Below are 126,827 nucleotides of genomic sequence, written 5' to 3'. Positions count from 1 at the left end.
GCCACTGGTTCTATTGCACAGCGGGCATGTAGCTGCTTGTGTGAGCCTTCCTGTGACAGAGTACCTCATTGCTGCAGTGATGTATCCTCATTATGCCCCCATCGCATTACCGTCACACCCAGACTGTCTCTGTTCTCTTGGGGTCCAGAGGGGCCTGGGCTTCCCTTCTATCCACTCCTAAAGCTTCTACAATCCCCCCTGCCCTCATTTTGACTCCGATGCACCAGCATCCTCCAGCTTGGACCTGCAGATGCAGACATTTGTTAGGATATCTAGTAAAAAATAAATAAATTAATAAATAAATAAATAAAAAAAATAATAGATTTTTCACAAACGTTAGATTTGTGAAAAATCTAACGTTTAATTTATCTTTAGTGAAAAGTACCCAATTAAGAATGACCTGTTTTTAGCTAAATCACTATGACCACTGAAGAATGTTGATTTTGTTTAGTGTCCGGTGAAGAATATCTGCAACTATCTAGTGATATTTTCGGATTAATTTGGCTGTCTGACTTGTTTCATAAATGTGAAAAAATACACATGACACACTGACACAATTAACGCACCCCATCCCGACACCATTGAACACAGAGAATTCCACAACTTTGATCTGAATATATGGTTTCTATTTCAGCTATAAAGGCATCAGAATACAGCATCTATTTCATTTCCTCTCGTTTAGACCCACATAACACCAGCTGCTTTACATTACATTTGGATACAAGGTAGCAAACAATGGGACAGCAGCTTTAGTCTCATCTGGCTGAACCTGTTTAAAATTGTATGTCACTGGATCCACATCGAAGTTCCCTTTTGTTGTGAACAGGGGATGTATAAATAAACAGAACTGAACCCAATTAAATTTCATTACATATTTACAGTCATGAAAAAAAAATCATCACTTTTTTAAAATATTCAGCTCTTTCCAAACAAATATTAACATACTGATGTCTTTTTCTTGTTCTCTGGATAAAAACTGATTTTATTACAAGTAAAATACAAGAACTCACCTTGTTTTGCTCACCTGGAAAATCAACAAAAAATTATATACTCAGTGAGGAAAAAGTTAAGACATTCTCATAATTTCTTTATTTCTATCCCTTGACTTCAGTACCTTTAGTAAGATATTTATTGTTGCCTTCCTGAAGTCTCAGGAATGTTTAGTGTGAGACATTTGAAAAATTTCTTTCATGTGCATCCCATTAGGTTCCAGTTTGGACTCTGTGTTGGTCCTGCGCTTTCCATATCTTAATTCTCAGTCAGTTCTCGGTGGATTTCAATTCTGGATCATTGAAACACGGAAAGTTTTAGTTCAGTCACAGCTTTATTTTTCTGATTTTACATATGGTTTCACATTTTCAATGTTAAGTTAGCATAAAATGCAGAATAAAAATGTTCTAATCTTGGTCAGATGATGTGATACGTGTGTAAGTTCAGCCATGTTAAGTGGGAATAAATGTGGGTTGTGTTATAATGTAAATTTTCTCCAAAATTATTTTTTTCATTAAATTTAATATGAAAAAATGAGGTTATTTTCTTATCATTTTAAAAATATATATTTGTTGTGAAGTTCTAAATACTCTCAAAGGATTCTGGTCTGTATTTCAAAACATTAATTTGCCTCAAAACTCTGTTTTCCCCTGCTGGTTGCTATGATTGTTAACAACACAGTCTGATTATTTTGGGGTTTTCTGGCCTCATTTTGTTGACGAGGTTATGCATATTAGTAGTAATTTGCAGAATTCTTGTCGTGAAGAACATTGATTCATTCATATTAATGTTAACAGGGGCAACATACATTTGGTTGACCTGAAGGGTCTAGTGCTACCACATCTCTGGATATTTCTCTCTTTTTTTCCTGTTACCCTTTTCTTTTTTACAGCAGAAAGGTTATCAATCTTTTATACAGAAAAACAAATACACTCAGTTTTCAAATGATCTAAAGTTAAACACGAGGTGTCCAGCCATTCAGAAAATTTGATGCAACTTTTCTGCAACATTAAGACTGTTTCATCAGTCTACATCTGAATACCACTATCAGCAAACACATCTGCAAAACGGTGACGATCTAAACTGAAAAGGACGAGACCTTAATAGTTCTTTGTGGAATTCCCATTTCACTCTATGTGTACTAAATGAGTTAATTCTACAAATTTTAGCTCTGTACTACTGAGGCGCAAGGATACCATGTTAAAGTTTGTCTGTGTGTTCAGGCAGACTTAGTTTGGGAGGTAATGTTATACCATGGGAAAGGGCGCAGTGGAGATAATGGTACCACATAGTCAGAGCAACAGACGAAAAGCTAAGAGCCTGTGCTTAGTGCCTTAATGGGTGATTTCAAAGAACACTCACACTGTTTAGCAGGGAGTGAACCTCCCCCAAACCTATAAAACTCTGGTAACTGTCAGTACAGAGGTTGGGTCGGCTACATGTCTGCATTCAGCATGATGCATGTTTGTAAAATCCAGCTTGCTGGGGATCTGTCTTCAGCATTAAAGAATCAATTCGAGATAGTATGAGTTCAAGCAACAAGGGAAAGGGCAATCATGTATTGCTTCCACCATAAATTCTGGTCAAATGCTAATCAAATTAAATGGTATCAGAACAATATGTCATTTTGACTGTTACAAGCTTGAATACCTCTAAGGTGAATGCCTCTGAAAGTATTCACCCTGCTTTGTGAGACCTCCAAACTTTATGTGGCTTTCAGGTGAGCTCAAGAGCAATGCATAAAGAGATTCATGGAATGAGCTTCCGTGGCTGAGCAGTTGTATTCAGGCCCTACAGTGCTAAGAGCAGCATCAGCATCAGATGTGGTGCAGTAAAGCACACAAAAGCTCTCTATAGCAATGGAGGGGTTTTTTGGCAAAGATGAATCAGATGAATCTTTCTGGAATGCCAATGAATGAGTCTGAGTTTGGCTGTTGCCATAAGAGTGTCAAAGTGCCAAATGTGAAGTTTGGTGGAGAGGGGGTTGTGTTGTAGGATTGCTTTTCTGGAGTTGGGTTCAGTCCTTTAGTTCAAATGAAAGCAGCCTTCATTCCTGTACGAAAACAAGATATTTTTGGGCAACTCCATGCTCCCAAATCTGTGGGGACAGTTTGCAAATGTCCCTTTTGACTCTGCATCAGTGCACAAAGTAAGGCCCACAAAGCCATGAGTGAGCTAATATGGGGTGGAAGACCTTGACTTGCCTACATGTGATACCAAAGTCAATCCAACAAAACACAGTTGGGATGAATTGACGTAGAGACTGTGAGTCAGGCCCTCACCTCCCAGCACCAGTCATTCACATCTGACCTCACAAAGCTGCTTCTGGAAGAATGGGCAAAACATTTCATAAACAAAGTCCTAAACTTTGTGGAAAGTCTTTCCAGAAGACCACCCTCTTCTGAGCTACAAAGGATGGGCCAGCATCCTATTAAAGATAATCATTGGCAATAAAATATATTTACTTTACCCACAAATGCACATGTTTAATGTAGTCTGTTGTTAGACACTGTCTAACCAAAGTCTTGCTATCAGAGATGCTATCAGAGATGATATAATACCCACAGTTCAGGTTGTGTGTTAAGACAGACAGTTAACATATTCAAGTGATTAAGTGTTTTTAGTTTCTCTACTGCAACCCCAAAATGAAGAGAAAGGCCAGTGTGAGGAATATGTTGGCTCACATAAATTCTTGAGATAAGTAGAATGCACTTCAAAGGTTTCCTGTTGGGTTGGGGAGGGAAACACAATTAACAAATGTGCATGAATGAATGGCAAACAGGTTTAATAAGACAGACAGAGTGACGCTGACAGGGAGACCTGTGGCGTCTTCACATTGTGACTCACAGAATAAGAACCTTGTTTAAAGGGACGATAACAAGGGGTTTTTCTTTTTCTTTTTTCTTTTTTTGTCTACTGAGCGGGAGGAATGGTGGCAGAAAGGCAAAGAAAGAATCCTAATGATAAAGATTTGCGCTTCCAGTGTGCGTTCAGCTGTGCATTGTAGAAAACCAAAATGTAAAATATTAAAATCACAGGGAGTGGGAAAAAGAAATGTTCACAGAGAATGATGCAAAGGCTGAGGAAGAAAAGGTTGCAGAGATCAAGAAGAAGATGGACCTGAAGCGGGAGGATCGGGTTTATAGTGATGCTCTGTTTGTGACGGCTGTCTGCTGGATGAAAACAGAGCCTCTTTAACTCCTCACGGGTTAATGGAACTTTTATGAGTTTGTTCTGCAATCATGTAACCCCTGGCGTCTCCTTTCCTCTGTTTCTTTCTCTACATCCATGCCTTTCATTCTGTCTCTCTTTCTTTTCTTTTTTTTCCACCCTCTATCTCAGGGCAGATCAGAGGTGAGCCGCTCATGTGTTTCTGTAAACACACTTCTTTCTCTCTCCGCACCAACTTTATGAGGACAGAACCAGTTTTAGTTGAACGCTCTCGTTTGGATGACTCACTGCTTTGCCAAAGTTTACATTAGACTTGTTTAGGCAATGGTTAGAGGATGGACAGCAGCTTAATGACTACTAGTTAGGAGAACGCATAGTTGTCCAGGCATTAACTTCTGCGGTGTGGGAAATTATTGACCAATTTTTCTCCTCAGGGTGGCAACGAGAATTTAATTGTACATAAAAACTGAAACACATTTGCTTTACAACAGGAACCACATTAAAAACCTCAGGCACCAGCCCCTCCATGAGTCATTCCAAGACAACAACAAAAAAAGGAAACACACCCCTCCAACCAAGACGCATGCAGCTGACAGCACAAGGTGCACTGGCCACAGAGGAAGGGGGTATCTGTAGGTGCAGATAGAGTGGATTGATGGAGATTGGTCCAGAGCGGCGATGCGAACCCGATCGGGTGTCCCGTCATAAAGCACGGCTGAGGAATGGATGTTCGGCTGGCCAGGCGCAACTTTTAATGCTCGGCCATGACTCAGTGGTGACCGTCAGTAATGAGTTTTATTCACTTCCATCATTTGAGTGTCGATTGTGATCATGGGGCCATCTGAGAGGAGTGATTGACGAGTTACAGCCAGTGATGTGAGGTGGGAGTGGGGAGTGAAGGAGGGTAGCAGGAAGTATTACGACCCCCTGACTGGAATCAGCCTTGTACTTAGAGGCTCAAGCAGAAATTTAAGGGTGGAAAAGTTATGGAAAAACCTCATGCAAAATATTCATTCACCTTCAACCTTTCACAACCTTCAATGTATTTTCTTGGATTGTATGTGAAAGACCAAAGCAAAATAGTATATAATTGTAAGTGCAAGAGGGGTTTCTAAATATTTATGAAGGAACTACTGTACACGGAAAGTGTGACATGTATTTGTTTAAAGTTTATTTACTGTAGTATCTCCCGAATAAAATCCAGAGCAAACTTAAAGTCACCAAGTTAGTTGTGTCAACCGGTGGTTAATTTAAGCTTGATATAAATACATAATAATGCTATCATTGCACATGTTACCCAGAACACAGACAGGGTGGCGGCGATGTGCTGGGTGAATGTTTTGCTTCAGAGAAACATGGGTGCTAGTTGTAACCGAGAGGATAAATAGAGCTGAATAATGCTGGAATATTATCTGCTTAGAGGCAACAAGTTGAGGTTCGGCATCCATCAGGACAGCTATCCTAAACACAAAGTCTGAGGTAGAATGGAACAACTTAGAAATGTCAACTTCAATCGTCAAGCAACAGAGACCTGCAAACTTTGGTTATGTTTCTGCTCAACACACATAAATGTAAAAAAAAATTACTGCGTTATTAGTGGGACTTTGTAGAATTTGACTGCAAGTCAAAGAATTAATTCAGCCACTTGATTCATGTGTGTTGTTCCAGAAAAAACGTGTAAAAGTTACATCCAACTTTTGAGGACTGGAGTTTGATTCCTTGACTAACAATGAAGCATATTTGTTTTACATAATGAAGCAACAAAACCCTAATCTAATTGAGAATGGTAAATAAACTGAATTTATTTGGCATTTATAAATGCTAAGTAAATGCTAAGTAAAACGTTAAAACCCCATTCCTCCGATGGCTCACACTTTCATACTCCAACACACATATCACTAGGCAACTTGAGGTTTAGTGCCTTGCCCAGAGGCACACTGACGTGTTGCAGGAGTAAGTTGGAATTACACCCTGAACTTTTAGTTTGCAAGGCAACCACTCTACGCAATGAGCTCCAGTTCATAGGACTTTAAAACTGACCATCTCCATCCAATCTGAATGAGTGTGAGCCATGTGGGAAGAAGAGTGGACAATAAAATTCAGTTTCTAGACACACGAAGCTGGTAGAGAAACTCTCCAAAAGACTTTCAGCTATAATTCCAGCAAAAGGTGATTCTACAAAGCTTAGGCTCTGGGAGGCTGAAGGCACAAGTGCACATCATACATTTTCAAGTTTATATGTAAAAAAAATTGTTAGCCGTATCTACTTTTCTTTCTGCTTGAATTTGTTTTTTTTGCAAAGCCGTCTCTGTTTCAATTAACATAAATCTTACAAAATCTCTTTTCTTTGCAGTTTATTTTTTGCTACATTTTGACTTTCAGTCACAAGCTAAAGAAAAGAAAAGAAAGAAAACCGACAACAAATAGAAAATAATCAGACATATTTATTATTTTCTCCAATGGTTTTAGGTGTAGCAGCTCTTCAGAGATACATGGCCAAAAACAGGCAATTTTAAGATGATAATCAATATTGATCCCATTTATGGAGTGAGTGTGAGGCACCACGAAAGGGAAGGGGGGGGTGGGGGGGATCAATGAGATTTAGAGCTTCGACGGATTAATGTCTCCTACTGTGTAGGTTCTGTTACAAATGACAAGGCCAGAAGGATTGCATGATCCAGGCTTCAAATCTCTCTAAGCATCTCTTTATTTTTCAATTTTTCAACACACTGCAACACCGTAATGACCATGCATGGGGGAGAAAAAACATGCATTTCTGTGGGTGCAGGGTGGAGGCAGAGATGACACATTTTTCACCCCATGTTGGTATTGATTCGCAGGCAATGCGGTAATCTACAGGGCAATTACATTACAGACATGACATACACACTACTTCTAGTTTTTATGAACCAGCGACATTTATTGCAAATTCTGGAAGTCTTTCTTTTTCTCCCCCAAGTAAAATTGCAAAGGTACAGTGCCTTCTAACAATATTTTTAGCTCTTGAGCTTTTTCACCTCTTGTCAGAACTCTGTGTGTTGTATCAGGATTTTATGTGCTAGATCAAAACAAAGTAGCTGGTAATTGGGAAATGTAAGGAGATGTGTTATTAAATAAAAATCCTGTCCCTGCCCCGACGCCCTAAGTCAATATTTGATTGAATCAGTTTTGTAGCAGTTTGCAGCAGCAAACCTTTCTGTGTAGGCTATGTCTCTACAAGCTTTCCACATCTAGAGAGACCAAAATATCTGATTAGTCAACTGAAATGAGGTCTGGATGTTGACCAGGCCATTCACATTTGCCCATTGAAGTGGCCAAATGTGAAAGCTAACAGGTTGCTCTAGATCTTTAGAAGGGTATCACAGTAAAAGGGGCTAAAATCAACTGCATGCCGCACTTTTCAGATAACTTTTCAGAGTTCTTTTCAAAGTACTTTTTAGGTGAACCTTTTGAAAACTAGGTGTTATCTTTCTGGTTCTCCACGCAATTTCTTTTGCTGCACAGCAAAATGTAAAAAAGTTCAGGAGTGTAAGCACTTCACCGAGGATTACACAAGCTCTTTTAGAAAACTTAAGAATCACTATCCCAACTGGTCATGCTCACCTCTGACAGCAGAAGGACATTTACTCCCATAATAAACGCTGTCCTCGCTGTATTTACCTGCTTAGCACAGTCCACTGCTCTGGGACCGCAGTGACCTGTCTGCCCGAGCGCATTTGTGAATGTTGTTGAAGGGGACGTAATGGTGACTTAGCACTTGGACAAGTCAAGGATATGTAGATATGTTGATACAGCATCTGAATCGGCAGTGAATGCAAATTTATTTGGCTCTCAGAGCAGTGGAGGAAGGAACGCACTCTGGGTGTGTATTTGTGTCCAGCATGAGAGACGGAGAAAGATGAGGATTCAGCTGTGTGGGTGAGTGTGTTGGATTAGAGGTGACAGCCAAGACTGAAGAATCCCATCATTCCATGTCCAGGGAGCTCACTACGCAGGCACTGACATGGTCCTCTGGGGCAGAGTCGTAGGAGGGGGCCAGTTACGCTCTGTCAGGGGGTCTTATGACCTGATGGATGTGCTGCTGTGGGGCGCAGAGACTACCCCGAATATTTTTCTCTCTCTCACACTCAAGCTGATGTCCAAGAAGAGAGAGGTGTCCTAACTTTCATAGCTGGAGGATGCAGAACTCCTGCAGCTGTCTTTTTGTCTTACTGGTTTTTGCTTTGCAACAACTGCACACAGTCCAAACTCCAGAAATGCCAGATCGCCCGCAGATATGGGTTTGCAGAATCCTGACATTGAACCAAAAATCCCAGAAGTTGCAACTTTTGTTAGGATGACATAATAACTATCCATCAAGTCAGCCAGCCAACCGTTCTTCTCCCTCCTGACGCTCGCAGCCAATCAGCCTCTGCTAAATTTGAGAGCTAATTTGTCACAGTCTGCAGTGTCCCTCCCATTTCTGACTATCCCTGAAGTGACTGTCATTGGCATTGAGATTCTCTAAGGATGGTTTTATCATTCCTGCTTAGTACTGCGCTGGGAATTTAAAGACACATTCACACGCACACACACACACGCACGCACACACATACAGGCCTCCCTCCCACCACACTGAAAGAGCATTTAATTTTGCTCCTCTTTTGTATCACTAACACACATAGTCAATGTCCGCGTTTGTGTTTGTGTTTATGTGCGCTGCTTCCCTCCACTCTCCTCTAAACGAACCAATTATGGGTGTTTATGTAGCTTTAATGCGTGTAAGTGTCAGGAGAGAAACATTGCACCGCTCACCACCTAATCAATGAGGCCTTGCGCACTCCGTCGCCAGTCGCTTTTCTCCCGTCTCCTCCATCCTCTATTGCATCACCCCCCTCCCTTTCAGTACCCCTCAATTTCTTTCTATTTTGCCTGGTCCAGACTTTTCACTCTGCTTCCTCCTCTGTTCAATTAGTAGAAGATGAGAATGAAGTATCAGGCCAATTGGCCATGAAGAAAGCATTAAATGGAGCAAGATGAGGCCATCAAAAAGTTGGAGTGCATCAAGCAAGTGTTGTAAGTCACACAATCTGTATTTAAAAAAAAAGTTTTTTGTGACTTCCAATGTTTTTGATTGACTTTTAAGACATTGATGTAGATTTTCTGCTGTTCAAGGTTTGCGTTCGACTTACTCAACTATTAGAAAACCCTGGTAAAATGTGTCACATGAATCAGTTCTGCACTGATTTGATCAAATCTTCAGGACCATTGCGCTTCGGAAAGATCCACTGATGACCCACTTTCAGGTTTGCGGCAGATGCCGCAATATTTTTATTTAGATAGTTATAAGATTTTAAAGAATTCATCATGCAATGACAAAAAACCTTTACTTTTCCACATATCCATTCTTTACTTCTAACCAAACCCATCTGGGTTGTTTTGTAGTTGAAAAGCTTAACCTTACTTGCATCTTACTAAAACAAGTTTCCACTCAAAGTCACTTTAGATTTGAGCAAACTCATGATATGATAGAAAATACTTTTTTTCTCTTCATATGTCTCAAATAACAAGTTGGTATGTGGATAGCACTATACGTGGTCTCAAGATAAACTGGGGTCCGAATCCAGTCTTGTTTGCTACTGTTCCAGTTCTTTCTCAGACACCTGCTTTACTCGAATGCCAGAGTTTCTTCTGATTTTTAACATCAAACACTAGTGATGAGTATTTGTGCCGCATCATATTTACGCCGTAGGGAAACAAGAAGTGCTAAATAAATAAATGAACGTGAATAAAAACTCTTGTGATGGTCGACAACTTAAAAATATGAAGAAAACGTTAAAAGAAATGTCAGTTAGATTTTACAAGGCTTATGTTGTGTGTATTTTTTTTTTTTACTATAAATAATAAATTATTTATGTAGGGGTTTTTTTTAACATTTAATTAGTAGATGAACAAGCCTTTATCAAGCGGCTCTGATAAGAGAGAAAGGCACATCTGAGTTACTCTCTGATTCACTGCTGAAACTATCCACACGCTATCAGACTAGAATAAGTTCCATCAGTAATAAGGTATTGCTTAAAGAAAAAGAAAAAAAAATATTATTATCATTAGTGTTATTTTTACAGCTTAAAAAATTGTTGGGAATCTATAGCTAATTGTTCTTCTCAACACTATTTAAGAACCTCGAAAAGACTCCTCTTAGTATCCCCTCCCCTTTTACTAAGGTCTGAAGCTGCTACTGGATCAGGTATTAGCAACTAGCTTTTCTGTCACATGGCGACAGAGATGAATGAGGCACGGTAGGATCTGGGCCTCCCGTGGGTGCTTAGGGCCCACCATGGAGGGTCTGATGGTAATGGTGGGGCCTGAGCCCCGTTACGGACACTGGTGATCATTTACTGAGCCCAGGCCTCTGTGGGAACCATGGTGATGGATTCTGATGAGGACGATGATTATTCTTCCAATAAGATGAATTAATGCAACAAGGAGCAACTGAGCATGTGCGGTATGATGAATGGAGCAGGCAGGCTGCCGTTAGTCACTGGCGATGGTAGGTGTGTGTGTGTGGGTGGTGGGGAGGAGTAATGTGAGAAAGGGAAAATGTTGTAGATGGAACCAGAAATAAGGAGAACAAGAAAATAACAACAAAAGAAAAAGAAAATGGATGGACGGACGGATGGATGGATCGTAAATGATGTAGTGTTTTTGTTTTCTCATATTGCTGAAAGGCTAGCTGTAAGCTAATACAGTTCCTTAACAAACTCATCATACCACTTTACCCTTTTCACAAAAGGTTAGAACGGAAAACTTCAAAGTATTTCATTTGAACTTTGCATGATAGAGCGACACAAATGTATGAGTAAATTTCACAAATAGAAGGGAAAAGACACATGGCTTTTTATATTTTATACTTCATTCTATTTTATGTTTTTTTACCACATTGCAACCACAGATTTCACTTTCAATTAAAATAAAACAGGTAACGAGTCACGTTTGTTTACTTCAACATATACTGTATCTCATAGTGGCACATGAAATCTTTGAGGGATTTTGCCTCAATCTAGACCTTTTGTGGGATGCCTTTGTCAGACTCTACAAACTTGAGTTCTCGTGTTTTGTTTATAGGCTCATATCCAGCATTACCTACCTGCGTCATCGGCCCAGCATGCATTGTTCAGGTGTGAGATCACCTCAAGTGATGGGGACCTATTTTTCTCAGAATGGCTCTCAGTTGTGAAGAAAGTTTGTGAAAGTTAAAATGTACTGTGGCTCCAGCAGCTTCAGCGGGTAGTGAAAATCTATGTTGCCAATTACAGCAATGGGTTGGTCTTCCAGGTAATACCTTCATCAGTGGTTCTGTAATCCTTTTTGCCTTATCTCTGTCTCTTGGAAACTTATCTCCTCTCTTTCACGAGTCCTTTGAAGTATGTTGCTTCACCTTACTAACTTCCCGAGTCAGAAAGGTAAACTCGTATCCTAATTATATTGGTGGTAGTGACTGCAACTCTTTCACGACTTGTGCAAGTTAACCGAACTGCTTCCATTTTCTATTTTCCACCAACACAAATTAACTTGTTCCATCACAGCATTTTATCTGCAAATGTGTTAGCTGTACTGACATCAAACCATGTTCAGCAGACAACACAGATCAGGAGATTGCACAGTGTGCTGCTGATACTTTTGTCCTGAAAGATGGATTGAAAGTCGCGTAAAATTCAATAGTTTTATTAACTCAAGTCATAAAAGCATTTTTAATCTGTTTAGTTCAGACAGCTAAAAAGACAAGAGAAAACAATGGTCAAGAACTGACCCAGAAGACTTCACCCTTCATCCAAATAGATTACCTTCTTCCTTTTTACCAGAACTAAACAAACCCGTCACCATCAGGAAGACATAATGGACCAGAATTCACCTAGAAAGCAACTTACACCAAACACATTCAGTCCACACATATCAAAATGACAACTGGCAAAGACAGCAGCTCCTCTGCCATTTTGCTTTATGCTCTGCTAACTTACCTCCAGTAGCCATGTGAGATCTGACTCCTAAACATCTTTATGTAAAAACAATCGCTCAAAAGACTAATTGGATCATATGAATCAGCTTGGTATCTCTCTATTTCTTAAAGGAAAAAAGGGAGAAATGATCTGTAGATCATGGCATAAAAAGAATGACTTAAAAAACTATTCTAGACAAGCGAATAGCTTGTATTCAGACTTGAACTGCTCATCCACTCATTCAGCTATCAACAAGTGAAACTGACCACATAAATGTCGGTGAATGATGATTTGTCAAATTTCCTGCAGCATTTTTATGAACGCATCATCCTGTACCAGTAGGCTTTAATATTTCCACATTCTGAGTCCTCCTCAGTGGCAGTTTAGAGCTTAAGTCTGCCTCAAGTTTGAGAGCCGCTGCTGTGATAAATAGCTGAGTGAGCAGCGTTCATAATTCCCCCATTATAACTGCTGGTGTATTCCTTCGTCTGTTAAACGACTTGCTCTTAAAGGAAGTAAGAGCGGGGAGGTCATGGGGGCAGGGAGGGAAGCGAGGCTCCTCTAAACACCCCGTGATTCATATCAAGCGCACGTTAAGTGGTGTGCGGCTAAATTAGTGGCTGCAATCTAGCAGGTATTATAGCTCACGCAGCGATGTGTAACGAGCCGCTGTCTCGCTGGGTTGTAATGTGGCCTTGATGTCTTTAGCATGAACCCACCAATAATATTCAGCCCATTTAGCCCTTTAGCTCATATCCACACCCACAGCGTCGGCACATCAACGCAACACCCACACGTCTTCTTCCTGTTTTGTAGACATCGTTCCCCTGTTCTGAGTCACTGACTCCGCCAAGGTTCATTAGTGAAGATAATTTCATTTTAGACAGGAGAGTCAGCACCAAACCTGTCATGTCGACAGTGAGGCAACAGCAGCTAAATATGTCTGTAAAGTCCTTATTAGTATTTCATTGGGGGGGACAGTAGTTGTGTAGCAGAGTTACAACAGTTCTATGAAAAATGACTTACATCCCTTGAACATTTCCACATTTTCACAGCTTAGAATTCACAGTAGAAAGTCAGTGACATATGTATTTGTGTTATACTTTGCTCTGATACCTCCAAATAAAATTCAGTGCAAACAATTGCCTAAAGAAGACATAAAAGTGTTGGTCTGTTTGTGTTTAATTTAATCTTAGTATAGATACAACTGTTCTGTGAAGACCCCAGAGGTTAGTTAATAAATAGGATCATGAAGATCCAACAAAGAGAAATGAGAGTGAGGTTAGAAAACAATATTCCAAGCTTTGGACATCTCATAAAGCACTGTTCAGTCTGCCGGCTGAAAATGGAAAAAGTACGACACAAATGGAAATGTAGTGGCAGCTCCATAGCCCCGTAAGTGGGACTGCAACTCTGGAGGAGGTGCAGAGATTCACAGCTCAGTTTGGGGATGTCTGCTGACAGGAAAAATGGTTCATTCTGCACTCCACATATCTGACTAAAAGAAGTCGCAAGATGTAGAGAAGGGCACTCTGATCAGATGAGGTAAATATATATTTACAAAGCATATGCCATGTAACTTGAACACATTGCAGCGTAAGCAACACGGTGACATCCGCGTGATATTTTATTTGAATTAAAACAAACTAACGTTGATTGTTATAACTAATCGTGCAGCCCTTTTAGTTATCTTTGGTAATGCTCAGTAAATGCTTGTCAAAATTATATGTTGTTTGGACAAACCAGGTGTTGATACAAACAATCATACAGAGAAGCCTAACTTGGATTTTACAAGCTTAACTTAAGATTATAACTTTTCTCAAACTTGATGAACAAAATGAAATGTAAGACTAAAGTTAATGCAATGACACACACCCGTAGGCCGTCCCTAAAAATCCCGTTTCATTTTGTAAGCTTTGAATGAACGGTCTTATGGTAAATCACAACTTTGGCATCGAGAATTACTAAAAATATAGAAGAACACATTAAACCTGAAAAAGAATGGGTCAAAGGCTCCATTGGCACGCCTTGGCGTCATTGGACACTTGGGTTTGCCACTTCTAAATTTAGGCTCATTTAGTATGCAAATCATTTTTGGTTATCAATATCTCCGATAAATATTAACCACACTTTTGATCCAAAAATAGATGAACAAGTCATCCCCTAAAATGACACAAGATTGGTGTTGTGTCCTAGTGTCGACACAGTCACTGTGGTGCGTCTGGTGTCCCACCGCTGGCTGCCAGGCTAAGAGGGTGAGGCTCGGCTGGCTTGGGACTCGGTCTGTCTCTAGCATCCCATTCAGACGTCAGCAGAGACCGGCTTCACCACTTCTCCTTTACAGTCTGCTTTCATGTGTCCTTTAATGAGGAAACCGCCGGCTCAGCAGCTTGCTATAAAACACAGGCAAATTAAAAGACCCAAATATGAATCAACTACACAACCTAATTCAGTAGCCCCAGCCAGAGGCGTAACTCCACTTTAGAAAAACCAAAGTCTATTGTTTGTAAAGGCCAAGACGGCAAAAAAAAATGCCTGAAAAGTGACATCAGGTAAAAGCAATCAGACAGGAAGACCAAGTCTACATGAGTTTACATGAGTAATTCCCCTTCATTAGAGACAGCAAAACCATAATTTTTCAAAGAACACAGCTGAGGCAAGTGCATAACTTCCCAAAGAACAATAACAGAGTGAGTCATGAGCCCACAACACGACTCCTGCCACCAACGGCTCGCCACAGTCTGCTAACGCTGCGACTGCCACTTTAGACAACAGCAGCTCCATAAAATGTCGAAGACGCACTCGGCATCAGAAAAAAGCGTGTAAAATAAAACAAAACCACATTTGTTTTTTCCCCTCTCATTTCATTGTAATGATGGAAATAAGGGCATCATTCTGAGATTAGTGCTGCCATTTCTCCTTGGCTGACATTAAGCTTTATGTGCATGCCTGCTGAAGAGTTTTGGAGTAAAAATGAATAACAGAAACCCACTGAGGAGACAGATGTCAGTGCCATCAGCTGCAAATTTAAGGTGTGCGATGCTGGGGTAAAATACATACACTGACATACATTCATCAATAATGCATAGCATTATGACCAAATAAGTTGTTGGTCCTCGTTGTCCAGACAAAGCAGCCCTGACCTGCCAGGTTCTGGACTCCACAAAGCCCCAGAAGGTGTGGTGCTACATGTGGCATGAATATGTTAGCTGTAAGTTTTGTAAATCTGACAATGTACAAGATATGGCCTCCATGTATCAAACTTTTTTTTTTGGCCAGTACGGCCTACAGACGATTGGGTCTCAGATCTGGGTAGTTTGGGAGTCAAATCAAAACCAGAAAGTCAATGTTGTGCTTCTCAGACTATTCTCGAGCCATGTTTGTTTTGTTCCAAGGTGTATGGCTAAAAGTAGCTGTTGGAATGGACCACATGAGCCAGCCTCTGTGAACCATGAGAACTTGTCAAGCCATCACAATGCGGCCCTCATCAAAGTCACTCAAATCCTAATGCCAGCACATTTTTTTTGCTGGTTTTACCTCATCTACTTTGGGAACACTATGTTTGAAAATTGCCAAACAGTCATATTTAGCAATTTAGAATACATGTTGGGTATTAAAAAAGGCTCAGATTTCAGAATTAAAACTGTTTCATTTTGTTTGGTGTGATATAATATTCTAATCATAGATTCTTTAGCTATAAGCTTTAGGAATGTAGAAAATAAACACTTTAAATAAATGCTCCCAGTTGTGATTTTAACAGTTTGTTTTGGTCTTTGTTGTTCTCCTCTTTGTATTTATGAAAATGGTTCAAAAGTAAAATATCTGATTATCATTCATTCCCAAAAGACAATATTTTTTATGTCAAAGTGTGACAATAATTTCGAACCTCCAAAGTAAGTCTTATGATAATGATATGTGACACATTTAATAGAAGTCACAAAATACTTCAAATATACAAAACATATGCTACAATAAAATCAAATACACAAAATATCTTTATTTTTCTGCTGCAGTGTGACTGAGATTTTGTTTCACAGATTTAAGACATACTGTAGAAACTAGAATGACATTTTTTCTAAAAAAAAAAGAAAAAAAAGAAAGTAACAGTCTATACTTCAATGCTGCACAACATTATGAAATATAAATTATGTACAAATTCTCACAGGATGAAGAAACCATTCCTCACGGACAATTTATACAGTTGAATTGGACAAAATGGGATAGGCAGGGTGAAGATACAGTGGGCTTAAGAAAGTGCTAGGCAGTGAAACAATGTTTAAAATTTTGACATCATTGGTCACAAAATAATACTCTGATGGCTCAATGGGCAGATGTAGACAGCGGAGTAAAGAATTAAGTTCAGAGAGATTCTGTAGCAGTATCAAAAGGGCCCTGAAATGTTGCACTGCAACAAACAAAGCACAAACAAGATTTCTCACAGCATAGTTGAAAATGAACTAAAACAACTCTAAATGTAGTGTATTCATAATTCAAAACATATATATAAATGTAGGTAGGTATTAAATTAAATTTCCTTTCATAATATGAAGAAATGTGATTGAACATCAGTAAACTTCGAGCCTCAAGTTTGGGCAACTTTGGTATAATATGGGTAATAACAGAGTCATAACCTCTGCAGTCGGTTGTAATTTCTTCAACTGCATTTGTATTAGTAGCAGTATGGTTATTTTTTTCTGTTTCTGCCCACATTATTGCAGGGTCTGGGTTAGGTCATACAGGTAACAGACATTTAGCAAAACATGCTGGAGATTCACCGCTGATTCATTTCCACTCTTTAACCATCCAGGAAATGGTACACAAATTGCATAGTTGCATGTAAATCTGCAGCTACTGTGCACTGTGTTTTAGTAAAGCTCAACCAAGATTTTGTATTTTTTTGGGGAGCAGACATTTTAAAATAAATTTTAGCATCTCTTCAGGTACAGGAGACGGAGTTGACAACAAGCGGAGAGGTGTCAAGACACAGCATTTTGGCCTCATTTTAGTCTCTCCTGAGAATACTAGGATAAGGGACACTCGGGTGCGTGGTTCTGAGGTCTGAGTAACGGTCCATCATAGCTGTGTTGTCAGCTATGCTCCACCTCCATTCACTGTGCTTCCTCCTCGCGCAGAAACTGGAAGACGGATGAAAAGTCCTTGTTGGCGTAGCCGCGAGAGCACATGACTCTGTAGATCTGGTGGGCAAGGGAACCCAGAGGGATGGGTGTCCTTGTGTTGGTGGCAGTGTTCTGGGCTAAGCCAAGATCCTGTACATTTGAAAAGTAAAACACAGAGTCAGAAAGATTACTGATGATGGCTGTAAATGAGATACAAGATTTACAAAATTATAAGAAGTGCCACAATAAAACAATATCAGAATTGCCATTACTTAATTACTAGCCATCCAGGAAGTCTCCTCTGACAATTTAGGACGAATCATCACGAGTAAAAGATTTATAAAATCTTTGTATCATTCTCATAACAGTTGGGTGGAGAAAAATATTAATGTAAGAAATTACCCAAGGGAAGTTTGTAGTGTCAATTAAAGTGGCACCAACAGGTGTCTTTGAGGAACTCCCAAAACTATCTTTGGGTCCTAAAGAATAAAATTCTTCCATTTCAGCAGAAAAAGGACCTTGGAGATAAATACAAAGTAGACCACTGAAGGAAAACATAAAATATTAAGGTAGTTTACTATGTAAAAAAAGAAATGAGATAAAATGTGGAGTAGTGATGTGGATTGGAGACCTATAGTGAGTAAAACGCCTGCTGCCATGACAAGCCTGTTCAGCAACACTTTAGTTCAAGCTAAACTCAACAAGTCCAGTTCAACAAAAATGTTCAACTTTTTCAAAGCTGCTCAAACTTTTAATTTCCAACTTTTTCTTTTTTAAAACAATAAATCAATTTATTCTTAAAGGCTCAAAAAAGTCCAAAAAGACAGATGATACAGATCTAGAAATAATAATTTGATGCAACTGTAAGAAAGAATCGGGAAACAAAATCTCGCACAATAAAGACAGGAAATACCTTGGCCATCAGAGTAGTCCCAAAACCACCTTGGTAGTTGTTGGCTGAGGGGACACCCTCCATTACTCCAGGGACGGGGTTGTATGTGTCACTGGACCAGCAGCGACCCGATGACATGTTAAGGATCTTTGCAAGCAGCTTGGGGTCCAAACCCAATCTAAAACAGGATGGACCAAACAGCAGTCATTGTCCTCTTTAAATTCCTTGACTCATAAATTCATTTAAAAAGGAATAGTTCAGAAAAGATAAAACATTTTTCATAACATATATTATCACATATTTCTTTTAAAGCTTTTACCAACTTGGCATGAGTTAAAATAGAAAAGCTAAAACAGAAAATTGGAGTAATGATTATTTGGAGTAGACGAGCTTCAGCCAAAGGGATCATTTTCAAGGCTGTGAGAAGCAAAGCGAGTACAAATTTGTCTTCTGGTGATTCCAGTGACCTCAGTTGAACCTTAAGCCAGGCACTAACCATTCCTCAGTGTTAATAGCTGAAGCCTTTGCAATGCTGGTTAATGCAGTATTGATGTCCACCAATGGAACTATCCTTCATCAACCTTTTCTTTTCCAAGAAAGAGGAAGAGAAGTGGTAAAGCAGCACAGGGGAGTTGTAAACCTTGCTGTCATATCTCAAGGCAAACCGTTAGCTCTGCTGCCCAAAATGCTGCAATAGACTTCTTGGATGCATGAGGGCAAATCTCTGGGCTATGATAATGAGCGGCAAAAAGCTACCAAGAAAAAGAAAAGAGGCCAAACCTAGGAAAAGAAAGCACAGAAAAATTAAGTGCCAACCATTACAGCAGCAAGGGTGTAACCGTAGCGCCCGTTTCGGGCATTCAGTGTGCCAGTGGAGTGCAGCTTTTGCAAATTACTGATTTAAAAGCCACTGTAAAGTTGGCCACATCAAGTCCTAGCTGTTTTAGTTTATTGTTACTTACAGGCCTGTAACTCCATTCTGCTCTCAATATGACGATTAAACCATCATAGGTCCTTAAAGCCAGCAGCCCTCCCTCCCTTTTTCCACCTGGCTTTCATTCTGCCATTACAACCACAGTTTTATTATCTGTCTAGTAACTAATTAAGAAAAGGGATTGGAGTTAGTCTCTCTGTCTCTCTATTCCCCCTTCATTGCTTATGTTTTCTCCCAGACACTCTAATTTTTATTTTTATTAACCACTACTTTTGGAAATGTGGCATCAGTGACTGTGATGTAAAAAGCAATCTCACTCAGCCTTTTTACTACACGCCTTAACGGATGCCTCGCCGTTTCTGCTTGTCCTCTGCTCTTCCTTCCCCCCTCTCCATCCAAGTTGACACCTTCCCGTCTATGGACTCTTGGGGACATATGTTTGACATCCAAGTCTCCCCCCTCTGTTCAGCTTTCCACTTATATAGTCACACACACACCCCAGCAAACAGGCAGCCCCTCCCTGCGTTCTGGGTCAGCAGCTGAAAAGGTTACTGGCTGAGCTACAATAAAGCGGGTCCGAGCGCACGGATCGTTTGTTACGGCGACCAGAGAAGCTGACGGGGAGCTGTTGTCCTCTGTTAACGATAAATCAATGATGTTCCCCTCTTGTTCCCTTCACACACATACACACCCCCGTACACGCACACACTCAGCTGTGGTTATTAGCTGACGCTGTGGTGTTGCTCTTCGCCTGTGGTAATTTGCGTGGAGAAGAGGACATGTCACGCTTTAACAAGATCGACATGGATAAACAGACGCGAACGTGTTGCCTTGTAATGTTGCTGCAGATTAAAAAAAGGAGATGGAGCTACAGATGGAAATAAGAGGGGAGGGTGTTTATGGGTTTCTGAGGAGCTGGGAGCGCTGGCAGGTGGAGTTCATTTGCAGCAGTGATATTAAGTGTCTGTTTCATCATGATTAGCTTCTCGTCCTCGTTCGGTGCCACATGAGAGGAAGCCCGGCCCGCTCCCCATTTATTATTTCATTAAAGAGCTAACGAGCACCAACACACAGACAAACGTTTACTATCCCACTTATAGAGACAATAAGCGTGTTTATTGCTGATGTTTAATCTTTATCGCAACATATGCTCACCATCTTTCAGTAGCTCGTTGGAGAAGAGTGTGAGATGTATTTGTACTTGTGTTCTCGCAAATAGAGACGTTTATGAGCTTTGGTTTCTTTTAGATACAAATGAGGCTTTTGCATCAAACACTTTGTGGATGTATGTCTCTATGCTAAAATGACACTGTCGCTCAATTAGATTAACATTTATAGCTTCTTTAAGTATCGTGAAAAAGTATTCGCATCCTGTCAAGATCGAACTGTACAGGGTGCTTTGTTTATTTTAATGATATTTTATAAGATAGACATCACAATGTAGGTAAAAATTGCAGTCTGTTAGAAAAATGAAATGAATGAAATTACTTTACTGTGAGTAAATCAAATATGAATGGAGTGATAAGCCAGATGTGGTAAAAATAGAAATAAAAGAAGAAATACATTCAAAACAACATGGTTGCCTTATTGGTTTGGGAATGTGTGTGTTCATAATTGTCATGCGCTGCCACTCCGTGGACTATGTGCACATTATGCTCTGCTGGAGACAGCCAGAGCTTCCATTTGATTTTGACAAATTAACTCTATGAAAAGAACTGTGTGTGTGTGTGAGTGTGTTTCATGTGCATTTTTTAGCATGAGTAAATAAGAAGACACACACAAATGCCTATTAGGAAATGGCTGCTCTATCAGGCCCGAGTTCAGCATGATAAAATGTTATTGCCATTGTCCTATAAATTAGATGTGAGCGCTCCTTCTGCCTCATGTTGGACTGAATCTGTTGTGTGCCTGAACACACATGCGCCTACGAGAGCTTCTTAACTGCATAATAGGCAGGGCTGCAATGCAGCTTGGGAGATTTACATATAGTGAGTTCTCTCTAAATGATGACAGACTTTGTGAAGTTCTCTAATAAAAGCCCTGGAGAAGGTAGAGTAAGAAGAGAGAGAAACAGAGGAATAGATGGCCACATAATGGTTGTATGCTTAAACTATCAAGACCGCATATGAGTCACTCGTTCATAGAAATGAAAATAATTCATTTTGTGATGGGATGGAGCAGAAAGAAATCCTTTTTTTATTTACAGTAACACTAATGACATACACTGAGAGAACTTGTACTACTAGAAAACGTGTTTTGGATATAAATCAGAATCTGTGTGAGAGTGCATGTTTCCAAGACAGTGAGGCAATGTGTAAATCTGTGTTGTTCGCTTAACGCTTCCATATTTCAGAAGCCTCGAGAAGGGATTTATGTGAGGCTGCTCATGCCAATTTTCTTCCTCTGTCTCAGCGCAGATAAATCAGGCGCACTAACACAGCTGCACTGTGCAAAGAGCAATTCATTTACACTCACACGTGCACGCATGGATGCGCACACACACACTCACATTCTTACAATTAAAAACAAACACATAAAAGGGTAATAGTAGTAACAGTAACACATAAAAGGGATATATATACAGTATATATATATATATATATATATATATATATATATATATATAAATAGGTGATATGGACTTAAATTTTTATCATGTTATTTCATGGTACTGCTATTTTAATAATAAAAATGATAAAGATTATTTATTTCTTCTTTTTTTTGTTAACTGTATGGGCATGAATGCGTAGCATAACATTCGTAGCGCCACAAACACAAATGCTGCTCTTGAAAAACATTCCCATTTGAAATTAGTGTCTTCAGGATGCCAGATGTGTGATTTAAATCACTACGCTGCACACTAATTGCATTTAATCATATTTTCGAACTTGCGGATATTCATTGAAGTTCTCGTGAAACAAACAGTGGAGAAAATTGTAAAAATAAAATTTCCAATAACACTCTCAGTATGGCTTTTGTTGAACATCATTAATTGCAATTAATCGAGATGATGAATCAAAATTCTTATAAGAAATGTTTCAAAATAAATGATTTGAGATCTATCTATCTATCTATCCTCAGAGTCAAGTGGAAAAAAGCCTTTCATTTTGAAGACTTCATATCCCATCATCCTTCGGCACCTGGTCTAGGAGACACCATCAGGATGAGGTATGAGTACTAATGGGATTTCTAGGTGCCGCTCAGTGGCGAGGGTGTTGCAGGATTCAAGCAAACGCTCCATCAGCAGATGTAAATCAGACTGCGGCTCCACCCCCTCATCCGTCTTGCTCTAACAGAGGCGGGCTGCTTGGACTTGGGGAGTGGTTGACCTCTTTGCACTTCCATAAACTACACTAACACACAGACACATTTCCAAACCTGTATCAAAGTAAATTGTATTTACACTAAATGTACATGAAATGTTTATTAGGGTAATTATTTTTGATTATTTGCTCATAATCCAGGATTTAGCTGAGGAAGGCCATCTGCATCTACCAATTGGTTTTTCTATGTACCTACTAGGCATGCTAACATAATGATCCAAGCTGTGGTATTTTTATTACAGGTTATTATATTGCGAAACACTCATAACGACCAAAGCCAAGTCCTCACAAATGTGCCCATCTGCTTTCATCTGCACAAGCCTTTCTCTGTAAAGTGAGAGTCAGGTAACACTGAATGTAGCAGCTCAGCAATCGCTTCAAGTACCTGATGCCTAGGTTCATGGTCTCTGCAGTCCCAATCATCCCGATGGATAGCAGCATATTGTTGCAGAGCTTTGCTGCCTGCAGGGTTAAGAAAGACAAGGAACTCCTGATGCATGCATAAGGCTTGCACAACTTAAAGCACAAAAACCCTGTTTATTGAAAACATGATGATAAATGTGAAAATATTTTAAAGTAAATTGTACATGCAGACTAGCAGTTTAGTCGGAAGGAAACTATTTTTAAGCTCAGACACATTCACATGTGGAAAATGAACAACTCCTCTATCCACAAATACCCACATTGTCAGCTTCCAATACAAGTCATGTCTTCAACTCAGTTTATGAGCAGTTGTCTTTACCTGTCCTGTGCCAACTTGTCCACAGTAGATGACATTAGCGCCCATGCAGGTGAATAATTCCTGTGCAGCCTTGAATTCTTCCTCCAGTCCACCAACCATGAAGGTCAGTTTAGCCATGCTGGCAGCGCCAACACCTAATCAAAGACACCACACACTTAGTTCGGTGGAGGTAAACAATCTCAAAATAATGCCAACAGTGGGCATGATGATTCAAGACAATCAAGCCAAACACACATCATGTAGATTATTTCACACAGAGTTTATATACCAATCTAAATTCCGTACTTCAACTTGGACTGGGCTAAATAGGTATATTATGGATGAAGTGCAAAATGTTACATTTCTGAAAATAGTTTTCCATTTCAAATTTTCTGATTCTAAGTTAGTTTTCAAAACATTAGCAGAGGTGTTCCAGCCTTAAAAACAATGCTTATTTTTGGTTAACTGTTTTTATTTATTGTGAGACAAAAACAACAGTAAACCTAAACTTTATCAGCTCAAGCACAGCAGCTAGGTATGTTTAAAATAAAAATAATTACTTACTAATGGAAGACCTAACTTAACCAGATAACATATTTTGCATACTAACATTTTGCATGCAAATTTATTAACTTGTGTAGAATAAAATACATTAAAAATTTTTACAAAATTATTGAGAACAGAAAATACTTAAATCTAAATTCACACTTTGACACCACATAGAAACTTGGCTCGAAAAACTCAATATGATTTTTGTTTTTTTGTGAATTAAGATCTGGGCAGGAAGCAAATTTAAATCCTCATTTAAAGAAAATGAAATGGTAATGCTTTATTTAATGCCACCTTTGTACTTTTCTGGATGCCCATGTGACACTCGTGATGAGACAGACGTGTTAAGTAGCGGCGCACCAGAGGGACTGAGCTATCTTTTAAAGGCGACTGTTGCCATCATCCATTGCACAGCCCTCGTGGGAACCCTCGCCTTTTGTCTCGTCACCCCTCCTCTCTCACATTCACTCACACCATTCACAGCACGTACACACAAACAGCTGGGCCTGAGGGCACCCCTCGTTCCTGGGTGTATCAGTGACAGGCGTGAGGGGTAATTAACTTTACACTTTATCATGTTCAATTAGGCGTCCTTCCCCATGCCTGATGGCTTAAGGAGCATGTCACGCTGTACGAGGCAATCCCACCCCACGCTTCCCTGAATGGGGTCCTTAATACAGGAAAAAAAATAAATAATTTTCACAGGTTTATTGTTGAAACTGTAGACTGTAAGTAACGCTGTGGTGGAAGAGTTTATCCCAAAAATAGTATTAAAACAAACACATGCAAACAGAAACCATACAGAAGCCTTGAGTAAAAAAAACTAATAAAGGTTCCATGAAAACTTTTCACATGGATTATAAAGAACTTGTTCCCTAATTTTGTCTTCCCAAATTTTGGATGAAACCTTTTTTTTTTTACTCCTTCCATGTGGTTTACAGGCGCACTGCTTGGATAACAGATGTTTTAATCAATATCTACACCCTGTGCACAACTCTTATGCTTATTAAGCCTTATTTTTGAGGATTACTTATATGTGCTGATTGTTAATCTGGAAATGTTGATAAAACTCAAATGTTTAAGTAAAAGTTAAGATTTGATTTTCTCAGGAGAAAAAAAAAAAAAAATATATATATATATATATATAACTATTGGGCAACTATTAATATGCTGAAATATTATGCAACTAAATGAAAAATATAAAGTTTGTATCTGTTAATTTGAGAATCATTAACAACTCAAAACATCCCCCTAAAAACATCCATCCATCCCTCTTATCCCAAGAGGGATTGTGAGGGGTGCTGGTGCCCATCTCCAGTGGTACCCCCCACACCCTAAAAAAAAGGAAAAGAGTTGTACTTGGATACATGTGATGGACCATTGCCCTGCATAAAAATCATAAACTTTTAAAAGATCTAGATTTCTTACTGAAGAAAGTGGCTAAAAACCAGTAGAAGGTTTGAGAGTTGATTTTGAGCTCATGTCCAGTTTGAAAAGGTCCAATCAGCTTATCTTAAATAATACCAGCCCATATCAGAACTTCACCTCCGCCTTCCTGGTGTCTGACTCGGAGGTCATATTCTCCCTCCTCACATAAATATGTATCACCTGTTGTGCTTAAAACAATTAAGCATTTAAGTTTTTACAGCTCCAAAATATGCCTAAAAGTGATAATATGGTCAAAATACTCACTTGAAAACATTTCTGATAACAGATTGCATAGAAAGGAACTGCAAATTAGTATTTGAAAGCGGTTCTTAAAAAAAACAGGCCATTTGACTAGCAGAGTACAGCAACGGGTGGGGGGAGGGCAGTGCTTAACTACTCTGTGCTTTATGTCACTTTGGTTGACATCTCATTAAACTTCAAAACACAAAGAAAACGTATAATGGAAACCAGCAAAGTTTCCATCTTGAAACTTTGCTAAAACATTGGCATACCTTGATATTGTTATCTTGTCTATTCCTATCCATAGCCATGACCAATTTACATTTTATTTCTTTGATTAACGTTTTCTAAAATCTGTTTAGTTTGTTTCACACAGAGCAAAAATGATGCGGAGAGAAGATTGAGTCCAAATTTCTCTTTAGGGTGTCATGAAGCGCTAATGAAAGGCCTCCAAGTACTGAAAACCTAATAATGTGAGTGTTAATAATTAAAAAGGAATTACAGTACTCGAACAAAACAATGGTTTTTAGTGCAGAGGAAACAAAGGAGGGGATTTATTACACATATTTTGACTGCCATCAACAAACATCATACACCCCTCCCCCAATCCACCTCTTTAATTAGTTGTGATGTTCTCAAGTGTATGACGATGCCACTGTTAGTATCTGCATATTTGTCAGTGATGAGCCGTCAACAGGTCATTAGGGCCATATAATGAAACTCAAAGCCGATGCTGCAGCAGCTGCCTATAGGCCAAAGCTAACATGTGCTTAGCATAAGGTCATCACAGAACCCAATAATACAAACATACGGCCCACACAGATAATAGATTTTTTTTCCCCATCCTTTACTGTTGTATGATAATATGTATTACATTTGTAACCAGTCTACAAAGTCCAGCTGAACTTAATACTTGCCCTTTAAGCTAACTTCATTGGTTTCACAAGACCAAGTTTGTGGTCTGATTACTGGAATAAAGAAACTAAATATTTTCTTTATTCCAGTGGTTCCCAAAGATTTTCTTCTGGACCCCCTATGGGTTACAATAAAATCCCCCCCAAAAAAGAAAGAAAAAAAATCAACTGGGCACACACATCGTTCAACCAGACATAAACCTATAAACATATTTTGTTTTCAAACTCCACTGAAGTTTATTTCACACTTCAGGTTGCAACAAAACAAACTACAAACCATCTTTACAGTGAAACACTTTTGTGTAACTGTTTTTTTTACCGTTTCCCGCACCTCCCCTGCAATGGCACAGCTAAATCAAATGTGCTGCTGCTCTTTTTATAAACACCAGAGCAGAACAGATCAGAGTTCAGAACAGTTTTTGAGAATTTTACTTCTGCCTATGTTATAAACCATTCATTATTTTCTATACATTTCACAATTGTACATTCCTGCCATATACTATCCCAACAAAATACATTGATGTTTGCGATAGGAACGTGTCAAAATGAGTTGGAGTACTTTTCCAAGGCACTGCATTTCTATTTTGTTTCCGAGTCATTATTCTGCGCGGTGAGCCTCACAAATGCAAATACATATACAAAAACACACACCCACACAGAGCTGTGTGACAACTGTGCAGGTTCATTAGTGCAGATCACTGTTTGCAGATGACTAAAGAGGAGATTATTGATAACACAGTCAACGCGCTGATCAATATATCTCACTAAGGAGAGTAAAGCAGAGAGTAAGACAGTAAGGAAGGAGAACGATCTTTCTCTTTCTACCTCCCAGCATCCCTCCCTCAAATTAACTAATCACCCATAATAAGCTCTTATGATCTGTAGTGGATTTCTATAAGGAGTGACACTGGGATGATGGAAGATCCTTGTAGGTGGAAGAATAAGACATCATTAGCATAAAAGTATGTGTGTGTGTGTGTGTGTCTGCATTTTTAAGCGTATGAGAGCTTGCTCATTGTGCACGGACTCAAACGCATTAGAGACGTGAGATGTTCAGGTATTGTCTATGTGCTGTGTGTGCTTCCACTGTACATTCATGAGGGGTCCCGTTCTCGGGCCCGTCCTGTCAGAGACGGATTAAAGAGGAATCCTAATGAGGCTTCCTGAGTGCCGGGTCTGCTGGCTCATCCATCCCAGCAGGAGTGACAGTCCTGGATCGTTAGCACTGCACAATTGCACAACGCCCCCTAGGGGGAGGAGATGAGGACTGGTGGTGTGTGTGTGTGTGTGTGTGGGCGGGTGCGTGTGTGTGTCCATGTATAAGAGAGAGAGTGTTTGAGTAGAAGAGATGTGGAGAAACTGGAGAGAAGAATAAAATACTAAGAAATAGTAAGAAAGCAAGTTGTGTGCATGATGATAGCTGAAAGACATTTCCAAATGGTATATAAAAATGACTCTTTTCCCCAAATTTAATTTACATTAAATCAAATTATTTTAGGTCAATTAGGATTAACACAATCTTTTCATGCCAGAATAAAATATAAGAGGATCTTTAATAAAAAAAAATATATATATATCCATACATACGCACATTTGTGCAAGTATTTTAGGCAACAGATGAAACACAATAAATAACAATAAATAAAAAAAATAAATAAAAAATGTGCCATGATATCAGGAAGAGAACTAAATGATAATTTGTTTGGCCATAATCAGTGCCTTTATTTGGAGAATAAGAAGGATGACTGCAAGCCTGACAACACAATGCCATCTATGAAGTATCGAGGTTGCAGCGTCACATTGTGTGGGTGTTTTGCTGTAGCAGGACTTGCACTTTTCAAAGGAACATTATGCTGAAATGATTAAGCAACATATCAAAAATAAAAATCATAGACACAAGTGGATCTTTAAAATGGCTAATGAAACAAATTAGTTACTAGTGGCTTAATGACAAAAGAGTAAACATTTTCAAACAAACATCACAGAGTCCAGATCTCATTCGCATAGAAAACTAGTGGCAAGAGTTAAGAAGGTGTGTATGAGTGACGTGGCTTAAAAATCTGATTTGGTTACACCGGTCCTGTCAGGAGGAATGGGCCAAAATTTCCACAAATTATTGTTGGAAGCTTGGAGAAGGATAGCAAAGTCTTCCTCAAATAATTCAGTTCAATAGAAATGCTACAAAATGCAAACCTCTGATTTTAAAAAATAATTTATTAAATAAATCTCTTATTAAGGAATTTTGAGGAAAAAAAAGATCCTATATTCCCAAGTGACCTAAACCAAAAAAGGTTTAGCCTGAGTTAACATCAATGAAAACAAACTGTATATTTCATACAATAGATGTAAACATCTGGCTAGCAAAATATAATTATGCTACAATTAAGAAAGTTCAAGCAGAGACGTATAAAATAAAATCTTGGGGGAGAAAAATCTCTTGGGAAAGCAACCTCTCTATATTTGGTCACTTTTTCCACTTAACCCTTTTGCAGTGGGAAATGTTTAGTTGACTATTTAATGGGGTTTGATCACTGAAAAAAAAGCCATCTAACTCCAATATTTTCAAGCCACAAAAAAAGATTGCTGCTCTACCAATAAAGACCCACTGTAAAATTTCCTTTAGGAGAATTAAGTGGAAAAAATGGAAGTGGCAATAAAATGTTCTTATGTGTCAAGGATTGTGTGTGGCCCATACAAGATAGCTTGAAGCTCTGAAGTCCCTTATTAAGGGAAATCAAGTTAACAGTCCCAAAGTTAAACTCTAATAGGACAGATGTTTAACAGCAGGCTTCAATGACAGCATTATGAGATTCAAACTGGTTGTGTGAAAGCAACAGAACATCACAGAAACAACTCTGGTTTGGTCTGATTGTAATGAATGCCAGGTTCATTAGCACTTCTTTGATTATTCGCAAATGAATCAACCAAAGCAATTCATGCCAGCTGCATGACCTTTTAAAATTCTGCTCTCTCTGAAGTGGTGCATGTACAAAGAAAGTATATGTGTGTGCATGTGCAACATGAACAGGTGCATTTTCCACAGTTGGTAGCCAATAAGACGTCATCTGGAGCTTCTGAGGCTGTCTCTCAGAGTTATAAGGAGCATGTAAAACCAGTAGCCACTTTTTATTGGTGGCAGGTTTAAATTAAAGTAGATTTGTTGGATACAAGGCGGCACAAACTACACTATACACTGAGAAGGATGCCACATGATATAGCGTTCAAGAACTCTCTTTGTTGGAGCACCTGTTAAAAACCATGATAAAATCTTTCAAATTAATTAATCTATTATTGCAGTTGCATGTCACACTGAAAATGAGAAAAACTAAAACTTTTTAACTTGAAAGAATTTATTCAAGTTAAAAAAAAAATCGTGATGTATCAGTTTTTACAAAATTCTCTGAGCGACACCTATTGGAACCCTAAATGATTCCCAAAAAGCAAATCGAGCAGAGCTGTTATAGAGAAACTGTACTTTTATTAGTTGATCAGGACTTCCTGTTTATCAAAGGTATGAGTACAATGTGACCCAGAGGTACTTTTTCCTCTAAAAAGGGAGAAACAAGAAAACATATCATTCAAGTAAGGGACATTTGTCTTGATGTTTTGATTCCAAAAAAAACCTGCTGTTCTCCTAAACTTGCACAAGTCCGTAATTAAAACAATAGTTAAAAAAACGTTTAAATGGAACAGTGATAAACAAGACGGGAAGTGAACCCACGTTTGTGAAGTGACCATACATTGTTATGGTCCATGGAAGTAAAAAAGAAACAAAACAAAAAAACAGGATTTTTCTAAATCTTATTGTTGGTGACTCCAAAATGCAAAATACTCATTTCTTCACATCTCCATAACAACCATAAGATCTGCCTACCAGTTGCTTAGCTAGTATTCCATTTTCCTAATATTACAAATTTGCATAGTTAATACAGTTCTAACTGAACTATAATTACAACTCAGGGCTTTTGTCAGATAACCATAAGACAGAGTCATTTACTAAAGAATAGTAAAATATGGTGGAGGATTTGTAATCCTGTGGGCCCAATTCTCTTCCTAAAATTGGGGACTTTATTAGAGTTTATGACATCACCAACTCAACCAAAACTAAAACACAATAGAAACATGTGAACTGAAAAAAAGGGTGAATTCTTTTCAGAAATGCAGTTCTTGGTTGAATGAAAATCATTTTATTGGACCTGGAATCTAAATAATTTTGGCTTTAACCATATTTAAATATATAGTCCAGTTTATACTCTGTTGTTTGCTGCTACATTTGTTTAACCACATACATATACAAGAATGCCTGCTTGCTGAAACATTCTCATATTTACACAGAAAGGGGCCTTGGCATTTTTCTATGATGTACTCTATGTTTGAGCGAATGGAGCTTGAATGCTTGTTTGAGCTGGTAGGATGGTAGGATGTTTGACGACCAACACTGCAGCCTCATGTGGTCCGCCATTATAATTACACCGAAGCGCAGATTTTTTTTTCTCAAACAATTTAAAATCCCAAATAGGCCCTGTAAAACACACAGCGGATATCGAATAAATATGTGGATCGAGGTTGCGCTGTAACCAAAAATTACTTGTGCACACACAAGCATCCCTGCAAAAAAAAAAAGAAAAAAAAAAATCTGCACTTTCAACTGTTTTTCTGCCAACTTTACTAATGCTTCTCTGTTGCGTTAAAAACAAGCTCTTTATCGACTGCACTTAACGAGCACTGAGCCATGAGAACCGACTTCAGCACACAAATACTCCATGAGAACCTTTGAGCGACTGGCCCACAGAGGAAAGTTTGGGTTTGGGGACAGGGAGGAGGAAAGGGTAAGTAGGAAAGGAGGAAAAGGTTTAGGAGAAATTAGAGCTTTTGGATTAAAGCTCTTGCTACAACCATGTTTGCAGGCCCCATGTATCGACTACTGGGTCGGCTCTCATGATCATCATTATTATTATCATTATCATCTTCAGTAACTGCTCTACTCCATAGGGGAGCGGTTGGTCAATGCCAAGTGACAGGTACTGGAGAGAGCGGGAGAAAGCTGCAATCAATCCTTTCCCTGGCCCAATGAGACTCATCTAGGATAAAGCAAGTTAATAATGATCCCAATTAGGCTGTTAGCAGGAGAGGACACACACAAACACATATACGCTCCTACTTTTACACACGCACATCATGATTGGTCCTCTTTTCTTGATGAGTGACATAAAGTCTGAGGTTAATGCTATACTTGACAGTCAGTGAATGTTTAACTCATATGCCAGCTGACTTCTGGTTTATACACACACACACACTGAGGGTGACAAAGGGGCAAAGTTATAGGGCCCCCCAGCTGCTGTGGGTCTAACTCCATCTGGAGCATAGGCAAGAACCCCCACATTACTGCCCAGTTATCATTCCCATCCCTGGTCACTTTACCGCCCTACACCCTCCTCTCTTCCACAATCCATTCACTCCAACCTCTCTGTCAGAACCTGTCACTAGCGGGCTTGTTATGCTAATCTCGTCTTTGAACAACTGACGCTCACACAAACTGGTTGGCCAGGACAGACTGCAACTCTACCACCCCTTGCCTGTCTAAAATAATTACTTAAGGCTAAGTATAATCCAAATAAACAGCAGGCATGCATCCAGGTTCATCTTTGTAAACAATTAGATTATCACCATAGATTAGGAAGGTTTAAGAGCAGTTATAATTGTGGTAAGTATCAAAAAGATTCATACTGGGATAAAGAGAAAGTGAAGTTCTTATAATGTAAAAGACATATGTTGGATTCTGGCTGGTATCACTGTAAAAGTCATAACTTTGAGTCCGAGTTGAAATAGATTCAACTCTATTTCGTTGTTTTGTCTAAGTGAACAAAACAATGAAACTGAGTGATAAGGCAAGTGTATTTAAAAAAAAAACAAAAAAAAAACCTCTTGAAATCAAATGTTACGGTTCCAACATACTTTCTGGGAAAATTCCACATTTAGAATTTACTCAGGAAACGTAAGGAACAAGATGTCCTTAAAACAAGGACATGATATTATACAATAAAAGTAATTGTTAGTTACTTATATTTTTCTTATGAGCTTTGAAATGCGTCACAGTTTTCATAGAGTATTAAAAGAGTGTAAAAGTTAATTATTGGCTTCGAAAATGGTGGGACAAATGACTGCTGATTTAATTTAGCTTTGAGATCAAGGAAAAAGTTACTTCATTTAGTCTGATACATATTAATGATTTATATTTACTGGAATTGATCAAATTGATATAGTCTAAATATATCAATATATCAGTCATTCCGTGACTGATGTCTTTTCAGATGACACTTCAAGTCTGTGGGATTGGATACAGGAACAGTCTAAGGAGAATATTGGAGGCATTGACTGGCAAACCAACTGGTGCCAGTCTCAGCCTGAACAAGCTCTTACAGGCTTTAGGATGACGTTCAGACTGTCAGCAAATGACATATTGGAAAATCTGGGTTGTCTTGATGTGGTACAGATATGATTAGAGTGGTGTTTGGACTCAACCTAAAGAGGGAGTTTGCTAAAGATTGGGAGACCTCACAAACAACCTTTTTGCTTTCATTTGATATCTTACTTTCCTAGTGCTGGGAAAAAACGTAATGAAAAGGGTTTTTAAGGCTTTTTTAAAGTCTTCGAGCGTTAGCGGTGCGGCAGCCCACCATGGGCACAGACACAAACACAGGCATTTTGGGTAATTACCGCTAACGACCCTGCCACTTGTTAGACAGAGCGTTTTTTTTGTTTTTTTTTTGCCAATGCTGTGCCAACACCCTGAGCTTGTGACATCAGAGCTCGTTTTGTTGTGGGCAGCTTTGCATGCGGACAGTTTTAATGAGACCAGACAGTAGCAGACGTGTGTCCACACAAACATTAGCAAGCCAAAAACAAAGTTAATCTCAAGGTCCCAATCTGAGAGTGGATGGTACTGTTGCAGTGTTGTAGAATGATGTTTTTATGAAGATAACCTCACTGGAAGGATGGAAACTGTTTAATTCACGTAAAAAATATTAAGCGTTGTGTAGATATCTGTTCAGCACTCAATACTGAATTATGGAGAAACTATCTCAGGACTTTATGTCCAACCTTAAATGCCCAATTGGAAATAAGCCTAGACTCTGACTGGACCGTTCTAACACATGGATACGTTTTGATTTCAACCACCCCATATCAGCTGTAGATATGCATAGTGTAGCTCGCCTCCAGAAAGGTACAATCTCAAGTGTTTTGCAGGTTTTCTTTGGAATGCGCTCCATCCATCTTTCCAATATACTATAACCAGCATGCTTCACCAAATGGACAGGGTTATTCACTTTTTTCCACATCTTTACATGTCCTACATGGCTTGTGGTAAACCTGCAAACAGGACATTTTTCTGCACCTTTTCCATAGAGGCCAGATTTGTGGAGTGCAAGACAGCATGTCATTGACAAATTCTCACTCCTCAGCTTTAGATCTGTACAGCTCCTCCAGAGTTACCACAGGTCTTTTGTCTGCTTCTCTGAATAATTCTCTACATAGCCTTCCTGTTTAGGTGAGCTTGCAAGGTTTCCAATTGTACAATGCCCTTTCAGTGTTTTAAATTATGGATTGCACAGTGGTGTGTGAGATGTTTAAAGCTTGTGATATTGTTTTATAACATATTCCATTGTTTTCATGATGCTGAACTGATTAAACTAAAGGCAGTTGAGCGGAGCTACACACTACACCTTGGATTAAGATACTTTCTTTTATTCTACTCTGCAGTTACATTGTGTTGGTCTACTAAATAAAATGAAGCTTGTGTTTGCAACAGGACAAGACGTGAAAAGGTGCATGCGGGCATGAATACTCTGGCAAGGCATTGTAGATAAATAGATGGCTGTGCACGAGTCTGGGCCATGAGGATGCAGCTGGCTCTTGTGTATCTGAAGCCAAGTCGCTGGTCACTGTGGACAAATGGAAAACCAGCATCATGAGAAAAAGAAGAAAGTGAGTTTCTTTGATTACCCTCATTTTAAAAAAAAGGGGTTATGACTCTGCAATTTAGATCCCACAGTTGAGAGCCAAACCCCTAGTGACGCACAAAACCTACAAAACAGACTTCAGCATAAAATATGCCACCTCACAGAAGACAAAGAGGAATTTATTTCATATCAAAATAAATTCTAAAATAAAAATAAAAAAACACAGAAACCACAAGACTACAGGGTGTGACTTAGACAACTGAAGAGCATAGAAACATAATCCTGTTTCACTTTTTTTCTCTTGGAGGACTAAACCAGCTGTGATTGGACAACACACTCTTGAAGGAAGATTCAATCAAACTTTAACTAATAACAGTATGTTGATCCGTTAACAATGCATCAAAAAAAATCTTCCAAAAGCCAACAGTATTTCAGCTTATAAACTGTTGATCATCCTTTTTTTTTCTTTTAGTTTCCAAACTAAATGCCTACACATCACTTTAAGAGGTATTCATACCTGTTTTGACGTTTCCTCTTTCACAGAGAATGCAGGTCAACTATTTACACCCAAGTGATTTGACTCCATTGGATTTCATTTAGACATGTTAGATAAAAAAGGGCCTGAATAAAAATGTAATTTGGACTTTACAGACTTTTATTCACAAAGAAAAAAAGCATGCTTTTCTTTTATCTCCACAAACAATTTTTAGGTCCATCACATAAGATGTCAATAAAATATTTTGAGTTTTGTGATTGTCACATGTGAAAATGGAAAATAGTTATAGAGATAGGGATACTTTAGCACAGTGCTGTAAGTAGACACCAGTCAAACTGATCTGACAGTGCCCTGTTTGGGTAGGGTGCCATCTCCTGGTTGTAGTAAAGCATGTAACAACATATTCCATCCAGAAATAAGAAGCACAATAAAAAGGGAGGGGGCAGGTATGGAGAGGGATTCATCTCTGGGAAATTTTCCACAGTGTTCATCCACGGAAAAATACTTTAATAACAGGCCTGAGTCATCTTATTGATGTCACACCATCATATCTCTTTAGAGAGGGCTGAATGAATAAATTCTTTTCTGTAACAAAATATCCACGCAGTAAATCTGTACCCACCTCTGCTTTCAACAAGATGTATATGGAAAAAATAAGAAATAAAATCACATATCCCAAAAGCAAATCTGAATACTTTCTTAAGTATTTTAAGCACTACAACACTGCTACAGGCTAAGCATGAGCATGCTAACTAAGAGTGTCTGCAGTGCTGGCTGCAGAAACCAGAGAAGGCAGGTAAATCATTGGTCATCTCAGGCTAGTAAAAGAGGTTTAGTTAGGAGACTCGGGAGGAGGAACCTTCACAGAGAGCTGCACACACAAACTGTGGACTGGCTGTAGTATGTAAACAGTGCATGTGTAATGGGGAGAGTAACAGGCTTAAGGCTCTGATCTCTCTAACTGCAGTCGGTGTGTTCTCCAGACGCCAGCTGGTAAACAGACCAAAAAGGGGCTAGGTTTGTGTTTATGCGAATAGAGACATGCACTGTGCACGAGTTAAAAAGTGAGGGATAGACAATAAGAATAAATCATCAGTGCTACTAGTTTTGAAAGAGTTCCAGGGAGCAGAAACCTGTGTGTGAAAAAGAGAAAGAATAGGAGAAGAGGGTGGATGGACAGCTTAACTGCGATGTATCCCCTTCATGTCTTATCTCCCTCCTCTCGTCTCCTGCTCTCCATGTGAGAGCAGTTTCTCTCTACTTTATGACTCTTTATCTGACATGAAAGGCACTAACATGGGATAGCCGCCATTACGGCTCCATCAACATGAAAAAGTCCTGACACAAGATCCTCCACAGCGGCTGTGCCCATTAAGGACGACTGGTGATTCTGTGCTCTGTCAAGGAGCCATCACGAGTAGACAGCGCCAACATAATGAGGACTTAAAACCTTAACCTTGCCTTTAAGACCCCTGGTCAAAAGAGCAATAAAATCCTCATGAGGGCACATTGGCTGGCCTGCTTCGTAATTACAACCCATGTCCAAGCACTAAGCCAGAAGGTAATATAGTTTAGATATACAAAAAGAGTATAGGGGAGTTCAGATCCAAGGCAGAGGGGTCATATACTTAACTTTTCACACAACCTGCTACTTACCAAAATAGCTGTCAATTTTTGTATATATCACACTGTCACAAATCGCTGCCTTTATGGTTTTAAAGCTCAATATCTGACCATCTTGATGAAACTCAAACAATACAAAAATATATGAGCTTTTAAAAAAGATCCCAATATCGCTTAATGCTGTCACTGATATTTAATTCAACATTACAACAGTTATGCTGCTTTCTAAAATAAGGGAAGTCAAAATTTCAACCCAGAGACATTAATGCAATGCATTTAACGGGTGAGAATCATTATGTTTTAGAGCCTGAGTACATATAAATATTGAAAAAATGAAACACAATCAGCCTTTTCATTGCTCTCCTGAATAAAAGGGCTTTTGGTTCCATGCTCCTCTAACATTGGAAGGCACTACCATTTATGGATGATGTGTTGGTGCTTAATGGCCATGCAGAAAAGGACTGGGAGAGCACTCTTACTTGCCTGAGATTCCTGCTGCAAATAAAATCTGGAGGAACTTAGTAAAAATTAAGAAGACTGATTTGTCCTCACTCATAAAAAAAAGTGTGTCTTTTCGAAGCACGTTTTGGCCCCTGGATTATTCAACAAATAGAATCTTTGCTTGAACAACCTAAAATTGAAAGATGAGAGTCAAAGCACATAGTCAGTACAACGCATAACTTGCGCAGTGAATCAGCAGCCACACCAGTAAAGCGACCATTGATGTTGATTTTGGGAATACATGAAGTTCCTCAATTAAGAAAAGGCATTGATTTTCATTTGTTTTGACTTTTTGTCTGACTCGTATGGGTCCAAAACTTCTGACGAAATGTCCCAATCACATTTTTAATGTGCATCAATAAATGCTCTGTCCAAAAGGTTCCATCAGCATGTCTATTAGCAATTACACATACTCTTTTCTTGTGTCTGAGCTAAGTGAATGATAGACTGTGTTAGAACATTTTAAATTCCTTTCCAATCCAAGTATGCGAAACATAGGATTTGCTGAATAAAATATTTTTTACAATTACCAAGACAAAAAAATGACTGTGTGAAAAAATTATATATTGTCATGATAACAATAACTAAAAGAATATGTTTGCAACACAAAAAAACTGACAACTGTGATTGTTAATTTTCCGGTTTGAGTATTTGTTTTCTTTTACACGAGGGCATCAATGCATAAATAAAAAAAATAAATAAATAATGAGTGCAATTGCTGAATCCTGTTTATGGGTACAACTATCATGCTTAATGTAACTGATGTACTGGTGAATCATTATTGCAATAAATATAATCATAAATGTTTAAGGCCACTTAGCCCATCCCAACTGTGGCTGAAGTTTGAAAAGATTTTAAGGACCAGCAAACAGGTTTGACTGCTTTATTACTGTCGTGCTGTTAAACCCTCACAAGTCAAACAATTACCTCTTATGTATAAAAAAGCCAAACAGTCATGTGATTTCATTCACTTTTAATATATTTTACACCATAACTTTATGGTTCTCTAAAATCAAGTATTATGATTGAAGTATTATGTTTTTTGGAGGAAAGGGGTGCTGATGCCTGTCCTCATCAGAGTCACAATGCTGGTCATACCCGGAGAACAAAAATGACAACCTTAATGTTGGCAAACTTTTTGTTTCTTCTTGAATGACAAATTTATCACAAGGAGTCATGCACCACTGCTGTGGCTAACAGGCAGAGTGTGTTCACCACAGAGAACTTTTAAATCCCTGGGTGGGGTAGTGGTCTAGGTCTCCAATTGGGTGCACTCAGACAACAGTTCGAATGAATCATAGCCGTATGAACTCACTTTCAAGCTAAATATTTTTGCTCTAACATCCATTTTATAGGTGGGCAGTTGTGTTGTGCATTTATGCCCACTTTTGTTGTGGTGCACAATATCACTCGTTTGCAAGCCAAACAGGAAGTAGACAAAATGACAATCAAAAGGTTGTTAAAATCATCACCATCATTGAAGCTATTTAAAGAAAAGTATGTACAGAAAACATTTGGTGTTGAACATAAGGGTTTTTTTTGGTTTCCATTTTTTCCAACATATTTGCACCTCTGTTGGGTTTAAAACAAGCATCTGAAAGAAGCATAAAGCTACTTCATATGACACAAGACAAAATGTAGTCATTTAATCTTCCACCTACATTCAAAACTCATCACTTGAAACTATTGTACAAAGAAAAACAACTCCTAGACTTAATCTTCTTTAAGTCTTTCCTCTTTTACTGAAACAAAAGTCAAATTATTGACAATTTGCAAATCTTTTAGGCAATCAGGATAGAGGCTCCTGACCAGGGAGAATTGGGAGCATATATTTTATCAGGGTATTTTCAAGATTTAAATTTGACAAAGAAGACGAAAATAAGGATTTTTGGTTTTAGATGTTGATCACTGGTTCAGATATCTCTCCCAAAGTAGCTGTAATTTCACCAAAAGACAAGAGACTGAATACAAATACCACACTTATAAATTTGTTGAAAAAAATAACTATCCCTCTCCTTTCAACATTAGAATTACATGTCAAAATACATTGAAATTTGATGATGAAATGTGACTTTTACGGATCACAACAATGTATTTAATTAGGCGCTATAAGCAAACGCTTACCTCCTGACACTGGAGCATCCATGAAGACGGCGCCCATCTTCTCTGCCGCTACAGCCATTTCTTTAGCAACAGCCGGATCAATTGTTGAAGAGTCGACCAGCAGCGTTCCCTTCTTCACCTTCCTGAGCAAAGTTAGTCAGATCACACTTGCATTACAGGTACAGCTTTTTTATTATAATTATCATAATCAAGCAAGAATCTGCCTACTTCAAGATGCCGTTAGAGCCCGTGTAGACTTCTATGACATTTGGACTAGATGGCAGCATTGTGATGATGCGGTCTGCTTTCTCTGCCACGTATGCAGGAGAGTCCACCACCTAAATGTCAGATTCATTATCATCATGAGGGCAAAATGAATACGGTTTGAAGTAAATGAGTTGTGCTGGCTTTCAAAGAATATGTTGCTGCATGGACATTTAATAGTTACTTACAACATCTTACCTGGGCACCCAAGTCCTGCAGCTCTTTGCAACATTCTGGGAAGACATCAGTGGCGATTACAGGATAACCATTTTTTATTAAGTTCTTGGCCATGGGACTTCCCATATTTCCCAGACCAATAAAGCCCACTGGTGTCTTTGAGGCCATGGATCTTGTTGATCCTAATAAAAAAGAAAAATTAACAATGAAGTTAAGTGTAATGATGACTACATTGGTCTCCAATGTCTAGAGGGATTTCTCTGATTAGCAAATAATTACAGAATAAGTACCACACAGAAGCTGAGGGTTTTCCCTCCCAGCTATATATTTAACAAGAAATGTGTTCATTTTGCAGCAAGTCTTTGTCCTTTCATTTTCATCAGGCCTTTAGTAGTTCTGCCCAGATTAGCTCACAATATAGTCCAGTGAGACAAAATCCAACAGACAAGACTGGAAACCGGAGGTGAATCAGCCAGACAACAAAAAGGATTAGACCTGGATAAAGATACCCAAACAATGAGCTTAAAGTAAATTCAGCCAGCTTTACAACATGCTGAGTAAATACCGTCACGCTATAGTTTCAAAGCATTTCCAAACTAATGTATGTCCATCAAAATTTGCCAAGAGATTTTGTTGTCAAGTTTTACTTGAAGTTTTAAACTTTGAGTGTTGCTTCAGTAACAGACTAACTCTAGGGAAATTTACTAAGGTCATGTTGTCAACAAAAATAGCTTAATAAGGTTTTCAACCTAGTCGGTATGTTGTTTAAGCACATTGTGGACAACAAAAATAACTCCAAGTATGCATTGCATCACACTTAAATTTCTCCTGATTTTTTTTGTCTTGTCTGATTGATGCAGTGCTGTATGACACTGAGCTCCATGTGACAATGTCTTTAAGTTGTCATAGTAACATTTTGCGATTTGCTTGATAGATTGCAAGACATTCATTATTTTTAAATCACCCCAAGAGATATTCAAAATAATGTTGTGAATCACACAGTTGCAATCTTGCAACTATGCAAGGGGCCAGTTACCAGGATTAGTCTATGAAGTCTTACAAAATTAGTTCCAAAACAGCTAATATACGATCAAAACATTACATTGGTTTAGAATCCTTTCCTTGAGATTCAGAAAAAAAATTAGGTCTAATAACCAAAATCATCTCAAGCTATATAAAGCTGAGTAAAAGCAGCAGTTTCCAAAACCTGTTGCTGTTGCTGCCGACCAAGAGGTTGACCACACTTTTCCTTTCCTTGCCAGAAAAACAAATTTGTGTGTCTTGAAATATTTCTGGTTGTGAAAAACACATAAGTCATGGTGTGAAAAGTCCCACATCTCTCTTGTTTTGACAATACCATTTTTAAACTGCAGTTGGCAAGTGATGAGCAAGCGTGACTGCAGCACCCTGCTGCAGACTCTACCCAAACACACAGACAAACCAACGGACCAGCTAATATTAGCATGTTCCCCTCACAATTTCACTCTATGAACAGAAAAACAACCAAACAGGAACTATTTACTATGCAGTAAGCATTTGAAACATGGTACTTAATTTAGTGACTGTTTATTATTCTATATTTTAGCTTAAGCATACATATGAAAATCAAATGATAAAATACTTTAGTTAAGAATATTTTTATCTACACTTTGTTTATTCATATAGTAAATACTGTGATATTTTTATTTTAGGAAATACCCTGCAATAAATTATTCCAGCTATAATTTCAGATTTGGTTTAAAATAAACATACATTACTCTTAAAACGCCATCTTATGAAGCCTGTTGGGATATTAGTACAATACTGAAATATTACAGACAGGGATTTTTTGCTTTATATACAGTATTTGCACCTTGTCAAAACTCCCAAAAAGAGTATTCTTACTTTTACAAGTGTGACATCTTAAATGTAAAAGTTTTTGGTCTTTTTTTTTTGCTTTTTACAATATAAAAAACAAACAGTTTTGTTTTTTTTTATCTGTGATTAGTGATGAGTACTCGATGCTATAATTAGAGTTAGGATTTCAAGCACTCAAACGCTCAGCAAAGATTCTTGCACACAGTCAGTAAAACTTAAGCATTTGTGACATTTAAAACCTAATAAAGCTCAGCCTTAGAGAGTTTTAAAACAACTTCCCATCAGCAGGTATGGACCCTGCATCTCTGTGCGCACACCTGGTATTCAAATACATAATGGACTGAGGGACATTGTGTCCGAGCTGCAACATTATCGAGGACTCCAACTCTTTATACTTTCTTCTAAGGGCTAAAGCTAGCTAACAAATTGAAGTAAGGGGCATTCCATTTGTATTTATCACTGAAGAATATTCCCGTGAAGGGGAAATTACGTCACAACGCAAACGAATACGTTACCGAAGACATGCTTGTTCCACCTGAAGCATATACTCCGGGAGCCTCTAAACAACGCAGCCATGCTTCTCTCCCCCTCGACCTCGGTATTTGGTGACAGCTGTCAAGCCAGGAAAGCCACAGTAAACTGTTATGATTCAGTGTCTTTTTGGACCAATAGCAGCGCCGGATCAGTTGGCCGGACCAATGGGAGAAAAGCGAAGGCGGGACATCCTGTGATTTTGCTTGAAAGTGCCCTTTGGTGTATACTTTTGCTACTTTATCCAGAATTAATTACAGTTTTGAAAAATCGCTGGTCATGCATATAGGATTATAGATGTACACAAGTGTTTAGCTGTGTTTTTACCTCGGAGCTGACGGTACATAGTTGCAAAAAACACTATATGGTGCAGTATTTTATTTTGAATGGGGTGGTGGGTGGGAGCTAATTTATAAGTTTATTATAAAGAGTAAAAGTTTGTAATGATAATAATATACTGTCGTTGTTTCTAGTCGGGGTGTCCTGGTTCCCCCCACCGGCCCTCGCAGCATCACTGGTGCAGCAGCTCAGCATCATCATCTCTCCCTCTCTCTGGAAGAGACGCATCAGCGTCAGAGCTGAGAGTGGGGGGAAAATAAACACAGAGATACGACGAAGAAAGTCTCTGTTTTTTTACAGGTACAAGCCATTTAATAGAGGTAAGGTTTATTTTCATGCTAAACTGGCTCGTGTGTGTTTGTGTGTCATGTGTCATCGAGCTCGCCGCCCTAAGAGGATGATGCTTAGCTAGCTAGTAGTGACTTGACACAACACGGCCCGTCCACCAGCTAATGTTAGCCACCTTTAATGAGATAAGCCTTAGGTTGCTTTAGCTACAGTTCACTCGGCCGAAGTGTATTTTAGCTGCTCGGTCGTGGATCTCACGTCGTTTCTGTCTGTAACGTTACAGCTTTGAAATGTGCATTTCTGCATAATATTTATTACCCTGTTTATTCCTGGGGTGGAGTCATTATAAGATGTAATGCGTTGATAGACTGTTTTGCCTTTTTGTGGTTCCAGAGTGAAAATACAGGATGACAGGGATGCCAAAAAGCTGCATACATTCACAAGTGTTTGTTTCTTTACCATCAACCTGAGCTTCCCTTTACAATTTTCCTACACAGTTTGGAAAAGTATTGGAGTTTTCAAGTCTGAAAAAGTATGCAATGGAGAAAATTTACATGTATTTTTTTTAATTGCCAGATTTATTCCCCATCTTATCGTCTAAATCCATCATTCATCCATCTTGGTGCTCAAAAAGTGCATGGAAGTACATGCTGTTGTGTGTTTATGGCACTTTACAAAAAGAAAATTGGTCAATCGAATCCAATCATAGATATATTTCAACTGATCCTATCAGTTGAAATATCCTAATGAAGTGTTATCAAACACTTCATTCAAGATCCCTATTCGGAAATAGAGAAATGGAAACGCGGTCTTTCATATCAAAATCACCATATTTATTATTATTTTCCAGCCTTTTACCTCCCGGTAAAGGAGCAGAACTTTGTGTCACCATGAAATCATCTTTGACTTGACTGAACTCCTTCAGAGCCACAGAGGAGAAATTACTCAACAGTTTACACATGCAAGGTAATACATTTGATTATTACAACTTTGATTGGGAAAAAAAGCTATGGCAGGGTTTCTCCCAGTGTAATATAAGCCTGGTGGGCCACCGGGTTTTACTTGGCCCCCCACCATGCTAAGTTTTTTATTTTAAATATATATATATACATATATATATATATTTTTTACAAGTAACAGAGGCAGTAAAGACGGTTTAATAGTTGGCACATTGACCTGGGTGTGAGGGCTCCCCTTTGGTTTCATATGCTATTATTTCCAAATTATGATCCTAACATATGCACCTCCGAATTTTTGTAACTTTGAACATTTTTTAACACAAAAACACGGCGGGCTGCTAGTGGACTGGCGTATTGTCTCTACCACCGGGCTATGCAGGTTTTCTGGGGGAAACCCTGTATTGTAAAGGCTTGTTCTTACTCAATGTTTGGTTATCACTGGCCTGGTAAAAAAAACCTTTGTTCTATGCTTCACTTCATACAGAGGGTCTGGACCCTTGGCTATTAAAAAACGATTGCAACTGTTTTATTGCCGAAGAGTAAGATCCCTTTTATTAATTTACCTTTTAGAAGTGGAATATATGGTTACAAGATGGTGGACGAGTCAATACTTTATAGAACCTTTTATTAGTGACACATATGGGTCCATAGTGCAACATTAAAATAAAGCATCAAATCAAATCCACAATGTCACAAATCTACATGAAGGCTAAAGCGCCAATGATTCCAGAACTTTGAATAAAACATGACTGAGCTAAATGGAGAATCTGTCAGGGACACAATTACACTATTTGTTTAGTCAACTGTACACTCAAGAGATTCTGCAATATAGCATGACGAGTGGGTACACCAACAGTAACAAACATTTGACTTACACTGTTCCATCTTAGCATTTTAAGCAGCAAAATAATTCCACCCTTCTATGCTACAGTGAGTTTCTGAATGTTGCTTTCTCTGCAGCACCTCCACAAATGGCCAGTGTACACTGGGAGACAATAGGCTTATTTAAAGTGCCCAATTTTCACTGGAACAACGAACGTACAAAATTTACGTCTCAGCATATTAACTTGTGCATACATGATTTTGCATTTCATTTGAAAAGCCATATTATCAGATACGTAGCGTCCTAAGTATTTATCCACAGCACAAACAATAGGAACAGTACCAGACAGAGTCAAGTCAAAAAATACGAAATTGTTGTCCTCCACACATCTATAACTAAATGTCATGCTCTATAAGCATATTGAGAACAGACCCCCAGTAACATCTTCTGATGATCTGCCACACTAAATCCTCATTAAATACATTGAAGTTTATGGCTATAAAGTGACAACGATTCAAAAGATTTGAAGACTTCTGCAAACTGATATTTGTGTGAAGGGAAAAGAATACAATCTCCTCCGACTGTTTCTCTTCTGTTTTTCTCACTTCCAGGCAAATGAAGTGACCAGCAGGGCAGCATGTCATCATTCCAGGTGGTGGACTCGTCTCCTGGCTGCAGCGTCAGCATCATGGAAACATCCAACTTCGCTCATGTCATCTTCCAGAACGTAGGGAAGAGTTTCCTACCACAGGCCCCCTTGGAGTGCCGTTACACGCTGACCCCTTACATTACTCCCCACCCCAAGGACTGGGTGGGCATTTTCAAGGTATTCGATTAATGCAATTTACTTTGCTCTCAGTGTTCAAAGTATAATTTTTTAAAATCACAGCCATTTACGCAGGTTTCTGTTGGTACAAACAAGTGTTAGGGTTGCATTAATTGCCCGTAGTTTTGCACTTAGCACATTAACACATGCATCCACCCCGACAGTAATGATTCGTCACTACAAGCCTGAAAACCTACCGCAAGCTTTGGTGTGGTTGTTCTGCAGGCAGAACAAGGAAGAGTATACACGGTGGGCTGTTTGCCCACATTTGGCCCTCTTTATGACCCACTCTGATTCTTATTAAGACCCCTTCCCTTTCCATCATTTCACATGTGCCCCCCGATTCCCTTTCCTTTGACTTTCCATCAGCCCATTTCCCCTTCTCTGCTTGGACTCTTTTATCAGGGCCATCAAATCTCACACGTAATTAACAGGAAATGGGAGCCGGGAAACTTAATGTCTCGTAAAGACAAAAGACAAACGTTTTATCGTAGTTTTAAGAACTGACTTCAAATCCACCAGTTCAATTAAAAAGGAATAAAGATGCTGAGTTTATTTGGAAAAAAAAAAAACTTGAGGATTGGAAAATGTAATTATGGTAAATCATGCTAAAGAAACCCGTTTGATGGTCAGAGCTCCATGTCAGGGAACAAACAGACCGTAGATTTTTAATCCTCTTTGACGTATATGCCTGTCTTTCTTGCATTCATTAGGACTTTATTTTATAGTTGCAAAGTCTTGTCACTGTCTTTATACCCATTAAACTAAAACAATATTTACTGTACTTTATTGGGAATAAGTGTGCTAGAATAGCAAAAAGTGGTGCATAGATGTTACATAAAAGGAAAAGGAAAATATAGTCCTTAGCTCCTCATGTAAATACTTTGTAAAACCACATGTTTCTACAGACTTCACACATAACTAATAGTTGTGCACATTCTTTGCAAAATAGCTTACGCTCATCTGTACAGAGCAGTTTATAAATCATGACACAGATTCTTTAAATTATTTAGGTCTGGACTTTGACTGAGTCAATTCCAGTTTGGTTTTTTTTGGCGGGGGGGGGGGGGTTGCATGACCATTCATTGCACAAATTAAATGCGATCGCAATAAAATTTTTGTTTTCAAACGGTTTAAGACCCTAACGCAATGCACATGCGCAGAAGTAGAAGGTAGACGTCACAAAGAAGCGCACTCTTTACGAAAGTTAAAATGGCCGCCGCCGTCGATGGATCAATTTTAAAGTTGTTCAGCAATGGGAGCCGGCAGTATTGTCACATGATCATAACAAGACGAAGGACAGCAGGAAAAAAACAAAGCACAACTAATAGCAACAGCCTTTTTTGAGCATTAACCGCAACTTCTGTAGGAGAAGTGTGTTAGGCTGTGCAGTCGAACGACGTAAAAGTCGGCCAAAATGCGATGCGACCGTTCTGACCGCAGACGCTTTAAAAACTGTCGCATACATATCTGAGTTAGTACCACACAAGAGTGGCACAAATCGGAATTGTTGGGGGTGAAAAGATCGGAATTGCCTGGTTCTGATTGCCATGAAAACATCTGATCACATGTGCCTATCGTGTGAATGCATCCTAATGTTTGTTTTGTTTTCAAATTCTTCGACCTGATCCGTGGGAACTGATCTGACTCAGCCTGTTAGCTTAGTTAAATATCCATGCATCAGGACGTTTGTAGTTGTTTCCTGCTCTTTTAGCTTTTGAGTAAAAAACTTTGAGATGCTCAATGTTTGGGAAATTGTTTTATAACCCAGTGTATGTCCGTGTTTGCTCCTTGTGATGCTTTGTGTTCACTAAAGTTCTCTTAACACATCTCCGAGGCCTTTGCAGAACACCTGGATTTGTACTAAGATTATCTCTTTAATTATTAAATGACATCTGACCGCAGTTGGTTCCATGGGATTGTGTGGATACAAATACACGCCGTGCTTTTTAGATTTGTATGTAAAAAATGTAAAAACCATCTATCATTTTGCTTCCCCTTTGCAGGTAAGCGCTGCTTTGTGTTGGTCTCACAAAAATGTTAAAAAGTTCAAGTAGTGCAAAAATAAGGCACTGAAAATGAAGCGCCATTCCAAAAAAAAATAAAAATGTTATAATCTTTCACAAATTATGCACATTTTAAGCTATGCCAGCAAGTTTCAGTTCGAGTTACGATGCTGGGGAATTTTTTAAAACAAAACTGATTACAGTTGACTTTCACACTCCAAAGCTGTTAATACTAGTCTTTAGCATGAAGGTTTATGTCTTCCCAGAGGCAAAAACTTTTCGCAGGTCTGACTCAGGGACAGAATATTTTCTTCCTCTTTCCCATCCCATCTTCATGTGCTACCTGTGAGAGAGCCAGACTAAGCAGCAGAGCTGAGATCTGCTGTGAGCATGACTCAGAGCAGGCAGGGACGGTTGGTTTAAGTTGAGTACAGACGCCTCCTCGTGGCTAAAAGTGTTCATGCAGCACATTGATACAGGGATTCTGATGCAACAAACATGTTCCTGGACGGTGTTGCCCTCCAGCAGTATTCACATGCTGTGTGTACACGGTAAACATGGACAGTGTACATCTTAAACACGCTTCTATAGCCCAGCGTTTGCTTTCTGTGTGTGCTTTTCTTTTTTGTGGGGGATAAATTTTAGAACTCCCGATCACATTTCCAAGTTTTTAACTCGCCCACTCCCACACCACTCCAACAAACAAAAAGGAAACCCCAGAAGGCTTTCAGTTGCGGCATGTTTCGCCGGGTCGGCAGGGAGAAACCCGTTGCGCGAGCGTATAATTAACGTGTCATCACGCTGTCCCCTCTCACTTGGCCTTGAGTGATTGATAGCTGCCTTGCCTGTGATTATTTTATAACATCACTCCTCTCCTGGAATGCTACTCCACGTCTAAGCAAACGTCAGTCAACCTCACCTCTGCAATTAGCAAAATTATTGATGCCTTTTTTTTCTCTCTCTCTTCTGTCTTGTGCAAACACACATGACCGCACAAGCAAAGGCTGGCGCGAGGCCATCGGAGCGCCGAGCTCATGCCTGAGACACTGGTGGAGGTGGAAAAGAATGTTCTTGGCGCAGGACTTCACGCTGACTGCTACTGGCGCTTTGCAGCATTGATGTGATGTGTGTTACGTGATGATGGGGGTGGGGAGATGCAGTGATTAGGTTTAAGGAAACAATGCGTTTAAAACTGACACTTTTGACAAATGCTTCCCGTAGTTCAGTTGATTTACAGTTTGAAAGTCTAAATACTTTTATGGGATTGGTGTAAGTAACTCAACATTTCAATAAAACTGTTTTCCATTGTATCAATTATTAAAGTAATTGTTTATTAGCTAGCTAGGATATTAACAGCAGGATATTTAGATTTTTCTTTTTTTTTTATTGAACCGTGCAACGACTTTGTCCATCCTATTTCCTTCATAGGAAACTAGACAATGTCATTGAATCGTAAGACATAATTCTTATTCTATATATTAATTTTAATATATATTTTTATATAACTTTTTTTTTTTTTTTTTAATTTCATAGGACCACGTGATTGAGTTGTGCCACACATTTAACTTGAACGTTTGGTGGTACATGACTGACTTAAGAAAACAAGAAATTATTTCCGGGAAAAAAACAATATCTCCTTCTTCCTGTTTTTCTTTTTATTCTTCACTGACTGAACTTATAAAGTCAAACTGACCAAAGCAACGTACACTAGCGCTTCTTATTGCAAGATCACTACTCTTCCCGTGGAGGCACAGTTACTCCATCCACCTGTCCGTCCATCTTTCAGTCCAGGTGTCTGTCCATCCATCCATTCATCCGTCCTTCCTCTCCTACAACTTTCACAATTTACAACCATCTTGTGTTTTATTAGGATTTTATGTGATTGACCAAAATAATCTCATGCATATCTCTGCTGTGGTTCTGAAAATGTTTGAAAATTAAAAAATAAACAAGCAGTCTTCAAAAGTGTTGGCATGCACATACATGTATTCAGCATTATTGAATCAATGCTTTGCTGAACCACCTTTGGCTAGAATTACACATACAATGATTCTGTAGGTGCAACACAAAATAATTGTATATTAGTAGGTCCCTCCTTACTTACAAGACGTAGCTCAGTCTTGATAGCATCACCGAATGTTATTTTTATTTCTTGCCACAAATTCTTTATTAGATTTAGGTCTGGACTTTGACTAGGCCATTCTAACGCATGGATATGCTATGATTTAAATAGGGGTGCTTCCTGACTGATCACTGAACCTTAATGAGCCTGACCTGCCGATACAGATTTATTTGTTTGAAAAGTCGCTAAGTTGGCAACAGGGGGGTGACTTTTGTTTATCGTGCACATGCAGACTCTCACAGCAGAGCAAAGGTGGGCAGTGGTTGATTTTCAGGCCTTTGTGGAAATAGATGGTTTGGTTTCTCGTGTAAACATTGGCAGATCGGCAATCTGCTGAAGTTAAGGAAATCGGGGCCGATCGATTGGTGCACTTCTTCTTGGCATTTGCCCTGGATTTCTTTATTTATTTGAAATAAAGGGACGTGAATACATTTAAAAGTAAAGTTGTTATTGGTTGAAGAAAAGAACTTGTAGAGCTGAGTTCTTCAGACAATTTTTTAAAAGTAAAAAGTAATACACGTATCAAAAAAAAAAATCAATATTTGGACTGTATGTGTTTTAAAATTTAAAATCTTTTTTCATGCATGCTGCTTCCCCAGGTTGGTTGGAGCACAGCCAGAGATTATTACACCTTCCTTTGGTCTCCCATGCCTGAGAACTACGAGCCGGGAACTACTGTGCACAGGACTGTTGTGTTTCAAGGTACGCACTCAAGAGATCCACACACACATTATTACTGAAACCACCATACAGAGCCTGGGTATTCCAAAGTAACTCCTCCATTTTACGGTGCATATAAAAACCAGCACTTTTATTTAATAAGGGAGAACGACCGCAAACGACGGCCTGGGACCCACGCACCTCTCCTACCACACACACACACACTCTCACGCTGAGGGTCTGCGGACTGGTTTTTACTGGACCTGGAATGGTCAGATATTACCCAGTGAAAATATGAGTTCACACTGTGGTGCTTTAGGAGTCAGTAAAAGCGGCCGGCCACTGGTTCGACTCTTCTCAACGCCGCTCCGTTTCCGAGTGGAGAGTATGAAGCGCCAGTTGAATCTCAGAGTAAATACAGGCTGTTTGATGTGTCAGCATGCGGAGGACTTGTTGTAAATATAGACAGAAACACTTGTTTGTATTAATGTCAAAACAGGTTGGAAATAAAACATAATTTTAATACCGCACCTCCTATTTCTCTCTCCCTCGCAGGCTATTATGTCCCTAAATCGGACGGGGAGTTTTACCAGTTCTGTTATGTCACTCACGCGGGGGATATCAGAGGTGCCAGCACGCCCTTCCAGTTCAGGCCTGCCACGCCCACCGAGGAGCTGCTGACTGTCACAGAGGAAGACAGCAACTCAGACATACTGGTCGTTACCACCAAGACCGGGCTGCTAGAGGTAGACCACACACGACCGTTGCTTATATTTGGTCTTTCTGCTCTTGACCTCCTAGCAGTCAACGCTGACATCATCAGCTGCTTTTTTTAGGCAGCAGCAGACACATGGCAGTATATCTTTGTCCCATTTCAGCTCCTCGGCCCTCGGAACTGAATCAGTCCAACTCTTCTGCTGCGTTCATACAATCGGGTTCTTTTCGTGTGGCAGAATGGCATGAGATTTTTGCACCACTGTGTTTCAAATGGCCCATTTTGAGGCTTTTTTTTTTGTTACAAAATAAAATGTTATTTTAGTAGCTGCTTTTTTTTTTTGTTTCTGTATTTAACATATGAGCAATATGCCTAACTCTCCAGGGCACAATTTCTTACATGGGAGGCAAAATATTATAAAGACATGTGTTCAGTTGTGCCTGAATGAATTACCAGTTTTGTCTTGATAGATCCAGTCAATGAGGATAGGGCACCCTCTGTGGTGTGTATCCATGTGCATGCCAACACTTTTGAAGACTGCTTGTTTATTTTTAATTTTCAAGCATTTTCAGAACCACAGTAGAGATATGCATGAGATTATTTTGGTCAAACACATAAAATCCTAATAAAACACAAGAAGCTTGTGGTTGTACAATATAAGAGGATATGACCATGCACTGTAAATAATGTTTACGTTGGCATCTAATTCAAGGATTGCTGTCTGTACAAAATTAAATTGAAGTGATAGTTTACGTTCTCTTTTCTCGTTTTATTTATTTATTTATTTTTGTTGCTAGTTTTAAAACTTGCCAAACATAAACTGGATGATTCCACACCCATAATCTATGTTTTAAAGAACAAACACTGTTTTAAACACAGTTTTAATTTGTGGAAATGAAAGGGTTTTCTAGCTTGTGCAGGAATATCTGCAGAACATAAAAAGAAGATGTAAAGAGCATGTGAAGTGTTTTACATGTAACTAAAGCAAAGGATAGAGTTTGCTATACAGTAGGGCTGTTTTGTTGCCGCTGCACAAAATACAGAGATCACAAGTGAGCAAAAACAACTTGCTGGCTCTGTTTAAATAAAATTGTAGGCCAAATTTTTTGAAAGACTCTGTACATTTTGTGTGTTGTGTGGACACTAAGCTTTCTGTACCAACGCTGAGCCACAGGGATGGGAACATATGTTTGATTTTTGATTTTTATTTTTGCCATATAAGGATATGTGTGACTGTATGTTTGTGTACTCCCTCAGTAGTACATAGTTGTCATGGGTACTAGAAGTTAAAATTGAAATGTTTGTGTTTCTATTGCTATAGAGTCCACAATAGGAGATAAGTCGATTAATCTTCTGTCTGAAGCACTCCACACCAAATGACTGCAAGGATGTTTGTAATACTGCTATGCCGGATGTTGAAGACCCTCCAGCTTGTGTTTACCCAGCAAGTGGTGCAATCTGGCAGGCCCTATAATGATGCAATAGTGTTTTATGTCGAGCTATTTGCGTATTTATTCTTTCTCTTTGATATAAGGCATAAATTTTGACTGCTACGGTGTGTGTATTTTGAATTTCCACACTGGGAGACGTTATTCAGCGCTTTCATTCAGTATGAAAAATGAATTGAAACAAACACTTTTATTGTTTTATATTAATACCAGGAAAGATGCCTTTCAGTTTTGGACTAAATATGTCAAGGTTTATTTTCAATTTAAAATGAGTAAATCTCAGTTTTGGCATTTGTTTCTTTCTGCTGTTGTGCCGTACCTTTACACCCCATAAAGGTCACTACTGAATGTTTTAGAGAGTCTCTTTGCCATGACACTCACAGAACCTATTAAAGAAAACAAAAAAAGATACATTAAAACTCCAGATCTCCAGATACTGGCGCCACATTATGGTTGTTTTGTCTCCTTGTGTCTGACAGCGTGTGGAGGAGGCACAGCAGGAGCGCATGGAGCTGCTGAAGGCCATGCGCCTCCTACAGGAGGAGAAACAACAGCTGCAGGAGGAGCAGAAGCAACTGGTCAAGGAAAGGGAGCAGGAGAGGGAGACGTGTTGCCTTCTGCGGACACACAACCAGGTCAGACAGACGAGGCGGTCTAAAATGTTACCAAACGAGCGAAAGCACACCATTTGTGTGCATCTGCGTGCATAACCACTCATTTAAATTATAAGCCGTTTAGATGATGTTGAGACCGAAAGTGGGACAGTTTCATTGTGTTTGTGTGTGCCGTGGATCTCAGAAGTGTACACACCCCTGTTAAAAGTCCAGGTTTTTATGTTGTAAAAAATTTAGATCATAGTAAATCATTTCAGAAGTTTAATATCACATTTATCATGTAGAATGAATAACAGACAAAGCTATTAGGGGGTAAAAAAAACCCCCAAAAAACGAAAAACCCTAACGACCTGGTCACGCAAGTTCCCCCACACTTAAACTAGAACTTTGTTGAAGTACCCTTCTATCCAGTTTCAGTATTGAGTTTTCTCGATTTGACAGTATTTGCCAACTGTGTCTTGCTAATGTTCTTCAGACCTCACTAGATTTGCCAAGGCGTCTCATGGCCAGAGCCCCCCTTTCTGGTGACCGCGGGGATTTTCTGGTCAAGATTTTGTTAATTTTTGATTATGCCACCACATTGTCTAGCTGTGGGCATGGTAAGTCTGGATTCATCAGACCATAACATTGTCCTACAAAGGAAAATTTTAGTCACAAATTAGGCCTGGGTGTTTTCTTTGGAAGAAAATTATTCAGTTCTGCAAGTCCTTGCTTTAGACACAATAGAGGTGACGTTCTCACATGCAGAACACAACAAGAAGTTGACAAAACGTCCTAGAGCTAACTGGGTTTTTTTTCCCGCTCCTTATTTTTGGAAAACATCTCGTTTTTGTTTTGTCGCCCTGGTGCAATATTTTCTTCTGTTAATGAACTGAACAATTGCAAGTAGTTAGTTATTGGTACAAAGTGTCAGTGGATGGTTTGGATAGTTATTTGCAGCTTCTTCAATAGGATTGCACCGATTGCAATTTTCTGGCCGATCACACCTACATTTTATTTCAACAGATTTGTTTTTTTTATTATTATTTTCAGTTGAATTGTGCAGAAGTGTTGTGCCAAACCGAATTTGGAAAATGGTTTAAAAAAAAAAAAAATTGAAGCCACCGAACCTTGGCTTTTTAACAGGGATTTGTATACGGACAGCCAGACGCCGCTAGCACTTCCCACTAGTAGCCGCGTCCTCGTCAGCGATCATTGACCTGAAAACTTCAAAGTCCCGCACATTTATGAACAATTTGCGTCCATGTTTGACAGACACACTTCAAACTGCTGCTATGTGAGCGTGTGTGTGTGTGTTTGCGTGCCTTCCCCTCCGCCCCCCTCGCCTCCCACTCCTTCCTTTAACGACCTGACTCAGTGGTCCAGAACGGAATTGGGACACAGTTTTTTCCCGGGCATCTGGCGTCAGCGACGATGCCATCTCGACCGCAGAGTGAACAAACATGACGTCAAACGCACGCGCGCACCAAGGCGTCGCGCTCGCATTCAGGTCGCACGCCAGCGGGGCCCCTCGGGTTTGCCTTCACAGACGCACATAACACACACAGACACACACACACACAAACACACACTCATTATGCCACCCGCTTGCAAAAACCCTTTTAGTCTGTGTGTGCCGAATGACAGGAGGGTAGTCCACAAAACCGCCTTTATGAAAAAACAGCCCTGCCCAGCCTCAGGGACAAACACAGCTCAGTCACGCGATTCGGCGGCCACCGGTCTCCTACTATTTTTCCTCGCCTCTTTCTTTCTCTTCCAGGGCTACTTTTGTAGGGGATAGATCATCAGAGACTGAATCACATTTCGAAATAGGAAATCTGTAACCTGGACATTTGTCAATCTTTTCCCTGTTCCCAGGATGAGTCACATGTAGGGTTTTTATTATTTGCTGCATTGCTCAGTTGATGAGAACTGGCTTGGCACCGGTTCCAGTTTTTAGGAGAGCAGAGGGGTTGGCAGAAAGAGGTGAAACACTGAAATCTGCCAAGAGCTCTGAAAGTTTGAATCTGGTCTCATATCGCCCCCTGGTGGACCTCCCGGGCCTGAGGTCCACTGTAGTTGAGATCAGGCTGCTTTGAGTTAGCCTGCTGCTCTTATTTTATGAAGGACAAAATTGCCATAAATTTAAATGGTAATACACACACATACACACCCACACACGCACACACACACATTGTTAATACTGTGCCGCTTCTCATTCAACAGCCGTGTCCATCTGTGGATATACGACTTGTTGGAGGGTGCGTCAGCTCGTGGCTCTCCCGATGAAAATATCCCTTTGAGTTTAACATGAAAACATAAGTACATATTTTGTGGCTGCTAATTTTACGACTACACTTTTTATAAGGTCTTTATGCACTGCTAAAGTGCTTCCCAAATGCCAGCCGTAAAAAAAATCATACAGCGATCCATGTAGAGCCAAGCCCAGAGGGAGACGGGGCCTTAGTGTGCACCGATGGGTGCATTTGGACTCTTATCTACGTTGAATTGATTGTTACCGTCTGGGTTTGACATTCTAAATGTCCTTTTAATGTGCAGCTGTAGCTTCGTGCATGCATGTGTGTGTATTGGGGAAGAGAAAGTAGGTGCGTTTTTTTTGTTTTTTGCTTCTGAAAGAAAGGCGTGTGCAGAAGCTATGCTGTCCTGTCACTTCTAATATTAGCCGTTGATGATTTAAAGTCATTCAGTAGCAATGTGCAGCAAGTTTAAACAGGATGTTCTTCAGCCGGCACACACCATGTGGAAAAAACATGCTTCATGTTTTCTTTTGTTAGCTAGAGCTTTTTTTTTTTTTTTTGCATCTGTGTGTTCCTTACAGTGTCTTATACTCATATTCCTTTTAGAGTTTCAGATGTTTTCATTGGGTCTTTATGTGGCAGACCAACGCAAAGTAGCGCATCATTTTTTTGCGCGACTTTGCAAGGGGGGACTACATACACACCACACTTTCCAGATTTTATTTGTGAAAAAATGTTGAAAACTTGTATAATTCTCCTTCTATTTTTGAATTATGTACAACTAAGGTAATATATGTCGTGATATACATGTGAGCAATATCAATAGATAATACATCTGACAGAATATTCAGTACTGAACTCTGATCCTGAACCGCACAGCATTCTGGGAGAGGTAGGCAGAGGGAAGGCTTTAGCCCACTGTGAGCTAAGTATCAACTAACTAACTCACTGTTTGGTTGCCTAGCAACAACCTGTTGAGTAATTGAGCAGCAGCAGTTTAAAGTTTTGCCACAGTATGTCACAAATGCTGAAAAATAAAGAACAACAATGTGGAGGAAAAACTGTAAATAAAACAGGGAAGGTCATGCCAGCAGTTTGCCAATATTGTTTTAGATATTTAAAAAAAAAACTACATAATTATCAAAATAGACCTCTCCACTTGGGACGCTTTCTTCATAGTATAAATATATATACATATATACAGTATATAAAAAATAATATTTTAAAAAGTCAAATTTCCTTGTAACAGTAACTGTAGGTATTACTGTTACAAAGTAATTTTTTGCTGTTTCTGTCAAAGTAAATGACTTTTAATTTTATTTTTCTTCAAATCACATACATTCTTAAAATAAAAAATAAATGAGATTTGATTTGGGTTTGTTAAGTTTCACTGATCGCTTTTGGTTTTTCAGTTTCTGACGGAGACCCCACAAATAAATTCCCACCCATTCAACCAAAAAGACACAACTCTTTAGATCTCTATACCATCTATAATTAGAATTTTTATCAGAAAGTTTGCTTGTTAAATTCACTCTGAAAAACACTGTCAAATCACCGAAGGTAAATTGTGCTTTGCAAAGTCTCTATTTTGATTTGAATTGTCCAGTCCAGACACAGCATTATGGATTTTAAAATAGGGCCCATCTAAGGGCAAGAAAAATTGTGAAATAGCACTTTAACACCCAGCCAAATTTAAAAGCTAATTAAATCAATGTGTAAACCTCTGAAAAAAATCTGGAGTTTTGATTCAGGAAAATTTTGTTTTGGCCTAAAGCCTGGGTATATCAGAATGTTGAAAACCTGTAATTTACTAGATATTTGTTAATATTTAATTAGCATGGAAAATTTCACCACGTTAAGTTGAAGCCGCTGTATCAGCTGCTCTGATTGGCCGCCTCTTTGCCCCCCAGGAGCTGCTGCGCTCTTCGCAGGGACTCTCCGACGAGAGGGAAGAAGTACGGAGGAGGCTGACGGAGGCCAAAGACCGAGTCCGGCTGCTGGAGGAGGACCTGCTGGGAGTCACCCAGAGGGGCCTTCAGAAGGAGACTGAGCTGGACTGGTGAGGCCAGAATCCTTATATGGAACCACCTAGCTTAGAGACGAACACACTGTACAGATATGAATGGTGAAAGAACCAATTCTGTCAAAATGATTCGAGTACAGTCCGTGGAAGAACTACAGCAGCTCGACTATGTTATGTTGCAAGCGTGGCTTACGTATGCTAGGCCTGGACGATAAATAGCAAATTATCGACTCATGTCGGCATTTTAGGTGTTTATAAATATCTTTTATTTAGACGTCGCGGTACGTGTATCGTCTATCAGTCACGTGACTGCACCCCATCCAATCAGTAGCAAGAAGCGAAAAAGAGACAAGAAAATGTGGAAAAATGTAAATGTCGAAGCCGCGGCCATACAGTTGATCGAGATAAGACTGCATGGGAGCAGCCTGAAAATGTGACGTGAGTTTTTATTTTGAAAAGTAAGCGCGAGGGGAGCACGGCTTAACCCTTCCGCAGTATGAGCGCGAGCTGCGCGACAATCAGAAGGAGTGCGGAAAATGTCGTGGTCGGCTTGTGGAGACCCCCCATCTCTGTAGACCTCGGGAGGGTTAAGTTAATGAAATAAGCGCCATGACACAAGAGGTCTCATTTCCCCTAAAAAGGTTGCGTCATCAATCGTTTGGTAATATATTGAGTTCAATTAGGACTTTGGAAGTGAAGTTATTTTATACTTCTAAACTTGTTCAGTTGTGCTTATTTGTTCAATAACTCTTAACTAAAAGTACGTGTTTTCTTCATTTATTTGCAGACGCTATAGTTTTAAAATCATTAAATGCCAATAAAAATAATTGCGAAAAACCGCAATTACTGTGAAGTATTTATGCTGGCCTATCACATTCCTTACTTCTGGAGGGGGAGTAGATGGTTGGTGTTATTGTTCATTTGTTGTTATGCAGGTGAACTGCTCAATATATCATGACATTGACTCTAGACCATATCGTCCAGCCTTAGTATGTTCTGTACAATGATATTAATACTACAGAGACTTTTTTTCTAATGCAGTCTGCGAGACCGTTTGAAGAAGCTGACAGCAGAGCGAGACACCCTAGAGAGCCAGCTGAAGAATGAGAAGGATGAGAGAGATCTTTATAAGGTGAAAAAAAAAAAAAACATTTCACATCATGAAGCTATGGAGGCGTTTGTTTCCGTCTCCGGTCTGAACGTTTCTCTTCTGCTTCGGGACCCGCGACAGGCTCACCTGCGCAGCACCGAGCTGGTGAACACCAAGCTGAGCGCCGAGCTGCAGATGCTGAAGGCGGTGGAGCTGAACAGGGAGGTGACCATCGCTCAATTCCAAGAGGAGCTGGAGAGGCTGAGGGCCTGCGTCGCCCAGCGAGACAGTCTGGAGAGGGAGCTGCTGGAGCACAGACATGACAAGGTCTCACACTGCAGGGCGTGAAAACAGGACTAAAATGTGACACAAGCTGCCATTTCGGCTTAGGGCCGTCAACATTAACACATGCGATTAATCTGAAAATGTTAACCTGTTGATATTGCACAACGCAGATTAATCAAACTATTATTTTGACCTAAAAGCCTCTGTCCCACGAAGGGTTTCCGAGATCACAGCAGTTCGCTGTGGACTTGACACACAGGGGGCAACAAACGACAGCGAAAGATGAACGTTTTATGCGACAGCAGACAGCAACAGAGGTCGCACATTTTTCAGCTTTCTTGTGTTGCATACAGTTGCACGTATAAGCTTGAAATTTCTCATGCACAAATTACGCCGGTCGCTCAGCTGGATGAGGACAACGATTGTCACCTCATCACGCAAGCTCCATAGGAATGCAGAGGGACATTTCTAAGATTACTGATCAAAACAAAATTGTGTCCTATAAACCTTCCTAAGTATAAAACCTAGAAAACTGACTATCTTTTAGATTTTGATAACATTCATACAGTTACTGTTTTTCATAAGGGCTATATGGGCAGTTGCCCAGGGTGCCATCACAAAGGGTGGGAAACCCAAAAACTAGAGAATAAAATGTATCTCATCTGTCAGTGGTTCCCCGAACAAGTTTGTTACTACTTGTGTGTGTGCGTGTGTAGTGGAGTAAGTTTCCCTTAGTTGCTGTTGATTACTGGGAGACTACATTACCTCCATTCTGCAGCAACAACAAAAAAGATAATTGCTTACATTTCAGTTTGTTGGAATGCAGCAGGAGGAGAGGCTTGCCCACAACCCCATTCTTGCAAGAACCACAACATATTTGTACATATTTATATTTCAAGTTCACAAAGTTAGGCACAGTGATTAATTGTGAATAGACTGCAATTAATCTGATTAACACTAATATTTCTTTTACACGTTTAGGCAGAGCTCGGCCGCCTACGCGAGCAGCTCCGTCAGGCCGAGGAGCAGCTGCAGGCGTCCCGACAGCAGGCCGCCCTGCTCGCCTCCGAGTTGCGGGACTCGGCCGGCGCCCGTGACCACACCATGACCGAGTTGTACCGCGCCCGCATCGAGGCCGACAAGCTCCGGGCCAGTCTGGCCGACGCTCAGGCCGAGTGCCAGCGCATGGAGACCCAGCTGGACCGGATGAGGAGCACCGCTCGCAAGGAGGTGGTCGGTGCCCCCACGGCTCGGGATTGTTACTTTCACGCTCGATCTGGATCAAATGCGAAGCGCACATCACCGATCTCGTCTTTTGCATCCCAGGGCGTCGGAACGAGCGGTGACGGCGTAGCGGTGGTGTCGGAGGCGGAGGCGGAGCTTCAGAGGGAGGTGGAGGAGCTGAAGCTGCGCCTCCACATGGCTGCCGAGCACTACAAGGAGAAGTACCGGGAGTGTCAGCGCCTCCGCAGGCAGGTGGCCAAGCTCAGTACTGCGGAGTCACAAGGTGTTATTATGGTGTGTTTAAAAGCCATAAAAAAAAAACAACAACACACACACAGAGAACAGCCAGCCTGCTTCACTGACCGCCTCCCCTTAAATCTTAAATCAACAGTTCATTTTGTTTCATTGCAGGAGTCAAAGAAAAACGTGTCCACAGAGACGACTCAGGAGCCCCTGGTTTCCAGTCCGGAGTCTCCGACTGAGGGTACCACTGCTACACACACCAAAACACACACACCCACGCACACACACCTACACACACACAGAGGCTTATATTGCCTTGTAAAAGCATTCAAACCCCTTAAACTTTTTCACATTGTGTCACATTACAACCAGAGAGCTCAGCGTGTTTTATTGGAAATCCAGATGAAAGAGCAACCCGAAGAAATGCGTAATTATGAGGTGGATAACATTTTTACATGGATTTTTAAAATATTTTACAGATAAAAACATGCACACTTGTATTCAGACCCCTTTTACGTTTAAATAAAATTTGATGCAGTTTCCTCTAGAACTCATAGAGTGAATTATTTTTGATTTTTAGGTACAGATTCACCTGACAGTGGGCAGCCCAGGTGGGAAAATTTGTCAATACAATTTGAATTCTATGGAAAAGTATAGCTGTCATCCTCACTTTGAAGCCTGGTGGTAGCAGCACCATCCTGTGTTGATGTTTTTTTTTTCTAATTTTGTTGCAACAGATGCTTAGAAGTTCTTTTTATCTTATGGTTATGATTAACTAACAACAGAATGTGTTGAGATTTATGATTCTTTTGTGGATTGATGGCAAACACCTCAGTCTACCTAACTTACTCAGCAGTGTCTTTCCTTATATTATGTATTAAACCAGTTGTTTTTAATGCAGGAAATCCTACTTGTGCAATTCTACAAGAAGCAGCAGACATGACAATCACTCCTGAAGTAAAAAACGAACAATCCACATTTGCCAAGGCCTACAGTGGCACAGATGTGGAGGAAAAACAGGTGGAGACGTCTCCGATGGAGTCCACGGCGGCGGCTGGAAGAGATGACACGGTAAAAGATGGCGAAGAGGAGGAGAAGAAGAAGAAGAAGGAGAACCTGCCCGAGGAGAGCCTGAAGATGGCGAGCTGGGTGGAGGTGAGCGACGAGAGGTTGCGGGCCGAGGAGCGGAGCGAGGCGGACACGAGGGCCAGCGCGGAGGGCCGGGAGCCGCTGGAGGCGGAGGGGAGGAGCACCGCGGAGGCGGAGAAGGAGCAGACACGCTCGGTGGAGGCGGAGCTGGCCGTGATGGAGGAGAAGTGGAGGGAGCAGTGCGTGATCAACGACACGCTAAAACAGCGTCTGGCCGATGAGGAGGGACGATTCAGAGTGAGACAGGAGCACACAGCATCGCTCTTATTTTCCTTCCGTTTGTCTCAAATAGTTCAGGTTATTAACACAGCAGCAAATCCAAACAAACTGGTACATATGTGGTAATCTGCAATCTAATTCAGGTCATTCCAAACTCTTCCAGTGTAATCAAACAACCCAGAGTGAATTGGTAAACTGATTGAGTCGAGTTGTTGACTTTGTGTTACATCATTATTGGTCCCCAGAAAATCAAGAAAGGCCCAAATAACCAGACCAGGAGTCTGAAAACTTTTCCATCGTAGAAGCCATAGTTGCCTCGAGTCCAGCTAATTAAGAATTGTATGGAGCTGAAAATGTTGCAAGACCTTTTAAAAGAAATGGCAACTTGCATTTTTTAATAAAGGCTACTTTAGGACATTTTTGAATATCCCCATTTTTGTTTTTAGATTTTACAATAAAGAAAGACATAAAACCTTTTCAGAAAAGAAGATGGATATGTTTCTCTCTGTGGGATGTTGAAACTTATTGAAAATGGGGGAAAAAGTAATTAAGTAAATTGATGACAAAAAAAATAGATCTAAAACAATACGACTGGTATTTTTAGTGTCATAAAAACATATTACATGAAAAAGTCTCATTAAATTTATAACTAAAGCAATTTATCATTTTAACCCAGAATTATTAAGCTATAAAAAATACAATCAACTTGAAATGTAAAGTGTAAATACAAAAAAGGGTCCAAGTTGGATTTGTTTTAAAGGAGTTGTTAGGCTCACCAATCATTATACAGATGGAAATTTTGTTAGAGCAATTAATTCATAAACTTTTATTTTATTCTTCTTCTCAACTGAATCATTTATTAAATTCAACGATTTTTCAACATCTTTTCTTTGAGATTATACCGATGAATTTATTTTGAGGTCTTCAACCTCAAAATTTCTGTGTTTCTAACTAATATGAACGAGGTGGCTTTCCTTCATCTTTGCATCTAAATGATTTTGAAAATATAAACGTCTCATCCTTTTTCCACTTTAATCCCAGTCTTTGCTTTCGCACTAGTTTGCGTGGCACGTTTGCAGATTATCGAACGGGGCTCTCTTCTCTTTCGTCTGACTGGCACTTACTCTTGGTGAGTGAGTGTGTGTTTATCCAGGCGGTAAATATAGCTCTCCCTTCACTTTGATATAGCTCCTTTGCTGAGGTGATCGCCCTGGGCCCTGGGTTGTTCTTAATGGCCCCAGGAGTCCGAACAGAGCGAGAGCAGAAGAAGAGACAGTCCGCCTCAGAACGCTGTGCTTTATGGCTGTTTACATGAGTCAGCCAGAGGATGGAGACAGGGGGAGAGGAATACACAGAGAAACGAAAAGACACGCGTGTGGGGGTGATACGCCGTAAATTCAAGAAAGGGGGGCAGAACAAGAAAAGACAAAAGGAGATGAAAGAGCATTTAAAGGGAGGAGCCAAAGAAGCAGACAGAATTTAAGGGTGATGAAATCAGGACAGACAGATAGACACAAGGCAGAAAAAAGACCCGTGAGAGCAGCAGCGGGATGATCTGAGACCTTTGAAATGGGGTGAAATAAGAGGAGAGCAAGCAGCAAGCGATGTAAACTATCCCACAGGGTCGGTTCTGTTAGAAAGTGAGGGATTTATGACGATCTCCCTGACCCGCTTCCATCTTCCCCAGAGTGCATGTCTGCTTTCTTTGGCCGTACTTGTGGGTTTTTACAGTAGGCCCCAACGCACTTGACAACACTCCAGGGTAAACACGAGGCGAATGTCGTGCACTATTACTCACCTGCTCGCTGGCAGGTGTCCTCGCTCAGCGGTTGACACAAACTGGAAGTGTGACAAAATGTTCTTATCTAGCAGAAAGTGTTCCTGCAAGGAATTTTATTCAGCGTTCAGAACATTGAAAGAATGCCTTATTAGACACCACAGGGTGGTGTCGTTTTGTGGTGACCTTGAAGTGATTTTACGGTGTCTGTCTGTCTGTGTGTGTGTGTGTGTGTGTGTGTGTGTGTGTGTGTGCGTGCGTGTGTGTGTGTGCTGTTGCTAGGTGCAGATGGCGGAGCGAGCCATCGAGGTGTCCGAGCTGAAACAGAACCTCGCCCAGGCTCTTAAAGACAAGGAGCAGCTGCAGGAGGTAAAACGGCACCAGGACAAGCCAGTATGTTGGTTCTGTTTAGTTCTGAGCTGCTATTGGTTCTTCTTCTGGTTTTGTGTTTTGTAACATAGCAACAAACGGCAAATAGCAATAGATAATATGAAGAGTTTATGTCACACGCAAACACAAAGTAAACTCAAACTCACTGAACGGAAAGCTGGATCAGTTTTCAAGTCTGGCTGCTGATTCTTAATGTGATTTAGATCTGGCCATTATAGAACATTATCCTACTTTAACCTAAACCATTCCTTCTCAGCTCTGGCTATATGTTGAGGGGTTTTGTCTGGGTATTCGTCATTTGCCCCCCCTCACACTTTGTAGTTTTGTTTTTTTGTACTTTTCAGGTACAAAATTGTCCTTTCTTTATGTTTTACCGACTTTGACGATTAACAGTTAAAAGTAGAGGTGTAAGGGCAAAATCGATTTCATATATCATCCGAATCTTCTGTCTTTGAAGATGACATTTTTGGAAAATCTGGAATTTTTTTTCCTCCATTGCACCATGGGTTTCCAGAGTCCAGAGTGATATTAGCCAAGAGTGACCATCTTGTTCGTCTGATTATTTCTTTCCGACTTTGAAGTCAAGTCGATTCACAGAAGAAATTCTTGAAATAAAAGCCGTTTTTAAAAGATATGTTCTGTCATTGGTAATGTTTTTAAGGGAAAAAAAAGATTAAATTTGTAAATAGATTAAATATGTAAATCAGATTTGGTTTAAAAACATGAGATTTTATTCATAAGGCATATCGCTCATATCCGGATAATGCATGATTTGGTACCAATCTGATACCACGTTAATATAATAAATAATCATAATTTATATATCATGAGACTTCTGAACTTTCGGTGCTTTGTGGTTTTCCTATGAATTATCTAGTTAAAGCCTAGGACAGAATTTTTATCACGTTTTTAGGCGTTTCTGTTTATTAAACAGAAACAACAGAAAAACAAAGCAAATTGTACACATTTGACAGCAATATCAAAACCTTCGTTTTTACAGTAGAGTAAAAAAAACATACAAAAATTACATTTCACTGACTATGAATCTGAAACTAAATGATTGATTTTACCACAGTGGTATTGAACCAATACTCAAACCGACTTGGTATCAATATTAGCAATATTGTGGATCGATCGGCGCCTGTACTTTGAAGTATTTGTCTAGAATCGGCTAATTTTTCTGGCTTCATCTGGGGTTGTATTCTGTCATATTTTGTAAGTGTCAACAGGCCTAAAGCGGATAGAAGTTTTCAGGTAATTACAGACAATTTCAAAACTTTGCACATTAGATTTTTATCTTCTCAATTCATGGCAATACTTAACAATAAAATGGCTTCCATAAATAATGTTGGTACAGACTAGCGAAGAGACATATTGATCTGCTGCTAGGTTACTCTCCGCTACCATCTCAAGTCTTTTGCCGTCTTCAACAGTTTTTGTTTTTTGGTTTTTTCGCCTATCTCTCCCATAGAGAGAGATAGGCATGATGCTGTTGCTGTCGCCGTGCATTGCATTGACGTGGGCTCTCTAGTAAAAATGATCTCTTTCAATCATGCGACCATTTTTGTGCTTCGTCTGACTTTCTGCTCCATTGATCCCCTCCAACCCCCCTTCAAACCTCGCCAGCCATCCACTAATTTATACAGCTACTCCTGCCTCTTTCGCCCGCCGGTACAGTTCCATTAGACAGTGCAAATGCCACGTTACGTGTCTGTTTCACCTTCCCAACCCTGGTTTAAATGTTAAACTTGATAGCAGCGCGCTAATGAAGTCATCAGGAGAGGAGGTCAGGAAGGATTTTTAAAAGCCAAGAAAGTGAGGAGGCGCCGGATGGCAGCGAGAGCCAGAGCAGAGAAAGGAGCCAGACTGTGACACCCATTACAGTAATGAGTAGGATACTAATGCTCCTGCTTCAGATATGATCACAAAGGGCAAAAACAGTGTTTAGGGAAAGTGAACTATAAATTCAAAGTGTATCTGTTTCTTCCATTTTTTTTTTCTTTTACTTTTAACCAAAAGCTGAAAATGGGTTTTGATCAGGCTTCTGTTTATGTATAAACCTGCGTGATCTTGCAAAAAAAGAGATGAAATGTAATGTGGACAGCTAAGAGAAAACAAGAAAGTAAAGTAAGTGGAATAAATTTCCTTTTGTGTTGAGAATTTAAAACGCATAAAAAGGAAACTTAGATTACAACTACAGACTTTTTTTTTATTGGGATTTTATGTGATAGGCCAACCCAAAGCAGTGGAGAACTGTAAAATGAAGGGAAAGTGATGCACGGCTGTTAATTCTGTTTTGAATAATGAATATTTAAAAAGAATTACTTTGATACAGCCCAACACAGTTCCACTCACAAACATGCATGCAGTCTTGCATATGAGAGCAAATTTTACTGGACAATAAATTGTCCCGGTATTTATTGCGATGAACGATAATATTGTTGCCAGGAGACCATTTTCAAGAAATGTAGTTATATCTGTCATGATTTGTGCGGTGGAGAGGTGGTGAGGCAGACGCACCACCACCTCATCATGGTAGTTTAATGATGAAAAAAAGTCCAGCAGCACCGGTGAACTGATTAAACTAAGCTCAAAGCTGGTAGCAACTGGAAAACAACTGAACCAAAAAAACGACAGACTCGACAGCAGACAAGCCAAAGGAGACGAGGACCCGACAGAGACACAGAGACAACAGGTGGCATTAAATACACAGAGGGTAATCACTGAACGAGACACACCTGGGAACACTCAAGGGGTAGACAGGGCAGCATGGAGACTCAAAAGACACAGAAACCCCAAATAAACACACAGAGAAAACCCAAATCCTTACAATAACCGCATAATGATGCAAGACCAATAATCTTTAATTTTATAAAGAACACTTTAAATGTCTGAAATAAAACACAACAACCAAAATCAATGAAATAAAGAACACTTATAAAACATTAATAAAATTGATTATGATGTCTCAGGGAGCCAGGGGTGTCCAAAGTGTGGTCCGAGGTTCTTTCCTGGCCCTTGCAACAACTTAGTGTGGCCCCCGCCTGCAATTCAAGCCACCATTTTGATTATTTTTTTTGTAATGAGAATTTCACTGACGAATGTAATTCTTCTGTAACAGAAACTGCGAGGCACAAAGTGTTTCTCTTTTAACAGCCGTGCGTTCTTTTCATTTTAATTTCATAGTAAGTAGGGCTGTAAACATCCATCAACGTTTTGCACAAAAATAAGACTGGAGCACGTTAATTCATTTATTAAACTTTGATTCATTTCTGATTTCATGATTTCATTTATTAAACCCCCACTGCCTGGATGATTTCTCCTGCCCAGGAACTCCAGCTTTACAAATCCAGACAGAGGGAGCAGGAGGCCGGCGTCCAGGGGGCCGAGGCCAAGCAGCCCATGGTGCTACGCTACCCACTCCCCTACCCACAGGACCCCTCCCCACCACCACTCGTCCCACAGAGGCCTGCGGAGCTGCAGTACGGCAATCCTTACTCCACCGACACATCTAAAGGTAAGACAGAGGGAAACTGCACCTCCTCCTCTTCCACGCTGCGGCTTGGACTATAACACCTCCATTTTCTCCCACAATGTAGACCAGGCGGACGTCGTCTTGTCCCCTGAGCACCTTTCCCGTCCTCCACCCGAAGCGCCGCTGTGCACCGCTCCCTGCGCACCTCCGGCGTCTCCACCCAGCCCCGGTCCGGGAGCTCCAGGCTGGGACCAGGAGGTAGTCTGCATCCAGCCGTCCCGCAGCACCACTCCCCCGGAGAACATGGAGGCTCCAGCAGAGGAGGCGCAAAAAGTACGAGGTTTTCAGCTTTGGGTTTGTATCTCAAACGCAGTATATTTTACATGGCAACAAGCTAAAGAACATCATTTCTCACAGCGTTAATTTCAGCTACATGAATGTTTAATGTCCGACCTTTGCCCTCCCGTCGTAATTCCGCTGCCCATCTCTGTTTCTGGAGGGCTTCTCCATCGCTCACAGAGGGGAAAATACAGCCCTCTCTTAAAAAGCCCAGCATTAAGTTCATTTGCATTAAGCCGTAATTAATGTCGCTCCCAAAGAGCTTGGGAGAAAGATTAATGAAGAGAGGCTGGACCTCGTTTTAAATGCGCCACCATTTTTTTTTGTGTGTGTGTGTGTGTTTGCTTGTGTGTTGAAGGTGTGTGACAGACCTCAGCAGCCGTGTGACCATCAGTCCAGCAGACGCAGTGAAGTGAGGAGCAGCTTCTGCTTTGACTCAAGGTAACAAAAACCACGGTAAAAGAAGAAAAGAGGAATATTGATAATAATAAATGTACTCTGGTAAAAGTACCGCACTAGCATTTTTACTTGAGTAAAAGTAAGTATTTGCATTTAAAATTACTTAAAATTTTGAAAGTAAAAGCACTTGTTGAATGCATTCCATAATGCAATGTTCTAGAATATTATTAGGTGTGCCTACTGTATGTATATTTCTTTTAATACATCTATAATGTTGGGCCATTTCAATGAACAAACATGTAGATAATGCATGTTTTTATTTTGTTTACCCTCTGTGACACAGAGTTTTCATTTGGACTTGTGATTTTGTGCATTAGAATTTCAAGGACGACCTGCAGAGTTTAATGTCATTATGCAAAATAAAAAAGAGGAGCGATTATACCTTTGAAAGTTTTGATTTCACACAAAGCAAAACCAATGTCTTGTTTGAACGGCAGTAAACACATTCAAGTAAATCGTATTTAAATTCTCTGACACAGTTTTCAAAACTGGGACACGTCAGTCACTTTTTGAACCTGTTAACTCAAATAAGTCATTGATTTCTTTCATGCCAACAAACAAATAAGGAAAAAAATCACAATGTGACGTGAACGTAACATGTAGCGCAACATATTATAGAAATGTAGCGCAGTAAAAATTGAAAACGCCCATGATTAAATCTACTAAAAGAGGCAGTATTATGTGTTTTCCAGGCACGTAGCACCATTTTATAGCATAATCAAGTAATTATGTTAAATTTTACTAACTAATTTAAGGCCTTGAAATTGGGCCTCTGTCTCTTTAAAAACTGCTGCTATTTCTGAATCTCTGCATTTACAAAGTCATCACAACATCGCTCCTCATAAACCCTTTCACAAGGTTTTTTTTACCAGCGTTGGACTGAGAAGTAGATAGTATAATGAGCTCAGCAGATGCTCAGTTCCACTAGGTGTTTGCTAATTGCTGCTGGCTAGTCTGAAGGAGCTTAGTGGGGGAGTCACAGGGGAGGACTGCTTTGTAAGGCGAAGGCTAGAAACTGCTGCTCAGAGGTGGAAAAAATGAGGAAATGCACCTTCGGTACCTCCAACCGTTTTGCACAGCTGAGTGGTTGCCATGGGAGATTAAAGGATTTCTCAAACATGCATGAAAGAATCTCCAAATGAGGGAATAACATTGTAACGTGATGTAAACCTCAAAAACGTCAATTTTACTCAACACCTCCCCTTTAAGTAAAATAGAGAAACATGAAAAATGTACTGAAGTACAGCAACAAAGTACTTGTATTTCACTACACCACTCCACTGTGACTATACCTTTTTCTCGAACGTCTTCATGCTGAGAATATTTTGTTCAACAGGCGATGAGTTTTTAGTTTTCCATTTCCAATTTTTGAGATGATGCCTTTTCTTTTTTTTCTTCTCCCCTCCGTCTGCAGCACGGACGTCCACAAGCGCTGCCCGCTGTGCGAAGTGATCTTCCCGCCGCACTTCGAGCAGCGCACCTTCGAGCAGCACGTGGAGAGCCACTGGAAGGTATGCCCCGTCTGCTCCGAGCAGTTCCCCCTCAACTGCCAGCAGCAGCTCTTCGAGAGGCACGTCCTCACGCACTTTGACGGCAACGTCCTCAACTTTGAGCAGATTGAGTGAGGGGCTGAGCGGTGAATTCTGTCACGCCGTGTAGGTACACATATGTTGCCCAGGTATTGCTTTATTTTGTTAATTACGCGATATTTAGCACTTTTTTTACCCCCCTTTTTTTGCGATCTAAATGGTTTGAAAGAATGTAATTGTGACTGGGTAACGGACTGAAAGGTGTGGATCTGCCGAAACATTTATTCAAAAGGAACAGGGAGTGAGGCAGGATTTGGCAGAAGTGTCACGGCTTTTTACTTTTGTTTTCCCCAGTGAAGCACCTTTTAAAGAGCATGTTTATGTTCTGAATCACAAAATTCCCTCCTGTTAACTGAGGTAGTTGTTAAAAAAGTCAAAAGCTGTGGTTTGAGGGGGGAAAAAAATCTAAAAAAAAAAAAAAAAAAAATCTTAGATTTAACTCCAGAGCTAAATCCAAGAAAGTTAATACACCCTCCACGTGTTTCCCTGTCCTTGTAAAAATGTTTAATAAGCTTACGAATCTGGTAAAATGTATCAAAGCAAAAAATAAAGGTGGATTTTTCTAGTTTACGAGAGACTATTTTTCTGCCAAAACAATTATTTATTTTTTTTTTTTTGCAGAAGCATAATGCTAACAGTGTCATGTTTGCCATATTAGCAGCCAAAAGCATCATCTTTCAGTTGAATTTAAAGCTCGACAAAAGTGTACATGCAGAGTGAGACACTTGAATGTGTAAAGATTCTCTTGTTTTTTTTCCCTGTTGAGTGTTTTGCAAAGATGTCAGATTGTCGGAACAAAAAAAAGGAAGAAAAAACAAAAGCAACACTACGTTCTCCCGGACTCCACTAAATAAGGCTTTATTCCGAATGTACTGTATATAGAAGACTGGTGGCGATTTACCGTCGTCAAGCTGTCGCCCTTCGTCATCTTCCTTAATGAAACGACAGGATGGGGGACGTTTCACTTCCTGTTGTGCACTTTCTCGCAGGTCAATCACAAAGCAGCGGTGGCGGATGTTTCTGGCCAATAGACACTTTAATTGAGTTTTTTTTTTTTTTTTAAGCTTAGAACTGTGAAGAGGTCGCGGCTTTGTGTGCAGGTCTGTTTGCCCTCATGTCATTTAAATGTGTGTTTTGAGCTTCGTGTCTCTTAATTTCTTGTTACGGCAGTGTTAACAGTGTTGCATCCACGCTTCACAAACTATAATGCCTTGCAAAAAAAAAAAAAAAAGTAACTCACTCACCTTAAACTTTTCCACATTTTGCACAAACTTTAATGTATTTTTGGGGGGGGATTTTTTGTGATTAATAAAAAAGTAGCGCATAATTGTGAAGTGGAAAGAAAATAGTATTTTCCTTCCTTCAGTGAACACTGGACTGAAGAGTTGTGGGAACGAATGCAAAAACCAAGTCAGGATTTTATGGACGCACCGATATGAAAAATTTGGGCCGATGTCGATATCCAATATTTATGCTGCTGTAATGCATCACATGACTGGACAAATACAACATGGCCAACCTCCTCATGAAACAAACGGTAAATCTAAATAAACATCAGCTGCTAATATCAGCCCAGTTTATCTTATCGGACCGATACTTCAACAAAAAATGACTAGCATCAGCCGACACAGTTGTTGATGCATCCCCAGTAGTATCACAATCATGTATTTTCCCAGTAGGTATAAAATTTCCTCAGCATGATGCTGACACCACCATGTTTCACCATGGGGGACGGTGTGTTGTGGGGGAATCTGTTTTCCATGCAGGTCGAAACGTTGAAGTTTTGTCTCTTCTGACCGGATCATTTTCTGAACGTAATTTAGGGGTAGCAAAGTAAATGGGGCTGTACATAAATGCTGCAATTCTGCTCTGCCTTGCGTTGGTCGATCACTTAAAATCCCCAAAAATGACATAAAAAAAAATAAAAAATACACCTAGTTTACTGTTGCGATGTGAGCAGGTCCAAGGAGTGCGGCCCCCTTTTTGTGTACGTCTCATGTCCCAACGCTAATCTCATGTGAGAATGTCTGGAAATTAGTGTAAGTGGAAAAGATCTTTAAGAATAAATTACGCTTGTCTAAATGAACGTGACTGTTGCTGCTTTTCTTTATTCGGGGAAGCAAGAAGCGAATGAGTTGGAGCTGTGGGGGATTTTCACTTTATTTTGCTGTTTTTTTTCAGTCATTTACATTGAAGCAGCTTGTTTTTTATATATATATATGTATATATATAGAAAGACAGTTTGACATCACCTACAACTTATTCTTCCTCAGAACCTGTTTAAACCTCCCATACAAAAGGGAAACATTGGTCTCCATGTTACTTACGAAAATATAATTTAAAAGCACTTGACGACAGACACGTGTTACATTACATTCACTGTACATGGTATACTGAACCCCTCCCGAATCCCCTCGTCCTCTTCGGCATACGCCCGTTGCTCTACTTCCTCCAATCTGTCGTTGCAGACTTGTGCTTGGTCGTCCAGCAGCGCACCAAGTGACAGTATATCAGTTAGTATAGGCGGGTGGCGTGACCCGGAGCTGGACCAGAAGAAACTTGCAAACAGGAGGATTTGGAGTGCGTGTCGTTGGAATCCAAGAAGAAGAGAAACGGCTCAAACTCGGAGCCTTGACCGGAATATAAAGTCTGTATGAGAGGAATGACTGAGTCTACATTGCTCAACTCTGGTAATTGAGAGTAAAACATGAGAGAGCGTGACAATCCGGTCCCTTGAGTCGATCTGGCAAAGAAAACGTGAAACACCCGAGCACTGATAAACACACACGTACAGGAACACTTCCCTATGCTGATGAAGATACTGCTTGAAAAACACACACATACAGACGGACTGGAATGCTGCTCTCTACAACACACACACAGACAAGTTGTAGATGATAATCTCTTAAATACAAATGTAACCTCTGTTTCTTTTTTTTTTCTGAAAGCATGCATGAAGACATTCATCCATGCACACTTTGGAGGCGCGATGAACAAGAACAATCGTTGCCACACTTTTGGCGACCTCCACTGTAAAACCGCTATCATAAGCCCCCCCCCCCCATTTCTCCCTCCCGTCAGGCACATGGTATGGTCAATGTTTGGCAGTGGAGAGCTGTTGGCAACGAACAAAAACAAGAAAACAAAAGCTCTTGGCAACTGGAATACATTATATGATGCTCGGCCTGCTTTTCGAGGCTGAGCGAGTGGAGCGGCAGCTCTGGCACTATGAGCGAGGGAAATGCTGAATTTCTCGAGGTGGCGGTCGAAACGCTTCAAACATCGGCCGTGGTCTCTTCCTGATCGACGTTAAAAATAATGTTTTAGAATGTGTAAAACGAAGGAAGAAGAAGAAAAAAAAAAAGATCATCAGCAAATACAGCACACAGAAATCAAGTGCCTCTGATAGCGAAACGGAAAAAGCCTTTAGAGAAATTCAGCTTTTATTGCAGCAGCAGCGCAATTTTATTTTTTTAGCAAAATCCAGTCTTTAATCCGAGTCAGTTCATTCAGTGGGGGACACAAAAACACGTTAGGAGAGAACTACTAACAAAATCCATAATTATTGGCACTCCTACACAATAAATAATGTAGCATTTTCGCAGTTCACACTTCACTGTTTTAAGCTTACTAATGTTGAACTTTTATTTAGTTATTCTTGATTTACTGGGGGTGTAAAAGTAATGACACTATTGGCTACTTTTCAAAATGGGAACGACAAGAGACCATGCCATTTCATGTGGAAATCTCAAAAAGTCAGGAAATGAATGGAAGGCAGCAGCTTTTCTCCTGAACTCACCTACACCCATAATCAAGTCAACTAATGAATCTGGAACTGGACTCAAACTACGGGTGCACCAATAAATCTTCCCCAATTTCCTTAATTTAGGACGATTGGCCAATACTTAGCATGAGAAACTGATCTCATCTACCTCTGCAAAGGTCTGAAAATCAGCCGCTGTCCCACCAGGTTACTTCTGCACATGTGCAGTTAACAATACTTGTCCCACTGTTACCAACTTGGCAACTTTGTTGCTATATTTAGCAACTTTTCAGTCAAAAAAAAAATTGGTAGTGGCCCATAATCCCAGTCAGCTGGTCAAGCTTTTTAAAGATCGGTCATCGGCCGGAAAACTGCAAGCGGTGCACTCTTGATTCAGTGTGCACCGACGCAGCTGTCCGGCGTTCTTTGCAGCTTCTCTCTCTGCCCACTTACTGTCTATTCTACTTTCTTAAAAAAGCAACAAAACAAGTCAGAAAAAAAACTTAAAAGGGGGAAAAAAAACAACTTGGGTGTTATCAAGTCTCCCTAACGACCATTAGGAGGCGTCTACATGCCGACTGGTTTGTTTGAGACTCATCTAGTGGGTCAGATGACAAATCTCTGTGGATCTGGCCTGAAACAATCACTATGGCAACCTTGTTGAGCACATGACATCATAAATAAATATTTCTCAAGTTTCTAAAACTTTTCTCAAAAAGATTTTCTCAAGTAAAATCTAAAACTAGGTTATCAATGGGCCTTTCAACAGGATAATGACCTGGAAAAAGTGAAACATTACTGAAGAAGGGAGGGCAGCACAGCATACAGCGTTGGTGCTAATAAGTGCAGCAAGGATAAGTTTGTAAACAAATATTTCTCAATATGAGATTTTTTTTTTCTTTCCCCACTAAATAACTACTTGGATTAAAAGTTCAGACATGTCTGCATTTGTCTAAGAGATTATGCTGCTGCAAAAGAAGGCTTGGTTACTTGAAGGCTTTCTACCCATCCTTACCAGGGCTGTCCAGGCTGAATGACAATGTGCTGTAAGTATGAACACTTACAGATACACAGAAAAAAAAAAACAACACTACTTCTAAAACACTGGCAAAAAAATATATATATAAAATAAAGCTTCAAAATAAAGTAACTATGAATATGCTCATGAATACTTTTATATTTTTTTTTATGTACACATACATATTTGTCTGTTGCTTATATATCAATATATCTGTTCTAAGTATAACTTAACTCTTGCTCTTAAACTCCCAGAAGTAGCTGTGAAGGCACAGACTTAAGCTCGGCGGGGGACTCTGCAGCGAGCGGACGGGGCGCGTTCGAAACAGCCCGGCTCGCGTTCTTCCTGCTCAGGGACGAGCGGGAGAAAAAAAACAAACTAACAAAATAAAAAAAAATAAAAACCAAAGGGCAGGAGTCGCTCGCGCTTCCTTTTCCCACTACCCTTCCGCTTTTCTTTCGTTTGTGTTTTTGTCTTTTCTTTCTGTTTTTTTTTACAGCTAGCACCTTATGCAAGTAAAACAGTTGAGAAAAAAACATAAAAAATACAAAATGATAGCATATACGAATGTGCAAATGTACATCAATAAAAAAAAAAAAATACTACAAAGATACACAGTTTGTTTTGTTTGTTTTTTTTCCCCAAAAAAATACAAGTGATAATACTTGGATAGGACAAAAGAAGAATGCAAAAATGGATGCAAAAAAAAAAAAAAGTGACAAAATATAAACAACTTAAAGCATGCACTTGATCCTTTAGTGTTTGGGATGGATGGGGAGAGTCAGGACAGGGCTAATGTTTCGGGGTAGCTGACTGGTAGCGCAGGGCTCTAGCCTTGAATCTTGCGGAGGATCTCTGTGGAGACGGGCGGGTGGAAGTTGATGGTGTGGTGCCTCAGGCCCTGCGACGTCTTGTAGCTCTTGCCACAGCGACACTTGAAGGGCTTCCTCACACGGATCTGCGTGCGGTGGCCGTTCTTGGCGTGGTATTTGATGCCGTTCACATTCTGGTCGACAACAAGGATGAGGCAGGAAGGGCACAGAAAGATTTGACCAGTTAGCTTCATTACAAATGAAAACCTGCCTGGCCAAGTTTGCTTTTCTAAGCCAATCGTGTTAATACGAGACTTTAAATCTAAACTGAAATACTACAATATGTGGCTACATTATTACTAATAATAGCTAGATTATTTTAAATCACACACCAAGACTCTGAAGTTGAAATAGAAATGGAAAAGTGGACGTCGTTTCCAGAAATTTGCATGAATAAAAATGGCAGAAGAGTACCATGAATTTGTATTTCCTCATGGAGTTTAGGGTTATGGGCCGAGTCTGACCCGAAGGCGACAGGAAATTATTTGCTTCTGTTGCCCGTGTAATAGGCCCGTAATACAGCACAGAGAAAACCAAACAAAAATGCGTGATATGCTCACCTTCTGAAAATAATAAAAAAGGAGTAATTTTTGCCAAAAGTGATTTTTTTATTTTGTGTAAAGCACCTTTTGGAAAAAAAGGGCTGGCGATACTTTTTTTTTGTGCCAAAATCACTTAACTCGGGCCATTATTTTAGGAAGGTTGTTAGTCTACTAATTATAGAGGAAACAGAGGAAAGAACAGCTTACCCTGTTGAGGAAAGAAAGAAAGTAAGGTGCCGAGGTTCATTAGACAGCAAGAAGTGCAGCGCAACGCACAATAAATGTGCACGTGTTGTACAGGGGAAAATACGATTGTGTTTTTATTTTTACTTTTGTTGTGCTTTGCATGCTTGGGGCTTGTCTTTTCTTTTTTCCCCTTTAACAATCCAAGCGCACTGGACTGAAGGTGGTTGTCTAAGGGGCGGAGCGCACTAATTGGCCGCACATACAGGTGTCAGCAGAGGCTGATTGAGGCCGGAATAAAAGGAGCCTGGATGGAAGAGGAAGAAGACTGATTCTGTGGGCCACGGAGACTGACAGGCTGCGGAGTGAGGGGCAGGCGGAACCCGTATGTCAGGCAGAGAACACCGGGAGTTGAACAGACGGCCCAGTACAGAGGATCAGGGCAGAGGAAAACCTCTGCCCGCGCCTGTAAGTAGTGCCCCATGTTGATCAGAGAGTATTGGCAGGAAATATGTCTTCCGGAGGAGTTTTGGAGCGGGGATGCTGGCGCTTTCCTGCCCTTTCTTTTAGATGGATTGGGCCGAGGAGGGGTGTGGCACGCCGAAGAGTGGAGCGGTGCCGGAGCGTCACGCAGTCAGCTGTGGATCGGCAAAAGAGAGCGCTGCAGACGGATCGTCAGCATAAGAAGCGGAGCCCAACCCGTGGTCTCGAATTGATGACTTTTGTTTAAAGACAATTATTGATTCCGGGATTTTATTGAGAAAAAGAGGACGGTTTTATTGAGTCACTATTTGTGACTTTTTTTTTGTAATAAAATACCTTGCGCCTGATTGCTTTGCTGTTTGGGTTTTTGAGTTGTTTGCTCCCCCTTGTACCAAAGACTGAGTGTGGGGCCATATTGGCCACAACACACGCAGCCTCGCCTCGTCCTGCTCTGCGCCTATCAATCGCACATCATCAAAGATGATTTGTACTTGACTCACCATGCGTTTACTACAAGCGACAAAACGGAGCTGGGAGATGTTTACTGCTGTTGTTCAGTGCTTACTCAAATGGTGGTCTGGAAACAAAAGCAGTAAAATCTTAATTAAAATAACATGTCTTGTTGGCTCGGGCTGGGACACAATGCTGACGGGATCGGGTCGGGTTTTTTCTAGACCCGGTCTGCAGTCTCTTCCTTCTTAACTCAATAACTCCTAAGTGAGTTCGAGTGAAGAAAATATTTGTGATTTTTTTATTATTTTTTTTCCCCAAAAAATAGCTCAGTCTAAAGATCACTAAGACTTTTTAGACAAACTCCCAGTTGGATTTGGGCCACTAACAAAAGATATACTAAAACGTGAAACTTTTCACGTTTATATTTCACAATACATTTGAGAACCTTGCTGTATTTACCTTTCACTTCACAATAATGCACTTTGTTGTGTAGGTGCATTACATTAATATCCCTATAAAATAAAAAATGTGTTCCTATTACAAACTCTTGACTCATACCCAGCATGTCTCCTCTTAGAGATCCAAATGGAAGAAGAATTACCACCGACTTGTCCTCAAATAACAGAGCAAGTACATGTAACTGCCTGCCAATTAATTTCCTCCCATTGTTGCTTTATCACCATGGAAATGTTCCCAAAATCAGCCAAAATATATTTAATTAGAAGAAGGAAACATGTTAAACTCAGTTCTTCTAGCTTAGTGGCAGTGAGGTAACACCGATTAGCTCTAGGGGGCCATTTCAGTACCCAGATAAGGATTTTTCCCACATTGCCTTCTTGTCCATTTTAATGGGGCACAAAAGAGTAATATCCAACACTGTCTATTAATTTAGACGCCGGGACAGCAGGCTGAATGAGGGATCTTGTTACGAGCTGCGATAAATATCAACCAAAGCAAATCCGCCGTGATATATTTATCACTGATTCCAATCAGGACAGCCTGGATTTATTCTGGGTTCTTTCCAAGCGATCCGTCCCGACATGTGATACCCAAACAAAAGAAGCAGTGTAGATGTAATCGCGGCAGAGAGCTCATGTCCTATGACGGGGGCCTGAATTATGAATCTAACCTCACCTTGTATCTCTTTTTACACCCGGGGACGGGGCAGGCGAACGGCTTCTCCTCTCCCCCGTTCATGCACATGGAGCTCAGAATGGACTCGGAGCTGATGGCGCTTTCTGTGGTCCACGACTCGTCGCTGTCCGACTCCTCGTAGTCTACTTCCTCTTCGTCATACTCGCTGCCTGGAGCCACCGGGGAACAAGAAAAACATTTGTCATCTGGTAGCTGGTACATGGTGCGGTGGCTTCGCAAAAGTTCTCACATTTAGTCATGTTGCAAGCACAAGTCTAGGTTGGGATTTTATGTTGGAGGAGAGAATCTGTATTGAGCCCCTTTTACCCTGCCGAGCACAAATAAAATCCAGCTTAAGCCACTTTCCAATGCATCAAATGTTATTGTTTGATGGGGAAACTAACATCAAACTGAACACACCATTTCCATGACGGTGGTGGTAGCATCATGCTTTGGGTGATTTTCAATTACCATTTCAGCATTTAGGGAATTTTTCTTTCATGAAGGTGAATTTCCAGCCCAAAAAGACAAAAGTAATTTTTGAAAGAAAGCCATAAAGCTGGCCACAAACCATGGCAGGGAGGTACTCTGGTCAGATGCAGCCAAAACCTTCTCCATGGTGATTAATTGTGGTGACAGCATCAGGCTGTGGGTATGCCACAAGGAATTGCATGGTTGAAGCTGGTGGGGAGGTAAATGGAGCAGAAGACAGGAAGCTGCAAGGAAATGGTTTAAGCCAAAGCATATTTCTGTGTCAGAATGGCCTAGACAAAGTCCAGTTAAGAACCTGTAGCAAGACGCGAAAAGTCATGATTACAGACAATTCATTCTGAGAGTTAGACATATTTAGCATAAACTTTAGTCTCGTCACTTGTTGTTGTTGCACGTAACACAGTTCTGCAAAGTATTCATTCAGGTCGAGCGGACTAAAAAGCCTGCCACACTTTTCAGATTTTAATTCATACAAGACTTTTTTTATTATATATATTTTCCTTCATCCATCGTACCTTCATGCACTGCTCTGTGTTGGCCCATCGCCAAAAAATCCTAATAAAATTAACGGCCCCAATTTTCTTAATTTTGGGAAATCTCCGATCGGCCGATACTTTCATCAAAAAGCGATCTCATCTTTTTGCTCTGTCTCTGCTTTGAGAGAGGGCAGGCTGACAGCCATAGTCACCCCACTGTTGCCAACTTAGCAACTTTTGTCACTGTACTTGGTGACTTTTCAGACAACAAAAGAAAAAGTCGGTATCGGCCAAAATCAGACTCGGTAGGTCAGGCTTTTTAAAGATCTGCGATCGGACAGAATCCGACATAAAACAGAATGAGGTCAAGGGGGAAATTTTTGAAAAGTGCAAGGGGTATAAATACTTTAGCAAGACAGACCGTAGTTTTCAAAAGCTTTAGTACAACAAAAAAATAAATCAAGAATTTGCATTTGCGTTTTTACACGCATTTATGGCATCCTAAATGCTTATGCGTGTGACTCTTTCTTAGCAATACTCTCAGATGTTCAGATGTTAGTTTTGCTCATGAGTAGCAAAAACAAATGTGGTGTCTGGGTGTGAGTGCCTGTGAGGTAAAATGCAGAGAATGGCACAGAAAAAGGGATCATTAAGTGGGAGGGATCCCCTACTGCTCAGCTTGGGGAAAAAACGCTTTACTCAGTGCACAACATTCCATTTGCACGCACACACACACACACACACACACACACACAGATGCATCTGAATACCTGAACCATCCAGGCACACAAACATACAGACCCAGTGAACCTTCCCCCACCACCACCACGGAACAGGAAATGCTGCACCTCAGCATGAGGAAGTGGATGGCACCTTGGCACATGTTGAAAGAGGGTGTGGGTTCGTGTGTGTCGGTGTGTAATCGCAGACCTAACGCTGCGCTTGGACCCGCTCGGCCTGGAATTAGACATCTGCTCCTGGGCTGTGCAACACTCAGCCCCGATGTGAACGCAGAGCAGGCCAGCTGCTGTGTAATTAGCAAAGTGTTGACTGCTTCGCTCGCTGCAGGAGCCACTAAAGCCGACTCACAAACAACACGCACACCTCTGCAGCAGATAGCGGTTGGATTTTCCTCTTTCCACCCAGACCGCAGACTTCTCCTGCTCCAGCGTTTCAATCTGGCTGCTTTTAATGACGGCAAAGCATTTCTTTAAGTTGCAATGATTAAAGGTCATCGTGTATTGCAAAGCTCTGCTTTCTGACTAATGTGGAGTCGTCGGTTGAGCTGCATTCCTCTGGCGTTACGAGCTCCCTATAGCGCAACCAGAAGTCTGAGTGTGAACTCCCCAAAGGGACAATTTTGCGTGCCTCAGTCCGTCGTCACCGCGAGCAACCGGTTCGTCCTTCCGCTCCGTACCGTACCTGTAGGCGTGCTGCTGCGGAACGAGGAGGACGGGGTGATGGGGGGCGTGACGGGAGGGGTCAGGTTGCCGCTGGTGTGGCGCGGCGGCGTGGCCGTGCTGTTCCGGGACATGCCGCCTGTGATCGACAGGGACAGCTTGGGCGTGGCCTTCTTCTTCATGGTCTCCTGCTCGCGGCGTGCTGCGTCCGTCATGAACCTGAGGACACACAAAGGTTCACGAAATCATGGGGTTTTTTTTTCTTATTCTTAAAAATCTGCAAACTCACAACCTCTGTATTGAGAAATGTTTATACATTCCCACAAATACAGATCCATTCAGAAAAATTTGAATTTTATTAAAAAGTAGATTTATCAACAAATGAAACACATGATATAGATGATTTTTCCCACCTTCGTTTTTCTTTGTCATCATGATTTTCTGCTAACAGTTAATGAAAACATGACATTAGATCAGAGCAAAAAAAAAAAAAAAATTTTTAAAAACAAAAACCTGGGCTTCATGAAAAGTATGTTTAATGCCGGCTTAAAGGTTGTTATATTCAAAAGGTACTTTAATCTGACACGGGCCTCATTGGGACGTACTGTATATTCTAATTTACTGAATACGACTGTATGTGCATAGCGCCGACGTTTTCAGATTTTCATACGGCAGTCACTCAATTCAATGTGTTTTATTGGAATGTATGCTATAGATCAACACAAAGTAGAGCATTGTTGTGAAATGGAACGAAAGAACTCCCTCATGACTTCATAATTCTAGAAAAAAAATTATTCAAACTATGTAACACACATTTATGAACTACACTATGTAGGCTTAAAGTCCCAACAAAATACCACGACGGTTGTGGCTGACCAAATGTAAATAAATGCTTTTATAATAGGCATATCTGAAGACAGCATAACAAACAGCTTCATGACCTTGTTTTACAATCAAAATGGCTTCATCAGTTTCACGTTGAGTAAGATCTCTGCCAGGTTAATGTAGTACCCATATACATGCGCCGACTGTATGTGGGTGTGTTTGAGACAGAAATACACTGAGTTCACGTAAATCAGTGATGAATTATCGTATGAGCATACAATTAAGTTGTAAAACCATTGCTATCTGTTCCCGATCATCTCTTAAAGATACTAAAGATATGTTTACTCCCAGCTGGGGGCAATGGATTTTAAGTTAAACCATTATGCAAGTTACTGACTGATGTGTTTATAGGTTTTCTGAAAGGCTTAGAACTTTCTGTGAAGTATGGTAGAGAGTCTTTTGGATTAAAAATCAGGACACTTCAAAAATAAAAATCAGGTCAAGTTAACCAAAGTTTTATTTAAAATGTTCCACAACTGTGCCAGAAAATTGAAAATGGGTCATCGTTAGGTCTTTCAGCAGAACAGTTATCCAAAACCCATATTTTTCTCGAGGCACAAAAATTTTAATCACTGAACGCAAATTAAACGTCGGATTTTTCAAAACTTTGAAAAGGGGAGGTGGCTGTAAAAGACGGGTGATGTAAAAGCGCCCAGCTTTGGTGGGTGCTGTAAAATGCCACAATTTATGAAAGATTTTACCTTCATTGCATTTGCTTTTCTTATCATTTGTTTCTCACATAAAATTTCTTTGAATATGAGTCAATAACGTTAAAAAATGACACTCATGAGCGCAAACGAAGCCATGCGTACCTACGCGGTGGTCTTGCATGCTGTCGAGTTGCCTAGTTGTCCGCCTATACATTTTTGTAACTCGGCGAGGATCGCGTGCGCCACACGTCACTTAAACTGGATGATTTGGAAGCGGAATCACTCCAGTATTTACATGGTCCCTCTATGCGGGTTAATTTTCAAAGAATACCGCACCAAAGTGCGGGTCAAATTTAACAGTCAGCCACTCCGCTTGCACGGCTTGCAAGCGCTCAAGGCAAACCTTTACTAGCCTTTACTAACCTGCACGTGGCAGCAGAGATAACTCTCCGCCTGGTACATAATGGCGTAGGTCCAAGTATACAAAATAAACCAAGTGCTTCATGCCCTGACACGCAGCAACTATCCAGTCATCACCAAATAAAACACTTTTCACATGGTTTGGCTGTCAGAGGGGAAATACTCCACTTAACTGTATAATGCTGAGTTTGAGTTTGGTAAGGAAATACAAGATACAGAGAAATGATAAAGATTAAAAGGTGAAAAGAAATATAGAAATTAAGAGAGGTGTAAGTATAGTATATATAAGATGAATACAGAATTTTTTCAAGTTTTTTTTTTTTCTCATAGGAATCTTATGTCCAATAGGTAGACGTATACAAACACTTCTTCAGTAACCGATATTTTTTTGTGTGTGTGTTAATTGTTGATACTTTGAACAATCAATTTAGTGATTCGTATAATTGAAAGAATTAGTGCACCGACTGCAATTTTCTGGCCCATCACTGATTTTAAAAAAGCCTGACTTGCTCATTCTCATTTAAGATAAGATAGATAAGATAAGATAAGATTTATTTGTCATTGTCATCAACAGATTACGAGATTGAGATTTGCTCGACTCGAGTTAAAATGCAGGTTATGTGTATATACATAATATACAATATACATATACTGTACATACATACATAAAAAAGATAAAGAAATAAATAGTACAAAATGAGAAATAAATAGACATCAGAAGATGGTTGCAGCACCTGGAGGTGTCGCAACAGAATTTACATTTTTAACAAAGTGGTGTCAAGAGCAGAAGTTCTTATGCCTTTGAATTTAGTGCCATGATTGCCATCGGGTAAAAACTGTTTTTTAGGCGATTTGTCCTGGTTTTTATTGCTCTGTATCTCTTGCCTGATGGCAGCAGCTGGAAGAGACCATGGCCAGGGTGTGAAGAGTCATATAAAATGTCCATAACTTTCTTGTGGAGCCTGGAAGTGTAAATCTGTTCCATAGTGGGGAGGGGGCAGCCTACGGTTCTCTCTGCTGCCCTAACAACTAGGCCACATCAGTAACTTTCTTTTATACAAAGAATAGCAAAAAAAGTTACTAGGTTTGCAACTGTGGGGTGACTATTATTAACCACTCACGTGGAGATGGGAGTGGTGGGTGGGTTTGTTAGTCAGTTGTCCTCCCCGCCCCCAGAAACCCTTTGGTGGGAACACGTACATGACGTCCAAATACCAATAACAAATTCCTCAATATTCCAGCTGTTTGTACGCTTTGATTTACTTCCCCCCCCCATCTGTTACAACAGCAACAGCTTGGAGGCCTTCATCTCATCTCCCTTTCTGCTTTTACCTTGAGACAACCACATATTTTGCCATAAAACAAAACTGAGCCACTGAATGAGCTGTCCTGACACCACGGACAATAAATACGGATGACATTTACGACCTCACCGCTGGAGCAATTATGACTGAAAACAAACCTCCCTCGTCTGCGCTCCGTTGTCTTATCGCAATCTGCTCAGAGTTGCATCTTGTAGTAATTTGATGGGGTATTAAGTATGATGTGACAGTTTGGTTCACCACACACACGAAACAAAAAAACAAAAAAAAACAAAAAAGAAAAACTCACACACAAACACTTGCAGCCTGAAAAGCTGCCTCTGGCGGCTTGGGGAGCCAAGAGTGATTATCTCGTGCGGTTTTGTGCACTCGTTTTGTGGATGAGTCAGTGCTATGGGAAGACATAACTCATCTGAGATCTCCCAAGTCACATGAGCCCACGCATGAGTGCCGATTTCTCACAGTGGAGCAATGCTGCCCTCTTTAGATGCGCACTTGAGTAATTGACTGTGCGTACCTGTTGATGTAGCTTAGGGCCAGGTAGGTGGGCTGCTGTTGCTCCTGCTTCTCCAGAACCCGCGGATCTGTGTCTGCGGCAGAAAAGGACAGATTGGATTAATCACCTCTGCTCCCGGAGGAACACTGTGTCATCAATTAATTCTCCCTCCCAGGCACGCTCTGTAGATAACTGGAGGCTTCCCACAATGGCTTCACTGTATTAATGTATAACTATGATAGATTAGTGTCATATACTTTCATTAAGCAGGGAATCAATACTCTTTATTTAAAAGCAATGTCCCCCCCACCCCAAGATACACTGGCTGCCAAAATATGACAAAAATGAAAATCGGAGCGACTGCTAGGAGTCAGTGATGAATGTGTGGTGTATTAGTCAACAGGCGTGCTCAGGTCTTTTTTTTTTTTAACCTCCTCTCCAACGGACTTGCTAAGTCAGTAACACAACAGTAGGCAACTTCCTGTGCCTGAGGCTAGCACTGTTAACTTCAAAGTCCAGCCTCCTGATCCTTGGAAAACAGGAGCGTGTGTGCAGGAACTCACTGCTGGTGGCTTGCAACTGTGAACTACCAGTGCCATCAAGTGTTCAGCAGGGGAACGTTCAAAACCAGAGCCAAGTTTAAAACAATTAAGAGAGTTTAACTATTTACAGCTAACAAGGCATTTGCAAAAGTGTTCATGGTTTGCCATGTTACACCCTCTAGTTAGTGTTTTTATTATGATTTTATGCAGTAGGCCAACATAAAAAAAATGCGCACTTGAAAATTGAAAGAAAGTTACACGTGGTTATAAAGGGTTTTTTTTTGTTTGTTTTTTTAATAAAAATAAAATTCAAAAACAAGTGGCAAATATATATGCAACGAAAAAAAGTCCATTGACAATATTGTCAAACAAACAACACCTGCACAGCAAAGCATGGTGATGGGACTACCATGCTGTGGGGAGAAGGAAGTTGATAAGAGATGGTCTCATAAAGAGAGCAGTGCCGAGACGCTAGAGGAACACAGCTAGAGGAACAATGCAATAATTTAGATCAAGCATATGGCTACGTTAAAATGGTCCAGTCAAAGTCCAGAATCACATAAAAGGGATCATTTGTAGCAATCGCAGGGAGTCGAAGCCATTTTGTAATGTGGAAGAGCAAAAATATCAGTCTCAACATGTATGTAGCTTGACTTAGACAGGCTGAATACAAATAAATCCCGCACTTTTCAGATAATAATAAAAAAATAATTATACACATTAAAAATTCAATTTGGTTTATTTATATAGTGCCAATTCACAACAAAAGTTCATACCACTTTTCACGTTCTTTCCAGGTCACAATTATGCACTACTTTGTTTTGCCGCCAATCACATAAAATTCCACTAAAGTACAGTGATTTTCATGTCATAATATAAAATGAGAAAAAAAAAAAAAAAAACCTTAAACAAGTATCAACACTTTTGTGCAGCACTTTAGGAGTGTTTTCTAGCTGCATATTTAATGGCTTGCAGATGTATCCCAATCTAAATCTAAGAACGCCTGGACGCTCCTTCCAACTAATCCCACTGCTCTGTGTGCTGGCCTTCACACCCATTTGGTTTTCAGGCTTTCACACCTCATAATTAAAAAAATGCAGACTTCCCACAATGCAGGAGAACACCAAAGAGGGCCAGCAAACAACAGGGCAAGGAAAGACGCACACCCTTCTGCTCTTTCCGCTGCACAACAACAACAAACCACAACTCCCTAGAGAAGGAGCAAAGCCAGGGGAGACGAAAGAAGCAGCTTATAGATTTGCAAACACAAAGACACTCTTAAAAAGGGAGGTGGTCCACAGAAGTGGTCTCTCAAAGTATTTTATAGCTGAGCTTTAACCATCATAGCCGCTGCTCAACACCAGAGTGATCTGCACACTAGGTAGTGAGCAGGCAACGACCGGACATATAGTGCCAAACGTGAGACGTCACCAAGAGAAGCTTGCATCTTAATCCTGCAAGCCAGACTTCTCTGTAAAATTATGCAAACTTACTTGAGATATAGTTTATCACCAAGAGAAAAACAAATAATGATTAGTTCTTTGATTTGATTTGCCATTTTGTTTAAAAATGTTATTAAAACATACTCTCCAGGAGGCAGGCTTTTATGTACACATGCCTCTGATGACATCATGTGATTCCAGTTCCTTGAGAATGACAATGTGAATCTGTATGAAGTTCCTCTCCCCTTCTGAATTTGCATGTTTTTTAATCAAATTTCTTCAAATCAATCAGATTTTCTTTTTCTAACCGGCATTCTCAATAAAGTCAAAATGGAAAATAAGAATGAAGAAGCTAAATAAGTAAGATAGTTCAAATGAAGAGGAAAATGTCACACTACAAAACTAGAAAAATTTTTTTTAACTTAGACCAATAAAATAAAGTCAATTTATGATAAGATGTGGGGCATTTCACAACGGTTGTAAAAAAAAAAAAAAGAAGAGAACATCTTAAAAGCATTACAATCACTATAAAAAAAATTAAAAGATAACAGAGCCAAACAAAAAAAATATTTTTCCAATAATGAAAATAGGACTTCTTAAGATTAATTAAAGTTTGGCCAGAGGGTTTTTGAACAAGGCTTATTTGTATTTTGTGCGACAAAAGCACAAAATGCAGCAGAGATAGCTTATCCCCTCCAATAATACGCCTCTTGTGATGTCGCTCACCAAAATATGCGCAAAGCAAAAATTCCCAGTTTTTGTTTTTCCAACAGTGTGCTTTACAAGAATCTATTTTCTGAAATTCTAATGTAAATTCATTCATCATTACCAAGCTACATTTATACTTCTGGTGGACATTTGTGAGGGGAAAAAAAAAATCACCATTGGATGGCATCTTTAAAGTCCAAACTTAAACCATGCCCTTCACAAACAATGGCTTAAATGCTTCCTGGTGCCTCCGGGGTTTCCATGAAAACTTTTTCCGATAAATGTTTTGCTTCTAATTGAATTACTAAATAAATCTGTCTAACATGATTAACCAAACCGTTTCGTCAGAGATTCAGTTTTCAAAGTACCAGGAGCAATAAAGTACTGGGGGAACTGGACAAAACAGTGGGCAAGAAAGAAGATTTTAATCATTTCGGATGCCCAAGGTACTGAGGGTCCTGGACAAAGCGTTTATGCATGTGTGTGGAGAAAGAGGGGATGGTGGTAAAGGAGTGAACCAGGTGCAGCAGCAGTAAATGTTCACCAAATTTATGACTTCCACTCACCTAACAGGACAGGAAGTTAAAAGAAAAAAAAAAAACTCCTGATCCTGACGCTGGAGGATCAGGAGTTTTTAAATTTGAAAATCCCATCTTAAGAGCTTCAGCTTCCCAACTCTTAATACATCACTTTGAGCTTGTTTGTGCTTTTATATCACATACATAATGCATGCATATCAGAATCTAAATGTAGCTTTAAATCCCAGCCATAGATGCTCTCCCTCCCCCCCATCCCCCCAACACCAGGATCCAACTAGTACCAGTGGAACACTGCTGCCCCCTGGTGATCACCACCATTAGTGCGTGATAATTGTGTCACGGTCTGTGCACATGGGCCTTTACCTTCGCATGTGTTCAAACCAGGCCAAGAATGCACGGCTTGTTGTGTAGCCCGCTAATTAAGCCCCAGAGAGCCTTTTAACGTGTTTCCAGAGCAGCAGGCAACCGGACGGAGGGAGAAGAGAGAAGGAGCTGGAGAACAGGAGGGGAACTGGGGGAGGGTGGGGAGCTGGAGTTATACTTCTCTGTAATTACACTTCCTAGAGGTTTTTGAGGGGCTCTAAGGCCCTGTGACTTCTGAAAGGCTAATGTGTGGGACTGGTGTGTGCATGGGGACCTGTGTGTGTGTGGGGTGGAAAAAAGGGGGTCTGCAGATTCCAGTTGGAGATGCCAGTCCAGTAATTGCCCTGCTGCTCCACCCTTGCAGGTCATTCAGGAAGTATGGTGAGCAGCACACAGTCTCACATGCACTCCTTCCTGTGTCACACCTCCGCAAGGTGGGATGGGAAACGACCTGGCAACCGAGCCTGGGACTAAATGATTAAATTCATTTTCAGGAGACGCCCCCTACAGGGAATCTTGCTTATTGTCTGTGCTTTTAGAAAACGAAACACTGTCAATTATATAAAACATTACATTAAAAAAAAAAAGTAAACCGGAAGTGTTCGAATATTTACATGTTTTCAAACATTTCGATCGTGGACTGCTTAGATTTTTATCATCTGTACAGAATACTACAGTTGTATAAAAGCAAAGGGCAAAAAAGATATTTTAGAAGGTGGAACGTATCCCATCATTTCAGTTTCTGCTTGATATTTTCAAAACCTCTGAAATGTTTCTAATTAACAAGAAACATAAGACCAAACCTTCCATATTCTGATCAATTTATTTAAATATTTCTTAGCTGTGCATTGAGGAATTTAACAATATGTGACATTTTAGCTTTAAATAAGTCCAATAGGGAACAAGGCTAAATAAGGAACCATGTTCAGTTTGCCACCATAAACAGAGTTCCCAGCAAAGCGCTTGAGCTTAATTAAAAACAAGACTTTATTGAACCCAAAGGGAAAGTAACTTATTACCATTAAATTGGTAAGTCTACATAATGACCATTTGTCTAGAACTGTGTGTTAGTTTGAGGAGACCAACAGAACAACAGCAAAGTCAAAATCCACACAAGGAAAGCTGTAGGCTGCCAGACAAGGCCAAGTTTACATTCCAATATGGCGGCTACACATATAGATTTAAAACCAGATGGCTACAAACGCCGAATAAAGACACATGCACACTTTTTCCCTCACTGAAAGTTAAATCAGACTAGGGTTTTCTTGTTTTAGGTTAGCTAGAATTACCTAAATGATTTCTATTTTTTTTAATGCCTGAAAACCTAGTCACGGTGATAAACATGTTATTCGCTTGTGTAGCTTTCTTCTAATTCAAAGATTCATATATTGGTCGGTATCAGATGTAGCTGTCTTACACTGTATGACTTGGGTCAAACCTTTTGAGTTTTCTTTTACAAGTTTCTCACAGCATCTTGCTGGAGTTCTGGCCCATTCCTCCTGACAGAACTGGAGGAACTCAGTCAGGTTTGTGGGCCTCCTCACTCATACATGACTTTTCAGCTTTTACAAACTCACAACTTCTCCACAGGACTGTGGATGGTCACACCAAAACACTGACTTTATCATTAAGCCACTTTATAACTACTATGACTGGATGCTTAAGGTTATTGTTCAATTAGAACACCAATCTGTGTCCAAGCTTTTACTTCTTGGCTACTGTCTTTAGATGTTACGTCAATATATTTTCTACATAATGTTCTTTTTTCATGGTGCCATCTACTGTATTTTATGTTCCTCCTGCAACGAAACAGCTCCACAACATGATGCTACCACCCCCATACGTCACAGTTGGTTTTGGCAAAAGTTCTACCAATTTTTTGATTTCATTTTGCATATTTACACCCATGTACACCTGTCTGAAATTCAAAATATTCTCATTTCATGCTTAAAATCTAATCTTTGTGTAAGTCTGTCCCAATAAAGGTGGCGTGTTCGGGGTTTGCTTGCACCAAAGACCCAATTTATTCAAGAATTCCAGCGTATTCCCAGTGTCACTCTTTTAATCCCAGTTTCCTCTCCTTGTCCTCAACTGGATCCACAGGCAGGTACGTACTTGTGCAGGTGAGAACACGACCTGCTGCAGTCGTGCACAGGGGCACGGCAGCCCTGACATCATCGCATTCCTCAGGCCTTACCTAGACGCAGCATGCAAAGCGTTAAACAGCTAAAAACCGCACACTGTAAACACAGATCACCTCAGCTGCTTCCTCCAGTAATCTAAAAATGCAGGAGGGGAAACGGGGGTGGGGGGGTGAGGTGTATGTCATTGGACGGCTGCTGTCTTCTCTGCCGGGATGAGGTCAGTGCTGAATTAACTCTTTTTTTTGGTCACGAAAAGGTGCACAATGGGTTCATTTGGGCTGTTTGCTGCTGGCTAGCAATGACAAGAACGGCAAGAATTCAAAAGTGAGATTATTCAAACCAGAGGCAGAAGTCAGGCGTTTCCAAACTTTTACAGCCTCAAAGTTAAGAGTTCTGTCAACTTTCTTTTAAAGAAAACTATTAAAGGATAAAGGTAAAACTTCGCCATGAATGGATTTTCCTTACTAAGAGAAAATAAAAATCCCCAGACTTTACAGAAGCTCCACGTCTAATGCCCTGCCACTAGAGGGCAGCAGAGACAAAACATTTCAGGTTCAGATGAGCAGTGATTTCTACACCCTGACTTAAGTCCCATTTGACTACTTCACACATTTTAAAGCGAGCTTAGTGCCAACCCCTAAACTAACCGATTTACAGCTTCTGCATGCCTGTTCATAATCCCCATAAGCACCGACGGCTTCCAATCACTGCAATCCGTTACGCGCCGGCCTTTAAACAGCTTCACTGACATCTCAAATGAGAACGTCAGGAGGATCAAATCGGCTTATGTCATGGTGGATCCTGATCACACACACACCACTGAACCACTTTAGAACTCAAAAAAAGGGCATAGTCAGATGTCACCGACCTCCTCCTCTCTCACACTCTTGCCTCAATCGTCCCCTTATTTGTCAGATTGCTCCCCGTACCCGCCAATGCATCAGCGATGTTGATTAAATTGCAAACGTTCATGATACTGCTGATGACCGGCTGTGGAATAAAGTGAACAGAGACGCAAATTTCATTAATCTAAGAGATCTGGCTAGTAAATCGTTGCTCTGCTCAGATGACGGTCAGAGTCAAAGGTCAAACTGAGAGCCAGATGGGGCAGTGTGGGCTGATAAAATAGCACGTCTATGCATATTTGCCGGCGTTTATATTTAATTAGATTATTGGCGAGTTGGAGGAATGCTGTACTCTTTACTTCTAGTCACCATCACCGACAATCTATCCCATTTTTACACTTCTGACCAGTCCAAACCCCTTCATCATGTCGGGTGTCATCGCCACCGCTGGCGGCTCTGCAGAGCTCTTTGTCAGTGAGACAGCAGGTGTGCCATAACTCAGCCAACAAGCTGCCCCCAACCCCGATAGAGTCGAGACTGCCAGTTGCTATGGAGACTGGCTCAATGAAGCATCCATTTTACCCCCTCACCTCCTACAAATGGCCTCCTGAAGATGGACGCATGCCACAAACAACAATTACAGACCCGATTCGTTTTTCTATGCGCTCTGCACTGTTTAAGCTATTTATACCCCAATTAATGGTTCCATAGTGCAACTTTTTTTGGGGGCGGTTTTATGTTTAATCTGCTATGCAGGGTGATTATGTGCTATATCTATGATTTGGAAGAGGTTAATTAATTATTAACAAGCACTGCAGGTTACTTATTGCCATTTTCTCTGGTATATAATTAAAAGAAAAGGCTGAATCTAGGTATTAAAAACAAGCAATGTATTGAACCTCTTCTAACAGCTGCTGCACACATATGGCTTTGTTACCTTCAGCAAGTTTTTGGCTGTTTACCCTGTAGATATTAAAGTAGGGGTGCACCAATTGCAGTTTTCTGGCCCATCAATCTTGAAAACGCCTGACCTGCTGATTCAGATTTTGGCCGAGACCGATTTTTGTATAACCGACAATGTGACATAGTCACTGAGTTTGCAACGGTGGGGTGACTATTGTTAACCACGCATGTCTGGACGTGAACTGGTGGGCGGGTCTGTCGGTGAGCCCTCTCTCAAAGCAGAGCAAAAGGGGATAGTGGCTGATTTTCAGACCTTTGTGAAGCTAGACAAGATCGGTTTCACATGCAAGTATCGACCGATTATCGATCACAGAAAAGTAAAGAAAAAAGGAGTTGATCAATTAGTCGACCGATTTATTGGTGCACCACGAATTAAAAGTGACAAAATTCATTAAATAAATAAACATTCCAATAACTTCTTGCATACATCTCATTAATTAAATAATAATAATAATAATAATAATAATAATAAAAACTAATGAATTACACTACAAGATTTTCTGAGAGAAATGACTCATTAAACATTTTAGTAAATATTGCATTCAAAATTTAAATGCATTCAAAATTCACAATATAATAGAAAACTAAAAGTTGTTCTTTTGCTGTCCACCATAAATTGCTTAAACTGATTTCTCAGTTTAAGCAATCTCAACAAATAGATTTCAAGATCTGATCGGTTAACTTGCAGCAAATTACTTTTAACTGTAATGTGCATGCATTTATTTACAATGGAGATTATTTCACGAGACATTAAAGAATCGATTTATGATCTACTTAATTATTCACTTATTTAATTGTGTGGAAATGAAAAGCAAGTTGGTGCATGGTGAAAAGCTGATTTGTCTGAGGTTTACATGCTGTGCAGGCTGGCCAATCGCATTATGGATAATAACGTGGGAGCCATCATCTTTGCACAAGATATATGATCAGAAAATCTTGAATGATCATCATTGGTGTAATCAATTTTAAAATAACAACAGCAGGCCACGCAGCTTTGTTCAATAGCAAAGCTAAGAGCCTCTCTATATGCACAATACCAAGAGAACTGTGGGGGCAGTGTTGTGATCTGGGATTGCAGTAGTTCTTTGGACTCAAAGTGTCCAAAGAATGAGGTCAGCGCGTTACCTGAACATACCGAATGACCAGATTATATTATCAATACATTTCTTCTTCACTGACTGCTTAGCCGTATTCTAAGATGACAACGGCAGGATTCATCACGCTAAATCTGTGCCAAAGTGGTTTAAGGAGTGTGAGGCATCATTTTCAGTGATGGATTGGCCAGACCCTATTGAGAATCCTTAAGCTGTGCTTGAAAAATTTTGCGCAGCTGTCCAACTGATCTCCTCTAGAAGATGTTGGTGAAAGATTAATGCCACTCTGGATGAAAATAAATCTTGTAACAATGCAGAAACTTGCAGAAATAATGAAGTGTGTGCCATAATCAAAGCTTTAGGCGATCTACCAAAGTATTGGAGAGTGTTACTTTTTTGGGAGGTAGTGCATATTGTATATGTGTATGAGAGAATAGCAAACAAGCTAAAAAAAAAAAAGGAAAAATAATATTAGTAATAATACATTTTGTGTATAATCCATTTGAAATTGTATATTTCAGAATTTATTTAATTAGGAAATTATTTCATTAATAGGCAGATTAAATATATGTATATTTAAATATATTTATTTTTAAAATATAGCTAAATAAATATATTTATTCAGATTAAATAGTTACTTATTTACAAATGTATTTTTGATACATTAATATTTTTAGTACCTTATGTGTTTGGTTGTGGCACTTTTGGCGTTCCATAAGATTTTGGGCTTAACGTCAAATAAACATTTGCATTTAGAGCAACAAGTTGAAGCTTGTGCTTTATCATATAACAAGTCGTATTCCAGAAGCTACTTGTACTGTAGTGACAGTCTTTGTAAGTGACAATAATTTAGATAAGATGTAGCATAAAAGGCGACGCTTCAACGACAAAAATATCAGGTAAAATGGGTGATAAGACTCTTCCGCAACTCAGCCGAGAGCACCGCTAGATGAGCTGCGGCTTCTCTGCATCATCAGGCCTGCAAATGTAAACAGACTGCTGCTCAGCGGTGTGTTAGCCGAAAAACCGCTGTCCCACTGCCCAGGATGCTAGGTATGCCTATAAAAGCTCCGGCCGAGTAACGGCTCTCTCTGCAACCCCCATATAATGATCAAATATACAAGTCAGTAACACAAGCAAGCGTTTTGTTACATAAAAATAAAAGTCCAAGTTGTCGAAGAACGAGCAGCTCCGCGAACCTCGACGACGAGCAGAGCAGCAGGAATAGCGGAATGCAAAGCCGAGCCTGTCTGCATTAAGCTAACTGGCTAGGACGCTAACTAGCAAATCAGTGCTAGCTGGATGGCTCCGCCGCCCCCCCTCCGGCCCCAACTCACCGATGTGATTGTCCTCGATGTGGACGATGAGCTCGGCGAGAGACTCGAACTGCAGACCGCAGCCCCCGAACCTGCAAGAATTGGAGAAGAAAGAAGCGGCGGCGATGCCCGTCATGCTTTACGGTCGCTGGCGCATTCACCGGGTGGGAAGAGGGGGGTAGGTCCGGGAGCCGGGATGGTGAACGAGGAGGCACAGGCTTCAGGGATCCGGGGGTTGGGAGCGGAGCGGGGCAGAGCGCGGAGCAGACACCGGGGCGGCCAGACAGGACAGCGGCGGACGCAGCTGGGAGGCTGGCGGTGACGGTGGGGGTGGAGGGAGGGAAGGGTGGCTGGTGGCAGGCTACGTCACGGTGGTGCCTACCTGTTGGAGTCAGAGACAGCTTTGAATCACCGATGGCACCAAAAGACACTACAGTCGGAGGAGCAGATGTTCATGCTTTACTGATATACTGAGTTGACAGGAAATGAGAAAATCAAGGAGAAATCATCTCGACGATCTTTTTTTTTTTTTTTTCTGTTTTACCTCTGTCTGCGATGCTAGATTTTCATAACTAATTTGCTAAACAGATAGCAAAACGTGAAGATCATCTCAAAAATGTTAAGTTATGTCAAATGCAAGGTGCTATCTATTTCATAAAGTAATTAGTTTACTAAAAATAAAGTAATGTAACTTATGCACTGGACTTATAAAGTTTTTTAAACAATTTATTAAATACTTTGCAAGTTAGTTCCAGGAATAATATGTCATTTGCTTTTAACATTTTTCCAGTTATGAAAATGGTGGCAAAGAGTGTCAATTATTCCTAGAAAAATGACTGACATAATCTCGGACATTATTTCTGTCTATTACGTATGCTCTTATATAGTTTAACAGATAGGTGCCAGTTGATATAAGGCTGTGACTACACTGCCTGGTGAGTCATAACACAGGTAGGTTGACTACAACCCCTTTCTCCACATTGGTCCTTTCATGAAACACATGGAGACAGCAAAAATACAACTCTATCCCTTATGGTCAACGGGCAAGAGGTGGGATACACCCTGGACAGGTTGCCAGTCCATTGCAGGGCCAAATAATAACCTGGTATGAAAATTCTCCAAAAATGAAGTTTAGACATTATTTTTTGACCTTCTTGACTATCCTTCTCTCCTTCTAACAGTGGCGAGTTTGTTACCATTTCTGTTTTATTTATTGCTTGCAAAGTAGGCAAGTAGATGTTTTGTTGTTGCCATTTCCAGACCTATGAAGATCAACACACATCTGGCTTTCTTGTCTGGCATGTACTCATGTCTTTGCTATTTAGGAACACTAAGACGAATGGGCTTCTGTTTCACATTAAACATCTACGCCAGGGCAATTGTAGCATATTCTCCCACCGATGGAAATTTGATAATCGGTGACCTTCTACAAGACCACGTGAGTTTAGTACCGGGGGCTTGGGCATCTTTGGATGAGGGATACCAATATTTTTTTTGGAAGGATGCTCTGTGTGTGGCTCTCCCAGAGAAAGGAGAATGTCATTCTCATCAACAACTTAGCTAGCCAGACTCAGCTGGCTTCTGTTGGGTTTGTTAATCGAGCGTTAAAACAGACCGTCATAAAACAGCGGAGATGACTTCAGCAAATAACCTCCAGACCAGGGAACACTCTTTTTTTCTGCCTTTCTTCTCTGCCAACCATTTACACAGTCATATGAGACACAAATGTACAAACACCTTTTCAAAGTTGCACCAAATTGCAATACAAGCAAGTGCACCCACAAAACAACACGACATCACCAGAGAACACAGTCCTTCACGCATGTACAGTAGAGAAACCCAGTGACTTCATCAGCTTCATCACAGATGTGCTCCCTTACACACACCAGGCACAAACACACTCATTACACACACGCGGGACATAGGCTCCGTGAGTGTGACGCAGTTGCAGAGATCCATTGCGCAAATCAGAAGTGGTTGCATGTGTTGCTAATGTAATCGAGAGAAGGGAGAGACACGCAGGGTGGGTTCGTGGCGCATGACATCATCTGATCTGAGGTTAGTAGGCGGCGCGAACCGAAAGAAGAATTCTGCCAACATTAACAAGGTTGTGTTGTTTGAAACAAATACACAAACACACGCCTATTGATAGTCTAACTATCCAACTCTGAAGTTGTTCAAAATACACTTCTATGAAAAGTATCCCCACACACACATGACACATACAGTATGTTTTGTGTTTTTGCTTTTTTTTTAAAAAGTTTTTTGCCAAACGAGCGAGTTTCAAGTCAACAACTTGAGTACAAACAGCACAAAACGTAGTTTTTGAATGAGGACTTCATTTATTAATGGAAAAATGCTATGCGAACCAATCTGGCCCTGTGCTAAAAAGGTTTTGATCCCAAAACCCAATCAGTGGTTTTCTGCCACCCTTGGCAGCAGCAAAATGCATTTGTGAAATTTGCCAATTAATCTTTTATATCAATGTGAAGACGTTTCCCCCCCCCCCCCCCACCATTCTTATTTCAGCCCCACTAGAGAGGTTTTGAGCTTCCTGGCATGCATTATGGAGTTCCATTTGTGCCAAAAATATGATACACTTACATGTCAGTGCTAAGTGAATATGCTTTGCGCAAATGTAGTGTGCTTATTTTCTTAAAAACGTCATGAAAAAAAACAGACACAAAACTAAATACAGACACACATATATAGATGTTAATTTATTGTTTTTTTTTTTTTAAAAACCCAAATTTTTCGTGTAGTTGTATTTTATAGTTCCATAAATTTTGACCCAAATTATGAGAGTAGTAACATGAAGATTTGCTTCTGATATTTCTTTCCTCTTTATAGTACATATTTTAGGAAGTAAAACGAGTAGTTTGTCTGTAGTCCTAGTGTTCACTGTGTGCTATGTATTGTTTTAAACATTTATTTTAGATCAGTGTTATTCATAAGTACTATACGGTGTTATGTGGTTTTTTTGAGCTGAACCAAGTTTTTTCCCCAACTGGAAAATGTTTCCAGTTGCATACACACAAAGGAACTGGAACAAGTGAGCTTGAGCTTCACCTTAAAGTCTTGATGTAGTAAAGCTAAGAAGTGCAAAGGATGAATCTTCTTTCAGAATTGTTTGCTATTTAGAGTTAGACTTACTGGAATGCTTTGCAGTACAGTTAATCTGACGTCAGTCAGTTTGATTTGACCTTTGGCCTTAAGTACAATTATTCTGACCTCAAGCTTCGATGAGGCAGCTCACTAAAGCTCTCAGGCTGGCTGTTAAAAGCCCTGGCAGGGTGAAGATGCCAGACGGTAAGTGGCCTGTATGCAGTCCTGAGTTATGGAGGTAGCTGTTATCCCAGCAGCTTTCTCTGCTGCGAGGGGCAGCAGACTTCCAGGCTGCCGTCAGAGACTTCTGCAGCGTGACTGCGCACCCTTCACGAGCATGCGCGTGGTGTGAAATGTCTCCCCTTATCTGCGCCGAAAACAAAACTCCGAGGTTCGCCGTCCACATGAGGGAAGAGCCCAAAACACAGAATGACATCATCACAACTTCCTGTTTCTTCAAGTTTCCATGGCACCGGGGGAGGGGTGGGAGTGGGGGGGGTCTGCATGCTTTAAATGATTGGCGGATGGTGAGTCAGTTAGGGCCGGTCCATTTCCTTTTTCTTTTTTTTTCAGCACAACCACAACAAAACCATACCCCAGTGCTCAGCCCTGTTCTGGCTGGAGCTCCGGAAAGCCTGACCAAACATGGCACTGGTGTTATTCAGTGATGTGATTCATTACAAAGAGCGTAAACTCCTTTCACTAATTGATGCGGTAATGTGCTGGTAGGATATAGCATCACATAAAAACACATTTTGAAAAAAATGACTACTTATTGGTAGTTAGACAGCCTGACTGAAATCTGTGAATCAATGGAAACTCTGTGTTAAAGGGAAACTTCTTCAAGTGGAACATCATTTATCACAAAGCATTTATGACTACTGTACATTCTTTTATGTTTTATGGACAATTGTTAATCATATGCATATTTAGTAGTTTGTAGTCCTTTTTTGACTCATGGTTCTCTCACTACCTGTTTTTCTACCCCTCACAGGACTATTAATTATTAATTTAATAAATTCCTGCAGTAATAATATAGCAGCTTAAACATATCAGAATCATTACATAAAATATTAGCTTTTAAGTTATTTAACTTCTTTAGGTGGAAAAATAAAACTGACAATGCAAATGTTTAAGATTCTATTTCCATCCTCAGAGTAAGCCTTCCAAAGGCAGATTGAAATCTTCTCCTAATTATTTCCAAAGTTGCATTTTGTTTCAGCCAATGACTTTTTGCAACCTTTCCTTTTACAAGTAAATCTCATTAAGAGGTCAAATTGTCAATAGAAATATATGTTTTAACAGTCACAGACAACAACAACATTATTAAAATGGGCAATAGGAAATGACGCGTTGTGCAAATAAATGGGAAATATTCAATTAAAGAAGGAGACACAAATAATAACATCAAAGACAGGAACAACCATCCACTGTCCTTAAAATTGTAAGAGAAGGCGGTTCATACTGGAGAAACACTAACGCAATATGTCAGCCTGTAAGCAGAGTCTGATATACTGTATATAGTGAAGTTAGATGCAGTGATAGTAAATACAAGTGACAGTGTCAGTGATAGTAAATGTTGTTGTTTTTTTTTCCAGAGGATTGTTTATAGAGAATCAAGACCATCTAAACAAGAAATGCAACATGCAATGGCCGGTTAGAGGTTTACATCCTGTGATGTATCTCAGTGCTTCATGATAAACAACATCTAACATCTGCAAAGAGCTAAACAGGATCATTCAGATAACGTTAACATGGCCAGTGTGAGGTAGAAATGTGACCTCAATAAGTCCTTTCTTTATTTAAAATAAAAATATGACCTATTTCTATAAATGAAACCTATCATTTGCATTTGTTCTAATTACATTCAGTGTGTAATTTAAAATGCTTTTTCTCATTAATTAAAATATCTATGCATCTATAACTAGACGTACAGTGAATTTGCAATTTGTACTTGCAAATGGCATAGCGTTAGTTTTTTTCAGCATCTATAAGAGTAAATAGTGTCAAATTGAACCTGCAGATGATCAAACATCAGGACATTGTCTTTGTATGATATTAGATGCATCATGATCATTTTTGACCTAATTTTTATATAAATTGGCAAAAGTATTAGGCATAATACAGAGCCTTGAGGGCTCTGTATTATGCCTGTGACATTCAGATAACAAGAATAAAATAGAATAGAATAGAATAATTATTTATTGTCCCAAGACTAGAAATCACAGCAGTAAGTTAAAGTAAGTTTGGGAATATAGCCTTGCATATTTACACAAAATAAAAGCAAGAAACAGTATAAGGAAATAAAAACTGTACAGTCATTACAAACAACATACTAATTTGGGTGTATAAGTATGAGAGGAATCACTTCCTCTCACCCGTAGATAAGCTGCTGCTTCAACATGGTACATCATAGAAGATGGCTGATGCCACCCCTCATTTATTTACTATATAATATATAAAAAGCTTATTAAAGTGACTGTTTGTGTAAACGTGCATTATATGACCAATCCAATAACCTTGCTGGGATTTAAGTCAGGAGAAGATGGGGGACAGGTCATTCTTTCCTTCATTCAATAATTCATTACTGCTATTTATTTATATTCAATTATGCATTATTTATGTTGGTCATAAAAAGACTACACTGTAATAATAATAATAATAATAATAATAATAATAATAATAATAATAATAATAATAATAATAATGGTTTTAAAAGATTTCTTTAGCCATTAACCAAACCGTTTTGTGGGTCAACGCACAAGTTGTAATGACTATAGACTAGACATAAAAAAAGAAGAAGAAGAAGAAGAAGAAAAAAAAAAGCGCCCTCCGGGTCTGTCCCCTTTCTGTCTGTCGGCGGAGCCATGCACGCCAGCACGCTCCTGTTCCGTCCCGTCCCCCTACCCGCCCGCGTCCTGTCCCCGCCCCCTTTCTCCTCCTCAATCCTTCGCTCCGTACGGGACCGCAATGATTTAGAAGTTCAGGAATCCCACGTGACGTCACCGGGAGGGGTGATGTAATGCTTCTGTAAATAGAACGTATTGTCATCGCGCTCCAGTCCAACGTGGTTCCTCTCTGGAGCGCCGCTCGTCCCCTCTCTCCACTTGTAGGTAAGCCTGCGTCTACTTTTCATTCACAAAAAAACTTTTGGAAACCGCGCAACAAGCGGCAGCGGGCGCCGGTCTCGGCTCTCTCGTGAGCTCTTCGCGGCTCGGGACGGCAAAAACCCATGTCGACTAAATTTATCCGTTCACTTGTGAAAACCAGCTGGAGAAGTTACCGGCAGCGGGACGTTTTGTAAGGCGAGGTGTCCTGGAGAAGTCTCATCAGCAAGCGGGACGGGCTTGAGCGCTCCGTGTCTATTTAGGGGGGTGTGACAGCACTCTCAGTACAGCTGTGCCGGTCGGCCGGCCGGCCGGGCTTGTTTTTCTGAACAGGTTGTTTTTAGTGAGCTGTGGGACAGAACCGGGTCACGGTCCTGTTCTGACACTGGATTTACCGGCCGGAACCAACTGCTTGAATTTGATTTGAATGAACTGCGAACCTCAGGCTCGGCTCAATTTCAGATTCAATCAAATATGGAAACTTTAAAAGACAGTAAGTTGGTTCATTCTGAACGCGTCTGAACAGTGTATTTACATTTTTTTTTTAATCCGCAAACTTACTAAAAGTTATGTGTTTTGTTTCATTTGTTATTATTAAACGGTGGACTATAACGTTTGATTTATTTGTCTTAAATGTTTGGGGAAATGATTGCCAGTATACGCAGAACTCAAATTAATCCCTCTTAAAGTCGCAACATATTGGCCGTTGTTGTATGTAGGATTTATGCGTGTATGACATCATTCTGCAGTGATGTAATCACTCTGACAGAAGGATTTTGCTGAAAATGTGCTGAGTCTGCTATAATCTCATGCAAGTACTGCTTGATGTGACACTGCGATAAAAGACTGAAACAAGTTCAAGGATCTGAACCTAAAGTGGAGAAGTTTTATGCTTCATGTCCCTGACGGTGTGCAGCTATGTAATCTTTTTCCTTCAGCTGATCGTGCAAATTGCCCATTTTCTATCTGTTGTCGTGACCTTGTGAACTTGTTTGCCGTATTTTGTAACTCGTGTGTACTCACAGACATCCATGCACACACCCACACACACACACACCCACACACACACGCACCTATGAAGTCACCTCTGCTTGCCTTAGGTTGGAAAATGGGGGCTAAGGCAGGTTCAAACCTGTCAGGAGTGAAGGCCCTGAAGTGTGGCCCTCCCTCACCCTTCCTTCTTCTATCTGCCTCTTTTTCCACCCGTAGTCACTGCCCCTTGCCCTTTCCATTCCCCTCTCCATCACCCTTGCGTTGCTCTTCCAACCTCCTCCCCACCCCCATCCACCCCTTTCTGACTCTTTACACCACTTATGGAGGCATATTCTGTTGCTTTCGTGTTTTCAAGAGCTCTCACTCTTTCCCCTTTACATCGACACTCAACTCGTCTGGTTACACCTGGTGCCGGAGACTTCAATTTTCCTTCTTCTGCTGTCAGACGGAAAGAAAAGGACTAGCAAAAACTTATAGCGCCCTCCGATAGAAGTGATCTTCTCTGCCCCATGTTTGTGTTGATGCTTTCATCCTGTGAGGGCTTGATGCAAGCCCCGGTATGCCTTCGTGCTTTCAGCGCTCTTATTGTGAGCTGAGCACCCGGTGAAAGCATAATTGGAGGCACTACACTCAGCAACACATCACTGCACAGTAAGCGTGAAAAGTCTTACGGATCAGAAAGCTGTAGGACTTCAATATCCAGAATGCGGTGCTTACGGCTTTGAAGGTTTTTCCTCCTTTTGTTACTGTAGAAATCCAAATTTCAGTCTTTTATTTCCATTTTTTTTTTAACACTCTAAAACATTTGGGGTGCACATATACGACCTCTTTTCGCTCACAATTGGAGCCTCGTTTACACTTCCAACAACTCTGAGCTGCTTCGCCGTGGCAGCGTACCCACAGTATGATGCTGCCACCGCCATAGTTCATAATGGGGATGGTGTTTTCAGGGTGATCTACAGTGTTACTTTTCCTCCACAGAGAGTGTTTTCCAAAAACACCAAGACGATTAATTTTTTAAAAGTTCTATTTGGCGGCATCGCAGTAAAAAAAAGTAGGATTTTTCTTCTACTTTACAATAACGCACTACTTTGTGTAATCTTTTTTATCATAGAATAATAGTATCAAGCTTCCCCACAGTGTGATGCTGCCACCACCATGCTTTGCTGGGTGTTTTTAGGGTAATATGCGGCTTTCCTCCTCATATCACTTTTTCTTTTACTTGAAAATGAGGCAACAATTTATATAATTTTCTCATAAATTCCTAATCTGGTAGATTGACGTCTTCCCGTAGCATGACGCTGCCACCTTTATGTGTCACAGTTTTTTTTTTTGATAAAAAAAAAAACAGATCCATCATCTGCAGAAATACATAACACACATGTTCCACACTCGAGTAAATAATGTTTTGCCTTTATTGTGTTATTTTTCTCTTCAGATGATCCTTCCTGCAGTGTAATTATCTGACCTGTGAGGCACGACGAATGCTCCCGTTCTCGGTGGCCAGGCTCCACATTGACACATTGTTCTTGATTCTTCTGTCTGTGTAGGCGTGTGGATGACATGAATGACAAACAGGACAGGCCTTATGTGTGCGGCGCCCCCGGCTGCTCTCAGGTCAGTAGGACACAGCATGACTTGCATTCTAGTAAAGGCGAGTTTGATGATTTATGTCTTTATGTTCTTATGGAAATGAATCACGCATCTACGTGACCTATTAAGAATAATAATTTTAAAAAAAACAGCTTCTAAAAATAGCATCCAGATATGTGACATCATCCTTTTCTCATCAAAGGAGTCGGATTTTCTTAAATGCTGATAAGATTAAGAGTATTGTGGCCATTTGCGATAAGAGAGATAAGCTGATGTGCTTCAGCAATTTATGCCTCGACTCTTTTGCTTCCTCTTTCCGGTGGACTACAGCGCTTCCAGCTAGAGGAGCACCTGTTCATTCACAGACACAAGCATGAGATGACCCTGAAGTTCCCCCCAATAAAGACGGACATAAGTTTTTCAGGTGAGGTCAGATCGTCCACCTCCCTGAGGTGACCGCATCTTGCGTGCCGTTCTGTTCTCTCCTCCCCCAGTTCAACATGGGAGGGGAAACGTGTGTCATCAAAAGCCGTTACAAAATCAGCTTTTATGTCTGTTTTTACCAGTTGCGCATTTATGATATGGCCTGCTTTTATAAACTGAGAGCTCGATGAAAAAAAGAAAGAAAGAAAAAAAAAGATAACGATACGTTACACAATATATGATGTGATAACCCCGGTGCAGGTTTCCTTCCCTCAGGTAGTCCTGCGAAACAGAGGGGCTCATGTTGCAGCATGCACAGTAAAGCACGCCGGGTTAGGCACAACACGGCTTGATTCAGAAACAAAAACAGGAGGATGATTGTTGTCTGATTTTTTGTTTTTTTCTTTTCGTCTCCAATTTATATTTAAAGTAAAAAGCATTTGATACACAGGTTAGATTTTTTGGTAATCAGTCCAAACATTTTAAAATTCAACATGATGCACTCCATAGATAACACTCCTTTGTTGTTTTTTGGCTGTTCAGGAGCCTTTGGACCAATTTCCTTTGATTGGGAACGCTAGTTTTGGTCAGTTGGGCATTCGAACAGGCCAATGATCACAAACACACATTAATGGTTTGGAATGGCAACCCCAAATCCCTGATCTCAGCTCAATGGAAAATTTCCAGGCTATTCTTAAACTATTACTTTAAATGAGCTCTATTCTCTCAAAAAGAATGGTTAAATTTAAAACCATAATTACACCAGGACTTTGTTATTGGCCAGACTATGTGTGTGGTCTGTCTGGCCCTTTATGATTTAAATTCTAAGTTAAATTTATATACATATGCATATGGCCCTTGATCCTGTATGCAGGATTTAGAACCTCGTATGAATTAGACCACATTCACAACAATAGATTTAAACTTGTGCATCCACATTTTTTTTTCAAACTTATGTAAATTGTGTGGATTAATTTTCTATTCTGAAAACATAAATAAATAAATAAATAAATAACAGCACAATAATAACATGTAATTTTGTGGAACAACAGGCCTCGCAGTTACAGAACATTCTGTTTTACACTGAAGGCGAATGTGAAACTACTGTTTTCTTTGATCCTCATGCGTTTTTGCACACAACATTCTAACGAACGAACACGATGAACCAATTAGCAGATATAATGGTTGAAGTAAGCCCAGCAGCAAGCAAAATGCTACATCCACCTTGAGGTATTAAAAACATTTTTTCTTCATCCAGTGAAAAATTTAGACTGCCTCAGTGAACCCTCAGCATCTTTTTAAGTAATTTTAAACATAACTAATGATCTTTAGGATAGTTGTATGAAAAAGGAGTATTTTAGTTCAAATGTTTTAGCCACCGTTGACATTATTCACCATGGTCATTTAAAGAGTCACCTAGGTAACACATTTACATAATACCTGTAAAATCTAAATCACTTTTGAGCCGTTTTTATTGGATCATGACCTCTTCATTTTCCATTTCTGTCTGCTATTTCCTTATGGAGTCACCCTGCGGTTTTTATTGTCTTGTGATAGTCTAAACAGGGTCATTGTTGTTATAAAATAATAATAAATAATAAAAACGTACGTATTCAGCGCAGCAGATCTTTTTTATGCATTTAACCCGACAAATTCATAGTTGTGTCAGTGCCAGATCTCTCAAAAAATGTTGAGTAACTTTGTGATTACTAATTGAATGACCCAGTGAGCCAATAATATCCAAGCTATGTAGTCAAAATGCTGTCACACGGTGAGATGTGTTAACATAGGATCAGCTGTCTCTCTGGATGTAAACATTAGAGTGGGATCTAACCTCCACAGATCCCTCCCCCACACCCCCTCCTGTGGGACCGTCGCCCCGGATCCCGTGTCCTGTAGTCTGTCTCGCCTCCTGCAGGAAATCTGGTGTCAAAACAATGAGCCCGGCTGACCCCTGACCCCTGCATGTTTAGACGGCTCAGAGAGACAGACTGATGTTATCAGGGAGTCAGGCTGGGAGCTCGGCTTGTCTCTCTCCTCCTTGCACTACAGCCTGGATGACAGTTGGTTTTAGAACATGGATCGACTCGAACGGCGGAGGCTGCCGCGAGAAGTTGGGCAGCGAGGGATGAATTTATGTTAAAAATTGAAATCCTCTTTTTTCTTTTTTTTTCTAATATCTGATTGCGTGGGATGTTTTCAGACCAGACTCCGACCCCAACGCGATTTCTGCAGAACTGTGAAGAGGTTGGTCTGTTCAAGGAGATCGAGGAGGAGTTTCTCCAAGCCCAGGAAGAGGAGAATAACAAACAGGTACATAAACAAAGGATTAGCTTCTTCTTACTCTTTGAAAACAAAAGTCCCATCAGCATGCGAGACACAGTGCAGACCTGTGCAAGTTTGCTTGTGGAGTCTGTAACGGTGTGTGCCTTGAGCGGCGGTTGTTTGTTTGCGAGGGCTGATAAAGGGAGTCAGACCCAATTAGTCGACTGCAGATATCCGACCTGCTGCAGGAAAGACAAACCAGGAGATCACATTCTACCCTCTAAATTAAACAGCCAGCCCTCAAACGCAAAGGCGCACACCTTGACGCTAGCTCTCAGTTCCGAAAAGATCCAAGCCAGTTTGTTGCTTCTGCTTCATCCTCTGCAGACACTGTCTCATAATGGGCCGTCTTGTATGAATCAGCAACATCTAAAGCCCCAGCTTCAGCTTCAGCACCCTCCCCAACCGCCGCTCAATCATCCCCAAGGCCATGGCCCAATGATGGCACCGAGCTGCAGCCTGGCTGCCCAGCAAGCACTGTCCTGCTCCTCTGGCGCCTCTCAATCTGGATCAGTGATCACCCAGGCTCCCTCCACCTTAACACATTCAGGGTGAGTATAGCTTTACTTTGCTTTATATATAGACACGCAGACACTTGTATTCCAAATGACATATCCGTATCATATTTATTTGCAGCGTCTCGCAAAGGCTTTCGTGATCATTGAACGTTTTCACATTATGTCACCTTGCAACCACAAACTTGAATTTATGCTGTTGGGGCTAAATGTAGTAAATCAGCACAATGTAATGATGGGTCAGACTTTTGCAAGGGCTTACAGGGCCCAGGGTGCTGAGTTTTGGGGATCCCCACCGAAAACGAAAATGTACTTTTTGGTGTTGTGTATGTTTTACAAACTTTCCACTTCACATTAAACACATGGGCTCATTTTGCATGTGGTGTTTAGATTTTTATGAATTTAAACAGCACTCAAATATTTGAAAATTATGAAGTGGTAGCACATTATTTTGGAACCAACATGGGGCCAGACCATCCACCAATTTGTACCTGCCAATGGGTTGACCTGCCTAACAATGTTCTTTAATTTGCATGAGTAAAACGTTTTTTTATTGTTATTTTTTTTTAGGAAAGGGCTCTAAAACTGACCCCAGTCCAGGGCCTCTTATTCTTCTAATTCCGGCAAAGGATGTAAGGCATAACTGTAAAGTAAAAGAAAATAATACATGGTTTCATAAAATATTTACAAAGTAAAATCTGACTAGCATTCAGTACCTGCTTACTCCAGTCCCCCTACATAAAATCAAGTCCAGCCATTTTGTCTCAAAGGTCACATAATTAGTAAATAGAATCCCCCAGTGTTACCGTAATTGAACTCAATATGAACTACAAATATTAAAGTCTTGTCTTTATTAAAATATAATATTAAGAAGGCCATTGAAAGGAATTCCTGATAAGTCCTATTTAAATTTTGGATCTAGCCATGCATGATCTACAGCTAACATGTGAATGAACGTGCTCAGGTGAGACCAGAACTAAACTTTCTGGCTTACATGCAAATAATGTACAGTGGAAAACTAACTTTGTACCCCAATACAATAAGCCCTTTAATGAAAAAATGACTGGAAAGGAAATGAGTCAAAGTGGACAGAAAGACAGAGGCAAATACAAAAACCCAGTGAAATCAGTTTGTGGTTAGAATGTGACAAAATTTGAAAAACGTATGATGTATGCAAACTTTGCAAGACATTGTACTTTATTGTCTGCATAGCACAGTGCACAACATACACACATTTTTTTCTTCTGTTCCTGTTTTTGACATATTATAACTCATTCTGTTGGGCAGCGACTGGCATTTTCCTCTGCATAATTCTTTACCTCATTAATGAAGTGCGAGCAAGGAAGAAAAAGATCAAACATTCATTCTGAGGGAACAAAGTGCAGATGGAGAACCGCTGCATAACGCCCACTCAGTCCTGTTGACTCTACCCGCCCCAGTGCCCGACTAACCGCCTCTATTGTGTCTGTAAAAACTCAGAATCAGACTGGAGTCTCTCAGCGCCTGGGCAGCTTCCTTGGCTCCCTGGTTATCACCCAGTTCAACTGACAGATTAGAGGAGGTTCCTGTCTTTCATCCGACCAGCTCCCAACAGCTGCTCCCACTCTGCCAGACAGTTTGGCTCTAGATTTGTTAATTCAGGAGAAACTCAATCTTTGGGATTTCTGAGAACATAGGCACGCACTATATTATAGATGCAAAGGTAGCTTTATAAGAACAACGAAACGGAGAGAAAAAACATATCGGTTCTGTCCGAAGAAACTCATGTCCAAATGTCCAGCTTTACCCAGGTCATGATGAATTAGTTAAACTTTAATGTTAATTTAAAAAAAAATATTTGATCAAATTACAACCACAAATTTGAATGCAGTTATTGAACTTTTGCTTGAAAGACTGTGGGCGCAGCATAAATCTGTGGATTACCCTATTTGGATTTCAGGTAGTTTTTCCGCATTATTTAAGAGTATTTTTTTATTTGCTTCAGTTGGTGAATTTGTGATATGTTACCAATCAATCAATCAGTCTGTACTTCTGCAACACATTTCTAAATATGATGTGTACTGCATAATATGAGACAATTCAGTATCATATGACACACAATAATTCCACACAGTAAAGTTACCAAGATAAGAAGATGCAATACAACACCGTACAATACTCCACTATATTATATACCATATTGCAATGTTCTAAAATAACATGTAATAAAATATGAAACAATCATGAGATATAAAGTCATACTGTAATATATCATATGACACAATGCCATACAATACAATATGACATGATTTGATTCTAGTACACAGTGGACCCCCGCTTATTTGTGGTTCGGTATTCGCAGATACACCTTTTTGTGTATTTTTTCAGTGGCACGTAACTTGAAATTAAAAATCGCCTTTGTGCAGATTCTTCTGAAACAGAAAAGCAGCTTGGGAAGCGGAGATACCTTGGTGCAATGCTACTTGACATGCGCTAGGCTGCTGTTTGTAAACCAGTCAATCCAGGATCAGGATTTAATTTTCTTGACGGTGATTGGCTGTTACCCAAAGAGCGGAGATAAGGACGACTGTTGTGAGCTTGTGCGGTAGTGCTAAGACAGTTTCCGCTGTGCATATTAATGAATATCAAAGGTGTTTTTGATGTTTGAACTGTCAAAACAGGCTCTTACAAGCATTTTTAGAGGGAGTGTCAACTATTTGCGGATTTTAGCTAATCAGAGGGGGTTGTGATCCCTAACGGCCACAAATACCAGGGACTCTCTGTGTATGTAGGTATATTTTTCTGTCTCTTTGCTATTTTAGGCTTATTCCTGTCCAAATAGCTGACACAAAGCAAAAGATCAGCAAATGAATAAACTTTTAAAGCAAACCTGTCCCCACCAGTACAAGGGATTTCATCATTTGGATTTGTGAGATATATTTCTCCATCACAAAAACACAGAGGCTAAATGAAAAGTGTTTTAAGCATGCATGCAGAACAGCAGTCTTACCTTATAATCTCAATAATCTTGTAGGTCCTGAAAAAGCAGTGGTACTAGCTCTAGAAAATAAAGCAGTGGTCTCTGAACTTAAACATGTGCCTCACATTCTAAAAGATGTTATTTAGGCTAGGCAATTGGAATCCCAAGGGTTTTGAAAAAATACAGACATTTTGGTCTTTACATTCTATAATTATTTTTGAAAACCTAAAATGATGTACTTATAGTTCCATTTTATTTATTTTAAAACATGCTTTTTTAAAAGAAAAGAAGAAGAAAAAAAAGATATGTTGTTCCTAAATTGGGAAAAGGAAAAAAAGAGAAGCAAACTAACATCATACTTGCAGGGTAACACAGGACATTGTTTGTCTTTCATCCCAAATGTCCGTTTGACATTTAGATCTTCCTATCTCCTGACCTATATATCTGACTGGATCACGCGAGGAACATAAACAAAACATCTGCTACATCTCTGCTGATGATTAGCTGAGTCAGTAAAATAAGCTGCAAACATCTGTTGTGGCTCAGGCAGGCCATGACAGGACAGTATGGAGGGAGAGCTGACAGTCAGTCACGACGCAGTAAATCAGTGCCACTCAATCCAGACGTTGTGCTAGTCAGTGAAACCAATTAAATGTTATCTGTAATATAATTCTGACTGTTTCCAGTGATGTTTATGACCTGTTACCATGGCAAACGGGTTTTTGAGTGTCTGACACTAGGCCATGTAAGGCTGTTTTGGTTCGTCTGCACTTGCCTGTATGTTAAAGGAGACGTAAATTCCCAGATTCAATGATGACATTCTCGCCGATGACATCAGAGCAACTATGGAGACCCACGCTATCCGACTGGCTTTCAGCCAGAACGGTTAAGTCAGCAGCACATGACACCCAAGGTTCTGCCTCCCTGCTGTGATCCCCAAGCACCCATGCTCTCTTTCACTCTGTCACTTCTTTCAATATACTATGTTTTCTTTAGTGTGTTTCTCCTTGCTATCCCATTTTGAATTCTTATTATTCAATTTGTTGCTTCACAGTGTCACACAGTGGTTGTTGAAGGACATTTATCTCTTGGCTGCTTGAAAGTTATTTTCATATTTTATTCATTTGTCTTTATTAGTAACAGAAAGGCATAGTCTATATCTGCCTTGTATTATTTCTATTTTTCCAAAAGGTTTTCTGGGAATAAAAAGAAGTAGTAAAAGTTATCCAAAACAAACTTTTGTTTATGTTTTGCCCTAAGAAGAATAGAATAGAATAGAATATTTTGTCTTGCAATAGAAACAGGCCAGTTGGCGCATATCAGAATTAAATTACATTGCATTGACTCACCACTGGAACCTGTAAAAATAAAATCTCAAAGATAGGAAATATAAAAGATATACACCCCAAAGATATCCACACAGATAAAATCTTTGCTCTACGAAAAATATTTTAAAGGAAGAATAAATGTAAAATGAAACTTAACTGAACAGATTCTTTACACCAATATTGAATCAGCATATTCTTTCCTTTAATGTCTGTCATGGCGGTGGTGTATTTATGCTCTATTCAGCAGTTGAAATTCCTAAATTTCAAGTAAAAACAAAAAATAAAAAAACAGAAAGCTTCCTAAAGTTAAAATTCAGACTTGAAAAGTTAGGGGCAACAACTGATCAAACACAGAAATAGGGATATGCTTTGAAAATAACCTTTTAAAACAATTTATGAAAATTCTATAGATTTATTTGAAATAAGTGAGGTTTCAAAAAGGGGTTAGTTTGTGTTTTCTTTATTACACTGCTTGCTTAGTGTACATTTCCTATTTGTTTTTTTTTTATCTTTGCAAATATGGTATTTGTGCAGCACAAGGAATGTTTTTGTAAGTGCTTAGAAATAAAGATGAACTTTCCAAAAATATGGAAAAAATGTTCAAGATCAAGATCTAATATTTTTGCTGTTGTTGCTTATCAATGTCTGGCTATTAAAGACAGGGCCTCCAATAATCATCTTTTATTCTATAGAATAACCAAGATCGTCATAAAGGCCTTATCCTGTCATGAACATTTGTTTACGTTTTACTAAGCAGGTACCTCCCATGTGGACACGACCATAAATGTTTCGACTTGTGCCTCTTTCTGAACCAGGGTCGATGAAACTTTAGCTGAGCAGAGCTTCCTGGACTGACCTGTTTTCCTTTCTGTGTGATTGACCACAGGCCGACTCCCGGGGCGCTGTCCTGCCTCCTTCAAATGCGGAACAGACACAGGCAACCTCTGCCAGCCTCATTACCTGGCACCCTGCCAGACCCCGCCATGCAAGGGGCATCTGCTCAGCACATGACTGTAAGTATCGGAGGATTTATTGTCATGCTCACAGTTTCGCCTATGCTTGATTGATTATTTATAAGTGATGGGGTCACTACACTACTTGTACAAGTAGGTCATGCTCGCAGAATTATCAATATTTGCTGTCGTCTTTGAAATTTTCGACGTTTGGATGTATTTGTTGAAAGTGTAGGATATTAAACGGACGTGACAAAGCGGGAGGCATTTCTATTTTTTAATAATGAGGTGATATTGTGTTGTTTTCTTAGAGCTACAAAAATATTTGTGTCAATATTTTTTCTTCATCAGATAGAAAAACAGATGTCTTGTGCAATGGGCATGCCAGCTCCTGTTCAAAACCCCTCCTGTTGTTCTCCTCAGGTACCACTAAATGTTTTTGACTACTACAAAATCTTCAGTATTCATTAAAAAAGATGTCAGCTAATACATCTTTATGCACTCTAGTAGAATTAGATTGTAAACTTAACATACAGTATTTTACAGCATACATTCTCTCTTGGTTTAAAGATACAATACAAAAATTACATTATGCAATGTGATATGATACAATGCAACATATATAACAGTGAGATCTGATATGTATAGTTTAAGTATAATGTGATCCAATATGATATGTTGAATCAGAATTAGCATTATTAGTTATGTTTGTGCACACAAACAAGGAATTTGACTTTGGTTTCACTTTGCTCTCAACCTACAGACATTTAACTATAAATACATAAAAAAAATTATGTAACAAGACGCAATATGATATGAAGTTTTGTTTTCCGTGACTGACCACAGACCATTTTGACGCACATTTGAGGGCAGTGCTGTAAATCTCAACGTACCACAAGTCACAGTTTATGGAGCATTCCTCCAAGGGTGAAACTCAGATCTTGATATTACACTCTGTTTTTAGAAGACAGAAAACAAATCGAGTTTGATCATTGCTATAAACATGTCCCCACAGTTCATGAAGACTGCTACATCTGGCTGCTTTCATAACATACAAACTGCCATTTAACATAAGTCACTATCCCAAAGCAAATATGAATTTCCCAGAAAGCTGATACACTGAACTCATCCGACCCTCGTTCCTAAAAATTTGGGAATTTTTTTTAATAATTCCCAAATTCTGTTTGGAATAAGACGTCAAAAGTCTCGCTGAACTTTGATAGTGAGTTCTCAGAAAACTAGGTTGACACTGAGTTTCAAACAGTGAAGCCAGTTATCATTGTTTGCATCGTGTTTCTGTGTTTGATATGATGTAAAGCACTCTGAAATGCCTTGCTGCTGAAATGTGCTATACAAATAAAATTTGATTGATTGATTGATTGATTGATTTGATTATCTTAACTTGTCGATATAGATGAGAACTACCAAGATTTACCTAGCATTAGCAACACATAAACATTAGCTTTCTGCAAACATGGTCAAAGTCAAAAGTTAGCTATAGGTCACTTATAACATTTGAGCTAATTTCCTTAATTACAGATATCTGTATGATAAAGGGAACAAAAAGACATTGAGCAACCATGTCTCTAGGTAACACATGTCTGTTACTTAACAATCAGTAGCTGCTGGATATTTTTTTTTGTAGCTCAATAGTCATCCAGCAGCTCCCATTATTCCATAGTCAACTGATGTTATAGTTATTGTGAAGTGTTGTCACTGCAGCTTGCCCCACCACTGGTGGAAAGTTAAGGAAAAAGTCAAGGAATCTCACTTTTCACAGTCACATCTGGCTTTTAATGTCTTTGCGCAATCCAGAATACCCAGAAAGTTGAAGATCCTTAAAATACCTGTTAAAAGTGGGATAAAAAATTAGTAACCTGGAGACCCAAGAGCTGTATTCAAAACAGCTCTTGAATACAAGAGCTGTTTTCAACCCATAGTTCCAGTACAGCATGTACTGGAACCCATAGCCTTGGCTGTGAACATCCACGATGATTCGGATGTCAAAAGCTGGGCAATACTCATGCAGCGGCTTGAAGGCAAAGATGAGAAGAAGCAAAGGCTACAAGTCCTTTATGGTGAATTTATTGAGGCCTCTGTAGTCAATGCATGAAGATCCATTCTTTTGGCCATAAAGTAAAGCCATTCTGCAAGTGGCAACAAAGAGTGGCAAATTATGCTGGAAGCTGGTGACTCATTTATATATTTCTTCGTGTTTTCCCTCTTTGTTTTGGGAAAGTTACATTAAGTACATGCAGCTGGAACCTATTTACTAATTAGGTCTATCTACTAATTAGGTGACTTCTGAAGACTCTTTGGTAACTTTACAATGATCCACTGCTTAATGTTGCCTTATCACATAAATCCGTAATGATGCATATTGAAGCTTGTGGTAGTAACATGAAAAAATGTGGAAAAGTTAAAGCAGTATCAACATTTTTGCAAGGCTTAGTAACGTTTCACCCGGGCGAGCTCGTATGATCCTAAACTCTTAACTGGTCCTCGTTCATATCAGCACACCCGTGATAAAGTCAGTAGTCTTTTCCGGATCCTCAGCACAGCAGTTGAGCTGCAATCAAGTGTTATCAGGCGCTATTCATTCCCAGGTGTGAAACGGGACACTGCCTCTTTAAAACCACAGGAGGTGCATTAACATGCCTCTGTTGTACAGTAACAGTGCACTCACCTGAAGTGGAAAAATAAACATTTGACAAGTGGATCAGTGTTTCATGTAAAGTTTTATGTCTTCATTCACTGATCCCTCTAGACAGAAATATCAAAGCGGTGTGTCATCTAGGCCAAGAAGACCCATGATGTAATCAGCAGCCCCAGCGTCATGGTGTTTGTATGTAGTAAACAGAGCTGAAATACTCATGCCCCGTCCTGCTACGTGTGTGTGTGTTTGTTTGACTGGCGGCCTGGCTGGCTGGTAAAGTTGGCACGGTTACTTCGGTGACCTCATCCTTGGCAGCGACTAAATGTACCCTTTTTTTTTTTTTTTGTAGCTGAATGGTGAAGAGAGACAGACACAGAGAAAGAGAGAGAAAGACTGCCTCTTCTCTTAAAGAAATATTGTGTAACAGCAAGCAGATAGTAATATTGGGAGTTGGGAGGAAGGTGATGTCATGCTCCAAACATGACCTCTCCCTATCTCGCTGAGTGTGGGAGAAAGGTGAGATGAGGTTTAATTTAGCTCGTACAGTCGCTTTAGTCAGATGATACACAGGAATAATAAAGTGTGAAGGGATCAAGCTGCAGATGGCACCATTTGTACGAGAACACATTATCCCTCTTATCGGTGTTTGTCAACACTGTTGGAGATGGTTAGAAGAAACTCCAATTATGGACAAGATCTAATAATTGTTTTTGTAAAGACCTTTAGTATATTTTCAGACACTTCAAAATAATATTTAAGAAAATATACCTATGTGCCCTTTGGGTTCAGCATGTACCTATGTCCATTTTCACACTAAACCAAGAGCGTCCTACAGCTTTAACGATAACTTACAGATTTAAGGTACATATGAAATACCTAATTTTTGTGTAGGCGATCAATGTTTGCAAAAATATCAAAATAAATAAGTCATTTATTCATCGTTATTATTTATGTTTTTTTTGTGGCACATGACAGCAGGTCACTTCAAAGTAAATAGGAAGAATAGGAAGCCCAGTTTAAAAATAAATAATAATTTGCACAAGACTGAAGAACTGTGTCATCAGTATAACTATGGGATTTACAATTGTATTAAGATGCAATGTTAATAATAGAAATTGTGAGATGAATTGGTCCAAGGACAAAACCATAGGGAATACCTTTAGGAATGTACTTTAACCCAGTAGTTTTTTTGTTTTGTTTTTTTCCCAGGAATATTGATTTACTTTAGCTATTTTTAGGTGAGACATAACTATGTATAATTAATTACATGAACTAATTATTAACTCACAGTACATTTTAAGAAAGTCAACTTTTAAAAATAGGATATATATATATATATATATATATGTGTGTGTGTGTGTGTGTCATATATGTGTGTGTCATTTTTCATTCATGAAAAAAGATGTTTGGTTGTTTGGGGGGAAAATTTGCTTGAGGAACTCTGCCCCCTAGCGTCTGTTTCGGTGGTTACATCGTCTTGTCATCAAAATTGTGGCTGAAAGTTTCTAATGAAAATACACATATTCACATTCAGTTTGTTTCAAAATTAACTAAGCAGTAATTACCATTATTTGCACATATACACAACTGATATGGAATGCTAACCAAATGAAATAATGATACCCTTACTTAGCCTTACCTTTACCCTTATCATGCGATGCTATTCTGATACTCTGTCTGCACCTATGCAGATTCGCTCACCTCACCATGTCCTGTTTGGCGTGACTGAGAGCATCTTGAACATTTATTTCACAAGCCTGATGGCTTATTCTTTGATTAATTCTCTTCCTGTGCTCAGAGACCCAAACAGACGATGGGGCATCATTACTCTCATCAACACCCGGGAATGCTCGCCATCAACAATCCTGTGACATCCATGGGTCACATGATGGAGATGATGTCACAGCGCCACCACGCCCCTCCACTACAGCAACAGCAACACCACCATCCTCATCATCCCCACCTCCCTCATCACCATCATCATCATCACCAACCCAATCAACCGCCACAGCTTGCAACTCCGCCTCACACCTACCAGCAGCGATGCCATGCTCCACCTCCACAACACCTACGAAGCACTCAGAGCCTCCAACTTCACCAGTCAGGGAACACAACACACTCTCATTCTCACCAATCACCGCCATCACGCCTGCATCAGAACTCCCCACCTGCACCCCCACTATCTGCCCCACCACAGGTGCAATACATTACACAAAGTACACAGTTTCTGTTGGTGTTGTATTTCTGCTTTCAAGCAAAGAGATGCTACTTTTTGATGTTTTATTTTTTCATTTTTTTTCAGTTATCACCAGTTGCACAACAGATGCAACCATCCCACTCTCAGCACGCAGCACAGGCAAGCTGTAGCGGCAGCAGCAGCGGGGGCAGCGGTGGTGGGGGAGGAGGAACAGGAGGAGGCAGCAGCCGTCGAAGAAGATCGGCTGAGCAGGACCCCGATGAGCGCAGGCAAAAGTTCCTGGAGCGCAATCGGGCTGCAGCAACCCGCTGTCGGCAAAAGAGGAAACTGTGGGTGTCGTCACTGGAGAAGAAGGCAGAAGAGCTTACGCACACAAACCTACAGCTGCAGGTGAGCAATGCTTTGCGTTTTGCAAGGCTCTAAGACTGAAAGAATGCGGACTTGAACAATAAACTTCAAAGTGTTTGATTGTGATTGAATGTGATAGCCAAACATAGAGTAGTGGGTGAAAATTTGTAACAAATAAAAATCTGAAAGTTCTGAATAAAAAAAAAATAAATAAATAAAAAAACGTTGGCGGGTAAGCATATTTCTACAAAGCATCACACTTATCAGATCTATCTGCATCCCCAGAACGAGGTGACATCACTGAGGTCAGAGGTTGGCCAGTTGAAGCAGATCCTGCTCACCCACAAGGATTGTCCCGTCACTGCTCGACAGAGGGAGGCACAGGGGTACCCCAGTGAGTAAAACCCCTTACCCTGCACCTCTGTCTAACAGCCCAGCAGCTTTCCCAGATCATCATCAATGACAGCTGAGGTTATTGTACAGGCACATTGTTCCTTCATAGTGCTAATAGACGAATGCCACATGGCTGCATGTTGTTTCGCTATAATAAAGCACTCTTCTGTTCATTCAGAGACCTTAAACTGTGTCCCGCAGCACTTTGGAATAAAATCAGCTTCTAACCCCACATTCTCCAAATATTAGCGATGCACTTTTGTTCCTCAGGAGAGCCGATCAAACACTTAGGAAGATCCTTCATGTCGCACTCCAGGCAGGCTAAAGTGTATGTCCAACATAAACTTTAACTGACTGTCATAAGAAAAGATTTACAAGCGGCTATTATGCAATGATAGCCTGTGCTATATTCATATATTTCTATTCTTGTCTTTTTACCTGTATGTACAGTATTCAGTTGTTAAAAGAATAAAAAAAGAGATGTTTTCATATGACCTGAGCTGTAGTTGGTTTTTTATTTGGTTGTTAAACATACAAAAGCAAAGCTCAATCCAACAGCGGACAACCCGAACATTATCGGTGACTTTGACAGATGTCTCTGTGTCCAGCTGCAGGGGTGAGTCCAGAAGGGAGTCCCACCCCTGCAGACCCTGAGACTCAGCCACACGCCATCCAGCACAACAGCGTTTCCACCTCCTCGACAGCCGGATCCGACATCGGGCACGGCCCCCTCTCTGGACTCTAACCACCGCTACAGATAATAGCGCTGAACTCGACGAGTGCATTCATAAATCCATACGGACTCAAAGCTGTTTAACCGGCATCATCAGAAGCCCTTTTTTAATATCAGATGCTAAAACAAGCCTTGTTTGCAAAACTCTGATGTCAACTTTGACTCTTGTGTTGATGAGGAAAATATCTGGGGCTGTTTACATGAATCCAACCTGCACTTCTAACTCACCGGTGATCCAAACACAGACAAGCATGTTTTGCACTAACTTTAATACAACAACTCCTAAGCGGTACGGTGCTGGCAAAACTATTCATATGTTTATGTACACAGGTTGGAGAACGAAAATGTTTTACTAAAAATAAATTAAGGCTACTCCTCTTTACTCCGACACTACTTTATATAGCATTGTCGGAGACTCTAAATAGAGTACTCGGGTCCAGTTTAATCTTTAAAAATGATGGGACGTTTTGTAAAGGTACATCCCCTCCAAACACACCATTTCCAAAAACATGGTGGTAGCAGCATCATCCCATGGCGATGTTTTTCTTCAGCAGGAAAAAGAAAATTGGACAGAGTTGATGGAAATGTGAAGGGAGCTAAACAAACCAACCCTGAAGGAAAACCTGCTTGAGACTTAACCCATGAGACTTAAAGCCAGAACTGCAGAAATAGGACAGCTAAATGCAATCTCTCCCCTACCTCTGTACATTTCTACACTGCTTTGTGTGATTCTAACTCATAAAATGCAATGAAAGTGTACTGAAATGTGAAAATTTCAAGGAGTATGAGTACATCTGCAAGGCCCTGTATATTTTTATATGTAACTAACTTTGCAGCTGCTGGTTGCACACCTTATGCCTTTTGTTTTGAAGCAAAAAAAAAATCATTTCAATGAATAATACAACTGTAGTTGTTTATTAATAAGTAAACCACTTCTTTACAAAAATGTTATTTTAAACATTGCAAATGTGTTCTTGTAAATAAAGTCAATCAAACCAGAAATCTGTGTTCCAGAGCCATAGAAATGGAAAGAAAGATTGTAAACAGGCTTTCTTGAATGGCACTTCTATCTATCTATCTATCTATCTATCTATCTATCTATCTATCTATCTATCTATCTATCTATCTATCTATCTATCTATCTATCTATCTATCTATCTATCTATCTATCTATCTATATCTTCACGTGGTTTTATGTCATTTTCATTCATGAAAAAAGATGGAATGTTTGGTTGTTTGGGGGAAAGATTTGCATGAGGAACTGTGCGGTTCACTCTGCCCCCTAGCGTCCGTTTCGGTGGTTACACCGTCTTGTGACCACAGTAACCGAAAGACATTGAAGCAGTTTTAGGTTTTTTTCCCAGCATGCACTCATAAATATTTCGTAATATATTGTTGCACAAACATTTTAAAGTGGTGTTTTCCCTTTTGTTCAATTGGCATGCCATTTGTATTCAAGTATGTAAGTGTTCAAAACTTTATTTCAAACTAAGCCAAATCTTTCATGTAAAACATTGAAAATGAGTTTAGATAAACTTGAATGATTGACCCTTTGACCTTTTGGTGGTCTTAAAATACTTCGTTGTGCACAGATTTTTGTCTGTTGGGACTAAGTGCTGGAGGCACTCCACCCTGTTGACTCAAACAAAGACACTAACCATTGCCAGACTTCGCTAACATTAACACTGTAAGAGCCTCACACACAATTCAGATTTTCCTTTAAACCTTTAGATTTATTGTTCCACCTTCTGAAATACAAACGGTAGTCTACATTTAAGCTCTGAGTGACAGATGTTTAAAATATTAATAGTTTTCAGCAGTATCGTCAACATGAATAGACTTTGATTGCCTAAAGGTTACAGTATGGCATTACATGAAAAATTAAAAAAAAGAGACCGCAGAGTCCAGATATCAAATCTGTCCTCTTCCAACATGTGTTTCACCTGTCCCATGTGGGTATAGAAATGTACACTTCTTTTGCTTTGCCAAATAAATCAATACATATAGACACAAAATATATCATACATAATTAAATTGTCCACAAATGCTTCCATTGCAATTTAGGCATATTGTTGGAGACATTTGCTCCCAGCAACTAGTTTATGCGCAATCTGGAGGTGTACGCACTTGTCCACACAGGAAATCCAGTGTGCATACTGATTTCCTTGTGCTTTTTTTTGTTTTGTTTTCTGCATAATATGAAATGACATAGTTATTTTTACAAAACGTATAAAACATAATACAAACAGTAGGTGTTTCTCTGCCAACCAGCAGCCCTCATCACATACTGTACAAATATTAGACAATATCATGTCTGTGAACTGGGTACTAGCACCATTGCTGAAATCAGTGGTACAACATCCAATATGTGCACACATCCACTCATAAAAAAATCACATATGTTGAGACATTCTCAGGTGCAAGGAAATGACAGAGGAAAAGGCCTCATTAAGGAAAAAGGAAGTCTGAAAAAATGGACTTCCTTTGGAGTCTGAAATGATTATTATGAGCTTAGCTGTGTTACAGCTGAAGGAAATTGTTCTCAGTAAATAGAGTCAACCAAAAACAAATGTTCCTGGTCTGGTTTTGCAGGGTGTATACAGTGAAAAACCGTTTTGTTTTGTTTTGGGGGTTTTTCCAAAGAATTCAACTTGGTCAAAATCAAATATTTCTTTCTATACCGTGCATTTCCATGTATTTTTGTTTTAGTCAGAGAATCTCTGCATATTGCCATCTCTGCGAACACCACAGTTGTCTAAAAACCGATCACAAGGGAACTCAATCAGGTCTCCTTCCTCCAGGGGAGCAAGACGAGCTGATCGACTGCTCTGGTAGCTGGTAAAGTCCGTGGAGACGGAGGTCGCTGCCACCGTGGGACGGAACGGCCTCCTCGTGGAGTACATGTGTCGCACGTGAACGGCTGACTTCCTCTTCTGCAGCCTCTTTCTGAGGCTCCGCCCAAGCCAGATGCCACTGATGACCAGCAGCAGCAAAGCATTTCCCACCAGTGTCACCACGGTCACCAGCTGGAGGTCAGACGTTAGAGAAGTACTGCTCTGACGGCTGGCCACCTCGGGGAGGGTGACCAGTCCTGCACAGTGGTCACGTGGTGCCACATGGCACACAAATCCGCCAACTACTCCTTCCACACAGACCACATAGGTCACTCCCGAGGTGAGTTCGCGAAGGGTCACAGAGCGAGAATCTCTTCCGGCATAGACGTAGCGAGGGAAACGGTCCGGGTTGCCGAACCGGTCAAACAGAATCCGGTAGTGAACTTCGTGTAGGCCTGGTTTTGGTCCTGGAGAGTAGCGATGGTTATCTCTGCTTGTCCAGTAAACGGTGACAGTGCTAGATGTCACCTGATCAACTGAAACATTGGTGATGAAATGTCGGTTGAACACACAAGGATCTGAGATAACGGGCAGTGCCTCGTCTCGATCTGACCTCAGGAGATCAAACTTTTCTCCTGGCTGGACAGGCTCACTGGTAGTGAGCCATGTGTTTGTTGGATGACTTGGTTTGGACGTGACTAATGGATCAATCTTAGGGATAACATTTGACCTTTGGCTTCCTTTGGTACGTCTACCAGCTGCCTCTGTAGCAGGTCGTGACTCTTTCTTTGTTTGCTTTCCTTTCAGGATAGAAGGTTCTGCTGCCTCCAGACCTCCTTGGTCTCCTTGGATTTCTACCTCTTCCTGGCCACCTCTTTTCCTTTTCTCCCCTTCTCTCCTTGTCACTATCCCGCCTCTGTTAAGCTGTCTTAAAACGTCTCTTTCTCCTAATTCTGTTTTATTTCTGTCACCCAGCTCGATCCAATTCTCCTCATCTTTCCCCTCTCGATCTAACTTTGTTCTATCTTTCCCATCCAGTTTCTTACGTAGGCCTCCTCCCTGACTGTCCTCAGGCCCAAATCCACTCTTACAGGAATGGTTCCAGTTCCCGAGGGGATGCAGCTGGGAGCTGTTCACATAGTCCAGATATTTCCCCCTCAGAGTTTCCGGGTAATGGCATTGCACAAATACAGACAAAAGCTTTCGCTGAGAATGAGCAGCAGTCATCCATCTTTTCAAATCCTCAAGGCGACAGTCGCAGGTCCAGTTGTTGCCGTGAAGATCGATGTTCTGAAGAACGCTGTTGAAGGCAAAAATCTCACCTGACAGACTGGTGAGAAAGTTGTTCTTCAACCTCAACACCTTTAAGTATGTAAGTCTGGAAAAGGCGGAGGGGTCCACACTGACAAGCCGGTTGTGACTGAAGTCCAGCACCTCAACCCTCTCCAAAGGGTCGAGCCATCCAGCATTAATTTCCTCCAGCTCATTGCCATCAATCAGAAACTCCCTGAGGCTCGACAGTCCCTTCAGTCCGTCTCTCTCCACGCCAGAAATCCTGTTGTTACTGAGGGAAAGCTTGGACAGTTTTTTCAGGTTTTGGAAGACGTGGTTTCCGATGTGCCGAATTTCATTTTCAGACAGCAACAAAACGGTCAGAGATCTGAGGTGAGAGAAACTCAGAACATTAGTGAGGGCCGACAGCTTGTTGTGGGCCAGGTTAAGAAAGCGCAGGTTGGTCAGTTTCAAAAAAGCGTTTCTGTGGATGTGATGCAGTTTGTTGTGCTCCAGGTGAAGGTACTGAAGGTTTGCCAAATTTGTGAAAACAGAGTCCTGCAGAACCTCTAATGAGTTACCATCCAGGCGCAGTTTAACAAGATTATCCAAGTTCAAGAAGTTCTCCGGTAGGACTTTCTTAATGGCGTTGTCATTCCCATAGAAAGTAGACAGTTTATTCAAAGATTGTAAACTTCCAGCAGGTAAAGCTGTTAAAAGATTATGCCCCAAGTAAAGCTCCTCTAGCCTGGACAGCTTCTCGAATGCTTGTGGGTGAATGGCTGCTATTTGATTATACTGCAAATTCAGCCTTACGAGCTTACAGTACCGTGCGAAATCTGACGCGGAGATGTTCGTGATGAAGTTGCCCCCAAGGCTCAAGATCAGCGCATCATCTGACACCCGCGCGGCAGCTCTGGGCACAGCGCGCAAGCCGCGGTTGGCGCACAGGAGGTGCAGCGCATGCACGCAGTCGCAGCGCTCGGGACAAAAATCCAACACCGGGGAGGAAGATGAAAACCCACCGAGCGACAGCAGGAAAAGGCATATTCCCACCAAGGAGGAGCCGCTGGTATCCATTTCCACGTTCGCTGTTCAGGTGTGGGCGCCCCGCTCCTCTGTCATGCTGCGGAGCGACCCCTCCATGACTCACGCCGTGATCCGAAAAGCGGCGCACAACTCAGGAGCATTTGCTCCGCACGCGTCAAAAAAAAAAAAAAAAAAAAAAAGCAATTTCATTAGTCCAACGTGCTCTGGTGCTGCTCACCACCCGAATGCATCCTCCATCCCCCCAAGTGGTCATCTGCTGCGAATTACACAGCACACGCGCACACACCCCTACACACACACACACACACACACACACACACACGCACACACACACCCACACACGCTGAAGAAGTCCCTCCCCTGCAACTCTGCGACCCCACCGGAGCCAGATGTGCACGCCTCGTCTCTTTTCGCACGAGATTCAGCACCCCGCGCGCGTCCCCGAAAGAGCGGAAGACCCTCTTCTGACAAGCTGACATTTGAGCGCGCGCGCGCCCCCGCAACCCACTGAGGGATGATCCAAAGCGGACGCTGGAAGATTTCCTTCACACGGAACCCCAGGAGAAACCCCCTTGAATTTATTATTGTTTTTTTTTTTTTAATTCTCCAAACTTATCTCTCTTTTTTTTTTTAAAAAAAAAAAAAAAAAGAAGCACTTACCACTACTAAAACAAACCTAGCATCAGTTGAGCTTGAGGTGTGTTTTTCTGTCCCCCGGGGATACACCCAGCAGAAAGCCTTCAATAAGAGTCCACTCATTTAGTCTGCATGCGCGCGGTGCAGTAACTATCATCTCGAAGTCTGTAATGTGATTTACATTCTCTCATTAAAGCGTCTGTTTGTTGCGGGGTTTGGGGAGGACACGCCATGGGGAGCACAGATGGTTCGCATTTGTTTTGAAGAATTAACAAGGGCGTGCTGCTAGACTGCTGGAAAGACTTACCGAATGTGAATTAGAGAGACGCAGGGAGCCTAAATACAGTCTGAGGGGGAGGCGGGTGGATGAAGGTTTAGTCCATAATTTTGCGGACAGAGAGGAATGACTCAACCTGTGCATTAGTTTTCGGAACCAGGTGTTTAGCTCGCAATGACAAGATATCTGCACCTTTATGATAAACACGGGAGTCAGTGGCTCGGAGAAATGATGCTCACTGCACCTTCCAGCTCTTGACGTTTTGTCACGTCCCAACCATAAACGTTAATGTAGCATATTGAGACTTTACACTAACTCAAAGTAGTGCAAGGAATCATTTAGTTACCAAGACAGTTGTGATTTTCAATGAAGATGGAAAGATAAGAGAAAGAGATGTAAAATCCAGTATATATTTGGGTTTCAGGGCTCAAAGGATCAAAAAAGGTTTGGTGCATTTTCTTGCAAAGTTAACAACAGTAACTTCACAAGAGTCTGAGTTGGCCCCAGCAAAATAGTTTAAATTTAGATTGGAAAAAAAACAAAAAACACAACGTATATTAATTTACTATAATTCGGTGCAATAGCAAGTCAATGTTTCCATCTAATGTGTTGTTAAAAATGTTCAGATTATAGATATTTAACGGATACTATTAAGTTGATATAATGATGCTAAGAGTAAATAATCCAAGCTAAAAACTATGTACTTGACTATGTAATATGTAAAACTATGTAATATTACTTGGTATAATTATTTATTTTTATTTAAAAAAATATTGATTATTGTTATTATTATTATTTGCTTACTTTGACTCAGCAGTTCTTATATCACCTATTACAAACACATTGCTTCAACTACAGGTTTGCTGTTGAGTTTCCCAGGTTTCACGTTAACGCCTGGGACCCTGAGAACAAAAAGCATCTGAAAGCTGCATCAAACTAAACAAAAAATGTTCAAGCACATGCAACACATTTCCAGATCCTGCTTCCACCGCCATCCAGATACGAGTGATGCAATGGTTTCCAGAGCCGATGTGTTTGGTTGACTGTTGCTGCTTTTTCGTTTTTGCATTCCCAGCACATGTTGAAAACATTCCGTGGCCAGCAGTATTCCCATGCATAGCTTCTGCTTCACATCATCAGACATTATAGAGTTGTGAGTGTCTGTGAGAAGCAGATAGAAATACAAACCCAAGGGGAAGGCCCCCCCACTACCCCTCTTTTTTTGCCTGGAGGTCATTTCCTGTCTGACCATATCCATGTTATACTGCTCTGGATGTCTTCTACTTTTTCTCACTCTCTCTCTCTCTGTGGGGGTGTGCGTGTGTGGGTGTGTGTGTGTGTGTGTGGAGGTGTGGGGGTGGGTGTGCGGGGGTGGGCATGTGTGTGTGTGTATCTGTCTGAATGTCTGTCAGGTCCATTTTGGTCTCGCTCCCTTAGGGGACACGCACATTGAGAACACAGTTGGCCCCAGATTCGGCAGGTCCGGTCCATTTGTTTGTATGGAAGTTTCCTGAATTGTTCCCAAGATTCAGAGAAACAAGCAAAAGTTTCATCTTTGTCCCCTTCTTAATTCAAGATCAGAAGTAACTTCCGCATCTAAAGAGGACCAAAAGGAGCACGATGCATTATTGAAGGAGTTCCATTGATAAAGCAACCGAAGGTAAAGTGGAAGAGCAGCGTTAGGCTGATCCAGACAGCAGATTGCTGTCTGGGCTGGCCCAGATTCATAAACACACTGAAATAAAGAGAGACTCCATTGAGAGGAGTGTGGTGAACAACTCTCAAAACTGTGTTTGGCTAATACTCAAAGCATTGCAAAAGTATTCATACCCTTTGAATCACAAACATTAATATATTTGTTGCAATTCTATGACATAGACCAGCACAAAGTAAAAGGTATAAGAGCACACATAAATCTGGAAGGAGTGTGGCGCAGCTGGAAACTCAAGAAGAAACGTTTTAACTTTTTAACCTACACGCAAAACTCTAAACATGGTAGAAAACGTATGTGTTTCTAATATAATTTTGCACGAATGAACATACCCAACAGTTATTAAGTTGTAATTTATATTGCTGGATCCAACTTTTCTGTGTCAGTGCTGGGTTTCACCCACGGGGGATTCAGGTGCTGAAACATTGTAACATTAATAGGAACTAAAGGGATTTTCAAGCAATCTCTAAGCTCTCAGAGTTAGAAAGATCAGTCGACTCAGACGTATTGAAGAAGCAGATGGTTGGGGCAGGAAGAGGAAGTTTAAGTTTCAGTCACACAAGCTCATATTTTTCCTTCACATTAAACTTTGTCAAACTTATATCCAAGGGAATATTACTCTTACAAGGGGGGAATATTGTTTTACTGGTTATACTTGGAGACAGCATGGTGTGTTTTTTAGAGCTCGGTGGTGCATTCAAAAAACCAAAACACACAATTGAGCTAGTTTTTGGTCCTAACCCAACGACAGCTGATAGACAAACAGTATCTTTCAAAAATAGTCATACCCAGTGATCTTTTTCCAAATTACTTCGTGTTGCAGCCCCAAAGTTCAATGTATTTTATTGAAATTCTACATTATAAATCCACACAAAATGGCGCATAATGACGTGGATACAAAGAATAAATGTGTATTTTTAAAAATTACAAATAAAATGTCAAAATTGTGGAGTGCATTTGTATTCAGCCTGCCTCAGTCAACATTTCGTCGAACCTTTTGCTGTAATTACACAAAGTCTTTTCAAAGATTTTCGATTTGATTTTAAAACGGCTTGTTCTATCCAGCAAAATCCCAATAAAAACACTGGAGTTTTGTGATTGTAACGTAAATAATTGGGGGGGAGGGTGGGGGACTCGAGGGGTATAAATACTTCTTGCAAAGCAAAGTGTCGCAAACCAATGAGTATGGGTGAGATGACAGTAAGAAAGATGTTGGTTCAAGTTGGGCCCTGCACACAGGAGTTTGTGCCAAAAAGAGGTATGTATTATATTTCTGGTGCTTCAATCTTGCAATCAAAGAAGACAAAACTTAATAATTTAGTTAACGCCATCCAGGAAGTTATGGTCAGTGTGCATTGTTGTAACCTAACCAACAGAGAACGATAGAGGATGGCTGCTTTCTGCAACCACAAATTAAAATCATGTCAACATTTTGTCACTGTTGCTTCAGCAATATGAATGAGCCGACGCCTTGTGAGGCTTTTAGACTACTGGGACTTCAACTTCATTTTTGATTTTCATGCACATAAAATGGATTCTTTGTTCTCGAGCCTGAGTATTATAAATAGAACCATCTGATAAAGTGCTACAGGTCAGTGATAGTGCTTAAGTTTGGATGTTCTGACTCTAGTTAAGAATAATTTAGCCAGTTTAAGACAGAATTTTATATCTAAAATATTTTTACCTTTGCATAGAATATTGTTTTGTAAAACATAAATGAGTAGATAAAGAGGAGCGCAATGGGTACAAGAAGGTATCTACATTCTATAGTTTTTTGAGGTATTACTGACCAATCAGCAGCCAATGA

At 40.3% G+C, this 126,827-nt stretch overlaps 5 protein-coding genes and 1 long non-coding RNA gene across 17 annotated transcripts; 3 read left to right on the top strand and 3 right to left on the bottom strand.

Annotated features, from left to right (window-relative positions):
- Positions 1-16,114: 16,114 nt before the first annotated feature.
- hibadha (3-hydroxyisobutyrate dehydrogenase a) lies at positions 16,115-41,871 on the bottom strand. The gene is made up of 8 exons (XM_028035727.1): positions 41,753-41,871; positions 39,402-39,562; positions 39,168-39,277; positions 38,961-39,082; positions 23,146-23,279; positions 22,789-22,865; positions 18,168-18,324; positions 16,115-17,404 (listed from the first exon to the last, which is right to left on the bottom strand). The coding sequence occupies exons 1-8, from the start codon at positions 41,811-41,813 to the stop codon at positions 17,246-17,248; spliced, it is 981 nt and encodes a 326-aa protein (XP_027891528.1). The 5' UTR covers positions 41,814-41,871; the 3' UTR covers positions 16,115-17,245.
- A 401-nt stretch (positions 41,872-42,272) lies between these two features.
- Positions 42,273-70,285, top strand: tax1bp1a (Tax1 (human T-cell leukemia virus type I) binding protein 1a). Of its 5 annotated transcripts, none has more exons than XM_028035713.1 (18): positions 42,273-42,427; positions 43,246-43,361; positions 44,789-45,003; positions 49,731-49,833; positions 50,347-50,537; positions 52,434-52,589; positions 56,716-56,864; positions 57,870-57,960; positions 58,060-58,245; positions 59,185-59,433; positions 59,530-59,721; positions 59,839-59,911; positions 60,572-61,056; positions 63,098-63,184; positions 66,536-66,722; positions 66,805-67,013; positions 67,378-67,460; positions 68,893-70,285. In XM_028035713.1, exons 3-18 carry the CDS (start codon positions 44,815-44,817, stop codon positions 69,101-69,103), a joined length of 2,841 nt encoding a protein of 946 aa, XP_027891514.1. In that variant the 5' UTR covers positions 42,273-42,427; positions 43,246-43,361; positions 44,789-44,814; the 3' UTR covers positions 69,104-70,285. The 5 variants fall into 5 exon arrangements, with proteins under 5 accessions (XP_027891514.1, XP_027891513.1, XP_027891511.1 ...); XM_028035712.1 differs by having other exon boundaries at positions 59,185-59,436; XM_028035710.1 differs by adding an exon at positions 43,839-43,893 and having other exon boundaries at positions 59,185-59,721.
- Positions 70,286-71,209: 924 nt separating this feature from the next.
- On the bottom strand, positions 71,210-108,770 carry jazf1a (JAZF zinc finger 1a). 2 transcript variants are annotated; one of them, XM_028035729.1, is made up of 6 exons: positions 108,663-108,770; positions 93,634-93,994; positions 83,678-83,750; positions 79,906-80,102; positions 77,516-77,685; positions 71,210-74,854 (listed from the first exon to the last, which is right to left on the bottom strand). In XM_028035729.1, exons 2-6 carry the CDS (start codon positions 93,746-93,748, stop codon positions 74,678-74,680), a joined length of 732 nt encoding a protein of 243 aa, XP_027891530.1. In that variant the 5' UTR covers positions 93,749-93,994; positions 108,663-108,770; the 3' UTR covers positions 71,210-74,677. The 2 variants fall into 2 exon arrangements, with proteins under 2 accessions (XP_027891530.1, XP_027891529.1); XM_028035728.1 differs by lacking the exon at positions 108,663-108,770 and having other exon boundaries at positions 93,634-94,114.
- LOC114155703 (uncharacterized) lies at positions 75,367-76,275 on the top strand. Its single transcript, XR_003597807.1, has 2 exons — positions 75,367-75,913; positions 76,016-76,275. It is a non-coding gene; the product is annotated as an uncharacterized LOC114155703 (long non-coding RNA).
- LOC114155699 (cyclic AMP-responsive element-binding protein 5-like) lies at positions 99,442-118,242 on the top strand. 7 transcript variants are annotated; one of them, XM_028035719.1, is made up of 12 exons: positions 99,442-99,830; positions 102,256-102,272; positions 102,368-102,434; positions 102,741-102,834; positions 105,037-105,146; positions 105,486-105,709; positions 110,847-110,973; positions 111,265-111,336; positions 115,368-115,766; positions 115,872-116,156; positions 116,400-116,508; positions 117,116-118,242. In XM_028035719.1, exons 2-12 carry the CDS (start codon positions 102,256-102,258, stop codon positions 117,250-117,252), a joined length of 1,641 nt encoding a protein of 546 aa, XP_027891520.1. In that variant the 5' UTR covers positions 99,442-99,830; the 3' UTR covers positions 117,253-118,242. The 7 variants fall into 7 exon arrangements, with proteins under 7 accessions (XP_027891520.1, XP_027891524.1, XP_027891521.1 ...); XM_028035718.1 differs by lacking the exon at positions 99,442-99,830 and adding an exon at positions 99,843-100,317; XM_028035723.1 differs by lacking the exon at positions 102,256-102,272 and having other exon boundaries at positions 99,442-99,826.
- A 177-nt stretch (positions 118,243-118,419) lies between these two features.
- Positions 118,420-122,809, bottom strand: tril (TLR4 interactor with leucine-rich repeats). Its single transcript, XM_028035714.1, has one exon. It carries the CDS (start codon positions 122,424-122,426, stop codon positions 119,946-119,948), a length of 2,481 nt encoding a protein of 826 aa, XP_027891515.1. The 5' UTR covers positions 122,427-122,809; the 3' UTR covers positions 118,420-119,945.
- Positions 122,810-126,827: the final 4,018 nt, after the last annotated feature.

Source organism: Xiphophorus couchianus, chromosome 13 (assembly GCF_001444195.1).
Source record: "Xiphophorus couchianus chromosome 13, X_couchianus-1.0, whole genome shotgun sequence".
Classification (NCBI taxonomy): Eukaryota; Metazoa; Chordata; class Actinopteri; order Cyprinodontiformes; family Poeciliidae; genus Xiphophorus; species Xiphophorus couchianus.
The sequence above is the reverse complement of the archived record's forward strand: the minus strand, read 5'-3'. Positions and strand labels throughout refer to the sequence as shown.

Excerpts from the sequence above, each read along its gene's own strand:
- jazf1a (XM_028035729.1), bottom strand. The coding sequence starts at position 93,748 with ATGACGGGCATCGCCGCCGCTTCTTTCTTCTCCAATTCTTGCAGGTTC. Across the intron at positions 80,103-83,677 it reads GCCCTAAGCTACATCAACAG|GTTCATGACGGACGCAGCAC; the intron begins GTACGCACAGTC and ends GTGTGTCCTCAG. Across the intron at positions 77,686-79,905 it reads CCGCAGCAGCACGCCTACAG|GCAGCGAGTATGACGAAGAG; the intron begins GTACGGTACGGA and ends CGGTGGCTCCAG.
- hibadha (XM_028035727.1), bottom strand. The coding sequence starts at position 41,813 with ATGGCTGCGTTGTTTAGAGGCTCCCGGAGTATATGCTTCAGGTGGAAC. Across the intron at positions 39,278-39,401 it reads TGCAGGACTTGGGTGCCCAG|GTGGTGGACTCTCCTGCATA; the intron begins GTAAGATGTTGT and ends TCTGACATTTAG. Across the intron at positions 39,083-39,167 it reads GGCTCTAACGGCATCTTGAA|GAAGGTGAAGAAGGGAACGC; the intron begins GTAGGCAGATTC and ends AACTTTGCTCAG.
- LOC114155699 (XM_028035719.1), top strand. Across the intron at positions 105,710-110,846 it reads TCCACCTTAACACATTCAGG|GCCGACTCCCGGGGCGCTGT; the intron begins GTGAGTATAGCT and ends GATTGACCACAG. Across the intron at positions 116,157-116,399 it reads ACACAAACCTACAGCTGCAG|AACGAGGTGACATCACTGAG; the intron begins GTGAGCAATGCT and ends CTGCATCCCCAG.
- tax1bp1a (XM_028035709.1), top strand. The coding sequence starts at position 44,815 with ATGTCATCATTCCAGGTGGTGGACTCGTCTCCTGGCTGCAGCGTCAGC. Across the intron at positions 49,834-50,346 it reads CAGGACTGTTGTGTTTCAAG|GCTATTATGTCCCTAAATCG; the intron begins GTACGCACTCAA and ends TCTCCCTCGCAG. Across the intron at positions 66,723-66,804 it reads CTCCACCGACACATCTAAAG|ACCAGGCGGACGTCGTCTTG; the intron begins GTAAGACAGAGG and ends CCCACAATGTAG.
- tril (XM_028035714.1), bottom strand. The coding sequence starts at position 122,426 with ATGGATACCAGCGGCTCCTCCTTGGTGGGAATATGCCTTTTCCTGCTG.